This window comes from Scyliorhinus torazame, chromosome 14, assembly GCF_047496885.1.
Source record: "Scyliorhinus torazame isolate Kashiwa2021f chromosome 14, sScyTor2.1, whole genome shotgun sequence".
In the NCBI taxonomy this organism is placed as follows: domain Eukaryota; kingdom Metazoa; phylum Chordata; class Chondrichthyes; order Carcharhiniformes; family Scyliorhinidae; genus Scyliorhinus; species Scyliorhinus torazame.
Window position 1 is genome coordinate 11,403,090 of NC_092720.1, and position 144,179 is coordinate 11,547,268.

Here is a 144,179-nt window from a genome sequence, read left to right on the forward strand (position 1 = left end):
GCAGAGATAGCATAGTGGGTGCAGAGATGGGCACAGTGGGTGTGGAGATGGGCACAGTGGGTGTGGAGATGGCACAGTGGGTGTGGAGATGGCACAGTGGGTGTGGAGATGGGCACAGTGGGTGTTGAGATGGGCACAGTGGGTGCAAGATGGGCACAGTGGTTGTGGAGATGGGCACAGTGGGTGCAGAGATAGCACAGTGGGTGCAGAGATAGCACAGTGGGTGTGGAGATGGGCACAGTGGGTGCAGAGATGGCACAGTGGGTGCAGAGATGGGCACAGTGGGTGTGGAGATGGCACAGTGGGTATGGAGATGGTCACAGTGAGTGCAGAGATAGCATAGTGGGTGCAGATATGGGCACAGCGGGTGTGGAGATGGGCACAGTGAGTGTGGAGATGGCACAGCGGGTGGAGTGATGGGCACAGTGGATGCGGAGATGGCACAGTGGGTGTGGAGATGGGCACAGTGGGTGTGGAGCTGGGCATAGTGGGTGAGGAGATGGCACAGTGGGTGCAGAGATGGGCACAGTGGGTGCAGAGATGGGCACAGTGGATGTGGAGATGGCACAGTGGGTGTGGAGATGGCACAGTGGGTGTGGAGATGGGCACAGTGGGTGCGGAGATGGGCACAGTGGGTGCGGAGATGGGCACAGTGGGTGCAGAAATGGGCACAGTGGGTGTGGAGATGGCACAGTTGTTGCAGAGATGGGCACAGTCGGTGCAGAGATGGCACAGTGAGTGTGGAGATGGCCCAGCGGGTGGAGTGATGGGCACAGTGGATGCGGAGATGGCACAGTGGGTGTGGAGATGGGCACAGTGGGTGTGGAGCTGGGTATAGTGGGTGAGGAGATGGCACAGTGGGTGCAGAGATGGGCACAGTGGGTGCAGAGATGGGCACAGTGGATGTGGAGATGGCACAGTGGGTGTGGAGATGGCACAGTGGGTGTGGAGATGGGCACAGTGGGTGCGGAGATGGGCACAGTGGGTGCGGAGATGGGCACAGTGGGTGCAGAAATGGGCACAGTGGGTGTGGAGATGGCACAGTTGTTGCAGAGATGGGCACAGTCGGTGCAGAGATGGGCACAGTGGGTGCGGAGATGGGCACAGGGGGTGCAGAGATGGGCACAGTGGGTGTGGAGATGGCACAGTTGTTGCAGAGATGGGCACAGTCGGTGCAGAGATGGCACAGTGGGTGCAGAGATGGGCACAGTGGGTGCAGAGGCGGGCACAGTGGGTATGGAGATGGCACATTGGTGTGGAGATGGGCACAGTGGGTGCAGAGATGGGCACGGTCCTTGCGGAGATGGCACAGTGAGTGCAGAGATGGCACAATGGGTGCAGAGTTGGGCACAGTGGGTGTGGAGATGGCACATTGGTGCGGAGATGGACACAGTGGGTGCAGAGATGGGCACAGTCGGTGCAGAGATGGGCACAGTGGGTGTGGAGATGGCACAGTGGGTGCGGAGATGGCACAGTGGGTGTGGAGATGGCACATTGGTGCGTAGATGGGCACAGTGGGTGCCGAGATGGCACAGTGGGTGCCGAGATGGCACAATGGGTGTGGAGATGGGCACAGTGGGTGCAGAGATGGGCACAGTGGGTGTGGAGATCGGCATAGTGGGTGCTGAGATGGCACAGTGGGTGCAGAGATGGGCACAGTGGGTGCAGAGATGGGCACAGTGCGTGTGGAGATGGCACAGTGGGTGCAGAGATGGGCATAGTGGGCGTGGAGATGGCACAGTGGGTGCAGAGATGGGCACAGTGCATGTGAAGATGGCACAGTGGGTGCAGAGTTGGGCACAGTGGGTGTGGAGATGGGCATAGTGGGTGCGGAGATGGCACAGTGGGTGCAGAGATGGGCACAGTGGGTGCAGAGATGGCACAGTGGGTGTGGAGATGGGCACAGTGGGTGTGGAGATGGGCATAGTGGGTGTGTAGATGGCACAGTGGGTGCAGAGATGGACACAGTGGGTGCAGAGATGGGCACAGTGGGTGTGGAGATGGCACAGTGGGTGTGGAGATTCGCACAGTGGGTGTGGAGATGGCACAGTGGGTGTGGAGATGGCACAGTGGGTGTGGACATGGCACAGTGGGTGCAGAGATGGGCACAGTGGGTGCGGAGATGGGCACAGTGGGTGTGGAGATGGGCACAGTGGGTGCACAGATGTGCACAGTCGGTGCAGAGATGGCACAGGGGGTGCAGGGATGGGCACAGTGGGTGTGGAGATGGCACAGTGGTTGCAGAGATGGGCACAGTCGGTGCAGATATGGCACAGTGGGTGCAGAGATGGCACAGTGGGTGCAGAGATGGGCACAGTGGGTGTGGAGATGGCACATTGGTGCGGAGCTGGGCACAGTGGGTGCAGAGATGGGCACAGTCCTTGCGGAGATGGGACAGTGGGTGCAGAGATGGCACAATGGGTCCAGAGATGGGTACAGTGGGTGTGGAGATGGCACAATGGTGCAGAGATGGGCACAGTGGGTGCAGAGATGGGCACAGTGGGTGCAGAGATGGGCACAGTGGGTGTGGAGATGGCACTGTGGGTGCGGAGATGGCACAGTGGGTGTGGAGATGGCACATTGGTGCGGCGATGGGCACAGTGGGTGCCGAGATGGCACAGTGGGTGCCGAGATGGCACAATGGGTGTGGAGATGGCACAGTGGGTGTAAGATGGGCAGAGTGGGTGCGGAGATGGGCACAGTGTGTGTGGAGATGGCGCAGTGGGTGCAGAGATGGGCACAGTGGGTGCAGAGATGGGCACAGTGGGTGCAGAGATGGGCACAGTGGGTGCCGAGATGGGCACAGTGGGTGTGGAGATGGCACAGTGGGTGCAAGATGGGCAGAGTGGGTGCGGAGATGGCACAGTGTGTGCAGAGATGGGCACAGTGGGTGCAGAGATGGGCACAGTGCGTGTGGAGATGGCACAGTGGGTGCAGAGATGGGCACAGTGGGCATGGAGATGGCACAGTGGGTGCAGAGATGGGCACAGTGCGTGTGGAGATGGCACAGTGCGTGCAGAGATGGCACAGTGGGTGCAAGATGGGCATAGTGCATGCAGAGATGGCACAGTGGGTGCAGATATGGGCACAGCGGGTGCAGAGATGGGCACAGTGCGTGTGGAGATGGCACAGTGGGTGCAGAGATGGGCACAGTGGGCGTGGCGATGGCACAGTGGGTGCAGAGATGGGCACAGTGGGTGTGGAGATGGCACAGTGCGTGTGGAGATGGCACAGTGGGTGCAGAGATGGGCACAGTGGGTGAAGAGATGGCACAGTGGGTGCCGAGATGGCACAGTGGGTGCGGAGATGGCACAGTGGGTGCAGAGATGGGCACAGTGGGTGCAGAGATGGGCAAAGTGCGTGTGGAGATGGCACAGTGGGTGCAGAGATGGGCACAGTGGGTGTGGAGATGGCACAGTGGGTGTGGAGATGGGCATAGTGGGTGCAGAGATGGGCACAGTGGGTGCTGAGATGGCACAGTGGGTGTGCAGATGGCACAGTGGGTGTGGAGATGGGCATAGTGGGTGCAGAGATGGGCACAGTGGGTGCAGAGATGGCACAGTGGGTGCGGAGATGGGCACAGTGGGTGTGGAGATGGCACAGTGGGAGTGGAGATGGCACAGTGGGTGCGGAGACGGGCACAATGGGTGTGAAGATGGGCACAGTGGGTGTGGAGATGGGCACAGTGGGTGCAGAGATGGGCACAGTCGGTGCAGAGATGGGCACAGTGGGTGCGGAGATGGGCACAGTGGGTGCAGAGATGGGCACAGTCGGTGCAGAGATGGGCACAGTCGGTGCAGAGATGGACACAGTGGGTGTGGAGATGGCACAGTGGGTGCAGAGATGGCACAGTGGGTGTGGAGATGGGCGCAGTCGGTGCAGAGATGGCACAGTGGGTGCAGAGATGGCACAGTGGGTGCAGAGATGGCACAGTTTGTGCAGAGATGGCACAGTGGGTGCAGAGATGGGCACAGTGTGTGCGGAGATGGCACAGTGGGTGCCGAGATGGCACAGTCGGTGCAGAGATGGCACAGTGGGTGTCGAGATGGCACAGTGGGTGCAGAGGTGGGCACAGTGGGTGCAGAGATGGGCACAGTGGGTGCGGAGATGGGCACAGTGGGTGCCGAGATCGCACAGTGGGTGTGGCGATGGCACAGTGGGTGCCGAGATGGCACAATCGGTACAGAGATGGCACAGTGGGTGCCGGGATGGCACAGTGGGTGCAGAGATGGCACAGTGGGTGCAGAGATGGCACAGTGGGTGCAGAGGTGGGCACAGTGGGTGTGGATATGGCACAGTGGGTGCAGAGATGGGCACAGTGGATGCAGAGATGGGTACAGTGGGTGTGGAGATGGGCATAGTGGGTGCGGAGATGGCACAGTGGGTGCAGAGATGGGCACAGTGGGTGCAGAGATGGGCACAGTGCGTGTGCAGATGGCACATTGGGTGCAGAGATGGGCATAGTGGGCGTGGAGATGGCACAGAGGGTGCAGAGTTGGGCACAGTGCGTGTGGAGATGGCACAGTGTGTGCAGAGATGGGCACAGTGGGTGTGGAGGTGGGCATAGTGGGTGCGGAGATGGCACAGTGGGTGCAGAGATGGGCACAGTGGCTGCAGAGATGGGCACAGTGCGTGTGGAGATGACACAGTGGGTGCAGAGATGGGCACAGTGGGCGTGGAGATGGCACAGTGGGTGCACAGATGGGCACAGTGGGTGTGGAGATGGCACAGTGCGTGTGGAGATGGCACAGTGGGTGCAGAGATGGGCACAATGGGTGCAGAGATGGCACAGTGGGTGCCGAGATGGCACAGTGGGTGCGGAGATGGCACAGTGGGTGCAGAGATGGGCACAGTAGGTGCAGAGATGGGCACAGTGCGTGTGGAGATGGCACAGTGGGTGCAGAGATGGGCACAGTGGGTGTGGAGATGGCACAGTGGGTGTGGCGATGGGCATAGTGGGTGCAGAGATGGGCACAGTGTGTGCAGCGATGGCACAGTGGGTGTGCAGATGGCACAGTGGGTGTGGAGATGGGCATAGCGGGTGCAGAGATGGGCACTGTGGGTGCAGAGATGGCACAGTGGGTGCAGAGATGGCACAGTGGGTGTGGAGATGGGCACAGTGGGTGTGGAGATGGGCACAGTGGGTGTGGAGATGGGCACAGTGGGTGCAAGATGGGCAGAGTGGGTGCAGTGATGGCACAGTGGGTGCAGAGATGGCATAGTGGGTGCAGAGATTGCACAGTGGGTGTGGAGATGGGTGCAGTGGGTGTGGAGATGGCACAGTGGGTGTGGAGATGGGCACAGTGGGTGTGGAGATGGCGCAGTGGGTGCACGATGGGCACAGTGGGTGTGGGGATGGGCACAATGGGTGCAGAGATAGCACAGTGGGTGCAGAGATAGCACAGTGGGTGTGGAGATGGGCACAGTGGGTGTGGAGATGGCACAGTGGGTGCAAGACGGGCACAGTGGGTGTGAAGATGGGCACAGTGGGTGCAGAGATAGCAAAGTGGGTGCAGAGATGGGCACAGTGGGTGTCGAGATGGGCACAGTGGGTGTGGAGATGGCACAGTGGGTGTGGAGATGGCGCAGTGGGTGTGGAGATGGGCACAGTGGGTGTTGAGATGGGCACAGTGGGTGCAAGATGGGCACAGTGGTTGTGGAGATGGGCACAGTGGGTGCAGAGATAGCACAGTGGGTGCAGAGATAGCACAGTGGGTGTGGAGATGGGCACAGTGGGTGCAGAGATGGCACAGTGGGTGCAGAGATGGGCACAGTGGGTGTGGAGATGGCACAGTGGGTGTGGAGATGGTCACAGTGGGTGCAGAGATAGCATAGTGGGTGCAGAGATGGGCACAGTGGGTGTGGAGATGGGCACAGTGGGTGTGGAGATGGCACAGTGGGTGCAAGATGGGCACAGTGGGTGTGGAGGTGGGCACAGTGGGTGCAGTGATAGCACAGTGGGTGTGGAGATGGGTACAGTGGGTGCAAGATGGGCACAGTGGGTGCAGAGATGGCACAGTGAGTGTAGAGATGGCACAGCGGGAGGAGTGATGGGCACAGTGGATGCGGAGATGGCACAGTGGGTGTGGAGATGGGCACAGTGGGTGTGGAGCTGGGCATAGTGGGTGAGGAGATGGCACAGTGGGTGCAGAGATGGGCACAGTGGGTGCAGAGATGGGCACAGTGGATGTGGAGATGGCACAGTGGGTGTGGAGATGGCACAGTGGGTGTGGAGATGGGCACAGTGGGTGCGGAGATGGGCACAGTGGGTGCGGAGATGGGCACAGTGGGTGTGGAGATGGGCACAGTGGGTGCAGAGATGTGCACAGTCGGTGCAGAGATGGCACAGGGGGTGCAGAGATGGGCACAGTGGGTGTGGAGATGGCACAGTTGTTGCAGAGATGGGCACAGTCGGTGCAGAGATGGCACAGTGGGTGCAGAGATGGGCACAGTGGGTGCAGAGATGGGCACAGTGGGTGTGGAGATGGCACATTGGTGTGGATATGGGCACAGTGGGTGCAGAGATGGGCACGGTCCTTGCGGAGATGGCACAGTGAGTGCAGAGATGGCACAATGGGTGCAGAGATGGGCACAGTGGGTGTGGAGATGGCACATTGGTGCGGAGATGGGCACAGTGGGTGCCGAGATGGCACAGTGGGTGCCGAGATGGCACAATGGGTGTGGAGATGGGCACAGTGGGTGCAGAGATGGGCACAGTGGGTGTGGAGATGAGCATAGTGGGTGCTGAGATGGCAAAGTGGGTGCAGAGATGGGCACAGTGGGTGCAGAGATGGGCACAGTGCGTGTGGAAATGGCACATTGGGTGCAGAGATGGGCATAGTGGGCGTGGAGATGGCACAGTGGGTGTAGAGATGGGCACAGTGCATGTGAAGATGGCACAGTGGGTGCAGAGTTGGGCACAGTGGGTGTGGAGATGGGCATAGTGGGTGCGGAGATGGCACAGTGGGTGCAGAGATGGGCACAGTGGGTGCAGAGATGGGCACAGTGGGTGCAGAGATGGCACAGTGGGTGTGGAGATGGGCACAGTGGGTGTGGAGATGGGCATAGTGGGTGTGGAGATGGCACAGTGGGTGCAGAGATGGGCACAGTGGGTGCAGAGATGGGCACAGTGGGTGTGGAGATGGCACAGTGGGTGTGGAGATTCGCACAGTGGGTGTGGAGATGGCACAGTGGGTGTGGACATGGCACAGTGGGTTAGAGATGGGCACAGTGGGTGCGGAGATGGGCACAGTGGGTGTGGAGATGGGCACAGTGGGTGCAGAGATGTGCACAGTCGGTGCAGAGATGGCACAGGGGGTGCAGGGATGGGCACAGTGGGTGTGGAGATGGCACAGTGGTTGCAGAGATGGGCACAGTCGGTGCAGATATGGCACAGTGGGTGCAGAGATGGGCACAGTGGGTGCAGAGATGGGCACAGTGGGTGTGGAGATGGCACATTGGTGCGGAGATGGGCACAGTGGGTGCAGAGATGGGCACAGTCCTTGCCGAGATGGGACAGTGGGTGCAGACATGGCACAATGGGTCCAGAGATGGGCACAGTGGGTGTGGAGATGGCACATTGGGGCAGAGATGGGCACAGTGGGTGCAGAGATGGGCACAGTGGGTGCAGAGATGGGCACATTGGGTGTGGAAATGGCACAGTGGGTGCGGAGATGGTACAGTGGGTGTGGAGATGGCACATTGGTGCGGAGATGGGCACAGTGGGTGCCGAGATGGCACAGTGGGTGCCGAGATGGCACAATGGGTGTGGAGATGGCACAGTGGGTGTAAGATGATCAGAGTGGGTGCGGAGATGGGCACAGTGGGTGTGGAGATGGCACAGTGGGTGCAGAGATGGGCACAGTGGGTGCAGAGATGGGCACAGTGGGTGTGGAGATGGGCACAGTGGGTTCAGAGATGGGTACAGTGGGTGCAGAGATGGGCACAGTGGGTCTGGAGATGGCACAGTGGGTGCAAGATGGGCAGAGTGGGTGCGGAGATGGCACAGTGTGTGCAGAGATGGGCACAGTGGGTGTGGAGATGGGCATAGTGCATGCAGAGATGGCACAATGGGTGCAGATATGGGCACAGTGGGTGCAGAGATGGGCACAGTGCGTGTGGAGATGGCACAGTGGGTGCAGAGATGGGCACAGTGGGCGTGGCGATGGCACAGTGGGTGCAGAGATGGGCACAGTGGGTGTGGAGATGGCACAGTGCGTGTGGAGATGGCACAGTGGGTGCAGAGATGGGCACAGTGGGTGAAGAGATGGCACAGTGGGTGCCGAGATGGCACAGTGGGTGCGGAGATGGCACAGTGGGTGCAGAGATGGGCACAGTGGGTGTGGAGATGGCACAGTGGGTGCAGAGAAGGGCACAGTGGGTGTGGAGATGGCACAGTGGGTGTGGAGATGGGCATAGTGGGTGCAGAGATGGGCACAGTGGGTGCTGAGATGGCACAGTGGGTGTGCAGATGGCACAGTGGGTGTGGAGATGGGCATAGTGGGTGCAGAGATGGGCACAGTGGGTGCAGAGATGGCACAGTGGGTGCAGAGATGGGCACAGTGGGTGTGGAGATGGCACAGTGGGAGTGGAGATGGCACAGTGGGTGCGGAGACGGGCACAATGGGTGTGAAGATGGGCACAGTGGGTGTGGAGATGGGCACAGTGGGTGCAGAGATGGGCACAGTCGGTGCAGAGATGGGCACAGTGGGTGCGGAGATGGCACAGTGGGTGCAGGGATGGGCACAATGGGTGTGGAGATGGGTACAGTGGGTGCAGAGATGGGCACAGTCGGTGTAGAGATGGGCACAGTCGGTGCAGAGATGGACACAGTGGGTGTGGAGATGGCACAGTGGGTGCAGAGATGGCACAGTGGGTGTGGAGATGGGCACAGTCGGTGCAGAGATGGCACAGTGGGTGCAGAGATGGCACAGTGGGTGCAGAGATGGCACAGTTTGTGCAGAGATGGCACAGTGGGTGCAGAGATGGGCACAGTGTGTGCGGTGATGGCACAGTGGGTGCCGAGATGGCACAGTCGCTGCAGAGATGGCACAGTGGGTGTCGAGATGGCACAGTGGGTGCAGAGGTGGGCACAGTGGGTGCAGAGATGGGCACAGTGGGTGCGGAGATGGGCACAGTGGGTGCCGAGATGGCACAGTGGGTGTGGAGATGGCACAGTGGGTGCCGAGATGGCACAGTCGGTACAGAGATGGCACAGTGGGTGCCGGGATGGCACAGTGGGTGCAGAGATGGCACAGTGGGTGCAGAGATGGCACAGTGGGTGCAGAGGTGGGCACAGTGGGTGTGGAGATGGCACAGTGGGTGCAGAGATGGGTACAGTGGGTGTGGATATGGGCATAGTGGGTGCGGAGATGGCACAGTGGGTGCAGAGATGGGCACAGTGGGTGCAGAGATGGGCACAGTGCGTGTGCAGATGGCACAGTGGGTGCAGAGATGGGCATAGTGGGCGTGGAGATGGCACAGTGGGTGCAGAGATGGGCACAGTGCGTGTGGAGATGGCACAGTGTGTGCAGAGATGGGCACAGTGGGTGTGGAGATGGGCATAGTGGGTGCGGAGATGGCACAGTGGGTGCAGAGATGGGCACAGTGGGTGCAGAGATGGGCACAGTGCGTGTGGAGATGACACAGTGGGTGCAGAGATAGGCACAGTGGGCGTGGAGATGGCACAGTGGGTGCAGAGATGGGCACAGTGGGTGTGGAGATGGCACAGTGCGTGTGGAGATGGCACAGTGGGTGCAGAGATGGGCACAGTGGGTGCAGAGATGGCACAGTGGGTGCCGAGATGGCACAGTGGGTGCGGAGGTGGCACAGTGGGTTCAGAGATGGGCACAGTAGGTGCAGAGATGGGCACAGTGCGTGTGGAGATGGCACAGTGGGTGCAGAGATGGGCACAGTGGGTGTGGAGATGGCACAGTGGGTGTGGCGATGGGCATAGTGGGTGCAGAGATGGGCACAGTGTGTGCAGAGATGGCACAGTGGGTGTGCAGAAGGCACAGTGGGTGTGGAGATGGGCATAGTGGGTGCAGAGATGGGCACTGTGGGTGCAGAGATGGCACAGTGGGTGCAGAGATGGGCACAGTGGGTGTGGAGATGGCACAGTGGGTGTGGAGATGGCACAGTGGGTGCGGAGATGGGCACAGTGGGTGTGGAGATGGTCACAGTGGGTGTGGAGATGGGCACAGTGGGTGCAGAGATGGGCACAGTCGGTGCAGAGATGGACACAGTGGGTGTGGAGATGGCACAGTGGGTGCAGAGATGGGCACAGTGGGTGTGGAGATGGGCACAGTGGGTGCAGAGATGGGCACAGTCGGTGCAGAGATGGGCACAGTCGGTGCAGAGATGGGCACAGTGGGTGTGGAGATGGCACAGTGGGTGTGGAGATTCGCACAGTGGGTGTGGAGATGGCACAGTGGGTGTGGACATGGCACAGTGGGTGCAGAGATGGGCACAGTGGGTGCGGAGATGGGCACAGTGGGTGTGGAGATGGGCACAGTGGGTGCAGAGATGTGCACAGTCGGTGCAGAGATGGCACAGGGGGTGCAGGGATGGGCACAGTGGGTGTAGAGATGGCACAGTGTTTGCAGAGATGGGCACAGTCGGTGCAGATATGGCACAGTGGGTGCAGAGATGGGCACAGTGGGTGCAGAGATGGGCACAGTGGGTGTGGAGATGGCACATTGGTGCGGAGATGGGCACAGTGGGTGCAGAGATGGGCACAGTCCTTGCGGAGATGGGACAGTGGGTGCTGAGATGGCACAATGGGTCCAGAGATGGGCACAGTGGGTGTGGAGATGGCACATTGGGGCAGAGATGGGCACAGTGGGTGCAGAGATGGGCACAGTGGGTGCAGAGATGGGCACAGTGGGTGTGGAGATGGCACAGTGTGTGCGGAGATGGCACAGTGGGTGTGGAGATGGCACATTGGTGCGGAGATGGGCTAGTGGGTGCCGAGATGGCACAGTGGGTGCCGAGATGGCACAATGGGTGTGGAGATGGCACAGTGGGTGTAAGATGGGCAGAGTGGGTGCGGATATGGGCACAGTGGGTGTGGAGATGGCACAGTGGGTGCAGAGATGGGCACAGTGGGTGCAGAGATGGGCACAATGGGTGTGGAGATGGGCACAGTTGGTGCAGAGATGGGTACAGTGGGTGCAGAGATGGGCACAGTGGGTGTGGAGATGGCACAGTGGGTGCAAGATGGGCAGAGTGGGTGCGGAGATGGCACAGTGTGTGCAGAGATGGGCACAGTGGGTGTGGAGATGGGCATAGTGCATGCAGAGATGGCACAGTGGGTGCAGATATGGGCACAGTGGGTGCAGAGATGGGCACAGTGCGTGTGGAGATGGCAGAGTGGGTGCAGAGATGGGCACAGTGGGCGTGGCGATGGCACAGTGGGTGCAGAGATGGGCACAGTGGGTGTGGAGATGGCACAGTGCGTGTGGAGATGGCACAGTGGGTGCAGAGATGGGCACAGTGGGTGAAGAGATGGCACAGTGGGTGCCGAGATGGCACAGTGGGTGCGGCGATGGCACAGTGGGTGCAGAGATGGGCACAGTGGGTGTGGAGATGGCACAGTGGGTGCAGAGATGGGCACAGTGGGTGTGGAGATGGCACAGTGGGTGTGGAGATGGGCATAGTGGGTGCAGAGATGGGCACAGTGGGTGCTGAGATGGCACAGTGGGTGTGCAGATGGCACAGTGGGTGTGGAGATGGGCATAGTGGGTGCAGAGATGGGCACAGTGGGTGCAGAGATGGCACAGTGGGTGCAGAGATGGGCACAGTGGGTGTGGAGATGGCACAGTGGGAGTGGAGATGGCACAGTGGGTGCGGAGACGGGCACAATGGGTGTGAAGATGGGCACAGTGGGTGTGGAGATGGGCACAGTGGGTGCAGAGATGGGCACAGTCGGTGCAGAGATGGGCACAGTGGGTGCGGAGATGGCACAGTGGGTGCAGAGATGGGCACAATGGGTGTGGAGATGGGTACAGTGGTTGCAGAGATGGGAACAGTCGGTGTAGAGATGGGCACAGTCGGTGCAGAGATGGACACAGTGGGTGTGGAGATGGCACAGTGGGTGCAGAGATGGCACAGTGGGTGTGGAGATGGGCACAGTCGGTGCAGAGATGGCACAGTGGGTGCAGAGATGGCACAGTGGGTGCAGAGATGGCACAGTTTGTGCAGAGATGGCACAGTGGGTGCAGAGATGGGCACAGTGTCTGCGGAGATGGCACAGTGGATGCCGAGATGGCACAGTCGGTGCAGAGATGGCACAGTGGTGTCGAGATGGCACAGTGGATGCAGAGGTGGGCACAGTGGGTGCAGAGATGGGCACAGTGGGTGCGGAGATGGGCACAGTGGGTGCCGAGATGGCACAGTGGGTGTGGAGATGGCACAGTGGGTGCCGAGATGGCACAGTCGGTACAGAGATGGCACAGTGGGTGCCGGGATGGCACAGTGGGTGCAGAGATGGCACAGTGGGTGCAGAGGTGGGCACACTGGGGGTGGAGATGGCACAGTGGGTGCAGAGATGGGTACAGTGGGTGTGGAGATGGGCATAGTGGGTGCGGAGATGGCACAGTGGGTGCAGAGATGGGCACAGTGGGTGCAGAGATGGGTACAGTGCGTGTGCAGATGGCACAGTGGGTGCAGAGATGGGCATTGTGGGCGTGGAGATGGCACAGTGGGTGCAGAGATGGGCACAGTGCGTGTGGAGATGGCACAGTGTGTGCAGAGATGGGCACATTGGGTGTGGAGATGGGCATAGTGGGTGCGGAGATGGCACAGTGGGTGCAGAGATGGGCACAGTGGGTGCAGAGATGGGCACAGTGCGTGTGGAGATGACACAGTGGGTGCAGAGATGGGCACATTGGGCGTGGAGATGGCACAGTGGGTGCAGAGATGGGCACAGTGGGTGTGGAGATGGCACAGTGCGTGTGGAGATGGCACAGTGGGTGCAGAGATGGGCACAGTGGGTGCAGAGATGGCACAGTGGGTGTGGAGATGGCACAGTGCGTGTGGAGATGGCACAGTGGGTGCAGAGATGGGCACAGTGGGTGCAGAGATGGGCACAGTGGGTGTGGAGATGGCACATTGGTGCGGAGATGGGCACAGTGGGTGCAGAGATGGGCACAGTCCTTGCGGAGATGGGACAGTGGGTGCTGAGATGGCACAATGGGTCCAGAGATGGGCACAGTGGGTGTGGAGATGGCACATTGGGGCAGAGATGGGCACAGTGGGTGCAGAGATGGGCACAGTGGGTGCAGAGATGGGCACAGTGGGTGTGGAGATGGCACAGTGTGTGCGGAGATGGCACAGTGGGTGTGGAGATGGCACATTGGTGCGGAGATGGGCTAGTGGGTGCCGAGATGGCACAGTGGGTGCCGAGATGGCACAATGGGTGTGGAGATGGCACAGTGGGTGTAAGATGGGCAGAGTGGGTGCGGAGATGGGCACAGTGGGTGTGGAGATGGCACAGTGGGATAGAGATGGGCACAGTGGGTGCAGAGATGGGCACAGTGGGTGTGGAGATGGGCACAGTGGGTGCAGAGATGGGTACAGTGGGTGCAGAGATGGGCACAGTGGGTGTGGAGATGGCACAGTGGGTGCAAGATGGGCAGAGTGGGTGCGGAGATGGCACAGTGTGTGCAGAGATGGGCACAGTGGGTGTGGAGATGGGCATAGTGCATGCAGAGATGGCACAGTGGGTGCAGATATGGGCACAGTGGGTGCAGAGATGGGCACAGTGCGTGTGGAGATGGCACAGTGGGTGCAGAGATGGGCAAAATGGGCGTGGCGATGGCACAGTGGGTGCAGAGATGGGCACAGTGGGTGTGGAGATGGCACAGTGCGTGTGGAGATGGCACAGTGGGTGCAGAGATGGGCACAGTGGGTGAAGAGATGGCACAGTGGGTGCCGAGATGGCACAGTGGGTGCGGAGATGGCACAGTGGGTGCAGAGATGGGCACAGTGGGTGTGGAGATGGCACAGTGGGTGCAGAGATGGGCACAGTGGGTGTGGAGATGGCACAGTGGGTGTGGAGATGGGCATAGTGGGTGCAGAGATGGGCACAGTGGGTGCTGAGATGGCACAGTGGGTGTGCAGATGGCACAGTGGGTGTGGAGATGGGCATAGTGGGTGCAGAGATGGGCACAGTGGGTGCAGAGATGGCACAGTGGGTGCAGAGATGGGCACAGTGGGTGTGGAGATGGCACAGTGGGAGTGGAGATGGCACAGTGGGTGCGGAGACGGGCACAATGGGTGTGAAGATGGGCACAGTGGGTGTGGAGATGGGCACAGTGGGTGCAGAGATGGGCACAGTCGGTGCAGAGATGGGCACAGTGGGTGCGGAGATGGCACAGTGGGTGCAGAGATGGGCACAATGGGTGTGGAGATGGGTACAGTGGTTGCAGAGATGGGCACAGTCGGTGTAGAGATGGGCACAGTCGGTGCAGAGATGGACACAGTGGGTGTGGAGATGGCACAGTGGGTGCAGAGATGGCACAGTGGGTGTGGAGATGGGCACAGTCGGTGCAGAGATGGCACAGTGGGTGCAGAGATGGCACAGTGGGTGCAGAGATGGCACAGTTTGTGCAGAGATGGCACAGTGGGTGTGGAGATGGGCACAGTCGGTGCAGAGATGGCACAGTGGGTGCAGAGATGGCACAGTGGGTGCAGAGATGGGCACAGTGTGTGCGGAGATGGCACAGTGGGTGCGGAGATGGCACAGTGGGTGTGGAGATGGGCACAGTGGGTGTGGAGATGGGCACAGTGGGTGCAAAATGGGCAGAGTGGGTGCAGAGATGGCACAGTGGGTGCAGAGATGGCACAGTGGGTGCAGAGATGGCACAGTGGTGGTGGAGATGGGCACAGTGGGTGCGGAGATGGGCATAGTGGGTGCGGAGATGGGCACAGTGGGTGCAGAGATGGGCACAGTGGGTGTGGAGATGGCACAGTGGGTGCAGCGATGGCACAGTGGGTGTGGAGATGGCACAGTGGGTGCAGAGATGGCACAGTGGGTGTGAAGATGGGCACAGTGGGTGTGGAGATGGGCACAGTGGGTGCGGATATGGCACAGTGGGTGTGGAGATGGGCATAGTGGGTGGGGAAATGGGCACAGTGGGTGTGGAGTTGGCACAGTGGGTGCGGAGATGGCACAGTGTGTGTGGAGATGGCACAGTGGGTGCAGAGATGGCACAGTGGGTGTGGAGATGGGCACAGTGGGTGTGGAGATGGGCACAGTGGGTGTGATGGGCACAGTGGGTGCGGAGATGGCACAGTGGGTGCGGAGATGGCACAGTCGGTGCAGAGATGGCATAGTGGGTGTGGAGATGGGCACAGTGGGTGCAGAGATGGGCACAGTGGGTGCGGAGATGGCACAGTGGGTGCAGAGATGGCACAGTGGGTGTGGAGATGGGCACAGTGGGTGTGGAGATGGGCACAGTGGGTGCAAGATCGGCAGATTGGGTGCAGAGATGGGCACAGTGGGTGCAGAGATGGCACAGTGGGTGCAGAGATGGCACAGTGGGTGTGGAGATGGGCACAGTGGGTGCGGAGATGGGCACAGTGGGTGTGCAGATGGGCATAGTGGGTGTGGAGATGGCACAGTGGGTGCAGAGATGGGCACAGTGGGTGCAGAGTTGGGCACAGTGGGTGAGGAGATGGCGCAGTGGGTGTGGAGATGGCACAGTGGGTGCGGAGATGGCACAATTGTTGTGAAGATGGCACAGTGGGTGCAGAGATGGGCACAGAGGGTGTGGAGATGGCACAGTGGGTGTGGAGATGGCACAGTGGGTGCAGAGATGGGCACAGTGGGTGCGGAGATGTGCACAGTGGGTGTGGAGATGGGCAGAGTGGGTGCAGCGATGTGCACAGTCGGTGCAGAGATGGCACAGGGGGTGCAGAGATGGGCACAGTGCGTGTGGAGATGGCACAGTGGTTGCAGAGATGGGCACAGTCGGTGCAGAGATGGCACAGTGGGTGCAGAGACGGGCACAGTGGTTGCAGAGATGGGCACAGTGGGTGTGGAGGTGGCACATTGGTGCGGAGATGGGCACAGTGGGTGCAGAGATGGGCACAGTCCTTGCGGAGATGGCACAGTGGGTGCAGAGATGGCACAATGGGTGCAGAGATGGGCACAGTGGGTGTGGAGATGGCACATTGGTGCGGAGATGGGCACAGTGGGTGCAGAGATGGGCACAGTCGGTACAGAGATGGGCACAGTGGGTGTGGAGATGGCACTGTGGGTGCGGAGATGGCACAGTGGGTGTGGAGATGGCACATTGGTGCGGAGATGGGCACAGTGGGTGCCGAGATGGCACAGTGGGTGCAGAGATGGGCACAGTGGGTGCAGAGATGGGCACAGTGGGTGTGGGTTGGGCACAGTGGGTGCGGAGATGGCACAGTGGGTGTGGAAATGGCACAGTTGGTGCAGAGATGGCACAGTGGGTGCGGAGATGGCACAGTCGGTGCAGAGATGGCACAGTGGGTGTGTAGATGGGCACAGTGGGTGTGGAGATGGACACAGTGGGTGCGGAGATGGCACAGTGGGTGCGGAGATGGCACATTCGGCGCAGAGATGGCACAGTGGGTGTGGAGATGGGCACAGTGGGTGCAGAGATGGGCACAGTGGGTGCAGAGATGGCACAGTGGGTGTGGAGATGGGCACAGTGGGTGTGGAGATGGGCACAGTGGGTGCAAGATGGGCAGAGTGGGTGCAGAGATGACACAGTGGGTGCAGAGATGGGCACAGTGGGTGCAGAGGTGGCACAGTGGGTCTGGATACGGGCACAGTGGGTGCACAGATGGCACTGTGGGTACAGAGATGGCACAGTGGGTGCAGAGATGGCACAGTGGGTGTGGAGATGGGCACAGTGGGTGTGGAGATGGGCACAGTGGGTGCAAGATGGGCAGAGTGGGTGCAGTGATGGCACAGTGGGTGCAGAGATGGCACAGTGGGTGCAGAGATGGCACAGTGGGTGTGGAGATGGGCGCAGTGCGTGTGGAGATGGCACAGTGGGTGTGGAGATGGGCACAGTGGGTGTGGAGATGGCGCAGTGGGTGCAAGATCGGCACAGTGGGTGTGGGGATGGGCACAGTGGGTGCAGAGATAGCACAGTGGGAGCAGAGATAGCACAGTGGGTGTGGAGATGGCACAGTGGGTGTGGAGATGGGCACAGTGGGTGTGGAGATGGCACAGTGGGTGCAAGATGGGCACAGTGGGTGTGGAGATGGGCACATTGGGTGCAAAGATAGCATAGTGGGTGCAGAGATGGGCACAGTGGGTGTGGAGATGGGCACAGTGGGTGTGGAGATGGCACAGTGGGTGTGGAGATGGCACAGTGGGTGTGGAGATGGGCACAGTGGGTGTTGAGATGGGCACAGTGGGTGCAAGATGGGCACAGTGGTTGTGGAGATGGGCACAGTGGGTGCAGAGATAGCACAGTGGGTGCAGAGATAGCACAGTGGGTGTGGAGATGGGCACAGTGGGTGCAGAGATGGCACAGTGGGTGCAGAGATGGGCACAGTGGGTGTGGAGATGGCACAGTGGGTATGGAGATGGTCACAGTGAGTGCAGAGATAGCATAGTGGGTGCAGATATGGGCACAGCGGGTGTGGAGATGGGCACAGCGAGTGTGGAGATGGCACAGCGGGTGGAGTGATGGGCACAGTGGATGCGGAGATGGCACAGTGGGTGTGGAGATGGGCACAGTGGGTGTGGAGCTGGGCATAGTGGGTGAGGAGATGGCACAGTGGGTGCAGAGATGGGCACAGTGGGTGCAGAGATGGGCACAGTGGATGTGGAGATGGCACAGTGGGTGTGGAGATGGCACAGTGGGTGTGGAGATGGGCACAGTGGGTGCGGAGATGGGCACAGTGGGTGCGGAGATGGGCACAGTGGGTGCAGAAATGGGCACAGTGGGTGTGGAGATGGCACAGTTGTTGCAGAGATGGGCACAGTCGGTGCAGAGATGGCACAGTGAGTGTGGAGATGGCACAGCGGGTGGAGTGATGGGCACAGTGGATGCGGAGATGGCACAGTGGGTGTGGAGATGGGCACAGTGGGTGTGGAGCTGGGTATAGTGGGTGAGGAGATGGCACAGTGGGTGCAGAGATGGGCACAGTGGGTGCAGAGATGGGCACAGTGGATGTGGAGATGGCACAGTGGGTGTGGAGATGGCACAGTGGGTGTGGAGATGGGCACAGTGGGTGCGGAGATGGGCACAGTGGGTGCGGAGATGGGCACAGTGGGTGCAGAAATGGGCACAGTGGGTGTGGAGATGGCACAGTTGTTGCAGAGATGGGCACAGTCGGTGCAGAGATGGGCACAGTGGGTGCGGAGATGGGCACAGGGGGTGCAGAGATGGGCACAGTGGGTGTGGAGATGGCACAGTTGTTGCAGAGATGGGCACAGTCGGTGCAGAGATGGCACAGTGGGTGCAGAGATGGGCACAGTGGGTGCAGAGACGGGCACAGTTGGTATGGAGATGGCACATTGGTGTGGAGATGAGCACAGTGGGTGCAGAGATGGGCACGGTCCTTGCGGAGATGGCACAGTGAGTGCAGAGATGGCACAATGGGTGCAGAGTTGGGCACAGTGGGTGTGGAGATGGCACATTGGTGCGGAGATGGACACAGTGGGTGCAGAGATGGGCACAGTCGGTGCAGAGATGGGCACAGTGGGTGTGGAGATGGCACAGTGGGTGCGGAGATGGCACAGTGGGTGTGGAGATGGCACATTGGTGCGTAGATGGGCACAGTGGGTGCCGAGATGGCACAGTGGGTGCCGAGATGGCACAATGGGTGTGGAGATGGGCACAGTGGGTGCAGAGATGGGCACAGTGGGTGTGGAGATCGGCATAGTGGGTGCTGAGATGGCACAGTGGGTGCAGAGATGGGCACAGTGGGTGCAGAGATGGGCACAGTGCGTGTGGAGATGGCACAGTGGGTGCAGAGATGGGCATAGTGGGCGTGGAGATGGCACAGTGGGTGCAGAGATGGGCACAGTGCATGTGAAGATGGCACAGTGGGTGCAGAGTTGGGCACAGTGGGTGTGGAGATGGGCATAGTGGGTGCGGAGATGGCACAGTGGGTGCAGAGATGGGCACAGTGGGTGCAGAGATGGCACAGTGGGTGTGGAGATGGGCACAGTGGGTGTGGAGATGGGCATAGTGGGTGTGTAGATGGCACAGTGGGTGCAGAGATGGACACAGTGGGTGCAGAGATGGGCACAGTGGGTGTGGAGATGGCACAGTGGGTGTGGAGATTCGCACAGTGGGTGTGGAGATGGCACAGTGGGTGTGGAGATGGCACAGTGGGTGTGGACATGGCACAGTGGGTGCAGAGATGGGCACAGTGGGTGCGGAGATGGGCACAGTGGGTGTGGAGATGGGCACAGTGGGTGCACAGATGTGCACAGTCGGTGCAGAGATGGCACAGGGGGTGCAGGGATGGGCACAGTGGGTGTGGAGATGGCACAGTGGTTGCAGAGATGGGCACAGTCGGTGCAGATATGGCACAGTGGGTGCAGAGATGGGCACAGTGGGTGCAGAGATGGGCACAGTGGGTGTGGAGATGGCACATTGGTGCGGAGCTGGGCACAGTGGGTGCAGAGATGGGCACAGTCCTTGCGGAGATGGGACAGTGGGTGCAGAGATGGCACAATGGGTCCAGAGATGCGTACAGTGGGTGTGGAGATGGCACAATGGTGCAGAGATGGGCACAGTGGGTGCAGAGATGGGCACAGTGGGTGCAGAGATGGGCACAGTGGGTGTGGAGATGGCACTGTGGGTGCGGAGATGGCACAGTGGGTGTGGAGATGGCACATTGGTGCGGCGATGGGCACAGTGGGTGCCGAGATGGCACAGTGGGTGCCGAGATGGCACAATGGGTGTGGAGATGGCACAGTGGGTGTAAGATGGGCAGAGTGGGTGCGGAGATGGGCACAGTGTGTGTGGAGATGGCGCAGTGGGTGCAGAGATGGGCACAGTGGGTGCAGAGATGGGCACAGTGGGTGCAGAGATGGGCACAGTGGATGCCGAGATGGGCACAGTGGGTGTGGAGATGGCACAGTGGGTGCAAGATGGGCAGAGTGGGTGCGGAGATGGCACAGTGTGTGCAGAGATGGGCACAGTGGGTGCAGAGATGGGCACAGTGCGTGTGGAGATGGCACAGTGGGTGCAGAGATGGGCACAGTGGGCATGGAGATGGCACAGTGGGTGCAGAGATGGGCACAGTGCGTGTGGAGATGGCACAGTGCGTGCAGAGATGGCACAGTGCGTGCAAGATGGGCATAGTGCATGCAGAGATGGCACAGTGGGTGCAGATATGGGCACAGCGGGTGCAGAGATGGGCACAGTGCGTGTGGAGATGGCACAGTGGGTGCAGAGATGGGCACAGTGGGCGTGGCGATGGCACAGTGGGTGCAGAGATGGGCACAGTGGGTGTGGAGATGGCACAGTGCGTGTGGAGATGGCACAGTGGGTGCAGAGATGGGCACAGTGGGTGTGGAGATCGGCATAGTGGGTGCTGAGATGGGCACAGTGGGTGTGGAGATCGGCATAGTGGGTGCTGAGATGGCACAGTGGGTGCAGAGATGGGCACAGTGGGTGCAGAGATGGGCACAGTGCGTGTGGAGATGGCACAGTGGGTGCAGAGATGGGCATAGTGGGCGTGGAGATGGCACAGTGGGTGCAGAGATGGGCACAGTGCATGTGAAGATGGCACAGTGGGTGCAGAGTTGGGCACAGTGGGTGTGGAGATGGGCATAGTGGGTGCGGAGATGGCACAGTGGGTGCAGAGATGGGCACAGTGGGTGCAGAGATGGCACAGTGGGTGTGGAGATGGGCACAGTGGGTGTGGAGATGGGCATAGTGGGTGTGTAGATGGCACAGTGGGTGCAGAGATGGACACAGTGGGTGCAGAGATGGGCACAGTGGGTGTGGAGATGGCACAGTGGGTGTGGAGATTCGCACAGTGGGTGTGGAGATGGCACAGTGGGTGTGGAGATGGCACAGTGGGTGTGGACATGGCACAGTGGGTGCAGAGATGGGCACAGTGGGTGCGGAGATGGGCACAGTGGGTGTGGAGATGGGCACAGTGGGTGCACAGATGTGCACAGTCGGTGCAGAGATGGCACAGGGGGTGCAGGGATGGGCACAGTGGGTGTGGAGATGGCACAGTGGTTGCAGAGATGGGCACAGTCGGTGCAGATATGGCACAGTGGGTGCAGAGATGGGCACAGTGGGTGCAGAGATGGGCACAGTGGGTGTGGAGATGGCACATTGGTGCGGAGCTGGGCACAGTGGGTGCAGAGATGGGCACAGTCCTTGCGGAGATGGGACAGTGGGTGCAGAGATGGCACAATGGGTCCAGAGATGGGTACAGTGGGTGTGGAGATGGCACAATGGTGCAGAGATGGGCACAGTGGGTGCAGAGATGGGCACAGTGGGTGCAGAGATGGGCACAGTGGGTGTGGAGATGGCACTGTGGGTGCGGAGATGGCACAGTGGGTGTGGAGATGGCACATTGGTGCGGCGATGGGCACAGTGGGTGCCGAGATGGCACAGTGGGTGCCGAGATGGCACAATGGGTGTGGAGATGGCACAGTGGGTGTAAGATGGGCAGAGTGGGTGCGGAGATGGGCACAGTGTGTGTGGAGATGGCGCAGTGGGTGCAGAGATGGGCACAGTGGGTGCAGAGATGGGCACAGTGGGTGCAGAGATGGGCACAGTGGATGCCGAGATGGGCACAGTGGGTGTGGAGATGGCACAGTGGGTGCAAGATGGGCAGAGTGGGTGCGGAGATGGCACAGTGTGTGCAGAGATGGGCACAGTGGGTGCAGAGATGGGCACAGTGCGTGTGGAGATGGCACAGTGGGTGCAGAGATGGGCACAGTGGGCATGGAGATGGCACAGTGGGTGCAGAGATGGGCACAGTGCGTGTGGAGATGGCACAGTGGGTGCAGAGATGGCACAGTGGGTGCAAGATGGGCATAGTGCATGCAGAGATGGCACAGTGGGTGCAGATATGGGCACAGCGGGTGCAGAGATGGGCACAGTGCGTGTGGAGATGGCACAGTGGGTGCAGAGATGGGCACAGTGGGCGTGGCGATGGCACAGTGGGTGCAGAGATGGGCACAGTGGGTGTGGAGATGGCACAGTGCGTGTGGAGATGGCACAGTGGGTGCAGAGATGGGCACAGTGGGTGAAGAGATGGCACAGTGGGTGCCGAGATGGCACAGTGGGTGCGGAGATGGCACAGTGGGTGCAGAGATGGGCACAGTGGGTGCAGAGATGGGCAAAGTGCGTGTGGAGATGGCACAGTGGGTGCAGAGATGGGCACAGTGGGTGTGGAGATGGCACAGTGGGTGTGGAGATGGGCATAGTGGGTGCAGAGATGGGCACAGTGGGTGCTGAGATGGCACAGTGGGTGTGCAGATGGCACAGTGGGTGTGGAGATGGGCATAGTGGGTGCAGAGATGGGCACAGTGGGTGCAGAGATGGCACAGTGGGTGCGGAGATGGGCACAGTGGGTGTGGAGATGGCACAGTGGGAGTGGAGATGGCACAGTGGGTGCGGAGACGGGCACAATGGGTGTGAAGATGGGCACAGTGGGTGTGGAGATGGGCACAGTGGGTGCAGAGATGGGCACAGTCGGTGCAGAGATGGGCACAGTGGGTGCGGAGATGGGCACAGTGGGTGCAGAGATGGGCACAGTCGGTGCAGAGATGGGCACAGTCGGTGCAGAGATGGACACAGTGGGTGTGGAGATGGCACAGTGGGTGCAGAGATGGCACAGTGGGTGTGGAGATGGGCGCAGTCGGTGCAGAGATGGCACAGTGGGTGCAGAGATGGCACAGCGGGTGCAGAGATGGCACAGTTTGTGCAGAGATGGCACAGTGGGTGCAGAGATGGGCACAGTGTGTGCGGAGATGGCACAGTGGGTGCCGAGATGGCACAGTCGGTGCAGAGATGGCACAGTGGGTGTCGAGATGGGCACATTGGGTGCGGAGATGGGCACAGTGGGTGCCGAGATCGCACAGTGGGTGTGGCGATGGCACAGTGGGTGCCGAGATGGCACAATCGGTACAGAGATGGCACAGTGGGTGCCGGGATGGCACAGTGGGTGCAGAGATGGCACAGTGGGTGCAGAGATGGCACAGTGGGTGCAGAGGTGGGCACAGTGGGTGTGGATATGGCACAGTGGGTGCAGAGATGGGCACAGTGGATGCAGAGATGGGTACAGTGGGTGTGGAGATGGGCATAGTGGGTGCGGAGATGGCACAGTGGGTGCAGAGATGGGCACAGTGGGTGCAGAGATGGGCACAGTGCGTGTGCAGATGGCACATTGGGTGCAGAGATGGGCATAGTGGGCGTGGAGATGGCACAGAGGGTGCAGAGTTGGGCACAGTGCGTGTGGAGATGGCACAGTGTGTGCAGAGATGGGCACAGTGGGTGTGGAGGTGGGCATAGTGGGTGCGGAGATGGCACAGTGGGTGCAGAGATGGGCACAGTGGCTGCAGAGATGGGCACAGTGCGTGTGGAGATGACACAGTGGGTGCAGAGATGGGCACAGTGGGCGTGGTGATGGCACAGTGGGTGCACAGATGGGCACAGTGGGTGTGGAGATGGCACAGTGCGTGTGGAGATGGCACAGTGGGTGCAGAGATGGGCACAATGGGTGCAGAGATGGCACAGTGGGTGCCGAGATGGCACAGTGGGTGCGGAGATGGCACAGTGGGTGCAGAGATGGGCACAGTAGGTGCAGAGATGGGCACAGTGCGTGTGGAGATGGCACAGTGGGTGCAGAGATGGGCACAGTGGGTGTGGAGATGGCACAGTGGGTGTGGCGATGGGCATAGTGGGTGCAGAGATGGGCACAGTGTGTGCAGCGATGGCACAGTGGGTGTGCAGATGGCACAGTGGGTGTGGAGATGGGCATAGCGGGTGCAGAGATGGGCACTGTGGGTGCAGAGATGGCACAGTGGGTGCAGAGATGGCACAGTGGGTGTGGAGATGGGCACAGTGGGTGTGGAGATGGGCACAGTGGGTGTGGAGATGGGCACAGTGGGTGCAAGATGGGCAGAGTGGGTGCAGTGATGGCACAGTGGGTGCAGAGATGGCATAGTGGGTGCAGAGATTGCACAGTGGGTGTGGAGATGGGTGCAGTGGGTGTGGAGATGGCACAGTGGGTGTGGAGATGGGCACAGTGGGTGTGGAGATGGCGCAGTGGGTGCACGATGGGCACAGTGGGTGTGGGGATGGGCACAATGGGTGCAGAGATAGCACAGTGGGTGCAGAGATAGCACAGTGGGTGTGGAGATGGGCACAGTGGGTGTGGAGATGGCACAGTGGGTGCAAGACGGGCACAGTGGGTGTGAAGATGGGCACAGTGGGTGCAGAGATAGCAAAGTGGGTGCAGAGATGGGCACAGTGGGTGTCGAGATGGGCACAGTGGGTGTGGAGATGGCACAGTGGGTGTGGAGATGGCGCAGTGGGTGTGGAGATGGGCACAGTGGGTGTTGAGATGGGCACAGTGGGTGCAAGATGGGCACAGTGGTTGTGGAGATGGGCACAGTGGGTGCAGAGATAGCACAGTGGGTGCAGAGATAGCACAGTGGGTGTGGAGATGGGCACAGTGGGTGCAGAGATGGCACAGTGGGTGCAGAGATGGGCACAGTGGGTGTGGAGATGGCACAGTGGGTGTGGAGATGGTCACAGTGGGTGCAGAGATAGCATAGTGGGTGCAGAGATGGGCACAGTGGGTGTGGAGATGGGCACAGTGGGTGTGGAGATGGCACAGTGGGTGCAAGATGGGCACAGTGGGTGTGGAGGTGGGCACAGTGGGTGCAGTGATAGCACAGTGGGTGTGGAGATGGGTACAGTGGGTGCAAGATGGGCACAGTGGGTGCAGAGATGGCACAGTGAGTGTAGAGATGGCACAGCGGGAGGAGTGATGGGCACAGTGGATGCGGAGATGGCACAGTGGGTGTGGAGATGGGCACAGTGGGTGTGGAGCTGGGCATAGTGGGTGAGGAGATGGCACAGTGGGTGCAGAGATGGGCACAGTGGGTGCAGAGATGGGCACAGTGGATGTGGAGATGGCACAGTGGGTGTGGAGATGGCACAGTGGGTGTGGAGATGGGCACAGTGGGTGCGGAGATGGGCACAGTGGGTGCGGAGATGGGCACAGTGGGTGTGGAGATGGGCACAGTGGGTGCAGAGATGTGCACAGTCGGTGCAGAGATGGCACAGGGGGTGCAGAGATGGGCACAGTGGGTGTGGAGATGGCACAGTTGTTGCAGAGATGGGCACAGTCGGTGCAGAGATGGCACAGTGCGTGCAGAGATGGGCACAGTGGGTGCAGAGATGGGCACAGTGGGTGTGGAGATGGCACATTGGTGTGGATATGGGCACAGTGGGTGCAGAGATGGGCACGGTCCTTGCGGAGATGGCACAGTGAGTGCAGAGATGGCACAATGGGTGCAGAGATGGGCACAGTGGGTGTGGAGATGGCACATTGGTGCGGAGATGGGCACAGTGGGTGCCGAGATGGCACAGTGGGTGCCGAGATGGCACAATGGGTGTGGAGATGGGCACAGTGGGTGCAGAGATGGGCACAGTGGGTGTGGAGATGAGCATAGTGGGTGCTGAGATGGCAAAGTGGGTGCAGAGATGGGCACAGTGGGTGCAGAGATGGGCACAGTGCGTGTGGAAATGGCACAGTGGGTGCAGAGATGGGCATAGTGGGCGTGGAGATGGCACAGTGGGTGTAGAGATGGGCACAGTGCATGTGAAGATGGCACAGTGGGTGCAGAGTTGGGCACAGTGGGTGTGGAGATGGGCATAGTGGGTGCGGAGATGGCACAGTGGGTGCAGAGATGGGCACAGTGGGTGCAGAGATGGGCACAGTGGGTGCAGAGATGGCACAGTGGGTGTGGAGATGGGCACAGTGGGTGTGGAGATGGGCATAGTGGGTGTGGAGATGGCACAGTGGGTGCAGAGATGGGCACAGTGGGTGCAGAGATGGGCACAGTGGGTGTGGAGATGGCACAGTGGGTGTGGAGATTCGCACAGTGGGTGTGGAGATGGCACAGTGGGTGTGGACATGGCACAGTGGGTTAGAGATGGGCACAGTGGGTGCGGAGATGGGCACAGTGGGTGTGGAGATGGGCACAGTGGGTGCAGAGATGTGCACAGTCGGTGCAGAGATGGCACAGGGGGTGCAGGGATGGGCACAGTGGGTGTGGAGATGGCACAGTGGTTGCAGAGATGGGCACAGTCGGTGCAGATATGGCACAGTGGGTGCAGAGATGGGCACAGTGGGTGCAGAGATGGGCACAGTGGGTGTGGAGATGGCACATTGGTGCGGAGATGGGCACAGTGGGTGCAGAGATGGGCACAGTCCTTGCAGAGATGGGACAGTGGGTGCAGACATGGCACAATGGGTCCAGAGATGGGCACAGTGGGTGTGGAGATGGCACATTGGGGCAGAGATGGGCACAGTGGGTGCAGAGATGGGCACAGTGGGTGCAGAGATGGGCACATTGGGTGTGGAAATGGCACAGTGGGTGCGGAGATGGTACAGTGGGTGTGGAGATGGCACATTGGTGCGGAGATGGGCACAGTGGGTGCCGAGATGGCACAGTGGGTGCCGAGATGGCACAATGGGTGTGGAGATGGCACAGTGGGTGTAAGATGATCAGAGTGGGTGCGGAGATGGGCACAGTGGGTGTGGAGATGGCACAGTGGGTGCAGAGATGGGCACAGTGGGTGCAGAGATGGGCACAGTGGGTGTGGAGATGGGCACAGTGGGTTCAGAGATGGGTACAGTGGGTGCAGAGATGGGCACAGTGGGTCTGGAGATGGCACAGTGGGTGCAAGATGGGCAGAGTGGGTGCGGAGATGGCACAGTGTGTGCAGAGATGGGCACAGTGGGTGTGGAGATGGGCATAGTGCATGCAGAGATGGCACAATGGGTGCAGATATGGGCACAGTGGGTGCAGAGATGGGCACAGTGCGTGTGGAGATGGCACAGTGGGTGCAGAGATGGGCACAGTGGGCGTGGCGATGGCACAGTGGGTGCAGAGATGGGCACAGTGGGTGTGGAGATGGCACAGTGCGTGTGGAGATGGCACAGTGGGTGCAGAGATGGGCACAGTGGGTGAAGAGATGGCACAGTGGGTGCCGAGATGGCACAGTGGGTGCGGAGATGGCACAGTGGGTGCAGAGATGGGCACAGTGGGTGTGGAGATGGCACAGTGGGTGCAGAGAAGGGCACAGTGGGTGTGGAGATGGCACAGTGGGTGTGGAGATGGGCATAGTGGGTGCAGAGATGGGCACAGTGGGTGCTGAGATGGCACAGTGGGTGTGCAGATGGCACAGTGGGTGTGGAGATGGGCATAGTGGGTGCAGAGATCGGCACAGTGGGTGCAGAGATGGCACAGTGGGTGCAGAGATGGGCACAGTGGGTGTGGAGATGGCACAGTGGGAGTGGAGATGGCACAGTGGGTGCGGAGACGGGCACAATGGGTGTGAAGATGGGCACAGTGGGTGTGGAGATGGGCACAGTGGGTGCAGAGATGGGCACAGTCGGTGCAGAGATGGGCACAGTGGGTGCGGAGATGGCACAGTGGGTGCAGGGATGGGCACAATGGGTGTGGAGATGGGTACAGTGGGTGCAGAGATGGGCACAGTCGGTGTAGAGATGGGCACAGTCGGTGCAGAGATGGACACAGTGGGTGTGGAGATGGCACGGTGGGTGCAGAGATGGCACAGTGGGTGTGGAGATGGGCACAGTCGGTGCAGAGATGGCACAGTGGGTGCAGAGATGGCACAGTGGGTGTGGAGATGGCACAGTGGGTGCAGAGATGGGCACAGTGGGTGTGGAGATGGGCACAGTGGGTGCAGAGATGGGCACAGTGGGTGTGGAGATGGCACAGTGGGTGCAGAGATGGCACAGTGGGTGTGGAGATGGGCACAGTCGTTGCAGAGATGACACAGTGTGTGCAGAGATGGCACAGTGGGTGCAGAGATGGCACAGTGGGTGCAGAGATGGGCACAGTGGGTGCGGAGATGGCACAGTGGGTGCCGAGATGGCACAGTCGGTGCAGAGATGGGCACAGTGGGTGCAGTTATGGGCACAGTGGGTGCGGAGATGGGCACAGTGGGTGCCGAGATGGCACAGTGGGTGTGGAGATGGCACAGTGGGTCCCGAGATGGCACAGTCGGTGCAGAGATGGCACAGTGGGTGCCGAGATGGCACAGTGGGTGCAGAGATGGCACAGTGGGTGCAGAGATGGCACAGTGGGTGCAGAGGTGGGCACAGTGGGTGTGGAGATGGCACAGTGGGTGCAGAGATGGGCACGTTGGTGTGGAGATGGGCACAGTGGGTGCGGAGATGGCACAGTTGGTGGGGTGATGGGCAAGTGGGTGTGGAGATGGCACAGTGGGTGCAGAGATGGGCACAATGGGTGTGGAGATGGGCACAGTGGGTGTGGAGATGGCACAGTGGGTGCAGAGATGGGCACAGTGGGTGCCAAGATGGCACAGTGGATTCAGAGATGGGCACAGTGGGTGCAGAGATGGCACAGTGCGTGCAGAGGTGGGCACAGTGGGTGTTGAGATGGGCACAGTGGGTGCGGAGATGGCACAGTGGGTGCAGAGATGGGCACAGTGGGTGCAGAGATGGGCACAGTGCGTGTGGAGATGACACAGTGGGTGCAGAGATGGGCACAGTGGGCGTGGAGATGGCACAGTGGGTGCAGAGATGGGCACAGTGGGTGTGGAGATGGGACAGTGCGTGTGGAGATGGCACAGTGGGTGCAGAGATGGGCACAGTGGGTGTAGAGATGGCACAGTGGGTGCCGAGATGGCACAGTGGGTGCGGAGATGGCACAGTGGGTGCAGAGATGGGCACAGTAGGTCCAGAGATGGGCACAGTGCGTGTGGAGATGGCACAGTGGGTGCAGAGATGGGCACAGTGGGTGTGGAGATGGCACAGTGGGTGTGGCGATGGGCACAGTGGGTGCAGAGATGGGCACAGTGTGTGCAGAGATGGCTCAGTGGGTGTGCAGATGGCACAGTGGGTGTGGAGATGGGCATAGTTAGTGCAGAGATGGGTACTGTGGGTGCAGAGATGGCACAGTGGGTGCAGAGATGGACACAGTGGGTGTGGAGATGGCACAGTGGGTGTGGAGATGGCACAGTGGGTGCGGAGATGGGCACAGTGGGTGTGGAGATGGGCACAGTGGGTGTGGAGATGGGCACAGTGGGTGCAGAGATGGGCACAGTCGGTGCAGAGATGGGCACAGTGGGTGTGGAGATGGCACAGTTGGTGCAGAGATGGGCACAGTGGGTGTGGAGATGGGCACAGTGGGTGCAGAGATGGGCACAGTCGGTGCAGAGATGGGCACAGTCGGTGCAGAGATGGGCACAGTGGGTGTGGAGATGGCACAGTGGGTGCAGAGATGGCACAGTGGGTGTGGAGATGGGCACAGTCGTTGCAGAGATGGCACAGTGGGTGCAGAGATGGCACAGTGGGTGCAGAGATGGCACAGTGGGTGCAGAGATGGCACAGTGGGTGCCGAGATGGCACAGTCGGTGCAGAGATGGCACAGTGGGTGCCGAGATGGCACAGTGGGTGCAGAGATGGGCACAGTGGGTGCAGTGATGGGCACAGTGGGTGCGGAGATGGGCACAGTGGGTGCCGAGATGGCACAGTGGGTGTGGAGATGGCACAGTGGGTGCCGAGATGGCACAGTCGGTGCAGAGATGGCACAGTGGGTGCCGAGATGGCACAGTGGGTGCAGAGATGGCACAGTGGGTGCAGAGATGGCACAGTGGGTGCAGAGGTGGGCACAGTGGGTGTGGAGATGGCACAGTGGGTGCAGAGATGGGCACAGTTGGTGTGGAGATGGGCACAGTGGGTGCGGAGATGGCACAGTTGGTGGGGTGATGGGCAAGTGGGTGTGTAGATGGCACAGTGGGTGCAGAGATGGGCACAATGGGTGTGGAGATGGGCACAGTGGGTGCGGAGATGGCACAGTGGGTGCAGAGATGGGCACAGTGGGTGCCAAGATGGCACAGTGGATGCAGAGATGGGCACAGTGGGTGCAGAGGTGGCACAGTGCGTGCAGAGGTGGGCACAGTGGGTGTTGAGATGGGCACAGTGGGTGCGGAGATGGCACAGTGGGTGCAGAGATGGGCACAGTGGGTGCCGAGATGGCACAGTGGGTGCGGAGATGGGCACAGTGGGTGCAGAGATGGCACAGTGGGTGCAGAGGTGGGCACAGTGGGTGTGGAGATGGCACAGTGGGTGCAGAGATGGGCACAGTGGGTGTGGAGATGGCACAGTGGGTGCAGAGATGGGCTGTTTAAAAGGCCTCGGTGCTCCGGCCCACCGTAGATTTTGACTCCATCGTTAAAGCCTTTGATAGCTTTTTAAACCTGCCACAGAACCTCATTATCGAGCAGGGGCTTCAGTGCGCGATGTGGCCTCAACTCTGAACCCTGAATCAGGCGATAATTTGGGGGGACTTCGAGGCTTCCACGTGTCTCTGTAGAGTGGGCAAACCCACGGGCTGCGTCCCTCCCGTAGGGAAGTCCACAAGAAGCCAACCCAGAATGGCGGGAAACTCCACGCCTGCCGCCATTTTCACACCTTTCCATTGTGTCTCCAAAGGCCAGTTACAGTCCAAGTTCCAATTAAAATTGATGTTGGTGCGACTGTTAATATATTCGCAAACAACCTCGACGGACTTCAGCCAATGACCCTACATCCGTCAGATATCAAGTTACAAGGTCCAGGCAGCATTGACCTTCCAACCAAAGGCAGAATTATTGCTCCACTTAGCGACAATCATTGATCTTCTTTACGTTCTTCACATTCAACAAACATCCCCACTGACTGGAGATACTGACAAACTCCTAGGAATGCTTCATCATTTGAGTGACGCGCTGTCTTCTGTGCAACAATTTTACTCCGAAGCAGTGGGAATTCAGCCTGCAGTAGGCGAGGAGGTTGATACGCTCAGCAACAAGTCCCTCCCTTTCACAGGGACACCATCCACCCGACCCAGGTGGAGATTGAAATTATGAATCTCAGTTCTTCGCAAAGTCAGGCCAGAGGTGGCAGATACAGAAGGAAGTGCAACAGACGATGATCATCCCCGCGAAGGCCCACGGGACCTGGATTGGCCCCAGCGCAGTGAGGAAGAATTCCTCGCAAGACTGAGTCATTTCTTGCAGGTTGAGGTCAACATTCAGATCTTAGTGCCACTGAATCTACCGATATATTGTCCACTTTATTTCCTGTTCTTAATGAAGAGTCTTCCTCAGAAAGACCCGATCAGAGCTCTTCGATGATCAGACTGTTAAAGAGCTGCCACCTTCCAGGGGTGAAATCTGACCACCAGACCTTGGCACCAGCTGAAAGTCTTCTTCGCTCCAGAGCTGGCGGTCGGCACAGAAGCTGCAACAGAATCTTCAGCACCTTAGAAGATGCAGAATCCTGTACAGCAGAGTTAATCGCTGTCAGGATGTTTGCCTTAGTGCGAAGGTGAGGCCGTCTTTTCTCCCCTTACCCTCAGCAATTCTTCCCAGTGCTCAGAGTGGAGAAACCTTGCACGGAGAGAAGTGGGACTCTCTTACTCCTGCCTACCGAAAGTAGATGGTCCTCCCGGAATAGTATTGGGAAATCATTTCCATTTTCAGGAAGTTGGTTGTTTTTTTCCTTAGTAATCTCAGATTTCCAATCTCCTTTCAGTCTTTGCTCCAGCAGGGGAGGACACAGCTGTGACAGTCTTTCCCGGAGTTGAAGATCATTCCTCTTCCGAAGCTTCTTCCCAGAGTCCTCCGGGGGAGCAACAAGTTCCTCGGAATGTCCTGAGTTCTTCTCTTCTAGTCCCAGAGGGTCCAAAGGTGTAATCTCTTCAGTCTTCTCTTTTAGACCCGTCTCCGTTGAAAAGTTTCTATTGTCCTTCCAGTTCAGTCATCCTGAAACCCACACTCGATTTTTCCGCAATGCTGATAAAATGTTGTCCCATGCTGCTGCCGCTGATATCCTGCCAGATGCAGGGATGAGGGGTGTTGTTCAGGGACGGTGTGTGTTCTCATGTCTCCGGGTCATTGTCCCGGGGTGAGGGGAGGGGGGGGGGAGGGGGGTGGTGATAGGGCTGAAGGGGGAGACTGGATCCCCCGGCACGGTGACTTGGGGTGGGGTGGTGGTGGAGACGTTGAATTTGGAGTTGGGTGGAATCTGTGGTATGGAACATGGAAACATGGGCGTATTGGAGCAAGAGTGGGCCATTCGGCCCCTCAAGTCTGCTCTGCCATTCCACTAAATCATGGCTGACCTTTCATCCCAACCCATCTTCCCGCATTATTCCCGTATCCATTGGATGATGGTGTTCCATTAACACCAGTGGGTCATGTGTTAGAATTTCTCTCTCTTCCGAGCTCCATGCCTACTTTGTAACTAGTTTAGATGTGATATTAATAAACACTGTTAAACAGATACCAGATTCTGTCTACAGTCTGCCTAAGAGCCAATTCTCACACCCAGAGATGCCAATCTCAGACCAACCTGCCATTGTGGAGGCTGCTGGTGAGGAGTGTGTCATGATATTTAGATCAGCATATCATGGTGCAATCGCACACACACTGATGGACATGCAGTAGGACCAACCAGCACACACACAACATCGCAGCCAATCACCAGTGAGAGCACACGCACTATAAAAACAGGGGACACTACAGTTCCCGAGGACTCCAGCAGCAGCCAGCTCAGAGCACCGAGCTCAGAGCCTGCCACTCAGACATTCACCATGTACTGAGTGCCTCGCCTCACCCAGACAGTGATAGGACAGGGTCCACAGATTAGCTGGTAATGCACGTGCCAAGTTAGCAGTGTGTTGTTACAGTTAAGTAGTTAATAAAATTGAGTTACACCATCTCCAGCCGAGTTGGATCGTTTGTACATCAGAACACCCAACACGACATGGTACCAGAAGTTGACGCAAACCAGTGCCTGTGAGACCTACCTGCAACGTATCAGCAATCCACCGTCCTGCACCAAGGAGAACATCAACCCGCCGCCGCCGCTCCGAATCGCTGGCAATCTCGGGGTCAATTGGAAACTGTTGAAGCAGCGCTTCCAACTCTTCCTCCAGGCCACAGACAGGGAGAATGCATCGGACACCAGGAAGATTGCCCTTCTTCTCTCCACGGCGGGGCAACACGCCATCCACATCTTTAACTCCCTTACATTTACGGACGGCGAGGACAAAACCAAATACAAGACGGTGCTCATGAAGTTCGACGAAAACCTCAGCGTTGAAGTAAACGAGAGCTTCGAGAGGTACCTGTTCCAGCAGCGCCTGCAAGGTAAGGACGAACCTTTCCAGTCTTACTTAACACACCTCCGCATCCTCGCGCAGTCCTGCGGCTATGGGACCACCTCTGACTCCATGATACGTGACCAGATAGTTTTCGGAGTCATGTCGGACACTCTGCGCCAGCAGCTCCTTCGGGTCAAGCAACTCACGCTGGCGACTGCCGTCGAGACCTGCGTCCTCCATGAGAACGCCACCAGCTGGTACCCACACATCCAGGCGGCCGAAACGGCGCGGCACGGGCCCCACGAGGCGGAGCAGGTCCAGACGATCGAGTATCTCCCGGGCCGTGGCCTGGAGGAGGCCGGCCATTTCGCGCGCTTTCCGAGGCCTCCCGCGCTTGTACGCGCCAAAAGAGGGGACGCTGACACAGAGGAACGCGATGCGCAGGCGCGCACTATGCAAGACCACACCACGCAGGCGCGGTGGTGCAACAAACGCACTAACGACACGACGTGCGGCAACTGTGGCTCCGCCCATTTAAAGCGGCAATGTCCTGCCAAAGCGCGACAATGCCGACGCTGTGGCAGGTTGGGCCACTACGCTGGCTGCTGTCGAGCAGCTCACCCTGCCAACTCGGACCCGTTTAACCAGCCTCGCAGAAACGTTCGGGCAATTCAACCCATGTTCACCGAGTCCGATCCCGACATCATACAGACCAGTGACACTGAGGACAGGGAGCCCTTCCGCGTTGCTGTCATCAACAAGAACAAGCTGTCCCCGAGTCGAAAGCACCAGCCGCTGTCCATGCACAGCATCGATCCGGACGACGAGTGGTGTGCCACCCTGACGGTCAACCGATCCCATATCAGATTCCACCTGGACACTGGTGCCTCCGCCAATCTCCTCGCATGGTCAGCATTCCAGACCCTGAAGGTTAAACCACCTATTCTGCCATCCAACTTGTCAACTCGTTGACTATAATGGCAACGTCATCCCCGCCACAGGGTCGTGCCAGCTCGAAGTGACACACAACGCACGTAAAGCCATACTACCATTCGAAATCGTAGGCTCCTCAAAGGACTCTCTGCTAGGCGCACAGGCGTGCAAAATCCTCCATCTCGTTCGGCGTGTACACTCTCTCGCTCCAGAAGGCACGTCCGATTTCCCAGATGCAGACTTTAGGGCGCAGCTCAACTCAATCCTCACGCACAACCAGGATGTTTTCGAGGGTATGGGCACACTGCCCTACATGTACAAAATCTGACTTAAACAGGATGCCACCCCGGTAGTTCACGCACCTCGCAGGGTCCCAGCACCCCTCAAGGACCGCCTCAAGCAGCAGCTGCAGGACCTTCAGGACCAAGGAGTGCTTTCCCGGGTAAGGGAGCCGACTCCATGGGTCAGCTCCATGGTGTGCGTCAAGAAGCCTTCCAGCGAGCTCCGGATCTGTATGGACCCGAAAGACTTAAATCGCAACATAATGAGGGAACATTACCCCATACCCAAACGTGAGGAGATCACGTGCGAGATGGCTCGGGCAAAAATATTCACCAAGCTTGATGCCTCAAAGGGCTTCTGGCAGATTCAATAGGATCAGTCCAGCAGGAAGCTGTGCACTTTCAACACTCCATTTGGCAGATACTGCTACAATAGGATGCCATTTGGCATCAGATCGGCCTCTGAAGTGTTCCATCGCATCATGGAACAGATGATGGAGGGCATCGAAGGGGTGCGCGTCTATGTAGACAACGTCATTATTTGGTCCACCACACCACAGGAGCACATCAGTCGCCTCCAGCGCGTCTTTAAACGGATACGGGACCAGGGCCTGCGTCTTAACCGAGCCAAATGCTCTTTTGGACAAACCGAGCTTAGGTTCCTGGGGGACCACATCTCCCAGTTGGGGGTGCGGCCGGATGCCGACAAGGTGGCAGCCATCACGGCCATGCAGAAGCCCACAGACAAGACGGCGGTGCTACGCTTTCTCGGAATGGTCAACTTCCTGGGGAAGTTCATCCCCAACCTTGCTTCCCACACTACAGCTCTCCGGCAACTGAGTTCCAGTGGCTTCCCACCCACCAGCGTGAATGGGAGGAGCTCAAGGTCAAGCTCACCACCGCCCCGGTACTGGCGTTTTTCGATCCGGCAAGGGAGATGAAAATCTCGACTGACGCCAGCCAGTCCGGCATTGGGGCGGTCCTCCTGCAACGGGATGACGCCTCATCATGGGCCCCAGTCGCCTATGCGTCACGGGCCATGACCCCTACAGAGCAGCGCTAGGCGCAGATTGAAAAGGAGTGCCTAGGCCTGTTGACTGGTGTTGACAAGTTTCACGACTATGTGTATGGCCTTCCCCAGTTCACTGTGGAGACTGACCATCGCCCGCTGGTTGGCATCATTCAAAAGGACCTCACTGATATGACCCCTCGCCTCCAGCGCATTCTGCTCAAACTCCGGAGGTACGACTTTCAACTTGTCTACACCCCGGGTAAGGACCTCATCATAGCAGATGCTCTGTCCAGGGCAGTCAGCACGCCGTCCGACCCTGAGGGGTTCGTTTGCCAAGTTGACGCACATGTAGCCTTCGCTTCTGCCAATCTGCCGGCCACTGATGCACGCCTGGCCCACATTCGACGTGAGACTGCGGCCGACCCCCTTCTGCAACGTGTGATGCGCCACATGATGGACGGGTGGCTCAAGGGACAATGGCCACAATTTTACAGCGTTCGGGACGACTTGGCAGTCGTTGATGGTGTCCTCCTGAAGCTGGACCGCATCGTGATCCCACACAGCATGCACCAGCTTGTTTTAGAACAATTGTACGAAGGCCATCTCGGCGTTGAGAAGTGCCGGCGGAGGGCCCGAGAGGCTGTGTACTGGCCAGGAATAAGTGAGGACATTGCTAACACTGTGCTCAATTGCCCCACCTGTCAGCGGTTTCAGCCGGCACAACCCGTGAGACCCTTCAGCCCCATGAGTTGGTCACGTCCCCCTGGTCGAAGGTGGGCGTGGACCTCTTCCATGCGCTCGGCAGGGACTACATCATCATCATCGACTACTTTTCCAGCTATCCTGAGGTCATACGCCTGCACAATACCACGTCATCGGCTGTCATCCGGGCCTGCAAAGAGACCGTTGCTCGCTACGGCATTCCGCTCACCGTGATGTCAGACAATGACCCCAGCTTTGTGAGTCAGGAATGGTCTTCCTTCGCTAGTGCATACAACTTTGCACACGTGACGTCCAGTCCTCTGCATCCTCAGTCGAACAGCAAAGCAGAAAAGGGCGTCCATATCGTTAAAAGGCTCCTCTGCAAGGCTGCTAATGCAGGATCTGACTTCTGCCTCGCCTTGCTGGCCTATCGCTCGGCCCCACTGTCCACGGGCCTATCGCCGGCCCAGCTGCTTATGGGTCGCACCCTCAGGACCACTGTGCCATCCATTCACGTCCCAGACCTCGACCATGCTCCGGTACTTTGGCGGATGCAGCAACAGCGTGAGCATCAAAAGGCGACACATGACGCTCAGAGACTGATCTTCCTGCCCTGGCGCCTGGAGATAATGTCCGCATACACCTTCCGGAGGACGGCTGGTCGGCAACCGCTGAGGTTCTCCGACAGATAGCTCCCCGCTCGTTCCTGGTTTATCTGCCTGATGGCTCTATTCGCCACCACAATCGGCGTGCCCTTCGTCTGGTTCCGCGCTCGCCACGTGATCCTGCACCGGTGCCACGCCCTCCTGTTGACCCTGCAATGGGCTTTGTTGACCTTCCGGACACCCTGCATCCTCCTCACTCGACCGTCGCCCGGCCCGTTCCTCAGCCGGTGGATCCTGACCCACCCTTGAGGCGGTCAACCCGAATTCGTCGCCCACCTGAGAGACTTAATTTATGAACCTTTTCATATTGGACTCACTGACTTGTTCTGACATCCTGCTTAAGACTTTTTGCCATACTGTTTAAGATTTTGTTATTGTTTGTTAATGACATTGATTTCGTTCTTGGTGTAACATAGTTAATTTCTGCACCTGGCACCTTCCTGTGTATATAGTATAGCCACATGTACATATTGTTGTAAATATTGCACACACATGATTAGATGCACTCACCACACTTCTTTATTTATTGTCATGTAGACACATATTCTTTGCGAAAAGGGGGATGTCATGATATTTAGATCAGCATATCATGGTGCAATCAAACACACACTGATGGACATGCAGTAGGACCAACCAACACACACACAACATCGCAGCCAATCACCAGTGAGAGCACACGCACTATAAAAACAGGGGACACTACAGTTCCCGCTCATTCCAGCAGCAGCCGGCTCAGAGCACTGAGCTCAGAGCCTGCCACTCAGACACTCACCATGTGCTGAGTGCCTCACCCAGATAGTAATAGGACAGGGTCCACAGATTAGCTGGTAATGCACGTACCCAAGTTAGCAGTGTGCTGTTATAGTTAAGTAGTAAATAAAATTGAGTTACACCATCTCCAGCCGTGTTGGATCGTTTGTACACCAGAACACCCAACACGACAGAGTGAATACGGTATACTGAGTTGAAAGAATTGCGAGTAAATTGCTGCTTCACCTGGAGGAAATGCTTGGGGCCTGCGACTCGGGGCTTTTCACAGGAACCTCATTGCGGTGTTAATGTAAGCCTGCTTGTGACAATATAAACATTATTTATTTATTTGTTTTAAAAGGGCAGGTGTTGAATTTCTGAGCACCACGGGAATTAAATAGGCTCGAGAGATCGTGCAGGGAGGTGGAACTGAATCAGCTGATCAACCAAGCTGGCATTAAATTGTGGAACAGACTAGAAAGGGGCAGGGGTTACCCGCGTTCCTATTTCTTATGTTCCTCTGGCCCAAGTGAAAGTTAAATCTGATCAATCCTCATGCAATTCAATTTACTTCCAGCAGGGGGAGGAAGATACCAGGAAAGCTCCACAAAGCGAGCTCAAAGCAAAGACCATCTCTGGCTTTTCAACCTCACATCGACGCAGAGGAACAGGTTGACGAGGTTCCTTCCGCCCCTCAAACCTATTCTGCCACTGAGATAGATCATGGCTGAACTCTTAACTCCACCCACATAGCGCCCTTGATGTCCTGATGTTTTTCTGTGGCGTACAGTGAGGAGAGTAAGTGTTGTGTTCACAGTGATGTTACTTCTGATTAAACAGTGACAGGTTGTAGCAACTGAAGCAGCAACCGAATGTCCTATGGCACTGAACAGGTGGGTTATCAGACATTCTCTCAACGAATCAGGACAGGTTAACAAAGTGTTTGGTTTTGAGTGGTGTCCGAGTCGGATTTGCGCATCCATTCTTCAAATGAAGTTACTGTGAAAAGCCCCTAGTCGCCACATTCCGGCTCCTGTTCGGGGTGGCCGGTACGGGAATTGAACCCGCGCTGCTGGCCTGCATTGGTCTGCTTTAAAAGCCAGCTAGTTAGCCCTGTGCTAAACCAGCCCCTAAACCAGTCCTCTGCACGATACGACTGCACATTGGAGTCAGGCTCCTCAACGCTTTATCACACAGGCAGGAGGCTGTTTGATCGGCCTCCCAATGCATTCAGCATCTCAGGGTTGCATTCTCGTCGGTGTCCTCTTGTACGCCGCCCGTCTCACCCATGTCTTCAGCTGGGTCCCTGCTAGCAGAACTCATCTGCCTCCTGAGTGCTGGGATTCACTCTCTCCTGTCCTCGCTGGCTGCAGCCCAGCAGTACCTGGTGCAGTGCCAGTATGTAAGCGAGTGGCTCCGAGTGCCAGAGAAAGTGACAGGGCCTCTTAATCAGTGCGGTGATGTTGATCTCTCTCTTGTATCCTCCTGCGTGCGTTGTGACTGAGGAGCTGGCAGTTCTTGGTCTTCTTAAAGCAGAAAATCAGAAAGGTGACTGGATGGATGGGAGGGTGGGGAGAAGAAAACAAGAGGTAGATAATCAGCTGGGAATTGCAAAGGGGTACGAGACAGGGTTCAATCCATCAGCCTCGGTGTTCCCAGTGATGTTGGGTCGCAGAAGGTCCATGATGGGGAGCACCATCTCCTCTGCGGGACACAGTCGATCCAAGCGTCCATCGCCCTCAGCACTTCCCCATTGCCTCCTGTGGTTACAGACAACCTTTGCCCTACAAGAGAGAGAGGGCAGAATGCAGCGATTGGCTTGCACTCTCTTTGAGTCATTACGCCTGCCACAGCTGAATATCTGGTGATATGTGCAAGCAGCAAGAGGTGGGTGTGACGCTGGCATCATTGTTGGGATCTACGAGGGTGAGGTGCAGTTGGTCAGAGCGTCAGCACACCAGCCAAACGTCATTGCTGCCAGCTTCCAGGTTCCTCAGATATTCTTCAACTGTCATCGCCTTCGGAGGTGATCCATGACGATGTCCTGAGTCCCTGTGGAAAGAGGACCTCTCTCTTCCTGACAACCTTCTCCACTAAGGTCTCCATTGCCACACCCGTGAACCCAGGAGACCTCTCTCTTTCTTGGTGCCCCATCCGGTGTCAGTACAGGCAGTCAACAGCAGCTCCTTCGCGCCGAGTGTAACTCCTTGAAAAGATGCACTTTCACAGACTGCATTAGCGAACACAAAAGGTATTTATGAATAAGAATTGTACAGCAGCCTGCAGCTCACTCCCAAAATGTCTGTTGGCCGAGGAAGCTCTCTCACCATGGGGTGACGCCACACTCTGAGTCCCAATTGGTTGCACAGGCCATGTGACCCTTACTCTGCTGTGTTGCCCTCAAAGGGATCACATTCCCCTTTCAGAAGAGAAGACCAACTGCACCATATTCCATCAGTGCAATGCTGCTGAGCTCTCAGGCAGCTGTTAGCATGGGCCCACCTCATGACCAACACTGCAATCAGCTGCATTAGAAGAATCAGCCTCAATGGGTTTGGGGGCCGGTCGTGAACCACGCTTCCCATCCTGCATTTAGCCTGTTTTGTCTGCTGCCTTGATGACCATCAGGGCGAAGCAATTAAACCCTGCGATACCTTGCAGAATAGTAAATAACTGAATATGCACATCCAAAAATAGCTCAACGAAGCAACTTCCTTGACCGCTACTCTCTGGGGTCCCCATCCCCTTTAAACAGGAATGAAAGAGAAACGCAAAACAAATCAAATCAAATGATTGCGGTGAATCTCTCAAAGTGAAAAAGAACACAACGCAAAGCCCAGGGGGGGGGGAAAGCAATAAAAAAACCAATCTAACTTTGTTTTCAAAAGCAATAGTTTGGCAGGAGTTCAGGGACAAAGGATCAAAGAGTAAAAACTGCAGCATGTTGCAAGGGCAGGGAGAGAACCAAGACGGCAATACATTCCCCGGTCATTTCTCAATGTCAGCAGCAGTAAGGTGGCAACGGGAAATTTATTCAGCACCTTTCACCACCACCAACACATCCCAAAGTGTCAGTGCAGAGCAAATGCAGTTCACACACACGGCAGCACTCCCAGCACGGGGTTATATACAGAGTAAAGCTCCCTCTACACTGTCCCCATCAAACACTCCCAGGACAGCTACAGCACGGGGTTAGATACAGAGTAAAGCTCCCTCTACACTGTCCCCATCAAACATTCCCAGGACAGGTACAGCACGGAGTTAGATACAGAGTAAAGCTCCCTCTACACTGTCCCCATCAAACATTCCCAGGACAGGTACAGCACGGGGTTAGATACAGAGTAAAGCTCCCTCTACACTGTCCCCATCAAACACTCCCAGGACAGCTACAGCACGGGGTTAGATACAGAGTAAAGCTCCCTCTACACTGTCCCCATCAAACATTCCCAGGACAGCTACAGCACGGGGTTAGATACAGAGTTAAGCTCCCTCTACACTGTCCTCATCAAACACTCACATGACAGGTACAGCGCGGGGTTAGCTACAGAGTAAAGCTCCCTCTGCACTGTCCCCATCAAACACTCCCAGGACAGCTACAGCACGGGGTTAGATACAGAGTTAAGCTCCCTCTACTGTCCTCATCAAACATTCCCAGGACAGGTGATGCACAATCAATACTCTTGAGACCACGAGGAGTCATATCGATTCAGCTTAAATCAGATAGAACTGTACCCAGCAGCGATGTTACAGAAGTGAAGGCTGCTGGGACGGCATTGGTTCTTATACCCCGCCTCTCAGGGCGGGGCTATGTACATTACCCAATGGTAGACCCCACGGTCTAGCCAATGGTCATTCACCTCTCAGGTACTGCAATACCTGGTATTACCACATTCACCCCCTGTTAAAAAAGGACCTAGCGGGGTGATGGCCAGTGCTACTGTCGCCTTTGCATGGTAGGGCCAGGTATTGCAGGTACCATGCTGTCGAGGGTAACGGAGAAAGTTCTTGTGTTGTTTATTTTTTCATGGTGCTGCAATCAGACGATCGGGTGGCCTGGTCGTCCTTCTGGAGCGTCTGAGTTTCGGAGGCGATCCTGGTGAGGGCCCCAGCGGTAGTGACTCCGGGAACGTGGTGCCTTCCTCCCAGGCAGTTTCGTCACCCCTAGGCGGCGCTGTAGGGGCGTAAAATGGGCAGGGGGGAGGGGCGCCTGTAGGGGGCGTCGGTGCCTGTTCGGCGCTGGGTAGGGGTTCCGGCGGCAATACTGACCCTCCGGTCAGATGCTGCGGGGGTGGGGGGGGGGCAGTGGCGCGGGCGCGCGTGGGGCTCCGGCGGGCGCCAGGTCCTGAAGGGAAACCGTGTCTTGGTGTCCGTCGGGGAACGCTACGTAGGCGTACTGGGGGTTGGCATGCAGCAGGTGGACCCTCTCGACCAGCGGGTCCGACTTGTGCGCCCTCGCATGTTTCCGCAGCAGGACAGTTCCGGGTGTCGCTAGCCAGGTTGGGAGCGAGGTCCCCGAGGAAGACTTCCTGGGAAAAACAAGGAGACGTTTGTGAGGTGTCTGGTTTGTGGTAGTACATAGCAGCGACCGAATGGAGTGAAGGGCCACTGGGAGGACTTCTTGCCAGCGGGAGACTGGGAGATTCTGGACCGAAGGGCCAGCAGGACGGTCTTCCAGACCGTTCCGTTCTCCCTTTCTACCTACCCGTTTCCCCGGGGGTTGTAACTGGTCGTCCTGCTTGAGGCGATGCCTTTGCTAAGCAGGAACTGACGCAGCTCGTCGCTCATAAGGAGGACCCCCTATCACTGTGAATGTATGCGGGGAAACCGAACAGTGTAAAACTACTTTGGAGGGCCTTGATGACGGTGGTTGCGGTCATGTCGGGGCAGGGGATGGCGAATGGGAACCGGGAGTACTCGTCAATCACGTTCAGGAAATACGTGTTGCGGTCGGTGGAGGGGCGGGGGCCTTTGAAGTCCATGCTGAGGCGTTCAAAGGGACGGGAAGCCTTTATCAGATGAGCCCTCTCTGGTCGGTAGAAGTGCGGTTTGCACTCCGCGCAGATTCGGCAGTACTTGGTGACAGTCCTGACCTCCTCGATGGAGTAAGGCAGGTTTCGGGACTTAACGAAATGGAAGAACCGGGTGACTCCCGGGTGGCAGAGGTCCTCGTGGAGGGCTCGGAGGCGGTCTACTTGTGCGGTGGGACAAGTGCCGTGGGACAGGGCATCAGGAGGCTCGTTCAGCTTCCCCGGACGGTACAAGATCTCGTAATTGTAGGTGGGGAGTTCGATCCTCCACCGCAAGATCTTGTCGTTTTTTATCTTGCCCCGCTGTGCATTATCGAACATGAAGGCCACCGACCGTTGGTCCGTGAGGAGAGTGAATCTCCTGCCTCCTTTTCGACCGAGGAGTGGTGAATTTCGGAAGCGTGGAGAGTGCGGGAGAAGAAAGCCACGGGCCTACCCGCTTGGTTGAGGGTGGCGACCAGAGCTACGTCAGACGCGTCGCTCTCGACCTGGAAGGGGAGGGACTCGTCGATGGCGCACATCGTGGCTTTTGCGATGTCCGCTTTGATGCGGCAGAAGGCCTGGGGGGCCTCCGTCGACAGGGGGAAGGTTGTGGATTGGATCAGGGATCGAGCCTTGTCGGCGTAATTAGGGACCCATTGTGTATAGTAGCTAAAGAAGCCGAGGCAGCGCTTTAGGGCCTTGGGGCAATGAGGGAGGGGGAACTCCATGAGGGGGCGCATGCGTTCCGGGTCGGGGCCTACGTATGAGCTGATTGTGGGGGGGGGACTGGAACTTGGTGCAGGAGCCAAGGTTGGACAGATCACGGCCGCGCTCGCTGGTCCCATCAGAGGGGGCGAAGGCGCTGGCTGGGCTAATGGTGGAAATGGGAGGGGTGGACCCTTGGAGGTTCCTGCACCCAAGGGAACGGGAGTATTCGTTTTTCTCAGCGGTCCATAAGGTATACTCGCGAATCAACTTTTTTGTGGTGGGGAAGGCTTTGCTGGCTGGAGTCAAGGGGTCCGAATACTCTGCAGTTGCAGTGTCAGATCACGCTCCACATTGGGTGGATATGGTGCGAGAGAAGGGGGCAGCGCAGAGGCCGGGGTGGAAACTGGATGTGGGGCTTTTGGGGAACCAAGTGTTCTGTGAGAAAATTGAAAAGGTAATTAAGGAATATGTAGGTTTCAATTGTACGGGTGAGGTGTCGAAGGCAGTCGTCTGGGAGGCTCTAAAGGCGGTGGTGAGAGGTGAGGTAATTTTGTTTAAGGCCAGGGTGGATAAAGAGGAGAGGTTGGAGCGGCAGAGGGTAACAGATGAGATGTTGGAGGTAGATAGGAGTTATGCAGAGGATGGAGACCCGGCAAAGCTGGAAAAGAGGAAGGAACTACAGGCGAGCTTCGACCGACTGTCCACCAGGAAGGCGGTGCGCCAACTGAGACGAGCAAGGGGTGCAGGTTATGAACATGGAGATAAGGCGGGGTATGTTAGCAGGTCAGCTCCGGAGGGAGGCAGCGGCAAGGGAAATTGTCCAGTTGCAGGACAGGGCAAGGAAGTTGGTGGTAGCTCCAGATCAGATTAACAAGGTCTTTAAGGAATTTTATGAGAGGTTGTACAAGTCAGAGCTACTCGGGGGAGACCGTGAGATGCAGGAATTTCTAGATGGGTTGGAGTACCTGAGGCTAGGGGAGGGGGACAGGGCTACATTAGAAGGAGCAAAAGTGGAGCAGGAGATAAAGGATGCGATTGGGAGGATGCAGTCGGGGAAGGTGGCAGGGCCGGATGGGTTTCCGGTGGAATATTATAAAAAATTTAAGGATAGGTTGGCACCCCTGATGGTGGGACCGCAAACCTTGGGGCAGGCATCAATTTCCCTGTTACTAAAAAAAAGATAAGGATCCGACGGAGTGCGGGTCGTATCGGCCCATATATCACTTCTGAATGTGGACGTAAAAGTGTTGGCGAAGGTACTGGCGGGTAGGCTGGAGGAGTGCCTTCCAAAGGTGATAGGGGAGGATCAGACGGGGTTCGTGAAAGGGAGGCTGCTGTTTTCAAACATTAGGAGGGTTTTGAACGTTGTTATGGCACCGGCGGAAGGGAAGGAAACAGAGGTAGTTGTGGCATTGGACGCCGAGAAGGCGTTTGATTGGGTAGAATGGGGGTACCTGATGGCAGTGCTGGAGCGGTTTGGGATTGGACCAAGGTTTGTGAACTGGGTAAAGCTATTATATAAGGAACCGAAGGCGAGTGTCCGCACAAATAATATCAGTTCGAGATACTTTTCTCTCCATCGTGGGACGAGACAGGGATGTCCTATGTCCCCCCTGCTGTTTGCACTTGCGATTGAGCCGTTGGCCATTGCATTGAGCAGTTCGGGAGCATTGAAAGGAATAGTGCGGGGGGGGATAGAGCATAGGGTGTCCTTATATGCCGACGACTTACTGCTGTATGTGTCGGAGCCGAGTGCGTCGATAGGAGGAATATTGGAGCTACTGCGGGTATTTGGGTCTTTCTCGGGGTACAAGTTGAACCTGGACAAGAGTGAGCACTTTGTGGTGTCTTGGCCAGGGGTGGGGGCAGGGGTGGGGGGGGGCTGCCCTTCCGTAGGGTAGGGACTCATTTTAGGTATCTGGGGGTGCAGGTTGCCCGGGAGTGGGGGGGGCTCCGCAGGTACAACATCACTAGTTTGGTGGGGAGAGTGAAAGCCGATCTGGCAAGGTGGGATGGCCTTCCTCTGTCACTGGCGGGTCGGGTACAGGCGGTTAAAATGAATGTGTTGACCCGATTCCTGTTTATTTTTCAATGCCTACCGATTTTCCTGCCAAAGTCTTTTTTCAGGGAGATTGAGGGAAGGATTACCTCATTCATATGGGGAGGGAAAGTGGCCAGAGTGAGAAAGGTGCTGCTACAGAGGGGAAGGCAGGCAGGGGGTTTGGGTCTCCCGAACCTGTTGTACTACTACTGGGCGGCGAATGTGGAGAAAGTGCGGAGCTGGGTCAGAGGGGTTGATTCTCAGTGGGTCAGAATGGAAGGGAGTTTGTGCAGGGGGTCGGGGCTGAAGGCACTAGCAACAGCGCCGCTCCCGATAGCTCCGGGGAAATATTCAGGGAGTCCGGTAATAATACCTTCATTGAAAATCTGGAGGCAGTTTCGCCAACACTTCGGGTTGGGTTTAGGGTTCAGGGAAATGCCGATTCGGGGGAACCACAGATTTGAGCCAGGGAGGTGGGAGGGAAGTTTTCGGAAATGGGAAGAGAAGGGGATTAAGACGCTAAAAGATTTGTTTCTACGGAGTCGATTTTCAGGATTGAGGGAGCTGGAAGCGAAGTATGGGCTGGAGCAGGGAGAAGTGTTTAGGTACGTGCAGGTTCGGGATTTTGCCAGGAAGGAGATACAGAGCTTCCCAGAGGAACCGGCCTCCACATTGCTGGAGGAGTGTTGACGACAAGGGGACTGGAGTAGAGGGCAGTGTCAGCGGTGTACGGAGCTATTCTGGAAGAGGATAAGGCACCACTGGAAGGGATCAAAGCAAAGTGGGAGGAAGAGCTGGGAGAGGTTATAGAGGAGGGGTCTGGTGTGAGGTGCTCCGGAGAGTGAATGCCTCCACCTCATGTGCGAGGTTGGGGCTGATACAGCTGAAGGTGGTATATAGAGCGCACCTCACGAGGGCGAGGATGAGCCGATTTTTTGAAGGAGTAGAGGATGTGTGTGAGCGTTGGGGGAGGGGGGGGCGCGAATCACGTTCATATGTTTTGGTCCTGTCCAAAGCTAGGGGAGTACTGGAAGGAGTTGTTTAGGGTCTGACTCTAGCCCAGAGCCACCGAGGCCAACTGAAGTAATTGAGGGTTCTGGTCGGGCAGCGTGTAGTCAGCTGTGCTGGGAGCCTGGGGTCCCATCCAAGATGGCGTCACCCATGGGTCGCACATGGAGTCCGGGGATGAAGAAGATGGCGGCGGCGAGGGACAAAATGGTGGCGCCCACCCGTCCAGCGTGGTGTCCGGGGGGCAAAATGGCCACGCCCGCGGGTCGCACGTGGCCTTAGGATAGGGGGTTGGTGGTGAGCGCTGGGCGGTCGGGGTCTGAAGAGGGGGTTGCCGATAGTCGCTGGAGACCACGGCCACGGCGCGGGCCTCGCAGACCCCCACACAGTGGCCCTTCTTGCCGTACCCTTTGCAGGTGGCGGTGCGGGCCAGGCAGCGCGGGCGGGGGTGATTCACCAGCTCGCAGAAGAAACAGCGGGGTCCGGCGGCGTTAGCGGGCCGTCTCGCCACACAGGCTTGCGGGGTCAGGGGGAAGGTCTGAGGGGCTGCCGCTGCGGGGTGCCACGCAGCCCAGGGGGCCACCGCGCGATCGGGTGCAAAGGACAGCGCGTTTTTATAGGCAACGTCCATGGACCCTGCCAGAGCCCGTGCCTCTGTAAGTCCCAGCGTGTCCCATTCTAGGAGCCTTCGGCGGATATCGGGGGAGGTCATACCTGCCACGAAAGCATCCCTGATCAAAGGTTCCGTGTGCTCGCTCCCCGAAACTGGCGGGCAGCCACAGTTTCGGCCCAGCACCAGCAGCGCCCGGTAGAAGTCTTCCAACGTTTCCTCGGGGCTTTGTGGCCTAGTCACCAGCAGGTGACGAGCGCAGACCTGGTTCACAGGGCTGATATAATGTCCTTCTAGCAGCTCGATCACGGCAGCATAATTCGCCGCCTCGATAAGAGGATAGATCCCAGGGCTGACCCGTGAGCGTAGGAGATGCATCTTTTGTCCTTCCGTGGGGGTGTCGGCGGCCGTGTCGAGGTAGCCCTTAAAGCATGCCAGCCAATGTTTAAAAATAGCAGCAGAGTTGTCCGCGTGGGGGCTGTGCTGAAGGCACTCCGGTTTGATATGGAAATCCATCCTTCCAACTGAAGTTGTAGCAGATTAAATTGATGCGCAACCAATTACTCTCAAGACGAAGTAATTCATAACTGAAGGCTTTAATCTGCTAGAACTCTTCCCCAGCAGCTTCGATACAGAAAGTGAAGGCTGCTGGGACGGCACCGGTTCTTATAGTCCGCCTCTCAGGGCGGAGCTATGTACAACAGCCAATGGTAGACTCCTGGGTCTAACCAATGGTCAACCACCTCTTATGTACCGCAATACCTGGTACTACCACAGTGAGCACCTCAGGGGGCAGCAGGAAGTCACACTGGTGTGGGACTGGGGTCACACATAGACCCAGCCTGGTAAAAGAACATGCATGAAGCAGTTGGGTTATTCCAACATTCCAGTAGCTTTAATGTTTATTTTTTATTGATTTAAACACTTCATATTTCCTGGTATTTTTGTTAAGCAGAATCAAATTCTCAAATCCAATGATTTGGCATTTTCCCATGACGTGGGATCTTACAACACAGGAAATGGAGCAGGAGTAGTCCATTCAGCTCCTTGGCCCTGCCCCACCATTCAGTAAGATCATGGCTGATCTTTCTGCCCATCTCCACCTCCCTGCCCCATCTCATGACTCCATTAGTGCTCATAAATCGATCTCGGCCTTTAAGATACTCAAGGACTGAGCACATACAGCTCTCGGAGTAGAGAATTCCAAGATTGGCAACCCTCTGAATGAAGGAACTTCTCCTCACCTCTTGTCCAAGATGGCTAATTCCCCACTCCACTAATATGACCCGAGCTTTTGACACGGCAGATTAAACACATGGGTCATTGGATAAGAGCCAAATGGGATATAATCTCCCATGCCTTGAAGAAAATAGGCAGTGTTAAGTGCTTCACGTGTTTTAAAAAAGGTAAAGGTTACAGTCTTTTGAGTGAGGGTTGCATTCTGGGATCTTCCCGTCCACTTATAACACCACCTGGGATCGTAACACAGGTGACCAAGCGCTTTGTCAGACAGGAAGGTGTGCTTCCTCAGTCTTGTACATGAGTATTCAGCTAGGATTATTTCCGTAAGGGTCAGAGTGGGACTTGAACTCGGAACTCCTGACCAAAAGGCACAACTGACTGAGGCACAGCTAATTATACCAATCGCAAATTGAGGTGGACTGAGGTGGGCCAATATAATAGTGATGTCATAGATTATCATAGAATTTACATTGCAGAAGGAGGCCATTCGGCCTATCGAGTCTGCACCGGCTCTTGGAAAGAGCACCCTACCCAAGGTCAACACCTCCACCCTATCCCCAGTAACCCCACCCAACACTAAGGGCAATTTTGGACACTAAGGGCAATTTATCATGGCCAATCCACCTAACCTGCATATCTTTGGACTGTGGGAGGAAACCGGAGCACCCGGAGGAAACCCACGCACACATGGGGAGGATGTGCAGACTCCGCACAGACAGTGACCCAAGCCGGAATCGAACCTGGGACCCTGGAGCTGTGAAGCAATTGTGCTATCCACAATGCTACCTTGCTGCCCACTGTCAGACGTGGTGAAATGCTGCGCTTTCTCCTGGTTGAGGTAGAAATCGGACACCATTCCTGAAGGATTTTTCCTCTGGACATCCCAGCCGGCCTGTGGAAGGAGGCAGGAAGGATGAAAATGCCCCATTTCCTGTCCTATCCTTATTCTTTTCAAATCCCTCTATGACCTCACACCTCTCCTTTCTCTATAATTTCCTCCAATAACCTGCAACAACCCTCTGAGATCTCCGCGCTCTTCCAATTCCGGCCTCTTAAACATCCCCAAATTCCACCTCTGCACCATTGGTGCCTGTGCTTTTAGATGTCTGGACCCTCAGCTTCGGAATTCCCTCCCTAATTAACTCCACCGCGACAACTCTCTTGCTTTAGGATAAGCCTGTGCACCCACCTCTCTGACCATGCGTTTGCTCATCTGTCCTCAATATCTCTCGACGTGGCTTGGTGCCAATTTTTGTCTCATAATACACCTGTGTAGAACCTTGGTGTTGTGTTATGCTTCTTCATGTAGCATAAGCTGCTTCCTTGATGTATACTCTGACAAAGGAAGGTTCAGACTTGGAGATGGATTCAACACATTTATTGAACAGTTAACAATTCTTCTACTTGTGTTCGACTCTCCTGCTAATCTTACTATAGTAACTCAATCTAACTAACCAGTCTGCTCTAATCCATGCGGTGGGTGTGATGCTTCCCTGATCTGCCCCTGTCTCTCTGAGTGTCGCCTATGGAAAGAGAAAGAGCATGTGTGCCCTGTCCTTGTATATGGGTAGCCCCCCTAGTGGTAATGTCACCTCTGGGTGTGTCTTTACTGCCCATTGGCCGTGTCCTATCTTACTGACCTATTGGTTGAATGTCTGTGTGTCATGATGTCACTGGTGCACCCTCTGGTGTTTATTTAGTTCCAGTGTATCTACATTAACACCTTGTGTATTTACAGTGATGCATATCACCACACTTGGGACATTTCGCAATGTCAAATGTGTCTTACAAATACCAGTGGTTGTTGTTGGTGTGCTGGTCGCAGTCTCAGAACATTAACATTGAACACTACAGTATAAATGAAGGATAATCAACCCATTAAGTCTGCGCTGGCTCCTTTGAAGATCGACCTCCGTCTCCTGCGTCAGTCTGATAATCCCAGTTCCGATTCTTAAGCCATATCAAGTGTTTGTAACCCTAGCTTTCATGCGACGCAGGGAACTGACACAGATAGATGTAAAAATTTGGACAAGGTTATCCCAGCATCCATCCAAATTTCCCTCACCAGAAGGCCTGACCCATCTAAGTGGGACCACCCTCTCCCAAACGGTCAGGCACGCAAAATGGCGGATGGATGCCATTGTGCAACACTCAACATTGGAAAGAATGTGGATCTATTTCACTTCCATTGGTAAAGGACTTAACATTGCTCATGTTCCTTTTTGAGTATCACATACCATTCCTGACTGGATCCACATTTATCCCTCAACCAACACGATTACAAAGGACTATCTGATCATTTATCGCTACGCAGTTAGTGGGATCTTGCTGACCACTCTTTCCTACATTACAACAGTGACTGCACCGCAGAAAGTACTTCACTGACTAAAGTGCTTTGGGGCATTGCGAGATTATGAAGGATGCTGTAACTGCAAATTGTTCACTCTTCTATCACCAGCCATCGAATCGTTCAGTGCAGACGGAGGCCATTCGGCCTATCGAGCCTGCACCGACCCTCCAAAAAAGGACACTGCCGAGGTCCACTCCCCCGTCCTATCCCCGTAACCCCATCTAAACTGCACGGCTTTGGACTGTGGGAGGAAACCGGAGCACCCGGAGGAAACTCACGCAGACACGGGGAGAACGTGCAGACTCCGCACAGTCACCCGAGGCCAGAATCGAACCCGAGTCACTGCCGCGGTGATAACACAGGGCTGACCACTGTGCCACCGTGCGGCTCCAACGGTTCAAGAAGCTCGTTCAAAAACCTGGAATTTCCTTCCCAGCACCACACCACAAGGACAGCTCAGGATCAAAGGCGGTTCACCACCATTTCCACAGGGTTATTAGAGAAAGCACTTCAGATACACACATCCTGACAACACATTGAAAGGAAAATCATTACACATGTATCTATTGAATTTTATCTGCCACTCAACCACCTACTTATAGATTTTATACAACTCATTTCTTTGAACCTTGGTTACACCTTTAGATGTGACACTCTCCTGTTCCTAGTTTATCATTGATTTGATTCTATCAGCCCTGTTGTTCTGATCTGTCCCAAGTTCCATTCTCAGATTTTCACAGCTGGGGTTGCCAGTGGTTAGCACTGCTGCCTTACTGTGCCAGGAACCGGGCTTGATTCTGGCCTCAGCTTACTGTCTGTGTCGAGTTTGCACATTCGTCCCGTGTATGGGTGGGATTCCTCTGGATGCTCAGGTTTCCTCCCACAATCGAAAGATCGAAAAAAAAATTTTTTTTAGAACATTGTAGAGGGTGCCATCTCTGCTACTCCACTACTGGGCCGATATCTGGGGTTTGAGTATCTGTGTGTGTCTCTCTCCAGCTGGCCCTGAAACTTCAGAGGCCAGGGGATGCCGCACTGGGACACCTCCACGGAAGAGAGCACTGAATCAAGCCTGCCGTTTATCCCTAACCGGAAGCCTGAGGCTTATATCACTCAGATATCCAGACCCCCACCAATGCCCAGGTGATTCTCTCTCTTGCCGGTGGTGCAACACCCACCCGGTTCCTACTTCGCTGGAGTAGCTTTCCCAAGAGAGAGAATAGGACACTGCTGTTTATTACCTAACCAGCAGCCTGTCCTGAGTGAATCGTTCAAGATGACCCTAGATTCTTGAACCCGGAATTAAGGTGAGGAATATCTTAACAATGACTTGGTCAGAGATCGCTGGTGAGAGATTGAAGAATTTAAACGACTCCAATTATCAGCAAATCAAGGTTTATTGCAAAACCCAGGTCAAAATCATCAAACAGAAGAAATTATAATAAAATCTTAAACTCTAACACAAACTAAGTCTATTCAGAAAGTACTATAACGGACACAACGAAAAATCTTATTGTTACACAGTTTTAGCAATGACACAGAACACAAATCAAGTCCCCTTCCCCAAAGCCTCAACCACTATCAAGGTCAAGGGAGTTTCGCAAGCTGCTGCAGGGTACTTACAGTCACAGGCTGCAGGAGGTCAAGTCAAAGGTGGCGAGGTCAAGCCAAGAGACCCTCAATCGAAACACAGCCCCTTTTATATCCGTTTTACCTGGCTTTTTCCTGTGTTCGGCCAGCCCCTTTTGCATTGAATTGGTAAGGTTTAAAGTTCCCGCTGGTCCCGCCCCCTTTGAGCCGGTCAGAGCTGTCGACTTCCGGGTTTTCGTCCCCCTTTGCGTTGTATCGGTCCAAGTTTAAAGTTCCCGCTGGTCCCGCCCCCTTTGAGCCGGTCAGAGCTGTTCGCTTCCGGGTTCTCCTCGCAGGTCCGCTCCTTCCAGCCAGGCAGACCTGCCGCGATTTGAATTTGGCGCCGACTCCGCCCCCTCCACCCAGTGAGTTCCTGCCGGTGGCTTCTGTCAGGATTGGAGTACCTCCCCCAGGTCCGCCTCCAACTTGGTTTTTTCTACCGTTTATCTTCAAGGGGCTTTTCCAGCGCAATATACTGAGCCCAGACAGTCTGCGTTTTGGGGTAACAAGGTTAAGCTCTCTTGTGAAGATTTTCAAAGTCTTCCAGCTGCTCCGGAGATGGCTGCTATTCTCACCTTGCTATGTTGATGGGGTATTAATTGGATTCTGCTCTGGTGGAGGCCAAGTCATTTACATCTGCACGGGGCTATGACCATCCCATTGTCCTGCTTGCAGGCAGGCCCCTTACAGCATTACCATGCCCCTTTGTCTGTGTTTAATCTTATCTAGTTGTCTGGCTCCTTCTTCCTTGTAGCTCCTGGGGGGGGTTTGTAAATACCTATGCCCCTACTCAGCTCAGCGGACCAAGCCTGCTGGGAAATTTGGTTACGTTCCCTTGGCTGAAAAGTGTCCAGTTTACAGTCTCTGGGTTTTATCCTTGGGCAGTCCAAAAAGGGCCGAATTGCCCGAAAACCTTACAGGTGCCCCTTCGATACGTCCCTACCTGCTTGGACCGTATCGACACAGGTGAAGGGCAATCATTTCCTTTTGTGTGGACCGTAGGCCCCCCCTCAACAACATGCGAAACGACAAGTCCCAAGACAGTTCCCTTAATCTAGGCTACCCCTAATTTCATTGAAAGGGAAAGACAAGACCATACTTAATTCAAACACACAGTAACATACACACATTTCACCGGAACCCCAAACGTAAGGGTCCCTGTACATATATCACAATCAAGTAACTGAAACCCGCGAATCCATACAACTATTTACATTTGAATCTCTTTATTTCACTAAGGATCCTCTTTTCTGGGCTGCACTTCGCTTCTTCCCGTTGAAGGCTCTTCATTTTTCCTCCGTCGTCGATACCTGCAGCTGAGAGGTTCGGTACAACTGAGGCGACAGCATAATGTACCCCCTGGTACAACATTTTCTTTGTGGGGACAAACACTAAACCATTCTCAGGCCCCCTGGTGGTGATCGGACAGTTGTGAGGGTCGATTGGTTGGGCTGTGGGCAGGGGTCTCTTTACCTGAACCAGCAGTTCGGTAGCTTTTACAGTCATCCCTTCCCTGGGCATTACACATCCCTCCCCACTGCGGTCAATTCATCCCGTTCCCTGGGTTCTGCCACCACCTAACAAAAGTGATCGATGCCCCTTGTGGACATGCCTTGGTAGACCCCCATAAATACAAATAAATGCCCTGGTCAGAAGCCCACCACTTATCCCAGCAAACGGTGATCCTACCCGGTGACCCCGTGATGGTCCGGTAGGTGTTGTTGTCCAGGCGTTCCCAGTCCGAGGACCGATCCCTCATGTCCAGCCTCAGCTTCCTGAGCCACCACCATCTCCCCAAAGGAACGTCCCCCTCACAGGTTAAACACACCCGCCTGCCCTCAGTCACCCTAACCCGGTCAGTCGCCACCTGTATCTCCTCGCAGAGTACAGAGGCCTCTCCATAGGTGAAGCTCTGGTGGCTGGAGTACCTGGTCGAGTTCGACCCCAGCCACCCAGGCCACCTCCCCTGGTGTGAGTAGCGGGTCTGCTCTGTGGCCACCTGGTTTCCCTGTCCGGTAGTGACAAGAGGGGCTCTGCCGCCAGAGCACCCGTAGACGAAGGACTCTTCTGTCTCGCCTCTGCGTAGTTCTCCCGGTCCCACCATCGCCAAGATCAGCAAACTCCACATCGTCGGGTGCCCCATCTGTAAAACAGACAAAACACATCCTTGCCTCTACAAAACTACCTACCTTAAAGTGCATGGCTTCTATCCAGCGGCAGCAGCAGCTCCCGCTTTGAAGTTGTGAAATCAACATGAAAATGCCGCAGCCTGTCTGTGGTTCTGTGTCCATAGCCCGGCTCCATCAGGGTCCTAGTGCCTGCTGCTCAATCATGATACCACTGAAACCCGCTTCTGTGATCCCACGATCCTAAATAACCCACACACCACTACACACTAATTAGAACTAGGAGGGGGAAAATGATATATACAATGCCACCCGTCTCCGGGTGGCCAAATTAAAACTGGACCCCGCTAAACTGGGGCAGTTCATCTGTTTGGACCAACGGCTCGGGCCAGACCGTCCCCTCCCGGGGGTTCGGGCTGCCCCTTGCCTCTCCTTCCCCAACAGGGTTCGGGGATCCCTCAGCGCTCCCTTCTACTCGGGCCCCCTTACTGCGGGACCGGGTTCTAGGGAGGTGTGATGGGGACCATCTTACCGGGGGCTTGGAGACCCGATTGCTCCTTCGTCCCCTGGATGGTTCCCACGCCCAAGGTGATACCTCCCTCTCCTCTGCCTCCCTAGCCTCTATACTAAGGCAGGCCACCTGACCCACAGGTAAGGGTTTGGGAATCGTTACTGTCCCTGGGCTGGGTGCTTGCAGCATTTTTGGTTTCTTTGGGACTGCCCCTCCGGGACAGCACCTTGTCACTGGTTGTGTGACCGTGGAGTCAGGGACCTCCCCCACCGTCGTTAATTCTACGGGGGGTTTCTCCACTACCACCCCCAGTCTTCCCCCCCACCTTGCTCTTTCTTGCCCTTATGGGGTGGAACAATTTAAATTGACTGATGTGGCGTTCGCATGGGTCCCACCTTAAGGGATTTAAACTGCAAATAGCCGCTGAGGCAGCCTCCAGAATGGGACCCTGCACCTGGACCGGACCAGGGTCTGGGGCTAGAACTACCCCTGCGCTCCCTTTTTCCTGAGGCTGCTCCCTGGGTAGTCATACGGGTTCTTGTGGTGTGGGTGCGGGCAGGCCCTGGCCCGTTGCCATTGCCACCTGTCCCGACCCAGCTGCTAGGCTCTGCAAAAAGGCTAAAAGTTTTTTTAATTCGATGGTTTCCGGGGCAGCTGCTCCTGCCGCCGGGGTCTGACTCTTTACTGCGGGAGCCCTCACCTCCTTGCTAGGGTTCTCACACTCCCTCTTGAAATGCCCGGCCTTACCACACCCGTAGCATACCGGTCTCTTGTCGGAGGTCCGGGTGCCCTCATGCTTCCACTCTCTCTTAGGGGGTGCTGGCGCGATTTCATGCACCTTACCCTTAAGGGGCTTTTCCTCACTCCTCTCCCCATTGCGATATGCGAGGGTGAGTTTCCTAAGGACCTCTGCCTCATTAAGGTCCGGGGTCTGCGGGTCGAACCAGTGTTCGGCTTTTGCCCTAACGTGAGGGAGACAGTTAGCTACGAGGGTCTTTAGCCAGTGGGCTGTTCTCTCCCCTAAATTCTGTCTATCCGCGGGGACCCCGCACGCCTCCACATAGACAATCCACAGCCTTTCTGCGAACATATTGGGAGATTCCCCTGGTTGCTGCTTGGTTTCCCCCACCCTCATGAAAGGGCTCCCCAGATTCAAACCCATTGCCTCCAGCACAGCAGTCTGTGCTGCCGCCCATGTGTCAGGTTGTCCCCCATTCCCGGAGGTCACTGCCCTGCATAGCTGTGCATCTAGGGTCATCAGGAGCATCCTTACTTGCTCCCCCTCGTCGCAGTCATTAATGCTGGCTGCCTGCTCCACCTCCATAAAATGAAGCGACGGATCCCCTTTCGGAGTTAGCCTGGGAACGTGGGCCACCATCCCCCTGAGCGCGGATGCCCCATGAGGAATGATAATGTCGCCCTCAACCAGTACCCTATTTGCCAGCCCCGCCGGGGGACCATACCTTCTCTGCCTGACAGGGCACATCTGCCCTACCTGGGGTTCCTGCTCCTCCGCCTCCCCGGCATCCAGCTCTCCTGCCCCGTTGGGTAGCCCCCCTGTCCCCGGGCTAACTACCCATATAGGAGACGCTGCTATCTGGGGATACACCACTGACCCCCCTTGGACCTGCCCCTGACCGGGCGGTCCGAACCCTACCTGCTGACCCGGCCCCATCACCGGCATCCCAGGCAGTGGTCTGTCCCCATCCCATGGGGACCCACATACGATACCAGGCGGACACGCCGCCAGCTGGGGGTACCCTGCCGACCCCCCTTGGACTTGCCCCTGAACGTGCAGTCCGATCCCCCCCTGCCGACCCGGACACAATCCCGGCGCCTCAGGAGGCGGTCTATTCCTCTTGGCCTTTGGGGAATCATCCGCTGCGAGGAACACCTTGCCCCTAGGGAACCCCCCTGGACCTACCAGGTGTACCTGTCCCCTGACCTTGGACAAGGTCTCCTCCAACTCCGTTATTCGTGCCTGGCACGGCCCATGGGCACAGTCCCCTACTTCCTCGCGAGCCACTCGGTACGCTGCCTGGATGTCCCGGAACTTCCCCTCCAGCTTCCTACACTGCTCTGTACTCCGAGCATAGAGTTCCTGGAGCCTCCGTTCCTTTTCTTTACCCTCCACTATCTGGCAGTGGAGATAGTCCTTCTCGCACCGGTTAGACTCGCTTTCCTGTAGGCTGCCCCGTTTAATTTCTGCCAATTCCTCTCGCAGTCGTTCCGCTGCGCTAGCGCTGTCCTGTTTAATTTCTGCCAATTCCTCCCGCAGTCGTTCCGCTGCGCTCGCGCTGTCCCCTGCGCTGGCCCTCACTTCTCCCAACTCCTGCTCTAATTCTTCGACCCTTCGCTCTGTTTTGACTACCTGCTGGGACAGGCAGACCAGCCAAACTGCCTTCTCCAAGTGCCTTTTGTGCGCCTTACTTTCTGTCCATGCAGCCGCTGCCATTACCGGTTGCTCCGCATTGATTAGTTCTGAGACCCAAGGTTTGGTGAGGTTGACCTTTTGCCACATATACGAGGAGATTCTCTCCTCCATTTTACTTCGTTCCCTCACCCCCTCTGCCAAGTCACATACTCCAAACCACCGGGCTCCTGCTGCGGTCGCCATTGTAGAGGGTGCCATCTCTGCTACTCCACTACTGGGCCGATATCTGGGGTTTGAGTATCTGTGTGTGTCTCTCTCCAGCTGGCCCTGAAACTTCAGAGGCCAGGGGATGCCGCACTGGGACACCTCCACGGAAGAGAGCACTGAATCAAGCCTGCCGTTTATCCCTAACCGGAAGCCTGAGGCTTATATCACTCAGATATCCAGACCCCCACCAATGCCCAGGTGATTCTCTCTCTTGCCGGTGGTGCAACACCCACCCGGTTCCTACTTCGCTGGAGTAGCTTTCCCAAGAGAGAGAATAGGACACTGCTGTTTATTACCTAACCAGCAGCCTGTCCTGAGTGAATCGTTCAAGATGACCCTAGATTCTTGAACCCGGAATTAAGGTGAGGAATATCTTAACAATGACTTGGTCAGAGATCGCTGGTGAGAGATTGAAGAATTTAAACGACTCCAATTATCAGCAAATCAAGGTTTATTGCAAAACCCAGGTCAAAATCATCAAACAGAAGAAATTATAATAAAATCTTAAACTCTAACACAAACTAAGTCTATTCAGAAAGTACTATAACGGACACAACGAAAAATCTTATTGTTACACAGTTTTAGCAATGACACAGAACACAAATCAAGTCCCCTTCCCCAAAGCCTCAACCACTATCAAGGTCAAGGGAGTTTCGCAAGCTGCTGCAGGGTACTTACAGTCACAGGCTGCAGGAGGTCAAGTCAAAGGTGGAGAGGTCAAGCCAAGAGACCCTCAATCGAAACACAGCCCCTTTTATATCCGTTTTACCTGGCTTTTTCCTGTGTTCGGCCAGCCCCTTTTGCATTGAATTGGTAAGGTTTAAAGTTCCCGCTGGTCCCGCCCCCTTTGAGCCGGTCAGAGCTGTCGACTTCCGGGTTTTCCTCCCCCTTTGCGTTGTATCGGTCCAAGTTTAAAGTTCCCGCTGGTCCCGCCCCCTTTGAGCCGGTCAGAGCTGTTCGCTTCCGGGTTCTCCTCGCAGGTCCGCTCCTTCCAGCCAGGCAGACCTGCCGCGATTTGAATTTGGCGCCGACTCCGCCCCCTCCACCCAGTGAGTTCCTGCCGGTGGCTTCTGTCAGGATTGGAGTACCTCCCCCAGGTCCGCCTCCAACTTGGTTTTTTCTACCGTTTATCTTCAAGGGGCTTTTCCAGCGCAATATACTGAGCCCAGACAGTCTGCTTTTTGGGGTAACAAGGTTAAGCTCTCTTGTGAAGATTTTCAAAGTCTTCCAGCTGCTCCGGAGATGGCTGCTATTCTCACCTTGCTATGTTGATGGGGTGTTAATTGGATTCTGCTCTGGTGGAGGCCAAGTCATTTACATCTGCATGGGGCTATGACCATCCCATTGTCCTGCTTGCAGGCAGGCCCCTTACAGCATTACCATGCCCCTTTGTCTGTGTTTAATCTTATCTAGTTGTCTGGCTCCTTCTTCCTTGTAGCTCCTGGGGGGGGTTTGTAAATACCTATGCCCCTACTCAGCTCAGCGGACCAAGCCTGCTGGGAAATTTGGTTACGTTCCCTTGGCTGAAAAGTGTCCAGTTTACAGTCTCTGGGTTTTATCCTTGGGCAGTCCAAAAAGGGCCGAATTGCCCGAAAACCTTACAACATACAGTGCAGAAGGAGGCCATTCGCCCCATCGAGTCTGCACCGATCCTCTTAAGCCCTCACTTCCACCCTATCCCGTAACCCAGTAACCCAATCTAACCTTTTTGGTCACTAAGGGACAATTTATCATGGCCAATCCACCTAACCTGCACGTCTTTGGACTGTGAGAGGAAACCGGAGCACCCGGAGGAAACCCACGCACACACGGGGAGAACGTGCAGACTCCGCACAGACAGTGACCCAAGCCGGGAATCGAACCTGGGACCCTGGCTCTGTGAAGCCACAGTGCTAGCCACTTGTGCTACCGTGCTGCCCAAATTGGGTTAGAAGGATTGGGTTAGATGGATTGGCCATGTGAAATGACCCCTTAGTGTCGAAACAAAGATGTATAGTTTAGGTTGAGGGATTATCAGGATGGGGCGGGAAAGGGAATTTGGGTGGAGTACTCTTTCAGTGCAGACCCGATGGGCCGAATGGCCTTCTTCTGCACTGTAGGGATTCTGTGGTTCTATGGTACCCAGCAATTCAGTAATCGCAGGTTTCCTTTCTGCGTTGCGATTAACTGAACAATTGGCTTCAGGGGAGATAAAAGGGCTCACTTATTTGAGTTAATTCAGTTTGAGAGCTGCATTAATTAGAAAGGACAAAGAACTTGTATTTCTGGAACAGATTCATAGAGTCAGAGATGTTTACAGCACGGAAACAGGCCCTTCGGCCCAGCTGGTCCATGCCGCCCAGTTTCTGTCACTAAGCTAGTCCCACTTGCCCGCATTTGGCCCATATCCCTCAATACCATATTTTATTATTGTTATTAATATTTTTTTTTTATATAAAAAATGTAATTTAGTTGTTAGCCAGATCTTGGTAGAAAGTTAGAGGGATGGCAGGGAAGGGAGTGCAATGTTCCTCCTGCAGGATGTTTGAGGTGAGGGATGCCGTTAGTGCCCCTGCTGATTTTACCTGCAGGAAGTGCTGCCACCTCCAGCTCCTCCAAGACCGAGTTAGGGAACTGGAGCTGGAGTTGGAAGAACTTCGGATCATTCGGGAGGCAGAGGGGGTCATAGATAGCAGCTTCAGGGAATTAGTTACACCAAAGATTGGAGATAGATGGGTAACTGTAAGAGGGACTGGGAAAAAGCAGTCAGTGCAGGGATCCCCTGCGGTCGTTCCCCTGAGAAACAAGTATACCGCTTTGGATACTTGTGGGGGGGGGGGGACTTACCAGGGGTAAGCCATGGGGTACGGGCCTCTGGCACGGAGTCTGTCCCTGTTGCTCAGAAGGGAAGGGGGGAGAGGAGCAGAGCATTAGTAATTGGGGACTCGATAGTCAGGGGCACAGATAGGAGATTTTGTGGGAGCGTGAGAGACTCACGTTTGGTATGTTGCCTCCCAGGTGCAAGGGTACGTGATGTCTCGGATCGTGTTTTCCGGGTCCTTAAGGGGGAGGGGGAGCAGCCCCAAGTCGTGGTCCACATTGGCACTAACGACATAGGTAGGAAAGGGGATAAGGATGTCAGGCAGGCTTTCAGGGAGCTAGGATGGAAGCTCAGAACTAGAACAAACAGAGTTGTTATCTCTGGGTTGTTGCCCGTGCCACGTGATAGTGAGATGAGGAATAGGGAGAGAGAGCAATTAAACACGTGGCTACAGGGATGGTGCAGGCGGGAGGGATTCAGATTTCTGGATAACTGGGGCTATTTCTGGGGAAGGTGGGACCTCTACAGACAGGATGATCTACATCTGAACCTGCGGGGCACAAATATCCTGGGGGGGAGATTAGTGCTCTTTGGGGGGGTTTAAACGAATGCAGCAGGGGCATGGGAACCTGGATTGTAGTTTTAGGGTAAGGGAGAATGAGAGTATAGAGGTCAGGAGCTCAGATTTGACGTCGCAGGAGGGGGCCAGTGTTCAGGTAGGTGGTTTGAAGTGTGTCTACTTCAATGCCAGGAGTATACGAAATAAGGTAGGGGAACTGGCAGCATGGGTTGGTACCTGGGACTTCGATGTTGTGGCCATTTCGGAGACATGGATCGAGCAGGGACAGGAATGGATGTTGCAGGTTCCGGGGTTTAGGTGTTTTAGTAAGCTCAGAGAAGGAGGCAAAAGAGGGGGAGGTGTGGCGCTGCTAGTCAAGAGCAGTATTACGGTGGCGGAGAGGATGCTAGATGGGGACTCATCTTCCCAGGTAGTATGGGCTGAGATTAGAAACCTGAAAGGAGAGGTCACACTGTTGGGAGTCTTCTATCGGCCTCCAAATAGTTCTAGGGATGTAGAGGAAAGGATGGCGAGGATGATCCTGGATAAGAGCGAAAGTAACAGGGTAGTTATTATGGGAGACTTTAACTTTCCAAATATTGACTGGAAAAGATATAGTTCGAGTACATTAGATGGGTCATTTTTTGTACAGTGTGTGCAGGAGGGTTTCCTGACACAGTTTGTTGACAGGCCAACAAGAGGCGAGGCCACATTGGATTTGGTTTTGGGTAATGAACCAGGCCAGGTGTTGGATTTGGAGGTAGGTGAGCACTTTGGGGACAGTGACCACAATTCGGTGACGTTTACGTTAAGGATGGAAAGGGATAAGTATACACCGCAGGGCAAGAGTTATAGCTGGGGGAAGGGAAATTATGATGCCATTAGACGTGACTTGGGGGGGATAAGGTGGAGAAGTAGGCTGCAAGTGTTGGACACACTGGATAAGTGGAGCTTGTTCAAGGATCAGCTACTGCGTGTTCTTGATAAGTATGTACCGGTCAGGCAGGGAGGAAGGTGCCGAGCGAGGGAACCGTGGTTTACCAAAGAAGTGGAATCTCTTGTTAAGAGGAAGAAGGAGGCCTATGTGAAGATGAGGTGTGAAGTTTCAGTTGGGGCGATGGATAGTTACAAGGTAGCGAGGAAGGATCTAAAGAGAGAGCTAAGACGAGCAAGGAGGGGACATGAGAAGTATTTGGCAGGAAGGATCAAGGAAAACCCAAAAGCTTTCTATAGGTATGTCAGGAATAAGCGAATGACTAGGGAAAGAGTAGGACCAGTCAAGGACAGGGATGGGAAGTTGTGTGTGGAGTCTGAAGAGATAGGCGAGATACTAAATGAATATTTTTCGTCAGTATTCACTCAGGAAAAAGATAATGTTGTGGAGGAGAATGCTGAGCTCCAGGTAAATAGATTAGATGGCATTGAGGTACGTAGGGAAGAGGTGTTGGCAATTCTGGACAGGCTGAAAATAGATAAGTCACTGGGACCTGATGGGATTTATCCTAGGATTCTCTGGGAGGCCAGGGAAGAGATTGCTGGACCATTGGCTTTGATTTTTATGTCATCATTGGCTACAGGAATAGTGCCAGAGGACTGGAGGATAGCAAATGTGGTCCCTTTGTACAAAAAGGGGAGCAGAGACAACCCCGGCAACTATAGACCGGTGAGCCTCACGTCTGTAGTGGGTAAAGTCTTGGAGGGGATTATAAGAGACAAGATTTATAATCATCTAGATAGGGATAATATGATCAGGGATAGTCAGCATGGCTTTGTGAAGGGTAGGTCATGCCTCACAAACCTTATCGAGTTCTTTGAGAAGGTGACTGAACAGGTAGACGAGGGTAGAGCAGTTGATGTGGTGTATATGGATTTCAGCAAAGCGTTTGATAAGGTTCCCCACGGTAGGCTATTGCAGAAAATACGGAGGCTGGGGATTGAGGGTGATTTAGAGATGTGGATCAGAAATTGGCTAGCTGAAAGAAGACAGAGGGTGGTGGTTGATGGGAAATGTTCAGAATGGAGTTCAGTCACAAGTGGAGTACCACAAGGATCTGTTCTGGGGCCGTTGCTGTTTGTCATTTTTATCAATGACCTAGAAGAAGGCGCAGAAGGGTGGGTGAGTAAATTTGCAGACGATACTAAAGTCGGTGGTGTTGTCGATAGTGTGGAAGGAAGTAGCAGGTTACAGAGGGATATAGATAAGCTGCAGTGCTGGGCTGAGAGGTGGCAAATGGAGTTTAATGTAGAGAAGTGTGAGGTGATTCACTTTGGAAGGAATAACAGGAATGCGGAATATTTGGCTAATGGTAAAGTTCTTGGAAGTGTGGATGAGCAGAGGGATCTAGGTGTCCATGTACATAGATCCCTGAAAGTTGCCACCCAGGTTGATAGGGTGGTGAAGAAGGCCTATGGAGTGTTGGCCTTTATTGGTAGAGGGATTGAGTTCCGGAGTCAGGAGGTCATGTTGCAGCTGTACAGAACTCTGGTACGGCCGCATTTGGAGTATTGCGTACAGTTCTGGTCACCGCATTATAGGAAGGACGTGGAGGCTTTGGAGCGGGTGCAGAGGAGATTTACCAGGATGTTGCCTGGTATGGAGGGAAAATCTTATGAGGAAAGGCTGATGGACTTGAGGTTGTTTTCGTTGGAGAGAAGAAGGTTAAGAGGAGACTTAATAGAGGCATACAAAATGATCAGGGGGTTGGATAGGGTGGACAGTGAGAGCCTTCTCCCGCGGATGGAAATGGCTGGCACGAGGGGACATAACTTTAAACTGAGGGGTAATAGATATAGGACAGATGTCAGAGGTAGGTTCTTTACGCAAAGAGTAGTGAGGCCGTGGAATGCCCTACCTGCTACAGTAGTGAACTCGCCAACATTGAGGGCATTTAAAAGTTTATTGGATAAACATATGGATGATAATGGTATAGTGTAGGTTAGATGGCTTTTGTTTCGGTGCAACATCGTGGGCCGAAGGGCCTATACTGCGCTGTATTGTTCTATGTTCTATGTTCTATGTTCTATAATACCCACCCTGCCCATGTAACTGTCTAGCTGTTTTTTAAAGGAAAAAATTGTACCCGCCTCTACCACTGCCTCCGTCAGCCCGTTCCAAATGTTAACCACCCTCTGTGTGAAGAAATTTCCCCTCTGGTCTCTTTTGTATCTCTCTCCTCTCACCTTAAACCTATGCCCTCTAGTTCTAGACTCCTGTACCTTTGGGAAAAGATGCCAACTATCTACCTTATCGATGCCCCTCATTATTTTATAGACCTCTATAAGATCACCCCTAAGCCTCCTACGCTCCAGGGAAAAAAGTCCCAACCTATCCAGCCTCTCCTTATAACTCAGACCATCAAGTCCTGGTAACATCCTGGTAAATCTCTTCTGCACTCTTTCTGCATTCTCTGCATTCACCTGAGGAAGGAGCAGCGCTCCGAAAGCTAGTGACATCGAAACAAACCTGTTGGACTTTAACCTGGTGTTGTAAGACTTCGTACTGCACTCTTTCTAGTTTAACAATAGCCTCCCTATAATAGGGTGACCAGAACTGTACACAGTATTCCATGTGTGGTCTTACCAATGTCTTGTACAACTTCAACAAGACATCCCAACTCCTGTATTCAATATTCTGACCAATAAATCCTAGCATGCTCAATGCCTTCTTCACCACCCTGTCCACCTGCGACTCCACCTTCAAGGAGTTATGAACCTGTATTCCTAGATCTTATCGTTCTGTAACTCTCCCCAATTCCCAACCATTAACTGAGTAGGTCCTGCCCTAATTTGATTTACCAAAACGCATCACCTCCCATTTATCCAAATTAAACTCCATCTGCCATTCATTGGCCCACTGGCTCAATTGGTCAAGATCCTGTTGCAATCTTAACACCGCTGGTCACAGGCCTCCAGTTTGAAAAACATCCCACCCTGGACTCCGTGAGATTTGACTTTTTGCAACAACCTTCCATAATTCATAATCATATTATTTCATAATCTCAAATGCCCCAAATTGCATTACAGACAGTGAGTTGCACTTTTTATGGTCGTCGGAGAACAAGAGGCTCCCACAAGTAGCAAAGAGATCACGACCAGATGATCTGGCAGGTTTTTTAATTAACTTAAGGGATGTGTTCGGCGCTGGCCTTTCCAGCACTTATTGCCTATCCCCAATTGGAAGGTGGGGGTGAGCTGCCTTCTTAAACTGTCGCAGCTTATTTGTGACATTGGTTGAAGGACCGGCACTCCAGGGAAAATGCCTCTGCTCATCTTTGAAATCGTGCCATGGGATTTTTTTCTGTCCACCTGAGAGGTGACAGAAGACCTCAGTTTAATGTCTTATCCAAAGGAATGTACAGCAATCCCATGGAGGTGTCTGTTAGGATTTTGTGCTTAAAGCTCTGGAGTTGGACATGAATTGAAAAGATTCTATGTTAGAGGTCAGAATATTCATCATTAATCCACTGCTCATACCTGAACTGAAGATACATTTTACTTGTTTGGCAGATCCCAATCCCAATGACCCACGTTTTCCTCATATCATCCATCCTATATACTCGCAACATAGGAACATGGGAGCAGGAATCGGCCACTCGGACCCTCAAGCTTTCTCCACCGTTCAAACAGATCATGGTAGATCATCTACCTCGACACCATTTTTTACGCACGATCCCCATATCCCATGAGGCCATTAGTGTCCAGAAATCTATTGATCTCTGTCCTGAATATAGAATATAGAACATACAGTGCAGAAGGAGGCCATTCGGCCCATCGAGTCTGCACCGACCCACTTAAGCCCTCACTTCCCCGTAACCCAATAACCCTCCTAACCCTTTTTGGACACTAAGGGCAATTTAGCATGGTCAATCCACCTAACCTGCACGTCTTTGGACTGTGGGAGGAAACCGGAGCACCCGGAGGAAACCCACGCAGACACGGGGAGAATGTGCAGACTCCGCACAGACAGTGGCCCAGCGGGTAGTCGAACCTGGGCCGCTGCCGCTGTGAAGCCACAGTGGTAGCCACTGTGCTACCGTGCTGCCCGTAAATTGCTCAATGATTGAGGCTCCACAGCTTCTGGTGCAGAGAATTCTAAAGATTCCCCACCCTCTGAGTGAAGAAATTCCTCCTCACCTCAGCCTCAAATGGCCCGCCCCTTAGTCTCAGAGCCAATGAGAGAACATTTCCTGTGATTGCTATTTCTGGCAAAGTTGTAAGTGTTTTCTTCCAAATGTGCCAACTGGGGGATGGCTTCACAATGTGTTTACGATGCACCCAGCACGCATCTTTGCAATGTGTTTACGATGCAATGTGCATTCTCCCACTGTGTTTACACTGTTCCCAACACCCAACGATCAGAGGAAACCAGCCCACGTGTTTACAATGTTGGCAACATGCCTCAACTCATTGTGGTTTTCTTCGCTTATATACCTGCTGCGGCGACAGCGTTGTCAACTTGTAGCAATCCGAGGAACCATCCCCACCAATCTAATTGCCTTCCAATTCCCACCTGACTCCACACTTCAAAACCCTTTCCTCAGCAATTCGTTTCACAATCAAATTACCAGTTTGAAAGTGCTCCGCCGGACTTGCCTTCTCCATTTCTAGCTGGGATTTGAACCCTTCATTGCAGTGAAAAACGTGCCTGGATCGGTTTCCACAACTCGCTTGGCAAACCGCAGGCCTTCAATTAGATTGTAAAAGCAATAAACTCAACATTTCTTCCATCCAGATGGCAGTGAATTATTTGAATTTTCAATTTGTTTCTGATCTTGTCAGGGAATCGGCAGAGCAACAGGGGATGGACTCATTATTCTTCTGAGACACCCTTTTAAAAGTTAAAAAATATCCTTCTCCAACCTCTGCACGTCCTTCAGCCAGTTTAAAGATTGGCACTTTGCATAAATGGATTGATGCAATTTGATGGATATTAAATGAGCATTGATCAGACTTTCTTTGTTCAGGGTCTTTCTAAAATGTGAATACAAATTCAAATGCAATGATTTTCATGGAAGTGTACACGTGAATGTACAGGAATTATAGAATACCATAATACTGAGTGACAATTCACTGTCACAGGATCTGTTGCGGCTCAGTGGACACAACTTCCTCCTCAGAGGCAGAGGGTTGTGGATTTGAGATTAGTCTGGAAGCCTTTGCACAAATTCCAGGTGACGATGCCAGTGTTGCACCTGGGCAATGCCACCTTTACCCCTAAAAACCTGTACAGACACATAAACCAGTGAAGAGACGCCATTAGCTTGACGCAGAGGCTCCTCACATCGGACTGGCAAGCGGTTTTCGTCCGGTGAATTGTTGAGTATTCACACGCTGCCCAACTTATATCTCTGGCTGAGACGGGCAGCACGGTGGCGCAGTGGGTTAGCACTGCTGCCTCACGGCACCGAGGTCCCAGGTTCGATCCCGGCTCTGGGTCACTGTCCGTGTGGAGTTTGCACATTCTCCCCGTGTCTGCGTGGGTTTCGCCCCCGCAACCCAAAGATGCGCAGGGAAGGTGGATTGAAAACGCTAAATTGCCCCTTAACTGGGAAAAATGAATTGGGTATTCTAAATTTTTTTTAAAAAAATCTCTCACTGAGACTCCCAGAAACCACACTCTGAACTCAATCTTCCAGCAGCACCTGTTGTAATCTCATCACTTTGCTGAGTTCACAGAATCACAGAATTGTTATAGAGCAGAAGGAGACCATTCGGCCCATCTTGTCTGCACCGGCTCTCCAAACGAGCATCATTTATTAGTGCCATTCCCCGTCTTTTCCCCCCGTACCCCTGTACAAGATTGCCCAGCATATAGCAGAGGGCTCTTTTTGTTAGGTGTGTGCTCTAGGGCACAAGCCAGGAGTGTGATGGAATACTCTTCACTTCCCAGGATGCGTGCAACTCCAACAACGACCGGCTTCATGACCAGTCCATCCACCACCTTCAACATTCACTCCCTTCACCAGCACCGCACAGCGGCAGCCGTGTGTACCACCTGTAAGATGCACTGCAGCAACTCACCAAAGCTCCTTTGACAGCACTTTTCTGAACCATGACCTCAACTCCAACACAGGACAAATTCCCTCAACTTCCAGGCTTACTCTGATGAACTTCCGCTACTCAGGTCCAGGCACCTATTAGGCCAGTTCCCACGTTCCAGCCCCATTGGTTCTGAGCAGGTCATGTGGCCTGTAAAGGATCGCCCATTAAAGGGGCCACACTATCACACCAAGTATATTACATCCACTGCTTCCACTTAATCTGCTCATTATCGCCTAAAAGAATTTATGTATTTGTCAGATCTGATTTCCTCCTCATGAAGCCATGCTGACACAGCTCAGTTAAGTTATGTATTTGTAAATGCTCTGCTATTTCATCCTTTACAATGGACTCCAACATTTTCCCAATGACAGATGTAAGCTCACTGGTCTATAGATATTGTTTTTGTCTCCTTCCCTTTTGAAATAAAGGCGTTACGTTGGCTACTTCCTTTAGTATCCTAGGATGCAACCCATCAGGTACAGGGGACCTATCTCCCTTGAACCCCATTAGTTTCTCTAGTACTTTTTATCTAGTGGTAGTTACTGTATTTATTCCTTCTCTGCTTTTAGCCCTTGATTATTTAATATTTTTGGAATGTTATTAGTGTCTTCCACTGTCAAAACAGACGCAAAGTATTTATTTAATTCCTCTCCCATTTCCTGCTTCCTCATTCTTAATTCCCCATCCTCATTCTCCGGGGGGAGTATGTTCACTTTGGTCTCTATTCATGTTTATATATTTAAAGAAACTCTTACTGCCCATTTTTTCTATTACTTGTTGGTTTACCTCATCGTTTATCTTCTCCCTCTTTATTATTTTTGGTAATAGATATTCATAGAATTTACAGTGCAGAAGGAGGCCATTCGGCCCATTGAGTCTGCACCAGCCCTAGGAAAGAGCACCCTACTTAAGGCCACACTTTCACCCTATCCCCGTAACCCAGCTGGTTGTTAAAACATTCCCAATCCTCTGTCTTACCACTAATCTTTGCCACATTGTATGTTTTTTATTTGCATTTAATACTGTCCTCAACTTCCTTGGTTAACCATGGTTGATTTATCACCCCCCGCCCCCCAGTATCCTTCTTCCTCACTGGGATACATCCTTGTTTGAGTCATGCTGCCTCTGATTCTGTTATCAATATACCTTAGATCTGTCCCCTTTGATATGGACCCTTCAGCCACTGGAAACAATTTATTTTGATGCACTCCATCTAATAACTTCATGATTATAAACATCTGTCCTCTTAGTCTTTCCTTGCTGTGAGGCGAACTCCCCGCTCATTCTACTCTGTGCACGGAATTGCAGTGCGCCCTATAGAACAATTCTATAAATCTCTTCTGCATTGCCAAGTCCTCACGTCCATCCCAACGTGAAGTGCCAGAATTGGACACAATTGTCCAACTGGGAACAGAACCAGTATTCAGCATAACCTCCAGGCGTCTGGACTTTATAAGGCCCAGACTCAACTGTGTAAATTAATGGATTTAGAGTAAATTGTGAAGCCCAGGAACCCATCAGCTTTATTAACTGCATGTCCCCAGTTACTATATTAACCGCTTTGTTAAGCTGCTCTGCCAGATCTGTCCGTTCTCACCCCTTGAAAGTTGTGTCACTCACCATTGTGAGTTTCAATTCTCAAATCACAATGACAAATTGTGCAAATGAGTTGCATAAATGCAGAGACTGTTTCAGAACAAATGTCTATTAAAGCTGACAGATTGTCATAAAATACAAACTGGCTCATTAATGTCCTTCAGGGAAGTGGAACCTACCAACCCGACAACGTCTGGCCTACAAATGACTCCAATCCTACATTGCATGGCTAACTCTTAAGGCTTGAAGGGTAATAAAAGTTGCACTATGAATTATGCCATATTAGCGTCGCCCATATACCAAGATTAAATAAAGGAAAGTCAATTAAAAAGTTGTGCAACATTTAATGAAGGTCATTTTCTCCTTTCCTCTGTTGAAACCCTCTTACATTGCTGGGTGATTTACTCTGGAAGGTTTATCATCTCTCTCGCTGAAAGATTAAAGAGTTAGGAGGTGACAAGATAGGCCACTCAAAACATAATAAAGCCTTGACACTATCTAAGTCAAAGCAGGTTGCTTGATCAGCACCTCAACTACCAGCAGTAACATCCCTACACTCCTTCTCTGATGCACACTGGCAGCCGTGTGCAGCACCTACAAGAGGCACAGCAGCAACTCACCAAGGTTCCTTCGATCTCGCCGTCCAAACCCACAAACTCAAGCATCTAGAAAGAGGACAGCAGGAGCATGGGACCCCCCACCACCTGCATGTTCACCGCCAAGCTACACAAAATCCTGGCTTGGAACGATAAGACGGCTCCTTCAGCACAGCCTGGTCAAAATGCTGGAACTCCCTTCAATAGTTTCACCACTGGGACAACTGTGATTCGACGAGATGACCCACCACCATCTTTTCAAAATAAAACTAGAGATTGTCACTAAGAGCCAGTCTTGTCACCCTTGAGGGCTAATATATATATATGTATAAATTCAAGAGTAAGCTTGAATTATGGGGAAATGGCAACAAAATGAGATGGGACTGGATCATTTCCTGCCTATCCCAGAGACTCTGAGACAAATATTAGTGTTGCATTTTCATTCCTGAAATGTTGACTCCACTGGCAAGGCCACAATTTGTTGCCCATCCCTAATTTTTTCTTATTCGTTCATAGGACATGGGCATCGCCGGCTGTGTCAGCATTTACTGCCCATCCCTAATTGCCCTTGAGGGAGCAGTTAAGAGTCAACCACACCGCTGTGGGTCTGGAGTCACATATATGTAGGCCAGACCACTTAGGGATGGCAGATTTCCTTCCTGAACCAGATAGGGTTTAACGACAATCGGCAATAGTTTCACGGGCATCATTCGACTTTTTAATTCCGGATTCCTATTGAATTCAAATTTCAACACTTGCAGTGGATTTGAACCTGGGTCCCCAGAGCAGTACTCTGGGTCTCAGGTTCACTAGTCCAGTAACAGTACCACTGCGCCAGCGCCTTCCATGGTCTTGACCCAGTGACAGCGAAGGAACGGCGATATATTTTCAAGTCAGGATGGTGAGTGACTCGGAGGGGAACCTCCAGGTGGTGGGGTTCCAAGGTATCTGCTGCCCTTGTCCTTCGAGACGGTAGAGGTCTTGGGTTTGGAAGGAGTTGTCGAGGGGGACATGGCGAGTTGCTGCTGTACATCCTGTAGATTGGACACACTGATGCCACTTTGTGTCAGCGGTGAAGGGAGTGAATATTTAAGTTGGTGGCTGGGATGCCAATCAAGTGACCTGCTTTGCCCTGGATGTTGTCGAACTTAGTATTATTGGAGCTGCCCTCATCCAGGCAAGTGGGGCGAATTGCATCACGCTCCTGACTTGTGCCTTGTCGAGGAAGGACAGGCTTTGGGGGGGTCAGGAGGTGGGTTACTTGACGGAATTTTGCACTCTGTGCACAGAGTGCTGGCTGGGGTGAGAAAGCTATCATGCAGCTCTTCAGCTACACAGCCGAGTCTTCTCTCCAGATTCTCTGGCACGCTGTGCACAGGAAATCAGGGGCCGTGGTTTCTGCGGTCGTCCTGGTGGGGTGGGGGGTGTCCCTGATAGAGCCCGCAATGCTGGCGCCACTGAGATCAGTGCGTCGGTGAAACAAAACTTACCCCCTCCCCCATGTCATGGGGCCCCCTCGCAAGCAGAGGAGCAATTATTCTCTGCCCAAAAGCTTTGTGGTAACACCCCTCTCACCCACAGATAAGGGGAACCCCCTACCCAATGGGACTCCTCCAGTACTTAAATGGTTCATCTAGTTCAACTCTTGGTGAATGCTAACCTCCAGCATGTTGATATTCGGGGATTCAGCAACAGCAATGCTGTTGAATGCCAAGGGGAGATGGTTAAATTCTCTCTTCCCGAAGATGGTCATTGCCTGCCACTTCTGAGGATCGTAGGCTACTTGGCGCTTAATGGCAAAACACTTCAGTATGTTGGCTGCCACCCTGATGCCTCAGAGATGAAAAATTGAACAGCTCATTCAACAGTTTATATGCCTGGACCAATGGTGGGACATTAATCTCCACATATCAACAGCAAAAATCATTCATTTCCTTGCATGCTTAGTTATTGCCAGACATGCACTAATGAAGACTGTGGATGATGTCCAAGTCCAGTAAATTTGATGCAAAGAATCTATTAAAAAAACTCTACGGGCCAATGGAGCAAACAGAATGGTAATATCTCAAGCCATTCAGAATGATTATGTCAAATCTATTAGGGCTCACTTTATCTCTACGTCTTGCTGCTTCCTTCATGATTTTCCTTCTTCCAGACTAGTAAGAAGTCTTAAACACCAAGTTAAAGTCCAACAGGTTTATTTGGAATCCACTCACCTGATGAAGGAGCTGCGCTCCGAAAGCTAGTGATTCCACAGAAACCTGTTGGACTTTAAGCTGGTGTTGTAAGGCTTATTACTGTGCCCACCCCATTCCTGCGCTGGCATCTCCACATCATTCTTCCAGACTAAACAATCTAAATTTCTATAATGTCTCATCATAGGTCATGGGCTGGACTCTCCCCGATGCCAAAATCGCGTTCGGTAACGTCATCGATAGCGCCAGTTTTTTTGTTGCTCCAAAGTCGAGCGTGGCCCCTTCTAAACGTTGCTGGCATATGAGGTCTGACCCTATCCCTGTAACGAAGGCATCCCGCATGAGGAGGTTCGAATGTTCCGTGGCCATGACGGCCTGACAGTCACAGTCTCTGACCAGGGGAATTAAAGCACGCCAGAAATCTTCCACGGACACAGCAGGGAGTTCACTGCGAGTAGAGAGTACGTGTCTGGTGAAGAGCGTGTTCGTCTGCTGGGCGCAATTCTCTTTCAGTAGCGCCATGGCTTCGGCGTAGTTCGGCGCGTCCTGGATAAGAGGAGAGACGTTGGAGCTCAGCCGCGAGTAGTGTATCTGGATCTTCTGAGCTTCCGGGATTGGGTCTGGTGCAGACCTGATGTAAGCTTCGAAACAGGCTAGCCAGTGTTGAAAGTCCTTTTTGGCGTCGCTTGTTTGCGGATCCAGCTGCAGGCGATCCGGCTTCATGCGGAGGTTCATCTTCTGAAAATCTTAGAGTAATAAATTGATGCACGATCAATTGCACAGAGGCGAGAGTTGAATACAACTGAGGCTTTATTACTCTAAGATGTGTGGCCTCCCACAGCAGCTGGTGAAATGGCTGCTGTATAGCGAGCACTCATATTTATACTCCGCCTACTGGGCGGAGCCAGCAGGCAGGGACTACCCCGTACCTGTAGTACAGGGCCTTACCACAAAGCACCTAATATATACAACAGTGATGATTACCACAGTAGCAGAGCAGAGATTCTGTTTTGGCGCCAAAATTGTTTTTTCAATTCTCCGCACCCCAAAAGTCTTCATACTCGTGGAGTATGCTGTGCCGAGTATCCACCGCCTCAGGCCATTGCTTGAGGCCAGCCCCGCGATGCCAAGTTGCTGACCGGCCGAATTCCCGACGGCGTGACTTACCTGTGCTGACACCATCCGGGATCCTCGCGTAGTGGCTGCAGACTCAGTGCAGGGCCGGCACAGTCGGGGGCGGGCTGATCGGCGGGCAGGGCGGGTTCATTCGGGGCTGGGGGCAATGTGGGCGGGCGGTCTGGGACGTGCGGGGCACTACTTTGCCAGTCCAGGTCCGCGGGCTGAGTCCGCCGTGCAGCACGGCGTGGCCGCTGCAGGCCGCTGCCGTGCGCATGCGCGGCCTCTGACCCGGAAGTGCTGGGGGCCGTATCAGCAGGTGGAGCTATGGCGGCTCCATCCTAGCCATAGCAAAACAGGGAACGTGTGGGCTTTTGATGCCAGTTTTCCTGGTGTAAAGGACCACAGGTTTCACGATGGAGTGGGGGCTTAGTCTCCAAAATGGCACCACGGTAGCATTGTGGATAGCACAGTTGCTTCACAGCTCCAGGGTCGGTCCAGGTTTGATTCCGGCTTGGGTCACTGTCTGTGCGGAGTCTGCACGTCCTCCCCGTGTGTGTGTGGGTTTCCTCCGGGTGCTCCGGTTTCCTCCCACAGTCCAAAGATGTGCAGGTTAGGTGGATTGGCCATGATAAATTGCCCTTAGTGTCCAAAATTGCCCTTAGTGTTGGGTGGGGTTACTGGGTTATGGGGATAGGGTAGAGGTGTGGACCTTGGGTCGGGTGCTCTTTCCAAGAGCCGGTGCAGACTCGATGGGCCGAATGGCCTCCTTCTGCACTGTACATTCTATGAAATCTATGTGTCTCTGTGAAGGTACAGTATTAGTTGCAGGACTTGTCACTGCTCCTTCTAAAATATCTTGGTCGTCCAATTGTGATTTCTTTCATCATTTTCCAAGATGTGGGCCTGTTTGGTTGAGGTCAACATTTATTGCCCAATCTTTGTCGCCTTTAGTGAGATGCTGCTGGGTCTTTACTTTGAATTGCTGCAGTCCAGAGGTGCAGAAAGGTTTTCCTTTTCAAAGTACGTTCATGAAGGTTTTATATTTTGACAAATGACCCAGCAAAATCGCACAGATCACACCAGCACAGAAAACAAAATAAAGGCTCAGAATACGTGAACACAGTAGTATGACGAGCTCAATAAATTCATTAGACATAACTTGATTCCTCTATAAGCCCAACCAGAGAACAAGGGAGAAATAGGATAAGGCCATGAAAACCTGGTAAAATGGTTCACACCCTCCCACGCAGCCATTGATCGCAATTACCACCAGGGATCTGGATAAATGTTTTGCGCCATTTTCCCATTGTGGGACTCTTAATTTATCTTCTAATAAGAATCGGTAGTCTGGTTGATGGCAGGTTTGAAAATTTATGATTCTTGTTAATTACTCACTTGAATAGGAACTGAATGAAAACTTAGAAACAAAATATCAAACAATACATAAAAAAGTTAAGCACATGGCAAACAGCATAAAGCACAAAAGGAAATCACAAACAAACAGAGAGATGATTCAAGAATTCAGGAACAAAGACCTTCACCACGAGGGCCTACATTTAAGGCAATTCTTCTCTCCCGTTTAACCCCTCATTTACTTTCATTAACTTCTAATTCTCAGCTGAGACCTCTTGGTTTGTTCAAGTGAAGGTCTGTTACTTAGTAGATGATTTGTTAATCAAACATTGGACATTACTTAAGATTGACTGGTGCCTATCAAAACTAGCTTAGCATCTGCGTGCACAGTCTTAGGAAAATTACACACTTTGCTATGTTTCATAGATTTGGCAGAGACCTTACCAGAGCTGATTAGTTGATTAGACAGAGAACAATACGTTCTCAGTGCTGAATAAAGTGGAATGCAATGGATAATTCATTATATGAGACACTGACTGAGTTCCCACGGCCAAGACACTTTTAATATTTTTGCCTCTTAGCTACATGCATTCAACTCGCACCTATATGAATAAAACTATAAATAAAACTAGACTCTACCACACTAACACACATCTCCTTCAATTGCCACAGTGTCAAAGGCATCAATAACACACAGTAACCTCCTCTCCTCGGGTACCAGACCCACCTGCACCCATGCAGGAACCGCGGATTTGTTACCCCCACCCTTGAAAAAAGGAAGTGTGCAACAAAAATGCGCGAGAACCCCAGTTCTAAAAGGGTGTCACACACATAACACACAGTGCAACATAACCCCAGTGTCAGGCCCAGCACAGAACCTACATCGTTCCACAGAGAGGACCAGCAGCTTCATGTCCGTATTATGATCAGTGTCGTCAACATCTCCCCAAAGAAACGAGAAGTGAGGAGAGTGGAGCACAGGATAGCAAATGATCAAGTCCCGACCATGGGTCCCTTTTTTCCCTGGCGCACGCCCATCACCTATTAATGCAGTAGAGGCGCAGCACGGTGGCGCAGTGGGTTAGCCCTGCAGCCTCACGGCGCCGAGGTCCCAGGTTCGATCCCGGCTCTGGGTCACTGTCCGTGTGGAGTTTGCACATTCTCCCCGTGTCTGCGTGGGTTTCGCCCTCGCAACCCAAAGATGTGCAGGCTAGGTGGATTGCCCACACTAAATTGCCCCTTAATTGGAAAACATGAATTGGCTACTCTAAAGTACAGGACTCAACGCCAGACCCCGGTGTACAGAAGAAACAAAGCCCGGCCTCTCAGGATGTCGCGAATAAGTGTCTTTGAGAAGGGACATCTCAAATTCCAGGGAGCAACTGGATAGCAGCCACAGCACTGGACCTGGCCTAGCCCAGCACATTCTGACACACCGGAATCAGAACCCCCAGGACCTCCAATACACCCCAAAACCAATCAACACCCCAGCTGATCCTGCACCTCAACAACCACACCGCGGGCAGTGCACCATACTCCGATTTACTTTTCAAAAAAGGATGAAGCCAGCCCCAGTCGGGCAGATCCCATCACCAAAAAGAAGAATCGCCAGGACACCCAATAGTTGGACGCCCTGGGAGGGGGGACGAATTCCTCCCCTCCCCCCAGTACAATAAGACCACTGGACGGGACCAGGGTATTAGCCACCGACCCGCACTGTGTTGTGGTGAGCAGAACTGCACACAGTACTCCAGTTGTGGCTTCACCAGTGTCTTATACAGTTCCAACCACCCCTACTTTTGTACACTATGCCTCTGCCAGTACATGCTGGTTATCTATCAGACAGAGAGCAGAATTAGGCCATTCAGCCCAACAAGTCTGCTCCGCCATTCAATCATGGCTGATATGTTTCTCATCCCCATTCTTCTGCCTGCTCCCCATGACCCGGCAGCACGGTAGCACAAGTGGATAGCACTGTGGCTTCACAGCGCCAGGGTCCCAGGTTCAATTCCCCGCTGGGTCACTGTCTGTGCGGAGTCTGCACGTTCTCCCCATGTCTGCGTGGGTTTCCTCCGGGTGCTCCGGTTTCTTCCCACAGTCCAAAGACGTGCAGGTTAGGTGGATTGGTCATGCTAAATTGTCCCTTAGTGACCAAAAAGGTTAGGAGGGGTTATTGGGTTACGGGAATAGGGTGGAGGTGAGGGCTTAAGTGGGTCGGTGCAGACTCAATGGGCCGAATGGCCTCCTTCTGCACTGTATGTTCTATGTTCTATGACCCCTGATCCCCTTATTAATCAAGAATATCAAAGGGCTCATCCTGGATTTAATCCCCGGACTTCTCATAAACTCGCGGAGCACAACTCCCGAAGTAAGAATCTTACCCGTAGACCAACCAGCCGTCTATCCATGCCTTTCTAAGTGACAGCTTATCCAATGTCTCAGGATTGATTCTAACAATTTTCCCACCATCAAACTAAGACGAACTGACCTGTCATTGTTTGGCATTTCCTTCATACCCTTCTCGAGCAGCGGAACCACATTTGCATTTTTTTAGTCCTCCGGCACTTCCCCTGTGTCCAGTGAAGATTGGAAAATAATCCTCAGAGTGTCCACCATTTTCTCCCTGCCCTCCTTCAACATCCTCGGAAACGATCCATCCGGCCCCGGAGATTTATCCACTTTCAAGGATTCCAACTCCTCGAACACCTCCTCTCTCGTTATGATTCCGCATCATCCCTTTTCTTGTGACTACGGAGACAAAAATTTCTATTAAAACACTTTCCATATCCACTGCATCTTAACAAAAGTTCCCTTCTTCATCTTTGACAGTTTTCTTAACTATCCTTTTGATCTTTATATACTGATAAAACATCTTTGGGGTTTCCTTAATCTTGCTTGCTGACATATTTTCATTCCCTCGCTTTGGTTTCCTTATTTATTTTATTACTTGATCTCTGTACTTTCGATATTCCTGTCGGTTATCTGCACTGTTGAGTTTTTGAGACTATCATTATCTTTCTATTTCTCTTTAATCTTCCCCTGTATTTATCTGGACAACCACGTGGGTCTAGCTTTCGCAGTACCATTCCTGGTTCTGGAGGGGGCATGTCTGCTTCATGCCCTCTGGATCTCACTTATTAGTGCTCCCCACTGGTTTACCACTGATTTACCCTTTAGCAGTCTTGTCCCGTCCACCTCGGCCAAATTTGCCTTCCCCCAGTTTAAAACTTTAACTCCTGATTTATCGCTGTCCTTTTCCAAAATAATAATAAATCTAAATGAATTCTGGTCATTATCCCCGATCTGGGGCCCACCGTTATTTCACCCACCTTGCCATCTTCATTTCCCAAGACTAAATCCAGAATTGCATCTCCTCTCGTTGGGCATGTCAAGTATTGTTTAAAAAGAATTTCCTGGACACAGTACCTTAATTTTTCACCTTCAATGCCCCTGATATTGTTTGAAATCCAGTTTATATTGGGGATAAAGTCTCTGACTATTGTTAGCCTCTTGTTCTTACAAGCAGAAATTTGCCTCCATATTTGATCTATCTCCCTCTCACTTGGGGGTCTGTAGAATGCTCCCAGTAATGTGACTGCCCCTTTTCTATTTCTGAGCTCAACCCATAAAGCCTTGTTTGTTAACTTGTTCAATATGTCATCCCTTCTCATAACTGGAATTGATTCTATCAGCAGTACTCCCTCCTTTTTTGTCACCCACCCTATCTTGCCTGAAAACTTTTGCCCCTCCTTTAGCCAGGTTTCCGTAATAGCAACAACATCCTGCTGCCACGAGTCTATCTGTGCCCTTTGTTCATCTGCCTCTCCGGAATCCCCTGCATCCACTCCGTGATATCCCTGCCTATAGCACCAGGGAGGCAATATACCATCCTGGATTCATGTCTGTGGTCACAGAAGCGCCTGCCTGTACTCTTACTTTTGAATCCGGTGGTGCCATGAACCTGGCTGTTTCCCTCCCCCACAACAGTATCCAAAGTGGTATCTCTGTCTGAGAGGGGGATGAGTACAGGACAATCCTGCACTTCCTTCCTGAGCCTTTTGCTTTGGCTGATTGTCACCCATTCCCTTTCTGCCTATCAAATCCTCACCTGCTGAGTGACCACCTCATGCTATCCATGACATTCTCTGGGGCTAAACAGCTGGCTTGTAATGCAGAGCGTTGGTTAAATTCCCTTACCGGCCTCCCCGAACAGGCGCCGGAATGTGGTGACTAGGGGCTTTTCACAGTAACTTCATTGAAGCCTACTTGTGACATTAAGTGATTATTATTATTATTATTCCATGCATCATGGATGCTCCACAGTGAGTCCCCTCGCAGCTCCAACTCCGAAATGTAGTTAGCCAGTAGCCTCAGCTGGACACATTTCCTGCACATGTGGACGTCGGGGGCACTGGAAGTTTCCCACGTTGCGCAAGAGGAACACACCGTAGATCTGAGGTTTCCTGCCATGACCTCTCTCTAGATTAAGCTAGTTACTCCCTTTAAGAGAATTTAATTAAGCCAGGGACCTCTCTTTGTTTCACAATACTATTACAATCGAAAATCCCGACCTTTGTTCAAGCTAATATATTATACTTTAGAAACAGTAAGACAAATCAGTCAATGATTGACCAAACCCACCTCATTGTCGCTGCCACTGAACCCCTCCTATTCTAATAGCTCAAAGGAAACAGGTCCAATAACAACACTCCAACCTCAAGGAAAGGTCTGAAGGAACCCAGTCCTCCCCAGGATATATACCGGGCCGGATTCTCCGAGTTACAGACTAGGTGCTGATGCCGGAACAGTGGCGTTCTACGCCAGAAAAAACAGCGCAACAGCTGCACTGATTCCGGGAACATTGGGCGGCTTGCATCCGCGTCGGGTAAAGCTCCCGGCTCCCACACCAAAAACGGCTGGAGAATGGCCGGGTCCGTGGCCATGCGTGCGCACGGCGGTGGCTGCTCCGTGCAACATGGCGGCGACCACACGCGGACACAGCCTGCCAAATAATGTCCCCCAGTAACCCTCCTCACCACCCCCGGATCACCCCCCACCAGTCCCTCCAGCCCTCGCCGAAGCCCCCCCCCCCCCTCCGGTCAGCGCGGCTCCCCCGCCCCCGACTGTGGCGATGCTGGGCACAGTCCGCAGCCACCACACGGGGTCCACGGAAAGAAAATAGCACAAGTGTTCCGCGCCATCGGGAACTTGGTCCATCAGGGGCAGAGCATCGGGGGAGGGCCTCAGGTGATGTTTTTGAGCCCCCCCCCCCCACCCCCCGGTCCGGGGTCATCGAAGGAGACAAGCACGGATTCTTACATTCAAAATGACAAAAGTCAGAAACGACCCGCTGTGGTCAGTTTTAATTGTAGGATTATCCTCAATCTCTCTGAGGGTTTAACTAACCCCACTACCTAACTCCAGCCCAACAACCAACCATCACACTGATGTGGCTCCACTCATCTTCATTGTAAACGAGATAAGGGGTGTCCCTCCTCATAACTGCAGGGATTACAGAACATAATAAAAATGAGTAAAATTGTGCACAGACCACATCTCACACAATCAACTCAATATGATTTCTGCTAGAACGGGATAACAGTCGACTCGCGCCCTCGTTCTCACACCTCGCACTAATAATAATAATGATAATAATCGCTTATTGTCACAAGTAGGCTTCAATGAAGTTACTGTGACAGTTACTGTGAAAAACCCCTAGTCTCCACATTCCGGCACCTGTTCGGGGAGGCCGGTATGGGACACTACCTTGCAGAAGAAAAGGCAACAACAAATAATGAACAGCAAGGCCGTAATGTCCAGGATTATTGAAGACTGCAGGATAATAACACCATCTATGTTACTTGAAAAGGCCAAAGCGAAGACAGACTCAACGAACACTCCTCAGGGTCTCTCAATGATACCAATTAACGAAGCACCTTCGTTTCCACCGTGCCACCTCCTCGATAACCCATAGCCTAGGCCCTGGCCAAGGGGGACGACTCGACCCTCTCAGCCCTCTCTAACCCCTCACGATGAGCATCGAGGACAGGATAATATAAGGCTAGTGATCGGGGAGCCCAACCGACCCCCCAGGCCTCAAAGATCGGATACTCTGCTCTGTCAAACATGATGCACCCAGCTTCCAAATCAAGATTACTAAAGCATGGCGGCCAATTTTCAAACTGAATGAGGAACCCGCCTCCCACTTCTCGCCAGAGTCCATGCGGAGTTTGCACATTCTCCCCGTGTTTGCGTCGATTTCGCCCCCCCCCCCCCCCACCCCCCCCCCCCCCACCCCCCACCCCCCCACCCCCCCCCCCCACCCCCCACTTCCACTTCTCGCCAGAGTCTGGGTTCAGACACACCTTGTCCGGCCCCTACCTCCCAAACCCGTCGGGATGACGACACACCATGCAGCAGGATCCCAACGGGTCAAAGGAGGGCCCTTCCCAGGGAAAGTGCTCTGAGGAATACAAGGATTCTCCCTACGCCTCCACCATTCTCGCAAGGATACATCAGTTCCTCAAAGTGAACTCCAAAGACCTGCACCATGGAGCCGAGATCTTCATCGAGAACAACATTCTCTTTTTTTTAAGCTTAGAGTATCCAATCATTTTTTTCCAATTAAGGGGCAATTTAGCGTGGTCAATTCACCTACCCTACACATCTATGGGTTGTGGGGTGAGACCCACGCAGACACGGGGAGAATGCGCAAACTCCACATGGACAGTGACCCAGGCGTGGGATTCGTACCCGGGTCCTCAGCACCATAGTCCCAGTGCTAACCACTGTGCCACCGTGCCGCCCATCTAGAGCAACATTCCCAATGGTGGCCATCCTCTGTGTGGACACGACATTGCGGGGGTGGGGGGGGCGAAGGACGGCACAGCAACGTGGCCACTGCCCGCTGGACCCCACTCCAGCCAACTCCGACCCCCCGCGGTCAAACAAGGATTCGCTCCGATTTAACTCGGCTCCTCATCACAAAACTCCAATCAGGATCATCCACGGACACAGTGTAAGACATATATCTCAAAAATAGACAACTATGAAATGTGCACTAGGATAAAATGAGGGATTAAAAGATAAGCAAAATCAGAACTCATGGAAACACAGCCCTTCTCGCACTCTCATCACGTGACCTCCCCCCCTCCCCTCCGCCCCCCACCCCCACCCCAACCGGGCGCAAGATTTTAACGATGAAATAACAGCAATGCCTGCCCATCAGAATAACATGCATGTGATGTGGAGAGGAACGTGAAAGTGATGGTGTTCCCCATAAAACCCAGCTGCTTTTGTGTATGGCGATGAGTATTGCTAATGGGGGCCAGAGCAGTGTAATAATAATCTTTATTATTGTCACAAGTTGGCTTCCATTAACACTGCAATGAAGTTACTGTGAAAAGCCCATAGTCGCCACATTCTGGCACCTGTTCGGGTACACTGAGGGAGAATTCAGAATGTCCAAATTACCCAACAGCACGTCTTTCGGGAGGAAACCGGAGCACCCGGAGGAAACCCACGCAGACACGAGGAGAACGTGCAGACTCCACACAGACAGTGACCCAAGCAGGGAATCGAACCTGGGACCCTGGAGCTGTGAAGCAACAGTGCTAACCACTGTGCCACCGTGCCGCCCATTGCACACTCAAAGCTAAAGAAAGGGGAGTGAAAAAAGACTAAAAAAATGGAAATGTTGAAGTAACGAGGACAAAATCTTTCCTCAGGCATGGTAAGTGTTTCATGTCGAGTACGTCAAGAATCCACTCAGCAAAGGATCAAAGGAGAACACTTTCATTTGAAGACTCTGAGAAAGTGCCTGAGGGTAAGAGGGCACTGCAACAAGCAAAAAATTCTGGGTCAAAAAGAAAAGTTTCAAAGGAACAAGAGTTGCTGCATCGTTGTTTTGTTTGATAGATTCAGCAAGCCTTCACGGCAATCAATTTGTTTGATAAAACGTTCTCACTTCTTTCAAATTTTAACCCACATCCTTGTGATCTCATCAAAGAGAAATGTGAATGATCAGAGTCCGCCTCCGTGCCATCAACAATAGCTTGCATTTATCTAGCACCTTTCCTGTAATAAATCCTGCAGCACAGTAGGAAGCCATTTGGCCAATCACCCTTGTGCCGCCAGTTAGAAAGGGTTGTGTAATTATTCTCACCAGGGGCGAAATTCTCCGGTATCGGCGCGATGTCCGCCGACCGGTGCCAAAAACGGCACAAATCAGTCCAGCATCGCGCCGCCCCAAAGGTGCGGAATCCTCCGCCCCTTGACCGGCCGAGACCTCACCTTGAGGGGCTAGGCCCGAGCCGGACTGATTTCCGCCCCGCCAGCTGGCGGAAAAGGCTTTTGGTGCCCCGCCAGCTGGCGCGGAAATAACATTGCCGGGCGGCGCTTGCGCGGGAGCGTCAGCGGACGCTCACGGCATCCCCGCGCATGCGCTGTGGAGGGAGTCTCTTCCGCCTCCGCCATGGTGGAGACCGTGGCGAAGGCGGAAGTAAAAGAGTGCCCCCACGGCACAGGCCCGCCCGCGGATCGGTGGGCCCCGATCGCGGGCCAGGTCACCGTGGGGGCACCCCCCGGGGCCAAATCGCCCCGCGCCCCCCCAGGACCCCGGAGCCCGCCCGCGCCACCTTGTCCCGCCGGTAAGAGAGGTGGTTTAATCCACGCCGGCGGGACAGGCATTCTAGCAGCGGGACTTCGGCCCATCCGGGCCGGAGAATCGCGGGGGGGGGGGCCCGCCAACCGGCGCGGCGCGATTCCCGCCCCCGCCGAATCTCCAGTGCCGGAGAATCGCGGGAGGGAGTTCCAGGATATTGCCCCAGCAACAGTGAAGGAACGGCTGATATATTTCCCAGTCAGAGTGGTGAGTGACTTGGAGGGGAACCTCCAGGTGGTGGGGTTCCTAGGTATCTGCTGCTCTTGTCTTTCTAGATGGTAGCGGCCTTGTGTTTGGAAGGTGCTGCTGAAGGAACCTTGGTGAGTTAGAACATAGAACATAGAAAAATACAGCACAGAAAAGGCCCTTCTCTGACTGTCTACTCTATCTATTCCCCTGATCATCTTATAAACCTCTATCAAGTCGCCCCTCATCCTTCTCCGTTCTAATGAGAAAAGGCCTAGCACCCTCAACCTTTCCTCGTAAGACCTACTCTCCATTCCAGGCAGCATCCTGGTAAATCTCCTTTGCACCTTTTCCAAAGCTTCCACATCCTTCCTAAAATGAGGCGACCAGAACTGTACACAGTACTCCAAATGTGGCCTTACCAAAGTTTTGTACAGCTGCATCATCACCTCACGGCTCTTCAATGCAATCCCTCTGTTAATGAACGCGAGCACACCATAGGCCTTCTTCACAGCTCTATCCACTTGAGTTCCTGCAGTGCATCTTGTAGATGGTACACACGCTGCCACTGTTCGTCGGTGGTGGAGGGAGTGATTGTTTGTGGAAGAGGGAGCAATCAAGCGGGGCTGCTTTGTCCTGGATGGTGTTGAGCTTCTTGAGTGTGGTTGGAGCTGCACTCCCCCAGGCAAGTGTTGAATACTCCATCACACTCCTGACTTGTAACTTGTGGATTGAACAGGTTTTGCGGAGTGACTCAGCACAGGATTCAAAGCCTTTGACCTGCTCTGGCAGCCACAGTATTTAGATGACTGATTCAGTTCAGTTTCTGGGTGATCGGTAACCCCTGGGATGTTGGTTGTGGGGGATTCAGCGATGGTAATGCCATTGAATGCCAAGGGACAATGGCTAATCCTCTCTTGTTGGAGGTGGGCATTGCCTGGCACTTGGGTGGCATATATTTTAGTTGCCAAGTCTGGATATTGTCCAGGTATTGCTTCATTTGCACGTGGACTGTTTCGGTGTCTGAGGAGTCACGAATGGTGCTGAACATTGTGCAGTCATCCGCGAATACACCCACTTGGAATCTTATGACGGAGGGATGGTCATTAACAAAGCAGCTGGAGGTGGTTATGTCTGGGACACTCCCCTGAGGAACTTGGTCAAACAGATAGGTTTTAAGAAGTGCCTCAAATCAGGAAAGTGAGGTAGAGAGGTGGAGAGATGTTGGGAGGGAAGGGGGCCCAGGGATCGGCACATTCATCAACAGTGGAGCAATTAGAATTGAGAATGCTCATGAGGTCAGAATTCGGGGACGGTGGAGATCTCAGAGGGCTGTGAGGCTAGAGGTTATTACAGAGGTGGGGAGCAGTGAAGCCATGCAAGGATTTGAAAGCGAGGATGTAAATTTTAAAATCAAGATGTTGCCTGTGCTGGGGACCAGTGTAAGTCGGTGAACAGAGGGGGCTCACATGACAGTGGCCCGGATGAGCAGGTTCTTTGGGGTGGAGGACAGGTGTGCGAAATGCAGAGGGGGTGCCAGCGAATCATGTCCATATGTTCTGGGCATGTCCAACACTGAGGGGATTTTGGCAGGGGTTTGCTGATGCCATGTCCACAGTATTAAATATAAGGGTGGCACTGAGTTCGGAGGTGGCGATTTTTGGGGTGTCGCAGGATCCGGGAATCCAAGAGGAGAAAGAGGCAGATGTTCTGGCCTTTGCTTCCCTGGTAGCCCGGAGGCGCATATTACTAGCATGGAGGGACTCAAAGACCCCAAAATCGTAGACCTGGCTTTCGGACATGGCTGGCTTCCTCTGCCTGGAGAAAATTAAGTTCCCCACGAGAGGGTCTCTGCTGGGGTTCGCCCGGAGGTGGCAACCATTCGTCGACTTCCTCGCAGAGAACTAATCGTCAGCAGAGGGGGGGGGGGGGGGGGGTTAGGTTAGCGTAGGTTAGGGGGGGGTAAGTAATGTGAAGACCTGTGGGAGAGGGAGGTGGAATTTACATTATGTTTATATTTTTCTTGTTATGTGTGTTGTTGATTTTGTTGTTGTTGAAATGCCAAAGAAATACCTCAATAAAACGTTTCTTTAAAAAATAGAGGTGAGATGGGGGAATGGGACTGGCTACGAGATAAGACACGGGCAGGAGAGGTTTAGATGACCCGAGGTTTGGCAAAGGTGGAATGTGGGTGACCAGCCAGGTGGGTGTTAGAACAGTCAAGTCGAGAGTCGACAGAGGCAGAATGAGGGTCGCAGCAGCAGACTGAGACATGGGCGACGTCAGGCGAGGGGGAAATGCCTGAAAGTGCACTTGGAAGTTCGTCTTAGGGTCACATGTGTCAGCAGCATTGCGAATGGACGGGCTTGATCCCAGGCAGTGGATAGAATGGTGGAAACGCTCAGTCGGTCAGGCAGCAGCAGCAGTGAGAAACAAAGTCCGTTTTTCAGATTGGCGACCGCTCCTCAGAACTTTAATGCGGCGCAGCGTCAAATCTAGTCCAATAATCGCTTCCAGAAACACCTTTAGTCCATGAAGATGATTTGTAAATGCAAGGCATTTCTGTGGCCGCAGTGTTCACTGTAAACAATAAAACAACAACTCTCTCCCCACACCAAATATAATAGATAAATGTGTAAAAGTTGGTGTCGGAGACTCCTTGTCCCTGAATTCTAATCATTGGAATAATTCAGAATGTGTTGCCATTGTCAGAATAATTTGCAGTGCCGATAGTGAAAGGGGTGATTCATCACTGACTTGCACGACAGCTACATTTTAAATAATTCATTTACTGGATGTGGGTGTAACTAGCTAGCCCAGCATTTACTTCCCATCCCTAATTGCCCTTGAGAAGGTGGCGGTGAGCTGCCTTCTTAAACCGCTGCAGTCCATGAGGTGTAGGTACGCCCACTGTGCTGTTAGGGAGGCAGTTTGATCCAGCGACAGTGAAGGAACGGCGATCTATCTCCCAGTCAGGATGGGAACCTCCAGGTGATGCGTTTCCCAGGCAGGTATCTGCTGCTCTTGCCCTTCTCGATGGGAGTGGGCATGGGTTTGGAAGGTGCTGACCAAGGAATCTTGCTGAGTTGCTGCAGTGCAACGTGTAGACGGTACACACGGCTGCCACTGTGCGTCGGTGGTGGAGGGAGTGAATGTTTGTGGATGGTGTCGAGTTTCTTGCGTGTTGTTAGAGCTGCACTCATCCAGGCAAGCGGAGAGTATTCCATTAAACTCCTGACTTGTGCCTTGTAGATGGTGGACAGGCTTTGGGGAGTCAGGGGGTGAGTTACTCGCTGCAGGGTTCCTAGCCTCTGACCTGCTCTTGTAGCCACAGTGTTTGTATGGTTAGCATGGTGCTTCACACAGAGGGAGCACAAATGATGAATTCTATTTTTCCCTTTCAGGAGAAGAGAAGCCAAATTGTGGCGGGACGCAGAAGGACGTTGGGGTGGCGGGGTGCCCAATCTGCATGTGCTGTCCCACTGCAAGATGGACACACTACAGGTGGAATGCCACTGTGGGCTTGTTCCTCTGCTGAGGTAGGGGTCTTGGATGACGATAAGGGTGCGAGTGCGGCGAAAAGAGCAAACATTGTGGGGTCCTCTCACCTGAAATGGAAACGTCACAGCCAGACTGTCCATTGAAGCACCAATGCAGATTGGCACCCTATTGTCAGTCTGCCCCAGCCCACCCAGCACTCACAGTCACTGTGTGATGGTTGAGTGGAGTGATACGTTGTCTTCCTCCCGCAAATACGGTGTTGCTGGAGTCTGAAGACCCGCTGTAACCTCTGATTATGAGACACCCGCACAAGCACACACATTGGGGGCATTAGGTCATTGGCTCTCTGGGCACTGCACACTGGTGAGGGCACCGCACACCTGCATGAGGAGCTGGCAGAGGCAGAGAGGACCCAGGGCGCCGGCAGTCGCCAGACGGCTGGGACACCAGAACCATGCTGAATCCGGGGAAGAGGGTGAGCCTCTGCAGTCATCCATCAGGTGGAAGGTGCTGGATGTCCCGTAGTTTGTGCAGAGAGATCTGATGGTCTATGTTGCATGGTCTCTGTCATGGAGGAGTCTCTGCGGAGCGAAAGAACTGTGTTAACCCTGAGCTCTCAGTGCACAGCCTCCTCCATTGAGAGAGTGGTGACTTTCATGGAGAGGCAGCTTCAGGAACATAATTAGGGGTTCCAGGAGTCATATTCAAACCAGCATTCCAACACACTGGTTACTGCTAATATGAAAGATGGAAGAGGCACTTAGTGTCTCTGAAAGGTGCCCGTCCATCAATGGTGAGCCGGGAGGTCTAACGACACTTTGCGCTGACCGGAGCAGCTGCCTAACACCTATCTGGGTTCCTCTCAAGGTGCTCTGGATGAGGGCACCAGCACCTCCACCCCTCTTCCAGTCACTATTGACCGTTGCATCCGATGATGCTGTGAAGACTGAGGCGTGCCCAGCATGGCCCTGGACTCACCCTCCCAGTCACAGCTCGCTCAGGATCCCCCGGCTAGAGGACAACCACCAAGATCATCAAGGCCACCAGGACTGCAGAGTCAACAGGTTCCCTCCAATACCACTGCCAGTGAGGGGGCGGGGGAGGGGCACCAAAACATAGCGCCGGCAAACGTGCGTTTAACGCACTTGAGCTCAGCAGCAGGGCCGTGTCATGGTGACATTATTTGTGTTCAATATTTTGAAGTACAGTGTGGCCAGAATGGGCTTTTTTTTGGTGCATTGAAAATGACATAAACATCGATTGTGCTTTATTGGGCTGAGTTGGGCTGGTTACAAGCTGCGCCGGGAACAGCACAGGATTATAACTATATTGTATAGTCTGCAGATGGAGTTTGGGGTTGGGCTAGACTGTCGCAATTGTTTGGAAAGGAGACAGCGTCTCGGCACAAGGAAGCCTTGGTGCTTTGGAGGCTGAGCTGAATGATCACAAGGTTAATGCAACCCTGGTGTCCCTGTTGTGATGATATGCATAAAGCAATTCTGTACATAATATTACGCACGACCTCCAACCACCAGGTGGCAGTGTAAACCTACCACGTGACCCTGTATCTGGGGAGTTGGGAGTAGGTCGTGTTGGAGGATAGACGTATTTTGCAGTAGCTCTATAATAATTAGTTAGCGTTAGTAGTTTATTATTTTATTTATCCTAGTTATCTTTATCATGCAGTTGTTCCATAATAAATTATTCAAACTAAATGTTCTATCGTTCATCATTCATATCGTCCAGTCTTCAGAACATGACACCTATCTTCTTGAAGGTTCCTTTCATCGAACGCCACACGCCACATCCTTACCCCATGCCTCCCCGGGCTCCTCATCAGACCCAGCACTGGAATCATCCTCCCCGGCCTTGCTTCCCTCAGCCTCCAGTGGCTCCCCCCTTGCCAGAGCCAGAGCACGCCAATTATAAGGGCATGAGTAGTCAGTCCTGGATGTGGTCACAGCTGCTTTGACAGCTTAGAATAATGCCGCCTGCAGTCCATGGAGCCCTGGTCATCAGAGACCAGTCTTTGGAGGATACCTCTGCTAGAGTCACTCTTAGTCCAATGTTCACTGTCTCAGCAGGAAAACACCATGTAGCAACTTCAAAGCAAATAGTAATAAAAAACCTTTATTGTCACAAGTAGGCTTACATTAACACTGCAATGAAGTTATTGTGAAGATCCCCTAGTCGCCACTTTCCGGCGCCTGTTCAGGTGCACAGAGGGCAGGATTCTCTGATCCAGAGGCTAAGTGCTGTGCCATCATAAACGCCGTCGCATTTTACGACGGCATCAACAGGACCCCAGGAGCAGCGATTCTGAGCCCTACAGGAAGCCAGCACAACACGGGAGCGACCCACGCCGCTCCAGCTGCCGATACTGGCGTGAAAGATGTGTCTGCGCACGGTGCTGCGACCGGCGCAATTGTGCGCATGCGCGGTGGCTTCCTTCTCCGCGCCGGCCCTGGCGCAACATGGCGCAGGGCTACAGGGGCCGGCACAGAGCAAAAGCGGCCCCCAGCACGAGACGCCGGCCCACCGATCGGTAGGCCCCAATCGCGGGCCAGGCCACAGTGGAGGCCCCCCCGGGGTTGGACCCCCCACCCCCACCAGGCCGCCCCCGAAAGGGTGCACACCGAGGTCCCACCGGGTAAAACCACACGTGGATGGCGCCGGCGGCAATCGGATTTTTTTTGCGGCCACTCGGCCCATCCCGGGCAGAGAATTGGAGAATCGGCGGACCAGCGTCAGGGGGCGACACGCAATTCGCGCCTGAAGGAAACTTGCTATTTCTGATAGGTAAAAGGTCATTAATTTAGCCGTTTTAATGTAAATACTAAAGCTCAGTTTAAAATCCATTTTAAAATGGATTTCATCATATAACTTGCAAATACACACACCTTGCAGAATTTGCAATGGCAAGACACAGAATCTGAAACATTCAAAGAAACTAGCCAGAGCTTGTGCAACATTTTTACTGATATCATAAACTGACCATTGTTTTAATAGCAAAAGCTATGCAGCTCACCCAAGGTCGCCATGACTACATGAACACACCATTGTTCAGAATTCAGATAAAAGCACAGTCAGCAATAAACCAGTGGAAACCAGAATTGATTAAAAGGATATATCACATTCCAATACACACAAACATCTACAAATGCAACATATCCCGAATACATGTTGCACATTGATGATTGACAACTAACCATCCAACCAAATGCATTTGAGACCCATCCAAACCAATCAGCACATTGCAGGGGTAGGGACAGATGGAGTAGACTGATATTGAAAATTTATTTTTCAATACAATTTTCTCATAAAGGTCCGAAATCTCAATGGGAGTTGTCCCTGAAATCCTGCTGCAACTCCAGCAGAGGTCTTATGGAATGTTCCGGAATCAGACAGGCTATCCGGATATTCATGACATGCAGCGGTGGGAGGGGGGGGGGGGTGGTGAGGGGTCTCCTCACTGTTACCGCAGGTAGGACCTCATTACATCATCGCGTACATCGGCCAGATCGCAACGACGCTAGCCAATAGCAACACAGATCCAGCAGCAAGAGCGTCTTGCAGCCGTGCGGAATTAACATTGCCTCCTGTGAATCGGCTTATCCGAATTTAAGTTTCTCACGTTGGCTTTGGGCCCTTTGCTGGTCTTCCCTATACCAGCAGCTAGACTCAATCTATTACTGCTGCTTTCTGTGACCTTTCTCGCTGTGATTTAACTGCCCTGTCAAGGGACCAGCCTTCGAGTTTCCTATAAACTCTTACGGTTGGAATTTATTCCATCTTCCAGTCTGTGCCCCTCACCTCCCGCATGCCCATTCCACTGTTCAGTTTGATCATGGCTGACCTGTGCCTCAACCCCTTCCCCCCCCCCCCTTTGCTCTGTATCCCTTGATACCCTTCCCCAGCGAACTCAATTAATCTTAGTTCTGAAAACTCCATTCACTGCCTTCCATTGAGTCGAAGAGTGGTTGAAGCTGAATTTTCACCACTCTGTGAAGAAACACTCTCTGACATCATTGACAGTGGTCGGACCAAGCGACCCCACTACTAGCCAATGGTGGGCCACCTCGGGTTTCGTGGCGGGAGTGGTGGGGGGGGGGGGGGGGTCGGAGTGCATGCAAAGTCCTGCCCAGTGATCGGATTACCCTCAGTCTTCTACATTCCAGCATTCCAGGGGATACACGGCTGTTTTGCGCAACTTGTCCCGGGGATGCCACTCTTAAAGCTGTAATATTCTGGGGAATCTAAGGTCAATGTTTCCTTTGAGATGCAGTGTCCAGGACTGAATGTAGTTCCTCCAGATGGCCCTAACTAAGGTTCTCTACAACAAAAACATTCCCTTTGTAATCCAGCTCGCTTGTGGAAAAGGCCATCACTCCACTGGCCCCTCTGATTTCCGCTCTGTACCAGTGCCCTTGGTGATTTGTTTATCTGTCAATTAAAATTCCCTCCCGCCTGCCCAGCTCCTTCTCTCCCACCATTTAGATTATATTCCGACTTATAATTCGGGGTCCCAGACATCTCGTCAATGTAATTGTTCAGTCTTTGATGCCGCGGGTCTGGTCCGATCTATGCGCACTGTGCTTGATTGGTCGAGCCTGGGTGTGGGCTCAGAGGAAAGTAAACAAACTGTAGAAGTTACTGGAAATCTGGAAGCTAGCTGTGATGAACGGTTACTGTATTACTGTACCCTTATCATCATGTAAGGTGATGTCCCCTTTAAGACCGAGCTTGGAACCCTGGGGGACTCCGCCTCCGGCTCCGCCCACCTGGGAGTCGTATATAAGGAGCCGCCTTGCCGGCACCCAGTAAGCACCCATCTCGGCACCAGGCTAGTTCTTAGCTTATTAAAGCCTTCTTTACCGTTTTACTCTCTAGCGTCGTTATTGAGGGTACAACAATTTAATAAGCTAAACTACATCAGGATGGACGCAGGCCTAAAACCAGAGAAGCTCAATCTGGAAACACGGACACCGGAGGCAAAGGAAATTTTAAAATACTGGCTTCGACGCTTCGAGGCCTACCTGGGCTCTTCAGTGACTCCCATCCTGGGGCCACGCAAGCTGTGCCTACTCCACACCCAGGTGAGTCACAGAATCTCCGCCACGCTCGAAAAGGTGACTGCATACGAAGAGGCGGTCGAGATACTACGCAAGCGGTTTGTCAAACCCATCAACGAGGTATATGCCAGGCATCTGCTCTCTACCTGCCAACAGCGCTCGGGGGAAACGCTAGACGAATTCACAGAAAAACTCATCTCGCTCACCAGGAACTGTAATCATCAGGATGTGACGGGGGAAATCCATATGAACCCGCACATCAGAGACGCTTTCGTGTCCGGCATCTGCTCGACCTACATCCGGCAGCGACTACTCAAAAATGGGGCAAAAGATCTCCAGGACACGTTAACGCTCGCCACCTCGCTGGTAGTGGCCCGACATAATTTAGGCACGTACCCCGCGGACCTTGCGAGCCCCCCTCGGACTTCCCCAGGTCGGCCATGTTACGGGCCTGCGCCGCGCGGCGGCCCGCCCAGACCAGGAGCACACTGTGCTATTTTTGTGGGCAGGGCCAGCACCCACGCCCACGCTGCCCAGCCCGCTCTGCCATCTGCAGCGACTGCGGGAAGGAGGGGCATTTTGCGAGGGTCTGCATGGCCAGGCCCAAGGGCCAGAAACACAAAGAAAAGCCAGCCTGAAAATCAGGCTCACAGGCCCACAGGCCTCGCAACGCATCGACCCGCCACCCCCCCCATCTGACGCGTCATCTGCCTCGTGCAAATCATGGGGGCAGCCATCTTGGCGGCGGCCATCTTCTCTACCCGACACGTGCGATAGACGGCGGTGGCCATTTTATGAATCCGACTCGGCTGAGGACTCGCACTACCCGTAACTGGGAGCGATCACCCTCGACCAAATGCCACCAAAACAGCTGCAGAACTCTATGATGCAGGTCCAGGTCAATGGGCACAACACTCCATGCCTTTTCGACTCCGGGAGCATGGAGAGCTGCTCCTTGCACACCCATCCCGTGTCCCAAACCACAGCCCTCGCATCCGGATCCCACTCGGTCTAAATCAAGGGGTATTGTATTGCGGATCTCTCGGTCCAGGGTGCCGAATACATCCGTTTCAAACTGTATATCCTGTATATTCAAACCCACCTCTGCGCCCCCTGATGCTCGGACTGGATTTCCAATGCAGCCACCGAAGCCTGACACTGAAGTTCGGCGGACCCTTGCACCCCCCCTCACTATTTGCAGCCTTGCGACACTGAAAGTCACCCCCCCCTCTCTATTCGCGAACCTCACTCCCGACTGTAAGCCCATCGCCACCAGGAGCCGGTGGTACAGTGCCCAAGATATGATTTTTATCAAGTCAGAGGTCCAACGTTTACTGAGAGAGGGGGTCATCGAGGCTAGCAACAGCCCCTGGAGAGCGCAAATGGTGGTAGTCCGGTCCGGTAAAAAGAAACGCTTGGTCGTGGATTCTAGCCAGACCATAAACCGCTTCACGCAGCTCAATGCGTACCCCCTTCCTCGCACAGCAGAAATGGTAAATTGGATCGCACAATACCGGGTATTTTCCACGGTCGATCTCAAATCCGCCTACCCCCAGCTTCCTATCCGACCGAAAGACCGCCCCTACACTGCCTTCAAAGCAGCCGGCCGGCTCTTCCACTTCCTCAGGGTCCCCTTCGGCGTCACAAATGGGGTCTCCGTCTTTCAAAGGGCGATGGACCAAATGGTGGACCAGTACGGCTTACGGGCAACATACCTGTACTTGGACAACGTCACCATCTGCGGCCATGATCAGCAGGACCATGACGCGAACCTCGAAAAGTTCCTCCAGACCGCCCGACCCCTCAACCTGACCTATAACGAGGAAAAATGCGTTTTCCACACAACCCGGCTAGCCATCCTCGGCTATGTCGTGGAAAACGGGGTCCTAGGTCTCGACCCCGACCGCATGCCTCAAGGCCCTCAAACGGTGATTGGGGCTTTTCTCCTATTATGCCCAGTGGGTCCCCAAATATGCGGACAAAGCCCGCCCATTCATAAAGACCACCATATTTCCCCTGTCGGCCGAGGCCCGATCGGCCTTCAGCCGCATCAAGGCCGACGTCATCAAGGCCGCGATGCACGCGGTGGACGAAACTATCCCTTTCCAAGTAGAGAGCGATGTGTCAGACATCGCCCTGGCTGCTACCCTCAACCAGGCAGGCAGACCAGTAGCGTTCTTCTCCCGGACCCTCACCTCCGAGGGTTGCCTCTGAGATTCGGCACTCTGCAGTCGAGAAAGAGGCACAAGCCATTGTGGAGGCTGTGCGGCACTGGAGACACTACCTAGCCGGTAGGAGGATCACCCTCGTCACCGACCAATGGTCGGTAGCCTTCATGTTTGATAACGCACAAGGGGGCAAAATAAAAAATGATAAAATTTTGAGGTGGAGGATCGAACTCTCCACCTACACGTACGATATCAAGTATCGTCCAGAGGAGCTCAACGAGCCCCCAGATGCCCTGTCCCGCAGCACGTGCGCCAACGCACAGGAGGACCGCCTGCAAGCCATCAACAATGACCTCTGTCACCCGGGGTTTACCCGACTCGTCCACTTTATCAAGTCCCGCAACCTACCTTACTCAACCGAGGAGGTCAAGGCCATGGTCAGGGCCTGCCAGATCTGCGAGGAGTGCAAACCGCACTTCTACCGGCCAGACAAGGCTCGTCTCGTGAAGGCCTCGGGGCCCTTTGAGTGACTAAATGTGGACTTCAAGGGCCCCCTCCTGTCTACCAACCGCAATGCCTATTTCCTCACCGTGAGTTCTCCCGCTTCCCATTCGCCGTCCCCTGTCCCGACATGACCTCAGCCCCGTGATAAAGGCTGCACAGCCTCTTCATCCTGTTTGGTTTCCCCGCTTCTATCCACAGCGACCGGGGTACATCGTTCATGAGCGATGAACTGCGTCAGTATCTGCTCAGCAAAGGCATCGCCTCGAGCAAAACGACCAGTTATAACCCGCGGGGAAACGGGCAGGTGGAGAGGGAGAACGCGACAGTGTGGAAGGCCGTCCTTCTGGCCCTACGGTCGAGAAGTCTCCCATCCACCCACTGGCAGGAGGTCCTACCCGACACCCTACACTCCATTAGATCGCTCCTCTGCACGGCCACGAATGAGACCCCTCACAACCGCTTGTTTGTCTTCCCCAGGAAGTCCACCTCCGGGGTCTCGCATCCACCTTGGCTGACGGCTCCGGGGCCTGTTCTTCTCCAGAGGCACGCAAGGAGCCATAAAACGGACCCCCTGGTCGAGAGGGTCCGATTACTACATGCGAGCCCCCGATATGCCTACGTCGAGTACCCTGACGGCAGGCAAGATACGGTTTCCCTCCGGGATCTGGCACCCGCTGGTTCCCCCACTACAGACGCCCCTTCCCTCACGGATCCCCTGTGGGATCCGGCACCCACCACTGCCCCCCCCCCCCCCCCGATCCCACTCCCCGTCGGTGGACGCCGACTGAGTGCACCCCCCAGCTCCCCCCCCCATCTACACTCCCCGCCGGCGCCAGCACCGCTACCCCAGCCCCAGCTATTTCCCCTGCGTCCCGATCCCCTACCCCAACCCGAAACAAGGTACCGACCACCGTGCTCCTGAACGTACCCTCAACTAAGACGTCCGTGTCCGCCGCACCACCGCCTAAGCTGAGGAGGTCGATGAGGACGATCAGGCCGCCGAAATGAATGGACTTGTGATTCCACTTCACCCCCGCCGGACTTCGTTTTTTTAAACAGAAGGTGAATGTGATGAAAGGTTATTGTATTACTGTACCCTTATCATCATGTAAGGAGATGTCCCCTTTAAGACTGGCTTGGAACCCTGGGGGACTCCGCCTCCGGCTCCGCCCACCTGGGAGTCGTATATAAGGGGCCGCCTTGCAGGCGGCACCCAGTAAGCACCCGTCTCGGCACCAGGCTGGTTCTTAGCTTATTAAAGCCTTCTTTACCGTTTTGCTCTCTCGCGTTGTCATTGAGGGTACTACACTAGCGGTAGAAAGGAATGTGGGAGGACTTGTGGCGCAGCGTTGCCGTCGCGAGCACCGGATCAGACGCTCTGGGTTCAAATCCGACTTTCAGGTATTGAGAAACTGCATTCATTCGATGGCCAAACAGGTTGATTACAACGTTGAAATCGTTCAAGTAGGCCTGATGGGAGACAGTAGGAGCGGGAGAGTTTCCTGGTCAGCCATACTGCAGAAGGAAATGGCAAACCACAGAAATACTTTGCCAAGCATCATCATCAATCGTCGCCAATGCCCTCTTAGGACATGGTACCGGAAGGGGTAGAGTTAGAAGCACAAAGCAGACAATTTGAACGCTTGTGGAGAAAAACCTGTTATGCACTAAGGACTGGTGTCATTTCTGCACAGCACTGAGATATAAAACACACAACATTAAATATGCCATTAATTGTTGCAGATTTTGGAAAATCCTGATTATTAAACCCCTTCCCCAGAATGCAAGTCTTGTTTTGGCTTTCGGCTGTATCTGTCAAGCCAATTCCTCAGTGTGAACACTTGCTGCTCTGAATCTAACAACCTGGCAGGGTATCAGAGCCTTCGCCCTGATGTACATCAGCACCTGCTTTCCTGATGTATTGCTCAGCAATGGAGACCAAGCATCTGCTAAAGCGCATTAAAGGTCGTGGAGACTAATGGTGTTTATTATTGCAGAGGATTATGTGCAAGGTGGTTGGTTGATTGAGAATCCGTTTAGATATTTAGGAGATCTCTTTTGAGAAATCAAAGTTTTTGAAAAAGCAGCCAATGCATTCGCTGTGCTATTTCCCACGGGTGGGCTGGAGAGTGTGGATGTGATATTCAATTGTTGATTTGACCTGTCCCCTTTATAAGGCCACCATTTGGGATATTTACATGGTCTAATTAGTTCCTGAGGGATGTTTCTGATCTTTCTCTGCTGTCTTCAATGGAAATCTATTTCTTTAGCTGTTTTTACAAAAACAACAACATCCATTTCTCTCACTGCTCTAATTAAATGTCCCATGGTGCAGACAGAAGCATCATTTAATACTCAGGCATGAAAGCAGATATCAGGCAAGGTGACCTAAAGCTGGGCCAAGGAGGTAGGTTTGAAGTGCCTTGAAGGAGCAAAGGGAGAGACAGAGAGGTGGAGAGATTTAGGGAAGAATTTCCAAAATGCAGTTTCCAGGTAGCTTAAAGCAGAACCAGTGGCGGTACGTTGAAAATCGGGGATGAGCGAAAGGTCAGAACTGGAGGAGTGCAGGACTGCCTGCCGATTGTAGGACTGGAGGGGACTTAGACTTAGGGTCGGGGGGAGGATAGGTGAGGTCATGGAGGGATTTGAAAAAATTGATGAAGATTTTAAAACATTCAGCATAATGGTGGTGGTAATTGTTTCCATATCATTATAATCCTTGTCCAAACCCCGCGTCGTTGGAGGGAGAGCCAGTTAGAAATCAATAACATTTTATTTAAATTAGATAAAGTTCTAGGTTCAAGACACTTCCCAGCCTCCGAAGGTAAGTAAAGGTTTTTTAACAACCTGAAGATCCTATTTTTAAGTTTAGGGGCTGGTTTAGCACACTGGGCTAAATCACTGGCTTTGAAAGCAGACCAAGGCAGGCCAGCAGCACGGTTCAATTCCCGTACCAGGCGCCGGAATGTGGCGACTAGGGGCTTTTCACAGTAACTTCATTTGAAGCCTACTTGTGACAATAAGTGATTTTCATTCATTTTTCATTTCATTTCATTTTCAAGTGGACAGGTCAATACCTGACTCACAAAACAGTGAGAGTGGGGAGGGTGAGGAGGGCGTTTATGAGGACGTGGGTGGGGGGGCCGGGAGGCGGGGGCTGCCAGCTGGTGATGGAGTGGAGTCAGGTAATCAGCATTCTGCTTCCCCACAGGATGTCAATCCTATATTCAGAGGCTTGTCTCTATTCGCCAGGACGTGAGTTAGCCCAGAAAGGAATGATAGGAAATAGTGTATTCCAGAGAAGTTAGGCCCATACCAACCAGGGGGAAAATACTGGAATCTGTTCTTAAGGATTCTTAACAATGCATTTTAAAAGTCACAGTTTGATTGGACAAAGTAAACATGGTTTTACAAACAGAAAATTGTGATTGACAAATTTAGTTTTTTGATTAATTTAATAATCTTTATAGTCACAAGTAGGCTCACGTTAACACTGCAATGAAGACACTGTGAAAAGACCCTAGTTGCCACGTTGCAGCGCCTGTTTGGGTACACGAAGGGAGAATTCAGAATGTCCAAATTACCTAACAGCACGTCTTTCGGGACTTGTGGGAGGAAACCGGAGCACCCGGAGGAAATGAAATGAAATGAAAATGAAAATCACTTATTGCCACAAGTCGGCTTCAATGAAGTTACTGTGAAAAGCCCTTAGTCGCCACATCCCGGCGCCTGTTCGAGGAGGCCGGTGCGGGAATTGAACCGTGCTGCTGGCCTGCCTTGGTCTGCTTTCAAAGCCTGCAATTTAGCCCAGTGTGCTAAACCAGCCCCTGAGTCAACACACGAAGACACGGGGAGAACGTACATAGAACATAGAACATAGAACAATACAGCGCAGTACAGGCCCTTCGGCCCACGATGTTGCACCGAAACAAAAGCCATCTAACCTACACTATACCATTATCATCCATATGTTTATTGAATAAACTTTTAAATGCCCTTTTAAATGATGGTACAGATTCCGCACAGACAGTGACCCAAGCCGGGAATCGAACCTGGGACCCTGGAGCTGTGGAGCAACAGTGCTAACCACTGTGTTACCATGCTGCCCTCATTTAAAAATGTAGGTAGGTTAAGGGGAACTGTTACACACCTGGATTTCGAAAAGGCATTTGATTAGATTCCACGCAAAAAGGTTAACAGGCATAATAAGGGCTCATCAAGTTGGGGTGATATATTAACTGGAACAGGACAGAGGATCAGTTGTTCATGAACAGGAAGCAAAGAGTGGCATAAATGGGGCATTTTCGAGTGGCCAGGCTATGGATAGTAGAATGACACAAGACTCAGTGCTGTGCCCTCAGCTATTTACAAACGACACTGATGACTTAGACTAAAGCAGAGTTTCAGCAGCTACATTTGCCGATGATAAAAAACTGGGTGGAAATGTAAATTGTGAGGAGGACACAGAGGAGAGGTTAAATGAGTCGGCAACCAGACGGCAGATGGAGTATGAAGTAGGGAAGTTTGCTGTTATTCAATTGGACATAAAGAATAGAAAAGAAGAATATTTTTTCAAAGGCATGAAACTTGCAAATGTCGGGCGTGACCTAACGGCCGCACAGTGCGCGACTCAGAACCTGACTCGTTACGCCTAACGAGAGCTCGCGAGGGGCCACGATCTGGATCCCATCCACAATGGGCAGGGTCCAGATTTGCATATTCAAGTGTGCTCATTTGTCAGGCTCATTTAAACATGCTCTTGCCAGAGTTACCCAAGGTGTGGTATCTAACCCCCGCCTTGGAGTCCCCAAGCCTGCACAGCTTAGCATTGGTCTCCACCAATGTGGACCAGGCGTACTGGTACTGGCACTTGGGGGGGGGGGGGGGCTGGGGTGGTTGAGCTATGGGTAGGATGGTACCCTGGCACCCCTGATGCCAGCAGGGTGCTAGGCTGGCAGTTCCACCCTGGTGGCACCCTGGCAGTACCACCCTATTGTCATCTTGGTGACACTGTCAAGCTGATAGGGGCACTGCCAGGTTGGCTGTGCCAAGGTGCCTGGCTGATTGGACCTGGGGGCACCCTGCCCTTATGAGGTGGGGTGAGGGGGGCTCGAGGACACCCTCACTGGGGGGGTCCAGAGGCCGCAATGAGGGGGCTCAGATCTCATCCTGTACTGAGTGTGCGGAGCGCATTAGTGCACGAAACACGACAGTGCAGACTCGGTGGGACTTTCCTTGCCGAGGCCCAGAAATAAAGCAGAATCCCATTTTGGTCTCCATATTTAAAGAGGAATATTGGAGACGATACAGCGAAGGTTCACGAGACTTGGAATGGTCCCTGGGATGAGAGGATTGTCCGATGGTGAGAGGTTGAGTAAATTGGATCGACATTTTCTATAGATTAGAAGAATGAGAGGCGATCTCATTGAAACGTATTAGGTTCTGAAAGCTCGTGACGGAGGAGACACTGATAGTTTTTCTTTTGGTCTCTCAGTAAATGGGGAACAGATAGGAAAATGGACTTGAAGCCTGATATCAGCCATGATCATACCGAATGGCACAGAAGCCTCGACCGGCCATGTGGCTTTAGTACTGCTCCTATTTCCTATGTTTTTGTGTATTATTGTTGTTGGGAGCTCTACAAAATTCTCCTCTTCTTATTCCAACTACTCCGCCAGGTGAAATGAAGGGCAGGAAAATCCTGAGACAGCCAAAGGTTTTCCGATGGGAATTTTTTGCTGTGTTGGACAATCCAATATCAGGATTTGCACTGAAACATCTGGACTGTAGCATCTAGAACATAGAACATAGAACACAGAACAATACAGCGCAGTACAGGCCCTTCGGCCCACGATGTTGCACCGAAACAAAAACCATCTAACCTACACTATACCATTATCATCCATATGTTTATCCAATAAACTTTTAAATGCCCTCAATGTTGGCGAGTTCACCACTGTAGCAGGTAGGGCATTCCACGGCCTCACTACTCTTTGCGTAAAGAACCTACCTCTGACCTCTGTCCTATATCTATTACCCCTCAGTTTAAAGTTATGTCCCCTCGTGCCAGCCATATCCATCCGCGGGAGAAGGCTCTCACTGTCCACCCTATCCAACCCCCTGATCATTTTGTATGCCTCTATTAAGTCTCCTCTTAACCTTCTTCTCTCCAACGAAAACAACCTCAAGTCCATCAGCCTTTCCTCATAAGATTTTCCCTCCATACCAGGCAACATCCTGGGAAATCTGGAGTGTGATATTTAAGCAACAAGGTCGTCTACAAGTCTTTATTTCTTTTTCAATTTTCTGCACCATGGTGGGTCCTTGGCAATTATTTGCCAAAGCACAGCTAAGAAGTTATGATGTTTTCACAATGCATAGGGCGAGGAGGCAGGTACTGAGTCTATCTCAGCTGGACAGGTGTCCAAGGTCCGTGCTGTTGGCATTAACCTGGTCCGTACACTAACGAACCAACCAACTGAACTAACTGTTTTGTTCTGCTCTTGACGTAGCAAAAGCTGCTTCCTTGATGTGCACTCTGACAAAGGAAGGTTCAGACGTGGAGATAGCTTTAACACATTTATTACGGTTAACAATTCTCCTACTTGGATTCGACTCTACTGTTAATCCTGCTATAGCTACTCAGACTGACGAACCAGTCTGCTGCAATCCACGTGGTGGGTGTGATGTTCAATCAACCCTGTGTCTGTACTCACTGAGTGTCTCCACTGGAAAGAGACTGAGCATGTGTGATGTGTCCTTTTATATGGGTTGGTGTAATGCCCTCCTGTGGCAACACAATGACATACCCACCCAGCCACCGGTGCAGGCAAGCTGGCATGGATCAGTGCTGGTCCCCAGCCATGGGCAGATGGGGAGGGTGAGGGGCAGGAAGGGCCTCCGGCTGTTAACCCCCTGCCAAATCCAAAAGTTAAACAGGTGAAAGAATCGGGTTTAACGGCTTTAAATTTTTTTGCCGTGTTTTGGGACATTTCCCCTTTAAGTGGCCGTGGTCCGGGGCCTCTGACGCCACAAAGTTTGTGACGTAGTGCGTAGGAAGCGATTGCACATGCGCAGATCGCTGTTCCTTTACTTGGGGCCTTTTTCGCAATTGCGCATACGCGGCCTCTCGTGCATGCGCAAACGGACCTTCTCATTCGATGCGCTCTTCGGGCAACTGCGCATGTGCGGCTCCTTTTCTAAGATGGCTGCAAATCAAAACTGCCGTTCGTTGCTGCAAGCAGACCTCGTGGTGAGTTGCGGCGCCTCGTTTACCTTTTCTTCTTGTATGTTCCTCGCAGAATTCTTGGAATTTGTCCAGGACTGCCTGGAAGTCACTCTTAATTTGCCCCTTTGAGTATTTGAAGGTCTGGAAGCTTTCAGCTGCTTCTAGACCCGCGATGATAAGTAGAAGCTTTAGTTTCTCTGCATCCGCCGCGCCATCTAAGTCGGACGCCACCAGGTAGATCTCAAATCTCTGCCGGACCCAACGCCAGTTTTCACTGAGATTGCCGTGGTATCTGACCTGCTGTGGAACCGGAATCCTGAACATCATCTTGCCTGGCTGCTGCTGCTGGTTGTCACTGTTCGCTGAGCTGATACTATATGGATTTAACAGTCACTCCTGGGTATCATGTTTTGTTCTGCTCTTGACGTAGCAAAAGCTGCTTCCTTGATGTGCACTCTGACAAAGGAAGGTTCAGACTTGGAGATAGCTTTAACACATTTATTACTATTAACGATTCTCCTACTTGGATTCGACTCTATTGTTAATCCTGCTATAGCTGCTCAGACTGACTAACCAGTCTGCTGCAATCCACGTGGTGGGTGTGATGTTCAATCAACCCTGTGTCTGTACTCACTGAGTGTCTCCTCTGGAAAGAGACTGAGCATGTGTGATGTGTCCTTTTATATGGGTTGATGTGATGCCCTCCTGTAGTAGTGTCACCTCTGTGTGTATCGTGAATGCCCATTGGTCATGTCCTATCTTACTGACCTATTGGTTGACTGTCTGTGTGTCATGCCTCTGGTGCTCCCTCTAATGTCTAGCTAGGTGTAGTGTATGTACATTAACCCTTTGTGTACTTACAGTGATGTATATCACCACACTAACCAGCCTCACCGCCCCCCCCCCCCTATCAAAACATTTCCAGAAAGCTTTTCTGGGTGACTCAATCGCATTGTCAATATTGTTCATTTTCTGCGGTGTTTAAGAGATCCTGTTAATGTTTGAAGTCTCACAGCTAATCTCTGTCCGGGTAACAGACAGTTAAAATATGATAAATTGAGTTGAACCCTCCAGCTGCGAGGCCGTTTGTTAAAGGATCAAAGGTAAAAACATTCCCAACAGACTCTTTACTCCACGAGACTAGCGTGAGTTAAAATGATTCTGTGGGTGGCAACACAATGACATACCCACCCAGCCACCGGTGCAGGCAAGCTGGCATGGATCAGTGCTGGTCCCCAGCCACGGGCAGATGGGGAGGGTGAGGGGCAGGAAGGGCCTCCGGCTGTTAACCCCCTGCCAAATCCAAAAGTTAAACAGGGGTTGATTCAAGGGTGGTCGGTCAGCATTGTGGGGACCTCATGTAAACTGGGAGAAACTGAAAGAGAGAAAGAAAGACAATCATTTATTTCTTCGAACGCAATCAGTTTGACAGCATTTTCACCTGATATCTAAAGCAATGATGATAACCATAAATCATTGAAGGTGGCAGGACAGGTAAAGATAGCAGTTAATGAAGTATATTGCTTTATTAATGGGGACATAGAGTACAAGGGCAAGGAAGCTGTGCTGAGCTTATACAAGACACTAGTTAGACCTCAGCTGGAAGATTGTGTATAGTATTCGAGTCCTTTTTGAATTCCCTTTGTTACCATTTATTTTATTTTATTAGTTTTCGTCTGTGGATTCATAATCGGAATGTGTCTATGCAGTGGAGTAAGCGGAGGCAGCCGGCCAGTCAGGACAGTGTGTTCCAGGTTTTATTTATTGGAAAGGAGAATACAGACTCATTGGCACCAAGGGAATCTTAAGATCCAGCTTTGTAGGAGGTTGGTTCGATTGGATGGCTGGCAACCTATGGATTGGCCAGGGTCAGTGTTCTGGCTGACAACAGTCAGTGATTGGTTCCCGCGGGATGCTTCTGAGAGACTGGGAAGAACTGATGAGACCTTGAAAGGGATAGGAACTTTCTCTATATCTCCCTCTGTTGAAGGAAAGAACTGCTTCATTGTTCGAAAACCAGTGAGTGACTGGCACGTCATGGTAGCACAGTGGTCAGCACTGTTGCTTCACAGCGGCAGGGTCCCAGGTTCGATTCCCGGCTTGGGTCACTGTCTGTGCGGAGTCTGCACGTTCTCCCCATGTCTGTGTGGGTTTCCTCCGGGTGAAAGACGTGCTTTTTAAGTGAATTGGACATTCTGAATTCTCCCTCAGTACCCGAACAGGCGCCGGAATGTGGCGACTAGGGGATTTTCACAGTAACTCCATTGCAGTGTTAATGTAAGCCGACTTGTGCCACTGACAAAGATTATTATTATTACATCTTTACAATATATTTGAAATCATCTTAAATCTATAAAGGACGTAGCCTTGCCAGAGAAAACCCTCTCAAGTTTAGAAGGAAGAAGCATCATAGCAAATACTTGAACTCCTGAAAGACTTTAACTGAAAACCATCCGAGTGCATCAGCAATCTTTTATCCTTTTTACTCTATCATCGTTTTTCTTATCTTTCTACCATCCTTTCTCTCTCTGTTGTGCGTGTGTGTGTGTTTGTGTGTGTACATAGGGTGGGGTTGGAAAGGGGGGCTGGTAAGGGTACTAGATAGTCAGTTACATATTTGTCACTTTAATTGTATTACTGTTCAATAATAAATGGTGATTTGTGATTAATTTACAAACCTGGTGACTGGAGTGTTTTGGGCTTAGCCAATGTTTTAAAATAACATCTAATTTCACTTGTGTTGGGACTCCAAGTCAAGTGGGGTTGGAATTGACCCCACACTAGCCCAGGGTGTCGTAACAAGAGTTCTGGGCACCACAATATAGGAAGGATGTGACCCCATTGGAGAGAACGCAGAAGCGAATGGGTCCAGTGATGAGAAACATCAATTATGAGGATGGATTGGAGAGGTTGGGGCTGTTCTCCTTGGAGAGAAGAAGGCTGAGGGATTTGATAGCGATGTTCAAAATCATGAGTGGGTGGGCCAGAGTAGACGGGGAGAAACAGTCCTGCTCAGAAAAAGATGAAGAATCAGAGGGCACAGATTTAAAGTGATTTGCAATAGAAGCAAACGTGATGTGAGAAAAAAATCTTTTCACGCAACGTCACGACACCCTTGGCGACCGCGGTCAATTCCTGCCCCACAGACCCCGGAGTCCCAACGTAAATGAATTAATCAATAATTTCTGTATTTTCCTGAGATCTTTAAGCCTTGGCTGCTACAATGAGTTATAGGCAACAGATTTATATGTAAAACATTAACAAACTGTTTATTTATAACAAGAGTAAAAATGAACGTATAATGGAAATAATGGAATGATGGTCTACTAGTTTACCTCGTCCCAAAGCCCCGTCCTACCCTCCACCCAGACACACACAAGACAAACATACGGGAGGGGTAGGGAAGGTACACCAATAACTGGGATTAAGAGGTATGAGACATTTGAAGATTTTCGCTGCTGGGGCTGATGTCTTTGTAGGCGGTGATCCCTCCAAAGGGATTGGTTGATTTGGGTCTTCAAGCTGGACCACTCAGGCTGGACCCTCAGGGTGTGGGATCCCTTCTGGGGACACACTCTAACTCGTGTTGGGCTGAGCCTTACCCACGGAAGATGCAGTTAAGGTCTGCTCAGTTTCTGATATGTGGTCAGCTTCAGCAGACTCACAAACAGCTTGCCTCAGTTCAACAGAATATCAGAGCAGCAGGTTTCCCTGCGGCCTTCGAGAGGTCTGGTACCTTTAATGGGAGAGGAATCCGGAAAGTTCCCCTTCCCCAGCTCTGACTTCAGGCTTTGAGTCCTCACAAACTGCCCGGTATACCTGAAGGAAGTTAGAGCTACGACTTGAGCGCGAATTCCCCTCTTCTGGGAGAGAGACTCCAAGGATTCTGCTGAGCTCCGCAGATAAAACTGAAAGCAGAAATACAATAGAGACCAGTAGGACATTCTAGAATAATCCGGACCAACAGAGAATAAAGAAAAGTACAGCACAGGAACAGGCCCTTCGGCCCTCCAAGCCTGCGCCGACCATGCTGCCCGTCTAAACTAAAATCTTCTCCACTTCCGGGGTCCGTATCCCTCTATTCCCATCCTATTCATGTATTTGTCAAGATGCCCCTTAAACGTCACTGTCGTCCCTGCTTCCACCACCTCCTCCGGCAGCGAGTTCCAGGCACCCACTACCCTCTGTGTAAAAAAACTTACCTCGTACATCTCCTCTAAACCTTGCCCCTCACACCTTAAACCTATGCCCCCTAGTAATTGATCCCTCTACCCTGGGAAAAGGTTTGTGACTATCCACTCTGTCTCTGACTCTAATAATTTTGTAGACCTCTATCAGGTCGTCCCTCGACTTCCTTCGTTCCAGTGATAACAGACCAAGTTTATTCAACCTCTCCTCATAGCTAATGCTCATTGAGAATCCGCTTAGCTCAGGGATTGCAAGGGCACTGATTGGTTTCTGGCCAAGCCTGTCAAGGTGTGTCACCGCTGATGTCATCATCTCCTGCGACTGCTTTTTTTTAACGTAAAAGGTGTAGGCCCAGCAATGCCCAGGTGCAGGAATGATGACGGCCAAAAGTACAGGAATTAAACCGGATAGAAGAGTCCAACGAAGATTCACAGGAGGATTCCTCACAACAATGAGTGGACTGAGTCTGGAATGTGCTTCCAGGAAGTGTGGTGGAGGCAGGTTAAATTGGGACACTCAAGAGGGCGTTAAGTGATTGTTTGAATCAAAAGAATGCGCAGGGTCGTGGGAAAAGGCAGGGGAACTAAGCCATGATGCTCGCTTGGAGAGCTGGTGCAAACACTATGGGCCGAATGGCCTCCTTCTGCACCTTAACAATTCTGTTCTGTGATCAGTGTTCAGACTGTGTCAATTATTCGACTGTCCTTGACCCAGCTTTTGGTCACATGTCGCAATTTCCCCCAACGTGGCTGTGTGTCCAATTCTATTCGACAATCACTCCTGCGGTGTGCCTTGGGAAGTTTACTAGGTTGAAGGAGGTATATAAATGCAAGTTGTTGTTGTCGAACACTGACAATGAGGAGCTCATTGGCCGGAGAGTGATGAAGGAGCGGGAGACAGGGGAAAATAAAGTCTCCTGTTGGGGTTATTTTGCCAGGAGACCTGGCCAACCTGTGCAGAATAACACGGTCCCTTAACTTAAGAGAAAATCAATGAACCTGTTTGACTTAAAAAACTTTGCGTTTGAAATTTTCCAAGGCTTGTTTATCATTTCTTTGTGGTGCGTTGCGAGCGAGGGGGAAGATTGAATCACTGTGATTCAGTGTGTCATTTCATGCGTATCAGTCAGCAAGCTGGAAAACAGGAACCAGGGAAAGGACCAATTTCAAGGAAAGATATCCAAACAGACAATAACCATCACTCAAAGGAGGAAATGAGATCCTGGATGAAGAACTCTTTGACAGCATGCCCAGCTCTGTGAAAAAGGAAGAATTGCAGAGATTGGAGATGCTAATGGATGTGGAGGCACAGTGCGAAACATTCATTAGGACTGGCCAAAGTCAAACTGCAGATGTCAAGGTGCCCGTTCTGTCCTGACCTTGGCTCAAGGTTCGCTGACTCACTAAAGGAGCACGCTCACATGCACATGCCAAACGTGGCAGTAAAGTCGTCATCTTACTGGACTACCGGTCGGGCGTCCCTGATTCGAAATGCTTGGGGCCGGATTCCTGAATTTTGTGAGTTTTGGAATACCTGTGAAGTTGTACAATACGGTAGCTCATCCAGCAGGGATGGACACAAGTCTAAGCACGAAATTCATTTGTATTTCATTTGCAGCATATAGTTACATACAGCCTGCAGGTAGCTTTATGCGATATTTTTAATCATTTTGTACATGAAATAATAACAGGATGTACATTGAACCATCGGAAAGGTAGGCTTTTAGGGCAGCACGGTGGCGCAGTGGTTAGCTCTGCTGTCTCACGGCGCCGAGGACCCGGGTTCAATCCCGGCTCTGGGTCACTGTCCGTGTGGAGTTTGCACATTCTCCCCGTGTTTGCGTGGGTTTCGCCCCCACAACCCAAAGATGTGCAGGCTAGGTGGATTGGCCACGCTAAATTGCCCCTTAATTTGATAAAATGAATTGAGCACGCTAAATTTTTTTTAAAAAGGAAAGGTAAGCTTTCACTTGTGGGTGAGCGCCGAGGGCTTGTAACCGTCTGTGGCGCATTGGGACCTGCACATTGCCCGGGAATATTCCCTGAGCCGTGTGGAAATTTCCATTCGTGGCGTCGCGTCGGAGCTTGAAAACAGTGTGGATTTCAGAGCTTTCCGAATTTCGGAATTTCGAATAAAGGGGGCTCAATAAGACTCGCAAAAAAGAGGACTGGACCAATTTATTTTCCTTTCTTCTTTCATGGGGAGTGGACGTCACTGGCGAGGCCAGCGTTTGACGCCCCTCACTAATTGCCCTTGAACTGAGTGGCTTGCTCGGACGGTAGCACAGTGGTTAGCACAATTGCTTCCCAGCTCCAGGGTCCCAGGTTCGATTCCCGGCTTGGGTCACTGTCGGTGCGTGGGTTTCCTCCGGGTGCTCCGGTTTCCTCCCACAGTCCAAAGATGTGCAGGTTAGGTGGATTGGCCATGATAAATTGCCCTTAGTGTCCAAAATTGCCCTTAGTGTTGGGTGGGGTTGCTGGGTTATGGGGATAGGGTGGAGGTGTTGACCTTGGGTAGGGTGCTCTTTCCAAGAGCCGGTGCAGACTCGATGGGCCGAATGGCCTCCTTCTGCACTGTAAATTCGATGATAAATGAATCTTCTCTATGATTTCAGTGGGCAGTTGGGTGTCAATCATGTTGCTGTGGGTCTGGAGTCACGTGTAGGCCAGACCGGGTAAGGACGACAGATTTCCTTCCCTGGAGGATATTTGTTATTATTATTATTGGATGTTAGTTCGGTCCTCAGGCCCCAACTATTTACAATATACATTAATGACTTGGATGTAGGTGTAGAATAATAATAATAATCTATGTTGTCACAAGAAGGCTTACATTAACACTGCAATGAAGTTACTGTGAAAAGCCAGAGGATACAATGGCCAAATATGCAGATGACACTAAGATAGGTGCGATAATACGTTATAATGAGGAAATAAGAACTTTACAAATGGATATAGATTGGTTGGTGAGTGGACAACATCTGGCAGATGGCGTTTAACATGGACAAGTGTGAGGTTATCCATTTTGGTCAGAAAAATGGGAAGACCATAAGAACTAGGAGCAGGAGTAGGCCATCTGGCCCCTCGAGCCTGCTCCACCATTCAATGAGATCATGGCTGATCTTTTGTGGACTCAGCTCCACTTTCCGGCCCGAACACCATAACCCTTAATCCCTTTATTCATCAAAAAACTATCTATCTTTATCTTAAAAACATTTAATGAAGGTGCTTCAACTGCTTCACTGGGCAAGGAATTCCATAGATTCACAACCCTTTGGGTGAAGAAGTTCCTCCTAAGCTCAGTCCTAAATCTACTTCCCCTAATTTGGAGGCTATGCCCCCTAGTTCTGCTTTCACCCGCCAATGGAAACAACCTGCCCGTATCTATCCTATCTATTCCCTTCATAATTTTATATGTTTCTATAAGATCCCCCCTCATCCTTCTAAATTCCAACGAGTACAGTCCCAGTCTACTCAACCTCTCCTCGTAATCCAACCCCCTCAACTCTGGGATTAACCTAGTGAATCTCCTCTGCACACCCTCCAGTGCCAGTATGTCCTTTCTCAGGTAAGGAGACCAAAACTGAACACAATACTCCAGGTGTGGCCTCACTAACACCTTATACAATTGCAGCATAATCTCCCTAGTCTTAAACTCCATCCCTCTAGCAATGAAGGACAAAACTCCATTTGCCTTCTTAATCACTTTTTGCACCTGTAAACCAACTTTTTGTGACTCATGCACTAGCACACCCAGGTCTCTCTGCACAGCAGCATGTTTTAATATTTTATCATTTAAATAATAATCCCTTTTGCTGTTATTCTTACCAAAATGGATAACCTCATATTTGTCAACATTGTATTCCACCTGCCAGACCCTAGCCTATTCACTTAACCTATCCAAATCCCTCTGCAGACTTCCGGTATCCTCTGCACTTTTTGCTTTACCACTCATCTTAGTGTCATCTGCAAACTTGGACACATTGCCCTTGGTCCCCAACTCCAAATCATCTATGTAAATTGTGAACAATTGTGGGCCCAACACTGATCCCTAAGGGACACCACTAGCTACTGATTGCCAACCAGAGAAACACCCATTAATCCCCACTCTTTGCTTTCTATTAATTAACCAATCCTCTATCCATGCTACTACTTTCCCCTTAATGCCATGCATCTTTATCTTATGCAGCAACCTTTTGTGTGGCACCTTGTCAAAGACTTTCTGGAAATCCAGACATACCACATCCATTGGCTCCCCGTTATCTACCGCACTGGCAATGTCCTCTAAATTAGTTAGGCACGACCTGCCCTTTATGAACCCATGCTGCATCTGCCCAATGGGACAATTTCCATCTAGATGCCTCGCTATTTCTTCCTTGATGATAGATTCCAGCATCTTCCCTACTACCGAAGTTAAGCTCACTGGCCTATAATTACCCGCTTTCTGCCTACCTCCTTTTTTAAACAGTGATGTCACGTTTGCTAATTTCCAATCTGCCGGGACCACCCCAGAGTCTAGTGAATTTTGGTAAATTATCAATAGTGCATTTGTAATTTGCAATTTCCCTCACCACCTCTTTTAGCACTCTGGGATGCACTCTGGGATGCACACTGGGATGCATAATAAGGCAACTTATAATCTAAATGGAGAGAAATGTCGAGCTTCAGTGCAGAGGGATCTGGGTGACCTCGTGCATGAGTCTTAGAAAACTAGTATGAAGGTCCAACAGGTAATAAGGAAGGCAAATGAAATTTTGGCCTTGATAGCTCAGGGATAGAGTATAAAGGTAAGGAAGTGTTGCTGTAAATGTATATGGCATTGGTGAGAATGCACCTAAAATAATGTGCACCTAAAATAATGTGAAGAGAGATGTATTTACTTTGGAGGCAGTTCAGAGGAGATTCACTAGATTGATTCCAGAGATGAGGGGTTTGTCGCACGAAGAGAGATTGAACAGTTTAGGCCGATACCCTCTCGGGTTCAGAAGAATGAGAGGAGATCAAATTGTGGTATGTAAGATGATCATAGAATTTACAGTGCAGAAGCAGGCAATTGGGCCCATCTGGTCTTCACCGGCCCTTGGAAAGAGCACTCCACCCAAGTCCACACTTCCAACCTATCCCCGTGACCCAGTAACCCCACCCAACCTTTTTGGACACTAAGGGCAGTATATCGTGGTCAATCCACCTAACCGGCTGTGGACTGTGGGAGGAATCCGGAGCACCCGGAGGAAACCCACGCAGACACGGGGACAACGTGCAGACTCCGCACAGACAGTAACCCAAGCCGGGAATCGAACCTGGGACCCTGGAGCTGTGAAGCAACTGTGCTAACCACTGTGCTACCGTGCTGCCCAATAAAAGGTATTAACAAAGTAGACGTAGAGAGGATGCTTCCGCTTGCGGAGCAATCTAGAACGAGAGGTCATAGATAAGGGGTAACCCATTTAAAACAGGTTTGTTTAAATTTAAAACAGGATTAGAAGAAATGACTTCGCCACCCCAGAGTGCAGTGGATGCCAGGAGATTGGGTAATTTTAAGGAGGGTTAGTCAGATTTTTAATTAGTAACGGGTTGAAGGGTTATGGAGGACGGGCAGGAAAGTGGAGTTGAGGCCGAGAGATCAGCCGTGATCATATTGAATGGCGGAGCGGGCTCGAGGGGCTGAATGGCCAACCTCTGCTCCTCGGTCTTATGTTTTCAGTGAACCAGATGTCTTTTCATACAGTCAATAATTGTGAGAGAAAGATGGCGCCGGAGCGAGGTGACTTCTTGCAAGCTGTGTCCTGCATACCCTCTATTTCTATATTTTACTCTCGTTCTATGCTTCTAAAACGTCATACTAACATTTTAAACTCTCTAACAAGGTTCTAATTCAATTACTTACAGATTTAACGATCTTTAGGACCCTGGAGACACCTAAAACTAACGACCTGAAATCGACCCGGATCAGCCGACCACGTGTGAGCAGCTGCCAGAGCTGCAGTCCCCGGCCTGGGGATTCCCCCAGAGCGGCTGCCAGAGATCAGGAAAATGCCCCGGAAGCCAGGGCCTTCACTCTACAAGCTCCCAGAGACCTGGAAAACACCGCAGAATCCGGGACCTCCACTCTGCTGCTCTCCAACGACCAGACCAGCATCGCAGCAGCTGGAGCCCTCTCCCCCTCTCCCCCCCCCACCCAGCTCCCAACCCCTCTGACCTGGAGAGCTGCGACCCCCTACAGACCCCAAGCTCTGCCTTCACTCCACCCCCCCCCCCTCTACAGCTGCCCCACACTCCTAAAGATCAACTCCCACAGCCTAACTATCACTAACACTGCTCTTTTAAATTTACTTGCAGGTCTAGAGATCCTCCGTCCTCTGAAGGAAGATCGCGATCTGGAAAGGACCCTGTGGACCCCAACACACGGACCCGGCCATCGCCTCATCCGCAACCGCGATCCCAGAGACGTCACCCACTTACCGGCCTTCACCCCATCCACGCCGGACTTGGTCTGGACATCCACCGACCTGTGAAGACAAACCGCAGCCCGACAGCGACCCGGTACGCTCGACCGCGCAGACCCACCGACCGACGCAGGAACCGCAAGCAAGGCAACAAATCCTCCATCCCCACACCGACCAGAGTGAATAACCTCATTGGACACAACTATTCCCTTAACACCGCATACTCTCACCGTCTCCCAGGCTCGAAAAGAAGCCGTCACTCCAGGAAGCGTGGAAAACGTGCAGGTCTGCAGGGGAGAGTGAATCAACGCGTCCCCAAAGCCCCTCTGCCCAGCTCACTCCGAGCTAATGTCCAATCTCTAGAAAACAAACTAGACAAACTTAAAGCCAGACTCACATTTCGAAGAGAACTAATGGACTGCTGTGTGCTCTGCTTCACGGAGACATGGCTCACTCCTGCTTCACCGGACTGTGCCTTACAACCAGAGGGCTTCTCAATTCACCGAATGGACCGTACGGCGGCCTCAGGCAAGGCTTGGGGAGGTAGGGTCTACTTCCTAATCAACACCTCCTGGTGCCTAAAGTAGCAGCACTGGCGAGTTTCTGCCCGCCGGACCAAGAATACCTGCTGCTAAAATGCCGCCCCTACTACCTTCCGCGGGAGCTCAGCTCCGTTATCCTGACGGCAGTTTACATCCCACCCCACGCGAACGTGAAAATCGCACTGGATGAAATATTCACCACCACAAATAGCCTTGAAACGAAACATCCCAAGGCCTTGTTCATTGTAGCTGGGGACTTCAATCAGGCCAAGCTCAAGAGCGTACTACCAAGTTACCACCAACACATCACCTGTTCCACCAGAGGCCCAAACATCCTGGACCACTGCTACACAAATATCAAACATGTCGACCGCTCTATCGCCCGCCCACACTTTGGCAAATCTGACCACAAGGCTGTGCTCCTGCTCCCGGCCTATAAGCAAAAACTGAAGCAGGAGAATCTTTCAAAGAAAATTGTGCAATGTTGGTCTGAGGAATCAGATGATCTCCTACGGGACTGCTTAGAGTACGTGGACTGGTCAGTATTTAAAAACTCTGCGACCTGCCTGAACGAGTGCGCCACTACAGTAACTGACTTCATTAGTAAGTGTGTAGAAGGCTGTGTGCCAAAGAAGCAAATCCGCGTGTTTCCCAACCGGAAACCCTGGATGAACAGGGATATCCACTGCTTGCTGAAGTCTCGGTCTGAGGCGTTCAAGTCAGGCGACCCTGACCTATACAGGAAAGCCAGATATGATCTAAGGAAATCCATTAAAGATGCCAAAAGACAGTCCCGGACCAAGCTCGAGTCCCAGGCTAGCCACAAGGACCCCCGCCGTCTATGGCAAGGTCTGCAAGACATAACGGGCTCAAGTTGAAGGCATGTAAAATCGTCGGCTCCAACGCACCCCTCCCTGATGAGCTCAACGCATTCTATGCCGCTTTGAGCAAGAGGTCAGCAAGAGCGAGCCCTCCACCCCAGAAGCCTCGGATGAACTTGTATCTGAGATCACCACTGCAGACGTCAGAGCAGCCTTCTCGAAGGTCAACTCTCGGAAAGACACTGGCCCGGATGGGGTACCCGGACGAGCACTCAGGTCTTGCATGGATCAGCTGGCGGGGGTATTCGCAGACATCTTCAACCTCTCTTTACAACAATCTGAGATCCCTATCTGCTTCAAGAAGACGACCATCATCCCTGTACCAAATAAAAAGTCAAGCAGCGTGCCTTAATGACTATCGTCCAGTGGCTCCGACATCCATCATCAGGAAGTGCTTCCAAAGGTTAGTCATGGCATGAACCAACTCCAGCCTCCGATTGCCTTGGTCCACTACAGTTTGCCTACCGCTGCAACAGGTCCACAGCAGACACCATCTCCATGACCCTGCACTCTACCCTGGAACACCTAAATAACAAAGACACCTATGTCAGACTCCTATTTATCGACTACAGCTCAGCATTCAACACCATCATTCCTACGAAACTCATCTCCAAACTCTATGGCCTTGGGCTCGGCTCATCCCTCTGAGACTGGATCCTGAACTTTCTAACCCACAGACCACAATCAGTAAAGATAGGCAACAACACCTCCTCCACGATCATCCTCAACACCGGTGCCCCACAAGGCTGTGTCCGCAGCCCCCTACTATACTCCTTGTACACCTATGACTATGTGGCCAAATTCCCCACCAACTCGATTTTCAAATTTGCTGATGACACCACCGTAGTGGGTCGGATTTCAAACACTGGCGAGACAGAGTACAGGAATGAGATAGAGAATCTGGTGAACTGGTGCGACGACAATAATCCCTCCCTCAATGTCAACAAAACGAAGGAGATTGTCATCGACTTCAGGAAGCGTCGTGGAGAACATGCCCCTGTCTACATCAATGGGGACAAAGTAGAAAGGGTCGAGAGCTTCAAGTTTTTAGGTATACAGATCACCACCAGCCTGTCCTGGTCCCCCCATGCCGACACTATAGTTAAGAAAGCCCACCAACGACTCTACTTTCTCAGAAGACTAAGGAAATTTGGCATGTCAGCTACGACCCTCACCAACTTCTACAGATGCACCATAGAAAGCATTCTTTCTGGTTGTATCACAGCTTGGTATGGAGCCTGCTCTGCCCAAGACCGCTGGAAACTACTGAAGGTCATGAATGTAGCCCAGGCCATCACGCAAACCAGCCTCCCATCCATTGACTCTATCTATAATTCCCGCTGCCTCAGAAAGGCAGCCAGCATAATTAAGGACCCCACGCACCCCGGACATACTCTCTTCCACCTTCTTCCGTCAGGAAAAAGATACCAAAGTTTGAGGTCACGTACCAACCGACTCAAGAACAGCTTCTTCCCTACTGCCATCAGACTTTTGAATGGACCGACCTCGTATTAAGTTGATCTTTTCTCTACACCTTGCTATAACTGTAACATTATATTCTGCAGTCTTTCCTTCCTTCCCTATGTACGGTATGCATTGTTTGTGCAGCATGCAAGAAACAATACTTTTCACTGTGTACTAATACATGTGACAATAATAAATCAAATCAAAATGATTATTGTCACAGTCACAATACTGAGACTAGGGGTGAGATTCTCCACTCCCGCGCCAGTTGGGAGAATCGCCTGGGCCGCCAAAATTTCCCGGGACACCGGTCCGACACCCTCCCGCGATTCTCCAAAAACGGCGGGAACGGCCCCGTCGAGTTCCGCAGGCCGTAGGCCAGAGAATCGCCGGAGACACCCAAAATGGCGATTCTCCGGCACCCCCGCTATTCTAAGGCCCGGATGGGCCGAGTGGCCAGGCCAAAACAGCGGGTTCCCCCCGGCGCCGTCCACACCTGGTCGCTGCTATCCGGAACAGCGCAGGAACGCTGGGGGGGCGGTCTGCAGGGGGGAGGGGGGATCCTGCACCGGGGGGTACCTCAAATGTGGCTTGGCCCGCGATCGGTGCCCACCGATCGTCAGGCCGTCCTCTCTGAAGGAGGGCCTCCTTCCTTCCGTGGCCCCGCAAGATCCGTCCGCCATCTTCTTGCGGGGCGGACTTAGAGAGGACGGCAACGACGCATGCGCGTGTTGGCGCCAGTAATGCAGCGCTGGCCGCGTCATCTATGCGGCGCCGCCTTTACGCGGCGACAAGGCCTGGCGTGTAGGTGACGCGGCCCCGATCCTAGCCCATTGTCGGGGCCTGAATCGGTCGGGATCGGGGCCGTTTCGCGCCGTCGTGAACCTCAACGGCGTGCACGACGGCGTGGCCGCTTCGGCGCGGGAGTGGAGAATCCCGCCCGTGCTTTTTCAAAACAATTCCAGGTCCATTAATTGAATTTAAATTCCACCTTGATGTGATGGGATTTGAATGCATGCCCTCAGGACATTGGCATGGGCCTCAGGATTGATTACCAGTCCTATGGCATTGCCACTCTGCCACCATCTTCCCATGAGCTCAAACCCCACTACAGCAGTCAGGACTGAAGTTTAATTCAGTTTATCTAGAATAAGAAAGTTGGTATCAGTAACCGTGACCTTGAAGCTACTGACCTGCCAATCATTAAAAAACTGAGCTATAATCCTCAGCCTGTCATGTTCTCTCTGCATTGGCTATGGGTTACTAGCTTACCCTTATCATTTCCGCATTAAAACACAGCTGTATTATTTATTCTGCAAGTGTTCGGAAAGAACAAAGCATTTTTTAATTAAATGACTATTTAGTATATTCGAGGAAGAGAACAGAAACACATTAAAAACTCTGAGCTCAAAACTCCAGTGAATGCTCTCAAAAAAACGTCAAAGGCAATTAAACAAAAAGACAGGAATATCAAGGTCACATTATTTAATCTCAGTCTGAAGATGTATGTTCCCTTGTCCACGGCATTGTGTTGACAATCAATCACTCCTGTATCTACTCACTGGATTTCTCCCAGCTGCGATCTCGCCTTTTCCCTACCCTCTCTCCTGAAGGTGTTTGCTAGCTAAACCCCCATCCCCCCCAGGTCAAGCGACTCCAGCATCTCCGCTGAAATGCTCAGTCTTAAAACGTGAGCCTACGTACTGTTGGGTTCCTCCACCATGGAAGTAAACCCAACACGGTATATATTTTTAAAACAACATCCTTAAAAGACAGCGAAAAGGAGAGAGAGAAAGGGGCAGAGAGGGAGAAAGAGAGGAAGGGCGAGAGAGAGAGAGAGGGAGTGGGAGAGGGTGAGCCGAGGTCACTTTCTGGCAAAGCTGCATATTAGAGTGAGACACCCGGCTAATCATCCGCGATATGGGACTCTGCCCCATTCGGGTAGATCATGCCCACTGTATTACATATCTGTTGCAGTGACATTTTAAAAAAATCCTTGTTTAACATACAAGCAAGTAGCCGTGTCTGCGAAAGATGCAATTAAGATGCGGTATAAGTGGGATAATCATTGATTATAACCATTGCAAAATTGTTGGGGTTTCACATCCAGTTCCAACACACATTGGGGTCTGGTCTGATAGCCTAACAGTCCATTCTTTAAAAATCCCCCACAATACGAGGGATTGCATGATTTGATATTGTCGGAGGAATTTTAAAATTGCTTCCCTCCCACCTACTGATGCACTGACAGCAGCAGGGAATCGCCACAGCCAGGGACACAGCTGTCAGAGCAGTCAGCTATCACCTCACCCATATGGCTGGAAACTTAAGCAGGCCCTTTCCAAATCATTCCCATGGTCATTGGAGAGAAAAGCTGGGCAATATAAATTAGGGTGCGAGAGTTCCTCATACAGCCCAAAAGGGAGAACAGCGGGAGACCAGTGTTTTCCCATTGGAATAAGATGGGCCACTCCCAGACCTTGTGCTCCAGAAACGCTGGGGGGGGGGGGGGGGGGGAGGAACTGCCATTGGCCCTGGCGGCTGTGTGTTTGACATTCCAGCATGAAAGACAGATTGACTGTGTCTCTCTTTCGTAAGACCACGTGGAAAACAAATGAAATAGAATTCACCTTTTTCTCATTGGGAGAGAGGACTGTTGGGTTCCTCCAACGTGGAGAAGAAATCCAACCCGGCAGAAACCTGAAAGCTTGACCCTGATTGTTATTTTTCCATTTTCAAATTGACCTTTTCTCCAGAACGAAAGGATTCTCTTCTCAATTTCCTGGAGCGTCACTGCTCCTTATGCCTCGAGAACTGGGGATGCTCCGATCAATTTCAAAGGGAGCCACAGGATTCCATTTGCCTTTGATGAGCAAACCTTGCTAGCGGAGTCAGAGGGCTGGATTCTCCGATTCTGGGGCTATGTCCCCACGCCGGCGTGGGAACGGTGGTGTTTTACGCCAGAGAAAATGGCACAAAACGGCCACCGATTCCCCGTTTTGCTGGGGGCTAGCAGGATGACAGCGGAGAGCACCTGGCTCTAGCTGCCAATACGCCCCGGAGGATTGCCAGGTCCATGGCCGCGCATGCTCACGGCGGTAGCCTGCAGCGGCTGCGCCATGCTACGTGCGTCCCATAACAATTAATAAAACATACACATAAATTAGGAGCAGGAGAAGGCCACTCGGCCCCTCGAGCATGCTCCAACATTCATGGCTGATCTGAGTGTAACCTCTGATGCACGATCAATTACACTCAAGACAAAGTGATTTCATAACTGAAGGCTTTAATCTACTAGAACTTGTTCCCCAGCAGCTTCGGTACAGAAAGTGAAGGCTGCTGGGACGGCACCATCTCTTATACTCCGCCTATCAGGGGCGGAGCTACGTTACAACAGCCAATGGTAGACTCCTGGGTCTAACCAATGGTCATCAGCCTCTTAGGTACCGCAATACCTGGTACTACCACAACCTCTACTCCACATTCCCGCCTACCCCTGATAACCTTTCACCCCCTTGATCATCAAGAATCTATCTACCTCTGCCTTAAAAATATTGAATGCATATTGAAAATACAAACAATGATGGACAGGAAAACACATTTTGCTCCATCCAATATACATAAGTTCATAAGAGATAGGAGCAAAATTAGGCCATTCAGCCCATCAGGTCTGCGCCACCATTCGATCAGGGCTGATCTCATCCTGGTCTCAACTCCATAGTCCTGCCCGTTCTCCATAACCCTTCAAACCCATTACCAATTAAACATCTGCCCGACCTCTCCCTCTGTCCCAAACAGCTGCAATAACTTGTGCATCTCAATGGACACACTGCCCACCCCAACCCCAAACTATGCAGTCTCCTGGGAGAAACAAGAAACCCAAATCAGAACCCAGACCAACAGCGAAGGAGTTTGGGTAATCGCTCTCTGAACCTGCCTCGCATCGAAGCTGCTCCCGGCCATCACTCTCCGGCCTGTAGATTCTCCGGGTCAGTTTGCGTCCTGGAGATTGAAGCTGGAACCTCCTATTTTGAATGGATCAGCGCCACACTAGATACTGTCTCGATTGACATGCCTGCGCCGATCCGGATCCTTTATCTAAACCTGTCACCTATTTTCCAAGTATCTACTTCCCTCTGTTCCCCGCCCGTTCATATATCTGTCTAGATGCATCTTCAATTGTGCTATCGTGCCCACCTCTACCACCTCCGCTGGCAAAGCGTTCCAGGCACCCACCACCCTCTGCGTAAAAAACTTTCCACGCACATCTCCCTTAAACTTTCCCCCTCTCACCTTGAAATCGTGGCCCCTTGTAATTGACACCCCCACTCTTGAAAAAAGCTTGTTGCTGTCCACCCTGTCCATACCTCTCAGAATTTTGTAGACCTGAATCAGGTCCCCCCTCAACCTCCGTCTTTCCAACGAAAACTATCCTAATCAACTCAACCTTTCTTCATAGCTGGCACCCTCCATACCAGGCAACATCCTGGTGAACTTCCTCTGCACCCTCTCTAAAGCATCCACATCCTTCTGGTAATGTGGCGACCAGAACTGCATGCAATATTCCAAATGTAGCCTAACCAAAGTCCTATACAACTGTAACATGACCTGCCGACTCTTGTACTCAATACCCCGTCCGATGAAGGCAAGCATGCTGTATTCCTTCTTGACCACTCTATCGACCTGCGTTGCCACCTTCAGGGTACAATGGACCTGAACTCCCAGATCTCTCTGTACATCAATTGTCCCCAGGTCTCTTCCATTGACCATATAGTCCGCTCTTGAATTAGATCTTCCAAAATGCATCACCTCGCATTTGCCTGGATTGAACTCCATCTGCCATTTCTCTGCCCAACTCTCCAATTTATCTATATTTTGCTGTATTCTCTGACAATCCCCCTCGCTATCTGCAACTCCACCAATCTTAGTATCATCTGCAAACTTGCTAATCAGACCACCTATACCTTCGTCCAGATCATTTATGTATATCACAAACAACAGTGGTCCAAGCACGGATCCCTGTGGAACACCACTAGTCACCTTTCTCCATTTTTAGACACGCCCTTCCACCACTACTCTCTGTCTCCTGTTGCCCAGCCAGTTCTTTATCCAACTAGCTAGTACACCCTGAACCCCATATGACTTCACTTTTTCCATCAGCCTGCCATGGGAAACTTTATCAAACGCCTTACTGAAGTCCATGTATATGACATCTACAGCCCTTCCCTCACCAATTAACTTTGTCACTTCCTCAAAGAATTCTATTAGGTTTGTAAGACATGACCTTCCCTGCACAAAACCATGCTGCCTATCACTGATGTGAATAGATCCTATCCCTCAGTATCTTCTCCAACAGTTTGCCTACCACTGACGTCAAGCTCACAGGTCTATAATTCCCTGGATTATCCCTGCTATCCTTCTTAAACAAAGGGACAACATTAGCAATTCTCCAGTCCTCCGGGACCTCACCCGTGCTCAAGGATGCTGCAAAGATATCTGTTGAGGCACTACCTATTTCGTCCCTCGCTTCCCTCAGAAACCTGGGATAGATCCCACCTGGACCTGGGGACTTGTCCACCTTAATGCCTTTTAGAATACCCAAAATGTCCCCGTTCCTTATGCCGAATTGACTTAGAATATTTAAACATCCATCCCTAACCTCAACATCCGTCATGTCCCTCTCCTTGGTGAATACCGATGCAAAGTACTCATTACGAATCTCACCCATTTCCTCTGACTCCATTCTTTAGGACCACTCTCGTCTTTGTCCATGAGTATTCTAAAACTTACGGAATTGTGATCGCTATTTCCAAAGTAATCACCGACTGAAACTTCAACCACCTGGCCGGGATCATTCCCCAATACCAGGCCCAGTATGGCCCCTTCCTGAGTTGGACTATTTACATACGGCTCTAAAAAACTCTCCTGGATGCTCCTTACAAATTCTGCTCCATCTACGCCTCCAACAGTACATGAGTCCCAATTCAATGTTGGGGAAGTTAAAATCTCCCATCATGACCACCCTATTGCTCCTACATTTTTCTGTAATCTGTCTAAAAAATTGTACCTCTACTTCATGCTCGCTTTTGGGAGGCCTACAGTAAAGTCCCAACAAAGTTACTGCACCCTTCCTATTTCTTAGCTCTACCCATATTGCCTCAGTGCTCGAATCCTCCATCGTGCCCTCCTAAATCACCAGTCTTGCCCTTCCCTCAACCAAGTCTCAGTAATACCAATAACATCATATTCCCAGGTACTAATCCAAGCCCTAGGTTCATCTGCCTTACCTGCTACACTTCTCACATTGAAACAAATGCACCTCAGACCACCTGTCCCTTTGCGTTCATCATTTCTTCCCTGTCTACTCTTCCCCTTAGTCACATTGAGGTTTTTTTTATCTAGTACCTTACTGGCTTTAGTTGCTGCCTCTTTACTGACCTCTAACTTCCTAATCTGGTTCCTATCCCCCTGCCACATCAGTTTAAAACCTCCCCAACAATGTTAGCAAAAGCACCCCCTAGGACATTGGTTCCAGCCCTGCCCAGGTGTAGACCATCCGATTTGTAATGGTCCCACCGCCCCCAGAACCGGTTCCAATGTCCTAAAAAGCTGAACCCCTCACTCCTGCACCATCTCTCAAGCCACATATTCATTCTGACTATTCTTGAATTTCTACTCTGACTGTCTCGTGGCACTGGTAGCAATCCTGAGATTACTACCTTTGAGGTCCTACTTTTAACTTATCTCCTAACTCCCTAAATTCTGATTGTAGGACCTCATCCAGTTTTTACCAATATCGTTGGGGCCTATATGCACCACGACAACTGGCTGTTCACCCTCCCCCTTCAGTATGTCCTGCAGCCGATCTGAGACATCCTTGACCCGTGCACCCGGGAGGCAACATATCATTCGGGAGTCTCGTTTTTGACCACAGAAACGCCTGTCTACTCCCCTTACGATTGAATCCCCTATGACTATAGCCCTGCCAGTACTTTTCCCACTCTTCTGTGCAGCAGAGCCAGCCACGGTGCCATGAGCCTGGCTACTACTGCCTTCCCCTGGTGAGTCATCTCCCCCAACAGTATCCAAAACGGTATAGCTGTTTTGGAGGGAGATGACCGCAGGGGACACCTGCACTGCCTTCCTGCTCTTTCTCTGCCTTTTGGTCACCATTCCCTGTCTCCCTCACCAAACCTAATCTGCGGTGTGACCAACTCACTGAACGTGCTCAGCATTGCAGATGCTCCAAAGTGAGTCCATCCGCAGCTCCAGAGCCGTCATGTGGTCTAACAGGAGCTGCAGCTGGACACACTTCCCGCACATGAAGGAGTCAGGGGCATCGGCCGCATCCCTGAACTCCCACATTGAGCACGAGGAGCATAACACGCGTCTGGGATCTCCTGCCATTTTTACACTTTACCTTAACTGATTACAAATATAATATCAAATAATGAATAAGTGAAAGGAATAAAGATTTCACTTACCAATCACAATATTTACCAACACAGGAAGAGTTAAATTTCTCCCAGCCACTGTAATTGGAGCACTTTCCTGACCAGCCAATCAGGTCACTGCTTTGCTGTGATGTCACGCTTCAAGGTAAGTTTTTAAAGTTTTTAAAGAGGAAAACTTACCTTCCCAACAGACCCCTGGCCACTGCTCCCGCCGAAAATCTGAAGGCCGCTTCTCCGGCAGCTGTGTACCCGCTGCTCTCCTCACGCTCTTTTATCCTGTGTCCCCGCCGCTCTCCTCGCGCTCTTTTATCCTGTGTCCCCGCCGCTCTCCTTGCGCTCTTTCACTGTGTCCCCGCCCCTTTCCTCGCGCTCTTTTATCCTGTGTCCCCGCCGCTCTCCTCGCGCTCTTTTACTGAGTCTCCGCCGCTCTCCTTGTGCCCTTTCACTGAGTCTCCGACGCTCTCCTCGCGCTCTTTCACTGAGTCCCCGCCGCTCTCCTCACGCTCTTTCACTGAGTCCCCGCCGCTCTCCTCGCGCTCTTTCACTGCAGGCTGTGATGTCACAGTTCAACTTCTTTCCACTTCTACCTGCCCTCGAATCTCCCTCTTGATCTTTACTCAGCTGGGATCCTTACAGTGATTGTCTTTTTTTTTTGGTTAGAGGAGGACGTAGGGAGGGAAACACTGAAGAAGTGTTTTGGGTTTAACTCTCATTTGACAACAGCTCCTCTGCAAACCACCTTCAAGATATGGTGACCGTAATGCACTGATGCAAATTTTCCCCGCAACAGCCAATCAGCAGCTCCGCTCTACTGCCCTCTGCTGGATGCTTGCCTTGATTTGAATACATAGGGTGTGTTGCTCAGGTACACTTTCTGGATGTAGTGATCGCAATGCACTGATGCAAATTTTCCCCACAACAGCCAATCAGCAGCTCCGCTCTACTGCCCTCTGCTGGATGCTTGCCTTGACTTGAACACCTAGGGTGTCTTGCTCAGGTACACTTTCTGGATGCAGTGACCGCAATGCACTGATGCAAATTTTCCCCGCAACAGCCAATCACAGCTCCGCTCTTCTGCCCTCTGCTGGATCAGGGAGAGGGTGGAGGCGTGGTCTTGTGTGCTCTTTCCAAGGACTGGTGCAGACTTGATGGGTCGAATGGCCTCCTTCTGCACTGTATGTTCCATGATTCTAAGCACATTAGTGAACCTGATGGTGTTTTAAAACAATCAATAATGGTTTCATCGTAATCATTGGCTTTTTAAATTCAGATTATTTCACCATCTGTTGTGGTGCGATTCCAACCTGAGCCCCCAGAACATTAGCCTGGTTCTCTAGAATGCTCGCTCAGTGACAATATCACCACGCCACTGCCTCCCTTAAAGGTCACAGAGACCAGGCTCACGTACTCTCGAATGTAGAGGATTAAGGGGTGATCTAAACGTGGTGTTCAGGATGGTTCAAGGTGCTGCTCGGGCAGGGAGATGGGAGGGGTCAGTGGGTAACTCCCCTGTCTCTGAACCGAAAGCCCCCAGGGTCAAGCCCCACTCAAGAATTGGCTGACCATGAATGAACCCAGCTCTTGGCACAGGCAGCGTTTGGTGCTTGTTTCCCAGCCCAGGTAAATGGGGAGGGTTCTCAACCGGAAGTAGCACCTGGCTGCAAAACTAGCTGCCTAATTCAAAAACGATGGTTGCTCTGATGGCATGGTCACCCAACCGATGTCAGCTGCCCCGTGCCGCATGGGGAAAGTCAGAAGGGAAGGTACTGATGGGGTCAACAGAGCAAAACTATTTCCTTAGATGAAGGAAATCCAGAGCGAGGTGGCAAGAAGTAAACAAAAAAAGACCATTCAGGGGTCACAAAACACTTCTTCACACAAAAGAAAGTGGAAATCTGGAACCTTCTCCCCAAAAACCTGTTGAGGTTTGGGGACAATTGAAAATTTTTGAAGCTGAGCTTGACGTATTCTTGCATGGTGTGAGTATTAAGGGTCATGGAAGCAAGGTGGGTAAGCGGCGATAGGAAACTGGTTAACCATGCAAATGTTGCCACAGTCCCAGAGGACCATAGGCTGCTCTCCCCTTTGAGAGCTGACTGGTGGTGAGGTAACCTGAGGGTCACCACACCTCAGGCAAGGGGCAAGGTTGAGAAGGCGGGACTGCCTGTCTAAAATCGACAGGGATTGAACTCGCGCTGTTGGCGTCACTCCGTATCAGCCGTCCGGCCACCGTTGCTGACAGATCTCCTTGAAACAGCAGAACCAAAGTATTATTGAATGGTGGAGCAGGTTGGAGGCCAAATAGCCTCCCCCTGATTCGATTGCTTGCGTCCCAACATTGTGTCACCTGCACAGCTGCACCGCAATCTGCTGGAAGAAATCTTCAAACGTGGCATCACCTTCACAGCGCCAACTAATCCTACATTATTCTGCACAGCCTTTCGCAGTCATGTCAGGGAGAGTTAGGATTAGGTTTCATTCATTTTAAATGACTTCAATACTTTAAAAAAGGATCAAATCACCTTGGAACAGAGCGAGCTTCTGTCAGCTTATGGAGAATTTACCGGGAAATGGCTTAAATTAAAGCAATGTGTCAAAACATGAAAGGAAGGGAGCCTTTCATTACCAGCATTCTGTCATGTCTCTCAGACATCCAACAAAGAGCTTTATGCAGTAGAAATAGTTGGAGTGCAGACATACAAGCAAAAGCAAGACCTGGACTGTATCCAGACTTAGCTGAAAAGGGGCACATAATAATCGTGCCACATAAGGGCGGCCCGGGAGCACAGTGGTTAGGATTGCTACCTCACAGCTCCAGGGTCCCGGGTTCGATTCCCGGCTTGGGTCACTGTCTGTGCGGAGTCTGCACGTTCTCCCCGTGTCTGCGTGGGTTTCCTCCGGACGCTCCGGTTTCCTCCCACAAGTCCCGAAAGACGAGCTGTTAGGTGAATTGGACATTCTGAACTCTCCCTCTGTGTACCCGAACAGGTGCCGGAATGTGGCGACTAGGGCATTTTCATAGTAACTTCATTGCAGTTTTCCTGTAAGCCTACGTGTGACAATAAAAAAGATTATTATTATTAAAAAGTGCCAGGCAATGAGTATCTCTAACAATAGAGGATCTAACCATTTTCCATGACATTCAATGGCATTACCACCGCTGAATCCCCCACAGTCAACATCCTGGGGGTTACCATTGACCAGAAACTGACCTGGACCAGCCATATAAATACTGTGACTACCAGAGCAGGTCTGCGGCTAGGAATTCTGCAGTGAGTAACTTACCCCCTGACTCCCCAAAGCCTGTCCACCATCTACAAGGCTCAAGTCAGGAGTGTGATGGAATACTCTCCACTTGCCTGGATGAGTGCAGCTCCAACAACACTCAAGAAGCTCGACATCATCCAGATGTTCGTCAGTAGTGAAGGATTCAATGTTTGTGGAAGGGATGCCAATTGACAGGGCTGCTTTGTCCTGGATGGTGCAGACGTTCTTTCGTGTTAGAACAAAGAACAAACAAAGAACAAAGAAAGGTACAGCACAGGAACAGGCCCTTCGGCCCTCCAAGCCCGTGCCGACCATGCAGCCTGACAATCTTCTACACTTTCTGGGTCCGTATCCCTCTATTCCCATCCTATTCGTGTATTTGTCAAGATGCCCCTTAAATGTCACTATCGTCCCTGCTTCCACCACCACCTCCGGCAGCGAGTTCCAGGCACCCACTACCCTCTGTGTAAAAAACTTGCCTCGTACATCTACTCTAAACCTTGCCCCTTTAACCTATGCCCCCTAGTAATTGACCTCTCTACCCTGGGGAAAAGCCTCTGACTATCCACTCTGTCCATAACCCTCATAATTTTGTAGACTTCTATCAGGTCGCCCCTCAACCTCTGTCGTTCCAGTGAGAACAAACCGAGTTTATTCAACCGCTCCTCATAGCTAATGCCCTCCATACCAGGCAACATCCTGGTAAATCTCTTCTGCACCCTCTCTAAAGCCTCCACATCCTTCTGGTAGTGTGGCGACCAGAATTGAACACTATACTCCAAGTGTGGCCGAACTAAGGTTCTATACAGCTGCAACATGACTTGCCAATTCTTATACTCAATGCCCCAGCCAATGAAGGCAAGCATGCCATATGCCTTCTTTACTACCTTCTCCACCTGTGTTGTCCCTTTCAGTGACCTGTGGACCTATACACCTAGATCTCTCTGACTTTCAATACTCTTGAGGGTTCTACCATTCACTGTATATTCCCTACCTGCATTAGACCTTCCAAAATGCATTACCTCACATTTGTCCGTATTAAACTCCATCTGCCATCTCTCCGCCCAAGTCTCCAAACGATCTAAATCCTGCTGTCTCCTCTGACAGTCCTCATCGCTATCCGTAATTTCACCAACCTTTGTGTCATCTGAAAAGTTACTAATCAGACCAGTTACATTTTCCTCCAAATCATTTATATATACTACGAACTGCAACGATCGCAGTACTGATCCCTGCGGAACACCACTAATCACAGCCCTCCAATTAGAAAAGCACCCTTCCATTGCTACTCTCTGCCTTCTGTGAGCTAGCCAGTTCTGTATCCACCTTGCCAGCTCACCCCTGATCCCGTGTGACTTCACCTTTTGTACCAGTCTACCATGAGGGACCTTGTAAAAGGTCTTACTGAAGTCCATATAGACAACATCCACTGCCCTACCTGCATCATCTTTGTGACCTCTTCGAAAAACTCTATCAAGTTAGTGAGACACGACGGGCAGCATGGTAGCATAGTGGTTAGCATAATTGCTTCACAGCTCCAGGGTCCCAGGTTCGATTCCCGGCTTGGGTCACTGTCTGTGCAGAGTCTGCACATCCTCCCCGTGGCTGCGTGGGTTTCCTCCGGGTGCTCCGGTTTCCTCCCACAGTCCAAAGACGTGCAGGTTAGGTGGATTGGCTATGCTAAATTGCCCTTAGTGTCCAAAATTGGCCTTAGGGTTGGTTGAGTGGGGTTACTGGGTTATGGGGATAGGGTGGAGGTGTGGGCCTCGGTAGGGTGCTCTTTCCAAGAGCCGGTGAAGACTCGATGGGCCGAATGGCCTCCTTCTGCGCTGTAAATTCTATGATGCTATGATCTATGACCTCCCCTTCACAAAACAATGCTGCCTCTCACTAATACATCCATTTGCTTCCAAATGGGAGTAGATCCTGTCTCGAAGAATTCTCTCCAGTAATTTCCCTACCACTGACGTAAGGCTCACCGGCCTGTAGTTCCCTGGATTATCCTTGCTACCCTTCTTAAACAAAGGAACAACATTGGCTATTCTCCAGTCCTCCGGGACATCACCTGAAGACAGTGAGCATCCAAAGATTTCTGTCAAGGACTCAGCAATTTCCTCTCCAGCCTCCTTCAGTAAGCAATTTCCTCTCTAGCCTCCTTTAGTCATTTCCTCTCTAGCCTCCTTCAGTAATTTCCTCTCTAGCCTCCTTCAGTAATTTCCTCTCTAGCCTCCTTCAGTAATTTCCTCTCTAGCCTCCTTCAGTAATTTCCTCTCTAGCCTCCTTCAGTAATTTCCTCTCTAGCCTCCTTCAGTAGTTGTTGGATCTTCGCTCATCCTGGCAAGTGGAAAGTATCCCATGGGATGGCACTGTGGCAAAGTGGTTAGCACTGCTGCCTCTCAGCTCCAGGTACCCCGGTTCGATTCCAGCCTTGGATGACTGTCTGTGTGGAGTTTGCACCTTCTCCCAGTGCCTGCGTGGGTTTCCGTCAGGTGCTCCGGTTTCCTCCCACAGTCCAAAGATGTGCAGTTTAGGTGGATTGGCCATGATAAATTGCCCCTCAGTGTCCAGGGATGTACAGGAATAGACCCAGGTGGGGTGCTCTTTCAGAGGTTTGGTGCAGACTCGATGGACCCAATGGCCTCGATCTGCTCTGTAGAGATTTTAATTTTTTTAATATAAATTTAGGGTACCAAATTTTGGGGGGGAAATTTAGCGTGGCCAATCTACCTACCCTGCACAGCTTTGGGTTGTGGGGGCGAAACCCACGCAGACATGGGGAAAATGTGCAAACTCCACATGGACAGTGACCCAGAGCCGGGATCGAACCTGGGACCTCAGCGCCGTGAGGCAGCAATGCTAACCACTGCTGAAATCACTGCTGATTGTTGAAATCATAGAATTTACAGTGCAGAAGGAGAGCATCCGGCCCATCAAGTCTACACCGGCTCTTGAAAGAGCACCCTACCTAGCCCCATAACCCAGTAACCCCACCCAACCTGCACATTTCCAGACATTAAGGGGTAATTTATCTTGGCCAATCCACCTAACCCGCACATCTTTGGACTGTGGGAGGAAACCGGAGCACCCGGAGGAAACCCACGCACACACGGGGAGAAAGTGCAGACTCTGCACAGACAGTGATCCGAGGCTGGAACTGAACCCGGGTCCCTGGAGCTGTGAGGCAGCAGTGCTAATCACTGTGCCTCTGTGCCAGCGCTGCTGAAGAAAGAACCCCAAAACTTCCTCCACTTCGGACAGGACCAGAACATATGCACATGGTTGCTCGAGCCCCTCCCACACTATTCGCAAGCGACCTCCACCCCCTCAAACAGCCGGTTCATCCTTGACCCTGTCAGGTGTGCCCTGAACACCACTTTTAACTGTATTAACCCCAACCTTCATCCTCCGCAACACCTCACACCACAACCGCTCCCCAAGCACCACCCCCAGCTACTCCTCCCACTTAGCCTTAACACCCTCCATCGATGCCGTATCCTCCTCCAGAATCCTCCCATAAGTCGCCGGGTCGACCCCCCCCCTCCTCCCTCCAACCCCATCACTGACATCCTCCCCTCCAACAACAAGGAGGGAAGTGTCACCGGAAACGTGGGGAAAACCTTCCTTTCAAAATATTTATACGGCCAGTCCAGTTCAGTTTCTGGTCAATGGTAACGCCCAGAATGTTGATTATGGGAGATTCAGCGATAGCAATGCCATTGAATGTCAGGGGCGAGGGTTACATCCTCTCTTGTAGGAGATGTCATTGCCTGGCACTTGTGTGGCGCAGATGTAACTTGCCACTTGTCAGCCCAAATCTGGATATTGTCCAGGTCTTGCTGCATTTGGACAGGGACTGCTTCATTATCTGAGGATTCAAATGGTGCTGAACATTGTGCAGTCATCCGCAAACATCCCCACTTCTGACCATATGATGGAAGGGAGGTCATTGATGGAGCAGCTGAAGATGGCTGGGCCCAGGACACGATCCTGAGGAACTCCTGCAGTGATGTCCTGGAGCTGAGATGACTGACCTCCAACCACCACATCTTCCTTTGTGCCGGGTATGACTCCAGGGAGTTTTCTCCCTGATTCCCATTGACTCCAGTCTAGTTAGGGCTCCTTGGTGCCTTACTCGGTCAAATGTTACCTTGATGTCAAGGGCAATCACTCCCACCTCACCCTGGCATTCAGCTCTTTTGTCCATGTTTGAACCAAGGCTGTAATGAAGTCAGGAGCTGAGTGATTCTGGCGGAAACAAAACTGAGCGTCAGTGAGCAAGTTGCTTTGCAGGAACGCAGCAATGTTCCTTAGACAGCGCCTTGCAAAAGGCGAGGCATTAAAGTAGCCAATGCAGTCTTGCCAGTGTTGCTCACATCTGGCAGAGATGCCAATACAGAGTGTTGCTTTGTCCTGGATGGTGCTGAGCTATTTTTTATTATTCATTTATGGGATGTGGGTGTCGCTGGTTAGGTCAGCATTTATTGCCCATTCCCCGATTGCCCGTCAGAAGCTGGTGGTGAGCTGCCTTCTTGAACCGCTGCAGTCCCTGTGTTGTAGGTACACCCACTGTGCTGTTCAGGAGGGAGTTCCAGGATTTTGTTCTAACGACAGCGAAGGAACAGCGATATATTTCCAAGTCAGGGTGGTGAGTGGCTTGGAGGGGAACCTCCAGGTGGTGGGGTTCCCAGGTTTCTGCTGCCCTTGTCCTAGATGGTAGCGGTTGTGGGTTTGGAAGGTGCTGTCTAAGGAACCTTGGTGAGTTCCTGCAGTGCATCTTGTAGATGGTGCACGCGGCTGCCACTGTTCGTCGGTGGTGGAGGGTTTGAATGTTTGTGGAAGGGGGAGCAATCAAGCGGGCTGCTTTGTCCTGGATGGTGTCGAGTTTCTTGAGTGTTGTTGGAGCTGCACTCATACAGGCAAGTGGAGAGTATTCCATTACACTCCTAACTTGTGCCTTGTAGAAGACGGACAGGCTTTGGGGATCAAGAGGTGAGTTACTCGCCGTAGGTTTTCTAGCCTTTGACCTACCCTGGTAGCCACAGTATTAATGTGGCTAGTCCAGTTCAGTTTCTGATCAATGGTAACCCCCAGGATGTTGATAGTGGGGGGTTCAGCGATGGTAATGCCATTGAATGAGTGCATCCTGAGGGTTGTTGGAGCTGAACTCATCCAGGCAGGTGGAGTATTCCATCAAGCGTGGCAATAATTTTAAAGTTATCCTCAAGGGATGGACATCATTGGTTGGTGTGGTGTCTATCGCCAATTCTGAGTCACTTTAGAAGAGGCGATGATTTGCTGGGGCTGGTTTGGCACAGGTGCTGGTTTAGCACAGTGAGTTAAATAGCTGGCTTGTAATGCAGAACAAGGCCAGCAATGCGGGTTCAATTCCAGTAACGGCCTCCCCGAACAGGCGCTGGAATGTGGCGACTATGGGCTTTTCACTGTAACTTCATTGAAGCCTACTTGTGACAATAAGCGATTATTATTATTATGGGCTTCTTTCTGTCATGGTGCTGTTAGGGAGGGAGGGAGGGGGGGGCTGCAGAATTTGGACCCACTGATGATAAATCAGAGGTGACATAAGTCCAAGTTAGAGTGTCTGTCTGATTTGGAGTGGAACTCGATGGTGATGGAGGAGAGCAGCAGGAATTAAAAAGAACCCATGGGGAAAGAGAGAATGCAGTGAGAGCAGGAGAAGGAGAGAGGGCACAGTGCAAGCGTGGACAGTGAGAGCGATGAACAGAGAGCGCGCAGCGAAAGTAGCAGAGAGGGAGCACAGCGAGAGTGGCAGAAATAGAGAAAGAGCACAGCGAGAGTCAGGAGAGAGAGAGCACAATGAGAGTCGAGAGGAGAGCACGGTGACAGCAGCGGGGAGATTGAGAACAAAGCGAGAGAGAGCAAAAAGTAATGATGCTTGAAGGCAGCAGATAAGAGATTGGTTGTTGAACAGTTTTTGCGCTTTAAGTTGTGGCTTCCTTTTCAACCAAAGAACTGAGAAAACTATAACTATAACTTCTTTAAATAAAAACATAAACTAGATACACTAATTGGCTAATAAAACAAAACAAATAGAATGAATCAAAAGCTTAATTAACTTTAATTAAAGATATAAAACAAGGTTAGATAGAATGACAGTGCAGTAAACAACCACATCTACAGATACTGTTTGTAACCCGAGGAACTTTAGCTCAGAATTGTTGAGATGCAGTTTGAGCTGTGGAGATGGTGGGGCATCGAGGAAGGGGAAAAGTTACCTGGACCTTCTTCCCGGAGGCAGTCACACCCCTGACATTAGTTAGTGGTTTAGACTTGGTTGGTAGCCAGGGACAGAAGGTTCCTCACTCTTTGACCTTGTTCTATATGTATGAGGTACTTTGTAGCTGTATTAGTGACTGCAGGGTGTGGGGTGGGGGTGGGGGAGAGTATTTCGGACCAGCAGGGGCACCATGATACAGGATGTTGTGTTCTGCTTCTTCGTGTAGTATAAGCTGCTTCCTTGATGTACGTGCTGACAAAGGAAGCTCCTGACTCGGAGATAGGTTTGATACATTTATTGAACAGTTAACAATTCTCCTACTTGAGTTCGACTCTCCTGCTAATCTTTTTTTTAAATATAAATTTAGAGTGCCCAATCCATTTTTTCCAATTAAGGGGCAATTTAGCGTGGCCAATCCACCTACCCTGCACATCTTTTGGGTTGTGGGGTTGAAACCCACGCAGACACGGGGAGAATGTGCAAACTCCACTCGGACAGTGACCCAGAGCCGGGATCAAACCTGGGACCTCGGCGCCGTGAGGCAGCAGGGCTAACCCTCGGCGCCACCGTGCTGCCCCCTCTCATGCTAATCTAACTGTAGTAACCCAGTCTAACTAAACCAGCCTGCTCTAAGCCACGTGCTGGGTGTGATGCTTCTGATCAACCCTGATGTACTCTCGAGATGTCTGTCTGTGGAAAGAGACAGAGCATGTGTGCCCTGTCCTGATATATGGGTTGTGTAGTGCCCCCTTGTGGTAATGCCACCTCTGGGTGTCTAGACTGTTCATTGGTTGCGTCCTATTCCAAGTGTTCATCAGCTGCATGTTTGCATATCATGACATCTCCGGTGCTCCCTCTAGTGTTTACTTAGTTGTAGTGTATTTACATTAACCCCTTGTGTCTATGCGGTGATGCATATCACCATACAAGCTCCGGGAGGAAAAGGGAACATGGGAGTGTTATGGGATGGTCAGGGGGAGAGATACTGCTCTCTACAGCCACCAGCAGGAGTTCTGAAAGTTGTGTCGCCTGCCCCTTACCAGGGTTAAAGGCACCACACCAACCATACAGCTGGACAAGAACTGGGAGTGGGAGTGGCGGGGGGAGGGGCGACGGAAGGAAAAAGCAGATTGGACAGTATTCTTATTTCCCTGTTTTACTGGGGGGGGGGGTTCCTTCTTGGATAGTAATACTCACCTCAGAACAAGGTTCTGCTGCGAGATTTTGCGGAGACAGGATGAAAATTAATGAGCAGAACCTTGAAGATATTAATCTGCGGTATCATGGGGCTGGATTTTGCAATCCTTGGGGACAGCCTCAAAGCCTGGGAAACTGTAAAACAGCGATGGAAGGGGGTGGGGGGACCTGTCCGCGCCCTGCCTCTGTGGTATTTTGACAGTGGTGGGGGAGATGGAGGACAGCTCTGCCGCCAAGAGGTCAATTGTGCCAGTTACGTGGCCAATGAAGGGCCTCTTCCTGTTGCCGCTGACATTTTACCAGAGCCTTGGGGAGACTGCCTGTTGGCACTTGGTGGCCTCCCTGGGGTCCAGGGTAGGTAAGGGTGTCCCCCCCGAATCAGCCACTCTGTGGCTCAGGGACGGGTCTGGTGGCAATGGGTGCCCCAATGGCAACACCTCACCCTAGCCTCACCAACCATCCCTCCCCTCACCCATCCGGGCCTGCCTGACTGGCCCCAGCAACCCCCCAATCCTGCTCCCCTCGTGACGAGGGCAGAGTCTACCGATGCGTCCTCCCAGCTGGCTGGATGCAGTCCCAGCAGTGGCCACTACCCCAGGTGGTGCTGCTGAGACTGATGAGCTGTCCATCCTCTGATTGGCCAGCAGCATTATGAGGGATGAAGGGGGGGGGGAAGGCTCCTGTCTTTTTAATTGGTTAGGGGTCCTGACTGCAGCTTATTACATGATGGGCCTAAAGTATGGCCAGGGGTCCACCACCATGCAGGAGGTGGGCCTGTCATCAGGTCTCAAAAAAACCCAACAAAATTCAGGCCATTATATAAATATTACAATAGGATCAAACCAGCCAGAGAGCTGAGCGCCTGGCTCGACGATTGGTGTGGGAAACAGAGGTTTTGACTCATGGAGCACTGGCACCAATACTGGAGCAAGAGAGAGATATTCCATTGGAACATGGTGGGGACATGTCTGGGGGCGGCACGGTATCACAGTGGCTAGCACTGTTGCTTCACAGAGCCAGGGTCCCAGGTTCGATTCCCAGATTGGGTCTGTATGGAGTCTGCACGTTCTCCCCGTGTGTGCGTGGGTTTCCTCCGGGTGCTGCGGTTTCCTCCCACAGTCCAAAGGAGTGCAGGTTAGGTGGATTGGCCGTGATAAATTGCCCTTAGTTTCCAAAAAGGTTAGGTGGGGTTATTGGGTTACAGGGATAGGGTGGAGGTGTGGGCTTGGGTAGGGTGCTCTTTCCAAGGGCCGGTGCAGACCCAATGGGCCGAATGACCTCCTTCTGCACTGTAAATTCTGAGTCTATGATAATAAAGATTATTATTATTATCCTGGCAAAATATTGACCTGGATTGGTAAATACGGCTTTAAACTAAAAAAGAGAGGGTGGGGGATTGGCTTCAGTTGGGATAAATGTCAAGGCCATAGAGCAGTGTTTCACAAAGTGGCTGATTCGGAGGTCACCCCTAGCCACCCAAAGCCCCCAGGCTAAAGATATGAGTGTGACTGTAATAGCCAGCAAGCTCAAATCAAGGAAAAATGGTAAAAGGATCAATTTTGGGGTAATTTATCCGAATGCATGAAGCATTCAGAAGGTGAGTTAATGTCACAAATAGAGATAAATGTGTATTATCTCTTCGTCATTACAGAGACATGGTTGCATGGCCACCAAGGTCAGGAAGTAAACTTTACAGAGTACTTGACAGACAAAAGGACCAGGAGTTGATTTGCCCTGATAATAATGGATGGCACAAGGTCAGTAGTGAGGAAGGATCTAGGTTCGGAAGATTGAGAAGTGGAATCAGTATTGATGGAGATAAGTAACTAAAGGCAGAAAGCTTGACTCCCCTAATTGTGGCGATGCTGTTGGACAGAGCAGTAATCAAGAACTAAAAAGAGCTGGTAACAAAAAAGCCAGGGCAATAATCAAGGGGGCTCTTCATCTTCATATTGAGTCGACAAATCGAAATGGCAAAGGTTGTTTGTAGGACAAATTCATGGAATGCATCTGAGACATATCCTGGAACAACAAGGAACAAAAATATTTTAATGCTGCTTTGTGGAATGCGACTGGGTTAATGTTAATTCATTCTGAAGGGCTCCTCTGAGGAAGAGTGATCATAAAATGATGGAATTTGACATTGAGTTCAAGAGTAACACACTTACATTCAAAATTAGAATCTTAAAGTTAAATAAAGCCAATTGAGGGATGAATTGTTCAAGGTAGTTGGGGAGGTTTAATGAAAATGTCGAACATTAGATAATAGAGAAGACTCCAGGAAATGAGGAAAGGAAGACATCCTACTCATGGGTTTCCTCTCCCCCTGAACCTCCTCGCCCCTCCACCATCCACACCCGCAACCCCCTCCCCCACCAACTCCTGGGAAAGGGGGTGTGGTCAGTTTTTCCATCATTGCCCCGAGACCCATCATCAGCCCTGATCTGATGGTCTCAGGAGCCAATCGCATCAGCTGAGGCCGCACAGCTCGACGTGAAGAGATTTCAGTATGGGAAGATCCTTTATAATTAAAACAGAATTGCTGAAAGACAGTCGCTATAGCAACTGATAAAATGAAATGAAATTTAATATTCTCGGCTGCTTCCCGCGGAGCAGTGATGCAGGGGTATAAATCGTATGTAAATAGGACGTTTTATATGCAGGGTAAGCCGCACTCGCTTGAGCAGGCAGTCTGGCACAATGCAGATAATCTGTCAGGAATGAGCTTGCCCCCTGGGATTGTGCCTGGATTGTGGGGCACCAGCTGGTCACACCAGAAGGATAAAATCTCGTCGGTCAACAGGGCCTTGGCGCAGCAATTTTGACCTTTTACTTTGACCTGAGAATATTTTTAAAAACGAAAACACTGGAAGTTGAAGCAGAAATTTCAATTTTAAAAGTTGCGTTTCTGTCACGCTTTCCACCAACTGGCCACATTCCAAAGCCCCTTTCAGCCAGGAAAATGCTATTTTAAGTGCTGTAGCCATCTGGGATGGCCACTTACAACCAGGGACAGAGAAACTCGCAAAGCATGGCGGGTAAAATGGACAATGCAAGGTTCAGGCAGGCTCAGAGCCGGAATGTATATTTGCGAGTGAGGAGTCCAGACAGTATCGAAACTCCGACCGTTAGGCATTTGATGGCCCATCTCCACCAAGACAAAGGACTGGTACTCGAGCGACCGGTACAGTCCCAGACATTTCGGCGCCACTCCCTGTACTAGGGAAGCTTAAACAACAGGGTCAGTGACCGCTTGGGACACGCCCAGCCATCCTGGCACCCGCCCATTTATTGGTTAGAAATCGAACAGAGTGATCAGCGATCACCCAATTAGTGGGGTCCAAGCTGAAGGACCGCCCGAAAGAGCGCGAAAACCCCCAAGGATAAGAAGAGAGACCACCATGTGTTCGGCCTCTCTTGGACCTGACGCTCCGGCAACGTCTACCTCCAATTGCAGCACCACCAGAAGCAAGTTCAAGTTCAACGCCCGCTACCAGACGGGTGAGCCTAGCTGAGCAGCAGTTACCTCTCCAGACTCGATAGATTCAGAATCGAACAGCGGCCACAGTTCCTCTGACCTAAGCCGGGTGCCTGAAGTTAAGTACAGGTTGTCATAGTCGATAGGTGTAGTTAACTAGTAGTGTATGTTGCATGACTAATTGTGTGTAAATACAGTACCCTTGACCTTGAACTAACTAACTGGTGTTTGGCTCTTTGACCGATAGCCAGTTGAACCTTGTGGAGGTATCATTCGATACCTGGCGACTCTGAGCATTAGAATACAGATATCAAAAGAAAGGAGGACACCTCACTGACTGCCATAGTTACGGCAGAGCCACAGAAAAGGCAACATTGTACCGCCAATTGTCATGAGGGAAATGCGGCTGCCAAGTTGCGCACAGATCCGATTCTGGTGGTGGGATAAATATTGGCCAGGGCTCTCGGGAGAACTCGCCTGCTCTTCAGAAAACTAGCTCACAGTAATAGAACAATAGGCGCAGGAGTAGGCCATTCGTCCCCTCAAGTCTGTGCCTGCATTTCATTATGCCATGGCTGGCTTTTTCCATCAACTGCAGGCCCCCCGCCCTATCTTCAAATTGCTTGATTCCCTCGGCTTCCAAAAATCCATCAATCTCAGTCTTGAATCTTCTCATCGACTCACCTTAAGAGGTAGAGAATGTCAAAGATTCACGACCGCCTGAGTGAAGAAACTTCTCCTTTTCTAAGATCTAAATGTCTGACTTGCTCATCTTGAGACAAGGGCCCATGTTCACAATGTAGTATAAGGGTCTGGCATAGAAAGGATTGGATACAGTAATGCCCACCTGATGAGCAGAGGCTTGAGGGCAGATTTGTGTTGGACAGACACTTCTGTAGGGGCATGCATGGGGCAGCTGCCAGCTTAGATTGTATACGGTATATATGCGTGTTGTTACAAGTAGCGAATAAATACTTACTGTTAAAAATACAAGACTCAGAAACTCTTCTGACAGAACTGACAGAACAATACACATCTTACAACACATAAATCTCCAACCAGGGGAAACAGCCCTCTCAACAACCAACCTATCACATCCTCAATCATTTTATGTCATAGAATTCTAGAATCCCTATAGTGCAGAAGAAGGCCATTCGGCCCATCAAGTCTATGCCGAGCCTTCAAAAGAGCACCCTACCTCGGTCCAATCTCCCACCCTATCCCTGTAACCCCACCTAATCTTTGGACACGAAGGGGCAATTTAGCCTGGCCAATCCAGCTAACCTGCACATCTTTGGACTGTGGGATAGCCATTCAGCCCATCGGGTCTGCACCTACCCATGTCCACTCACGCGTCCAATCCCCACAATCCTGTAATCCCACCTAACCTGCACGTCTTTCATGACTTGTGGGAGGAAACCGGAGCACCCGGAGGAAACCCACGCAGACACGGGGAGAACGTGCAGACTCCGCACAGACAGTGACCCAAGCCGGGAATCGAACCCGAGCCCCTGGTGCTGTGAGACTGCAGTGCTAACCACTGTGCCACCGTGCCACAGCAATCTCTTTTTTGAAAAATATTTTTATTCAAATTTTTACATATTTTCAACAAAACCCCCCCTTACAGAAAAAAAGAGAAACAAAGGGACACATAAATAAACATCTTACAACTACCTCACGAATTCCCCCAATATACAAACCCCCCATTATGCAATAATAAACACAGTCGAAAACACAAAGTACACAAAGTGTAATGTGCGCACCATGGGCGCCATTACACAATTACACAAAAGCAATGGAACTCCTTGAGGAACACTACACACAGAAGGCGAACACGCTCTTCGCCAGGCATGTACTTGCCACCCGCTCACAACTACCTGGTGAGTCCATCGAAGACTTCTGGCGGGCCCTAATTCCACTCGTCCGGGACTGTGACTGTCAGGCCGTCACGGCCGCCGAACACGCGAATCTCCTCATGCGCGATGCTTTCGTGACGGGGATTCCACATCCGAGAACGATTGCTGGAAGGGGCCACGCTCGAACTGGCGGAGACGAAAACCTTGGCACTCTCCATGACGGTCGCATCCCGTAACGTACAATCGTACCCCTCCCGCTGCGCTGCCCACTCTTCTACCCCTTCCTACACCTCCTGGACCCCGCCGACGACCTCCTCAGCCGGGGCCCTGCCTTCCCAATACACCTGCGCCGCACGCCAATCCGCGCACCGCGGGGGTCCCCGCTGCTACTTCTGGGGTCAGCAGAAGCACCCCCGCCAACACTGCCCGGCCCGCACTGCCGTTTGTAAAGCCCGCAGTAAAAAGGGCCACTTCGCGGCTGTGTGCCAGGCCCGCGCAGTCGCTGTGATCGCGCCCGCTATCGCCCCCTCCCCCACGCCAGACGCACAATGGGAGCCGCCATCTCTCCTCCCGGGTCCATGTGCGACCAATGGGCGCCGCCATCTTGTCCCCCTTCGGCCACGTGCGCCCCATGGGCGCCGCCATCTTGACCCGACCCTGCAATGTGCGCACCATGGGCGCTGCCATCTTGTCCCGACCCCGCAATGTGCGCCCCATGGGTGCCGCCATCTTGTCCCGACCCTGCAATGTGCGCACCATGGGCGCCGCCATCTTGTCCCCCACAGGGTCTCCGGACATCCCGACATCGGAACCGCACACGCTCGCCACCCGAAGCATCCGATGGCTGCCTGCAGCTCGCTTTGATGACGCTGGACCAATCTCGCCCGCACAACCTGGCCACCGCGTTGACGACGGTGAAAGTCAATGGCCACGTGACCTCGTGCCTGTTGGACTCCGGGAGCACCGAAAGTTTCGTACACCCAGATACGGTAAGGCGCTGCTCCCTCGCGGTCCACCCTGCCAATCAAAGGATCTCCCTAGCCTCCGGATCCCACTCCGTCCCGATCCGAGGCTTTTGTATAGTCACCCTCACTGTCCAGGGTGTAGAATTTAGTAACTTCCGCCTCTATGTCCTTCCTAATCTCTGCGCTGCACTCCTGTTGGACCTGGACTTCCAGTGCAACCTCCAGAGCCTCACCCTCAAATTCGGTGGGCCCTTACCCCCCTTACCGTTTGCGGACTCGCGACCCTCAAGGTCGATCCCCCCTCCCTTTTTGCCAATCTAACTGTGGATTGCAAGCCCGTTGCCACTAGGAGCAGACGGTACAGCACCCAGGACAAGACCTTCATCAGGTCCGAAGTCCAGCGGCTGCTTAAGGAGGGTATGATCGAGGCCAGCAACAGCCCCTGGAGAGCCCAAGTGGTAGTGGTTAAAACTGGGGAGAAACACAGGATGGTCGTGGACTACAGCCAGACCATCAATCGGTACACGCAGCTCGACGCGTACCCCCTCCCACGCATATCTGATATGGTCAATCAGATTGCGCAGTACTGGGTCTTCTCAACAATTGACCAGAAATCTGCCTACCACCAGCTCCCCATCCGGAAGTCGGACTGGCCATACACTGCCTTCGAGGCGGACGGTCGCCTCTACCACTTCCTTTCGGTGTCACAAATGGGGTCTCGGTCTTCCAAAGAGAGATGGACCGAATGGTCGACCAGTATGGTTTGCGGGCCACCTTTCCGTACTTAGATAATGTCACCATCTGCGGCCATGACCAGCAGGACTACGATGCCAACCTCGATAAATTCCTCCGCACTGCCACTCTTCGCAACCTGACCTATAACAAAGAGAAGTGTGTGTTCAGCACGACCCGGTTAGCCATTCTCAGCTATGTAGTCCAAAACGGACTTCTCGGGCCCGACCCCGACCGCATGCGCCCCCTCATGGAACTTTCCCTCCCCCACTGCCCCAAGGCCCTAAAACGCTGCCTGGGGTTCTTTTCCTACTACGCTCAGTGGGTCCCAAACTATGCGGACAAGGCCCGCCCACTCATTCAGTCCACCCAATTCCCCCTCGCGGCCGAGGCACAACATGCTTTCGCCCGCATCAGAGCAGACATCGCCAAGGCCGGGATGTGCGCAGTAGACGAGTCACTGCCTTTCCAAATAGAAAGCGACGCTTCAGACGTCGCCTTTGCCGCCACTCTAAACCAGGCAGGCAGACCCGTGGCATTCTTTTCCCGCACCCTTCATGCCTCTGAAATTCGACACTCGAGCTATCCACCTATAATTACGAGATCTTGTATCGCCCCGGTAAACTCAACGAGCCCCCAGATGCCCTCTCCCGATGTACATGTGCCAGCACACAAGTGGACCAACTCCGGGCCCTACACGACAGCCTTTGTCACCCGGGGATCACTCGATTGTACCATCTGGTCAAAGCTCGCAATCTGCCCTACTCCGCCGAGGAAGTAAGGACAGTCACCAGAGACTGCCAGGTCAGCAGAAACTCCTGCTGCTCTTGCGACCACTGCGCCCACTCTGCCTGGTCTCCACCTGCCGCCATCTTGGCTTTCCTCCCTCGCACACTTTGCTGCACCAAAATCACTTTTTTTACCGCTCCACTCCTGGTCCAATCCATACAGTGCCGGGGAAATCGTACTGTCACCTTCCCACACTGGGAACCGTCGAACAAATGCCGCTGGGGCCCCTAAAAAGAGCCCAAAAGTCCGTTTCTGGCAGGAGCTGCCGAATGTGCGACTTAGCTCAGCCTAGCCGCAACCGGAAGCCGTGCCGCAGCAATCTCAATCACTTCTCATTCTTCAATAGGTCTATTCTGCTTAATTTCTCTTCAGAGGACATTCCATTCTTTCGGAATCTTCGAAATTGTGCCACAGAATCTTTTACATCCAATTGAAAGGGTCGACAGCCTCAATTTAACAACTCACCCAAAAGACAGTACTTCCTACAGTGCAGCATCTCTTCAGTACCGCACCAGGAGTGTCACCGTGGGTTGTGGGCTCCGTGTCTGGAAGGGAACTTGAACCCTATACCCCCAAGGACAAGAGAACTGCCAATGAAGTACGACTGACACCCTGGGAACAAATCGTCAGCGACGCTGACTATCCTGCTGTATATTTCTGGATTCTTCTGCTTTCATTCCTTCGAGTTCATGTTTCTCTAAAGATGCCCAATCAATCTGTCTTTTCTTTTGCGACACATGTCCAAAACCTTTTTGATCAATTTTACATTGTTTGAAACAATCAAAATAGTAGAGTCCCAATCAAGATGTGGGGCGTCATTCTCCGACCCCCCGCCGGGTCGGAGAATCGCCGGGGGCTGGCGTGAATCCCGCCCCCGCCGGTTGCCGAAGTCTCTGGCACCGGATACTCGGCGGGGGCGGGAATCGTGCCACGCCGGTTGGCGGGCCCCTCCGCTCGATTCTCCGGCCCGAATGGGCCGAAGTCCCGCCGATAAATTGCCTGTCCCGCCGGCGTGGATTAAACCACCTTTTGAACGGCGGGACAAGGCGGCGTGGGTGGGCTCCGGGGTCCTGGGGGGGGGCGCGGGGCGATCTGGCCCCAGGGGGTACCCCCACGGTGGCCTGGCCCGCGATCGGGGCCCACCGATCCGCGGGCGGGCCTGTGCCGTGGGGGCACTCTTTCCCTTCCGCCTCCGCCACGGTCTCCACCATGGCGGAGGCGGAAGAGACTCCCTCCACTGCGCATGCGTGGGAAACTGTCAGCGGCAGCTGACGCTCCCGCGCATGCGCCGCCCGGGGATGTCATTTCCGCGCCAGCTGGCGGGGCAACAAAGGCCGTTTCCGCCAGCTGGCGGGGCGGAAATTCCTCCGGCGCAGGCCTAGCCCCCCAACATTCCCGTAATGACAAGGAGGTGAATTCCCCGGGGAATGCAGATGCTATTGGTAGAGTACTGTTAACCTAGTCCAGGCATGGCAGTAGGAGAACCAGAGATCCAAGCGCAAATATGAAAAATGACAACAAAGGGAGATTCCACAAACAAGGTTTGTGTTCCCTGGAAGTTGAAAAATGAAGGGGTGATTTCATTTCCAAGCTATTGAAAGGACTGATTAGGTGAGATGGTCTTCATTGCGAGAGGACTTGAGTACAGGAGAAAATATGTCTTACTGCAGCTGTACAGGGCCTTGGTGAGACCACACCTGGAGTATTGGTCTCCTTATCAAAGGAAGAATTTCCTTGCCATGGGGGGGGGGACAGAGAAGGTTCGCCAGACAGATTCTTGGGTTGGCAGGATTGTCCTTTGAGGATTTGGCCAACCAGGTCTGTATTCTCTGGAGTTTAGAATGGGAGGAGATCTCATTGAAACCCACGGGCAGCACCCGGAGGAAACCCACAGTGGCTAGCACAGTTGCTTTTTCAGCACCAGGGTCCCAGGTTCGATTCCCGGGCTTGGGTCACTGTCCGCGCGGAGTCTGCACGTTCTCCCCATGTCTGCGTGGGTTTCCTCCGGGTGCTCCGGTTTCCTCACACAGTCCAAAGATGTGCAGGTTAGGTGGATTGGCTGTGCTAAATTGCCCTTAATGTCCAAATCGGTTAGGTGGGGTTACTGGGTTTATGGGGATAGGTTAGAAGTGTCGCGTTAAGTAGGGTGCTCTTTCCAACGGCCGGTGCAGCCTCGATGGTCTGCAACCGCCATGGTCCTTCGGCAGGTGGCTCCCCGCTCGTTCCTGGTTCATCTACCGGATGGCTCCATTCTGCACCCCAATCGACGTGCCCTTCATCTCGTTCCGCGCTCGCTATGTGATCCTCCACTGTCGCCTCGCCCTCCTGCTGACCCTGACCTGGACTATGCAGAGATTCCGGTCACTCTGCATCCTCCTCACTCTGACGCAGTCCAGCCCACTCCTCAGCTGGCGGCTCTCGACCCACCCTTGAGGCGGTCAACCAGAATTCGTCGCCCACCTCAGAGACTTAATTTGTGAACTTTGTGGACTTGTGGACTTTCTGATTTGTT